Below are 125124 nucleotides of genomic sequence, written 5' to 3' on the forward strand. Positions count from 1 at the left end.
CCCATGGTAAACTGCCTGTATTGGCTGTAAATGGTCTTTTCCGTCTATTATGTCAGTTGTTAAATGCTTTCTAAATAAAACTTAATGTCTTTTGATGCTTGTGTGCTTAAAGGCCTTAAAGGCGTTAACTGCTTGAACCCCGATAAATGCTGCTTGCAGCTTTAATTATTATTATTATTTTTAAATCCCTTTTGTATAAATGAATGGAAAAAATACCACTCACCAATTGTTAAAGTCACTGCATGTCGTTAGAAGTTCCGGTTACTATAGACGTTATGCACCAGATGGCGCGCAGCCATCTTTAAATTTTTGTGTTTGAACTTCCGTTTTTTGTGGTAACTCTGTATATTACAATGGCAACGCTGTCGAAGAGTAATTAGCTGGTGAAGTGGACAAAAGTCACAAGACCAAGAAGATTTTAAAACGAGCTGTTCATTCATAAATCCGCAAGATCTTACCTTCATGCTGTGGAAATACAAACCGAAAGACAAATAAGACAATACAACCTGAAAATTGGCAGGGCTATAAGGTCTAGAAACAGTCATCGCTGTGTCTGAATATGCATACTTCCATACTATATAGTAGGTAAAAACAGTAGTATGTCCGAATTCATAGTATTCATTAAACAGTATAAGTACCCGGATGACCTACATTCAGCGAGATTCTGAAGTGTGCATTCGATTTTTCAATTTCATTATATGGAAAAGCACAGCTTGGACATTCTGCAAAACATCTCCTTTTGTGTTTCACTTCTGAAAGTAAGTCCTAAAGGTTTGGAACAACATAGAGGGTGAGTAAATGATAAGAATGGTCATAATTGTCATTTGTGGCTGAACTATTCCTGTAATTGACCAAAACCACATGCCAAAGGTTAACAGGTGCAAGCAATTGCATTTTGCTTCAAGACAACAGTATGCATCGGAAGTTAGGCAACCTCTAAATGTCCCGGTTGAGTGCGATGTACAGCAAACCGAGCAGAGATGGTATCTTTTGACTGCCTGATCTCACTATATCTCGCTGTGTGGTCTAAAGCTTCAGTGGGATTTGACTTTGAGACTTCAGGACTTGGCTTAATGATTCTGTTTCACTTAACAAATTATTCTATCTCATATTAAAATAACACTTGCATCAACACCTTTTCAATCTGAGACGTCATAGAGACTTTCCTTTCAAACTGTTGATAGCTTATTTTTTCTCCAAAGAAATTTCTGATTACCAGATTCCTTGACAAATTTGGGTTTTGTTTTGGAAAAAGTAATGGAGCTTAAAAAAAAACAACCTTGCAAGAAAAAAAAGTCTAATTTTGGATGTTTGAAATTAACTTTATAAATGTATTTTCTTGTAGCCTTCATAAATGATTTAATGCCTCCTGAAATACTCATTTTGTTCTCATATGGGGTCCATTTTCTCTGAAATTCAGCCACAGAGTTGGCTTTTGATACATGAGCAATCCACAGGACAGGCCCCCTGAGTTGTATACAAATGTCGTGCATGAGAACCACAAAAAAACATCCAGATCCATTTCCTCTTATCTGCACCATCAAAGTCATTACTGGTCTGAATTAACTGTATTGTTTTTAATGCGCTGAGGCCTGACCAAGTCCAATGGACTAATCTGGACTGGTTAATACCTTCCAACAGGCCGATAACAATCTAACTTCACCATGGCCATGTGCCACCAACGATGGACGTTTACAGCAGCAACAAGGTACAAACTATAAATAAATCAACTCTGCAGGACAAAAAAGGAGATGATTAGTACAATGTCAAAGCTGCTCTCTACCATTCAATGAAAGTGTTTGCTGTCAAGCTCCAAAATAGGCATCATAAAGGTATCCCACACTCTTAAAAATAAAGCTTTTTTATTGGCATCTCTTGTTCCATGAAGAACATCCACTGAACCGTTTCTTTGCACAAAAGTTGTTTTCCCTTTTGTGCAATGGAAAGGTTATGTTGATGTTCTTCATACAACCAGATGCCAATAAAAAATGTTTGGGTTCTTTTGATTTTGTAAATGTTCTTCATACTAAGAAAAATATTGTTAATTTAAGAACTGTTTATTGAAATGTCTTTGGGGAACCAAAAATGACTTAAAAGCTATATCCCAATAAAAAAATTAAATAAAAAAAGGGAGGTTCTATATAGAACAGAGTTCTTGATTCTAAAGAAAACTTTATGCCAAAAATGTTCTATATAATGAGAAATGTCTTAAATGATTGCACAATAATTGTATGTTTATCTTCACTCTATAGAAAAAAGGGGTGGGTGTTTTGTGTGTGTTTACTCCATCGTGAATGTGTTTTATTTAATTTTGTGTGCTTTCTGCATTTTTACTGACATTTTTGACAAATTATAAAAGAAAGCTATTTTTTTACAGTCTCACATTGATTTCTATGGTTTTTGGGGATGGGGTGTTCGTGAGTGTGTGTGTGTGTGCGGGGGGGTACAGAGTTGCCTTTTAATTTCTGTGTATTTGTCTCTGCGTTGTGGCTGATTTTGTGATTTCAGTTGAATTTTTTTTTTTTTTTTTTTTTTAAGTATCAGTTTTATCGTTTCCCCATTGATTTCCAATGTGGGATCTGGGGAGACCCTTTTTTATGTCATACTGACCTACTACCAGATATCATTTCAATGGGGATTTTGAAGGGGATTTTTTTTTTTTTTTTTAGCAAAGGTCATTTGGGGTCATAGACCTCAACAGCATATAAGGATTAGTAGTCTGAAAATATCGCTATAAATTTCGGTCATCATTTACTTTCATTTTAAGTAAAAGAGCAGTCTGCTATAAACTCCTTTTGTGTTCCTTGGAAGAAACTTAGTTGGGTATCGAAAGACACAAGGATGAGTAAACGATGACAGAATTTTGTTATTAGGAACCCAGTGTGTTTCTTCACCTTGTGTGAAGCAATGTTCCCAGCTGGTGTGGATAGCTCACATTCACAGTTATATTACTGTTCTGTCTGATTGTATGACGCCTGCAAATGGGTGTTAATGACAGATTCCAGTTATTCAAACCTAAACTAGCGCATGACTCAGGATCCGAAGAAGTTCCAGTCTGACGTTTTGGCCTGGGGAAGAGTGTTTTTCCTGCTCTGTCTTTCACATTATTTGGACATGTTTAAAATCAGACAAACAGGTGTCCATGAAATATCAACAGCTTACTCTAAACAGATGACTGAAATGTGAAAGGTAGTTCTACACTCTAAGAAAGGTCCAAATAAAGGTCCAATGTACTGTTATTGATTCACTGTATTTTGAATTAAACATTGTATTGTGTCGTGTTTCGGGTTAAAGGAAATGTCCATACACTAAATGGAAAATAACCAGATTTTTTCCCCCTTATACAATCCAGGTTTATATGAGACTAATAGAGTTCTTAGGCCAAGGAACAATGTTTAGATTTTCCATTTTCCCAAATAATATTAATAATAGTGTATTTTTTTCTACGTCCAAAATCTAGCTCACTAAATAACAATGAATGTACCATTTAAAAGTGTGGGGTCAGTAATATTTTTTTAATTGATCAAAAATGACAGTCAAGACATTTATAATGTTACAAAAGATTTCTATTTCAGATCAAATTCAACTTTGCACTAACCAAACCAACCAAACCAAACCAAATCAAACAACAAACCAACCAGCCAGCCAGCCAGCCAAACCAACCAACCAACCAACCAACCAACCAGCCAGAAAATCAAACCAACCCAACCCAACCAAACCAACCAGCCAGAAAAACCAACCAACCCAATCAAACTAACCAGCCAGCCAACCAAACCAATTCAACCAACCAACCAGCCAGCCAGAAAAACAAACAAACCAACCAAACCAACCAGCCAGCCAGCCAACCAAACCAACCAACCATCCAACCAACCAGCCAGAAAAACAAACCAACCAAACCAAACCAAACCAACCAGCCAGCAAAACCAACCAACCCAACCAAATCAACCAGCCAGCCAGCCAGCCAACCAGCCAGCCAAACCAACCAACCAACCTACCAACCAACCAACCAACCAACCAAACCAACCAAACCAACCAAATCAACCAGCCAGCCAGCCAGCCAAACCAAACCAAACCAAACCAAACCAAACCAACCAGCCAAAAAACAACAATCATCAACCAAACCAAACCAAACCAACCAACCAACCAACCAAACAGATAAATAAATAGATAAATAAAAAACACACAATAAGAGTAACAACTATTGCAAAAACCAACCAACCCAACAAAATCAACCAGCCAACCAACTAGCCAGAAAAAACAAACCAGGGGCATGTTCAAGTTCAAAACGGTGCGCAACGTTTTGCTACGGTTTCCGGGTTGAACGTCATGTTTCCTGGAAACGGCGTGCACCGGTGTGCAACGGGGTTTGAGATACGTTTTCTCTTGTTTGGTGGGTGTGTCAGAACTGCAGTCCAATCAGCAGCAACATGTATATAAAACACGGGGTATTAAAGTGAACTTGCACAATGGGTTCAAGGAAAGTAACTTACAAATGTGTTCGATGCAGCTCGGTATACGCAACAACTGAGGATATTAGAAGACATGTTTGTCGTAAGTTTTATTGTAAAAATATAGGATATCAACATAATGATGTAGTTGTTTATATTTTTAGCTTCATTGCAAGTGTATGACATTTGGTATAGAAATAAACAATGGTAATTAAGTGCTTTTCCTAAAAATGAGAAAGAAAATACAGGGTATTAAAACAGTATGACCTACAAATAAAGTCAGTATGTGAGGCTAAATAGATGTATTTTAGTCTGAATTAGGTAAGATGTGTGCTTCCATTTCAGTTTCAGCAATCCCTTCACTCGATTGGGAGGTTCTCTTTTGTTCTGGGCGGCAAGTGCAGTAACTGTAACATCGAGCATATTTTGTAGTATTAAACACATATTTATACCGACTTCATCAGGCTCAGAAAATTCTTCACAAAGAACACAAAGAATGGCCTTCTCAGCTGCCATAGTTGCAACTCTTGCGTCATCAGAACAGTGTGTTCAACGCATCACCGTTTCTGTTTAAAAAACGTTGTGCAACGTTTTGCCGGGGCTGAACGCAGCCCAGCCAAACCAACCAACCAACCAGCCAGCCAAACCAACCAACCAACCCAACCCACCAAATCAACCAGCCAGCCAGCCAGCCAGCCAGCCAGCCAGCCAGCCAATCAAACCAAATCAACCAAACAACAAGCCAGAAAAACAACCCAACCAAATCAACCAACCAGCCAGCCAGCCAACCAAACCAAATCAACCAACCAACCAACCAACCAGCCAGAAAATCAAACCAACCCAACCAAATCAACCAGCCAGCCAACCAAACCAAATCAACCAACCAACAAGCCAGAAAAACAAACCAACCAAACCAACCAAACCAACCAGCCAGCCAACCAAACCAACCGACTAACTAACCCAACCAACCAAACCAAACCAATCAGCCAGCCAACCAAACCAACCGACTAACCCAACCAACCAAACCAAACCAATCAGCCAAAAAACAACAACAATCAACCAAACCATCCAACCAACCAAACCAAACCAAACCAAACCAACCAACCAACCAACCAACCAAACAGATAAATAAATAGATAAATAAAAACACACACAATGAGAGTAACAACTATTGCAAACTGTAATTTCTATAGTCCTGAATAGCTGTCAGTACCCTCTCCAGACACAAATACTCCAACTGAGACAGACGTGGGGGTGTCGCACGTGGAACAGTGGATACAATAGCTGAGTTAATGAGTGCAAACATAGCAGCGTCTGTGCTGTCAGATTCCTCCAGTCATCGCTCCCACACACATCAGATAAAACTCACCCAATGGGCCAGGGGAACTGAAGACTTCATGAACTGAACAACCTTGTTAACAGAAATATGACTTCAACATACTATGAGTGCTGTGTTGCACAAGTATTTAGAGGTAAAAACAAGTGGGGGTGTTTTCTCATTATTTCTCATTATCAGTGGTTAATCCTACATTATGATTTGGCCAAAATAACATTATTGCGCAGCCAACTATTTTTTATGCACTCTGGCAATCTGGCAACTAAATAGCAGTTGTTATATATTCAATGGGGTATTGTTTACTATACTGTAGGCCTAATAGAAAAAATATGGGAAATGTTACTTAATAGTACAACTCGAACTATTTCAGAATAATTGATTCCCAGTTGTAAAACTTAAACCCATGTTTTGCTCCTATAGTGTTACTCTAGGTCATAATCGCAATGAGTGCACACCCTAGAAATGATATCTAAAATCACAGTCAGGCGAGTGGTCAGGGGAGCCGTGATTGGCTGAGGGACAATTATGCGGAAACTCCTACTTACTCCCTGAGATTCTGATCTGTTCCTGTCAACTGGAGGCATTTCAAAAGGTAGTGCACAAGCCCGGCAGCCACGGGGTTTGGATTGATATCTTTCAGATATGTCTCTACAGGCTATTAAATCATTATTTCTACAGCCCACATGGGATCGTGCTATAGGAACTTGGAGAATGGATCCAGGAATGAATTTACTGCTTTTCTTGCCTGAAAGCCCCAAGGATTCCTTTAAATATGATAAAACACTTAAGTATAAAGCTAGAAATGCAGATGTAGATAGTGTCCCTAGAAATATATCTTGCTAAACTAATCATTTTTTCATCATTTTTCATTTACTTAGAAAAATAAGTAATGAGAGTGGAATTGGATGTGTTTTATATATTACGAAATCTAGTCAAACTGCATCATGTGCAATATGTTGTTCTGTCATCTAGGCCTACATAAACTTCCCTGTTGAAAAAACAGCTACAACTAGCCTAAGCTGGTAGGCTGGTTTTAGAGGGGTTTTGGGCTGGGAGACCAGCTGACCAACCAGCTAAAACCAACTGAACACCAGCTTAAACCAGCTCAGACCAGCCAATTCTCAAATGTATTATTTGTTGTTATTGAGTATTGCGCCCCCCTAAAAGACCATCATTGCTCAAGACCATCGTTGGTTTTGAAAAACATTTGAGCAATCGCGCCACCTGCTGGTCGGAATATGTAATTCAAATTCAAATACACTGAATTCATAGTCCACAGCATAAAGCTCAACCCAAATAATACACCAGAAAACATCAAAACTATAGGCTACATCAAAACATTAGGCCTACAAGAGTATTTTTATATTTTTTGTAGTTGTTGAATATTTCTGTTGCCTACTCAAATCTATGTAATTTAATTGTATTTTTTAGCCAGCTTTAATGTTCATGTACCTTGGAGGTCAGACCGTCGTCTCTCTAGAAGACTGAAAGACAGGTTTGGACAGCCACATACGGACAAAACACCACTGGAGGCAGCATAACCAGTCCAGTTGTTTGACTCTCTTTCTTTCTAACAACATGTACAGTACAAAACTCTGACTGTAATGGCTGTTATGTTGTAGAAACAAAATGTAAAAGTCTGTTTAATGTAAATGCTAATGCTAAAATGCTTATTCTCGCCTGGTAGTGGTAGGACTGCAAGTATATTCAGATTTAAATTCCTAGATGTAGTGACAGGCTTTCGACCTGCATAGTGTGATTGAGGGAGGAATGTCTTTGTTGAGTATTAGAGCAAATCTTTAATGGTTTGCAGAAACTGATGTTGGGGTTAACAATTGTAGCCTAGCTACCTCATAGCCTAGCATTATGTAGGCCCTACTAGTATTATGGAAGCAAAGCTCATTTGCTGAGCTATAAATTAAAATGTGCCTCATTGTTTTATAAAGAAACGATCCATGTTGTTTCTGTATCAAACTGGGAAATGCACTTATACCAAATATACATAGGCCTGTATTTTTGGTAGGCTACTGGCATATTAAAGCTGTAGTCCGTAGTTTTTCCTCTTTGTCGCCATCTCTGTTCGAAATCTGCAATTGCAGTTATTCGCGGAATTATCAACTTTACATGGGTTGTGCCTCGGCACGGCACAGCGCGGATGAATCCAATGTTTTGAGGAGAATGTGCGGCTGTCAGTCACCGCGCCGGTGTGGATACTGTCATTCGGAATCACAGATTGTACTTTTTGGAAGTATGACCAACATAAGAATTTTCACTGGAGAATGTAATCAGAACAAGTAGCCTAAGTAACATCCACTTTTGTTCTGACCAACTAAGGGGAAAAAAAGCATTGCAGTAAATCGCGCTGATTAAATCTAACGATCGCTTATCATTTCACGTCAAACCATGCAAATTATACTTTGTTCTCCAATTGTTAATGTTAACAACATCAGCATTGCGTGATTTAATGCCCTTCCGATATTATCCTTGTTTTCTCATGGGCCGGTTGCAGTCTCTTTTTTTCTGTAGCCACTCCGAAATCTTTTGCGTTTTACAACGGGTGAATCTCCAGTTGTCGCTGGTGATTGTCGTTTGAACCTTTCTGGATCCGCCATCAAATTGATAAGTTTATATCAAGTGCTGTGAGAAAAGGCTATAAATCTCCACCTCCAACATCCTCACACGCAACATAGACTACTAGCCGGGACTCCTTCTTTATGTGTACAGATGTGACGTAATGACGCAAAGACATGCTCAAATTTCCCGCGGAAATCCACCAGTACCACTGGAATTAAAAACATTATTACAAGCTTACCATTTTGAATCGAGCTAAGGCAAGCAGATATTGAACACTGGCTGGTTATGTACTTGCTCAAACATTTATTTTGGATCATTTTTAACCCAAAAAAGTTACGGACTAGGGATGCATGATATATCGGCCAACAAATCAGTTTCGGCCGATATATGTTCAATTTGAATGTTATCGGTATCGGCCTGATAATAAAATTTGGATATATTTAAGCCTATAAATAATGGATTATTTCCTTCAGCTGAGACACTTCAGACTGTTCGCCATGATGGTTAAGAATTGCTTGAAATAGGATTGAAATCCCTTCAAAAAATGGAAAATACAGTTAAGTGCAACATGTTCAGCGCAAGTCTGTCATATAGGCTATAAAATTATGATGAGAACATTATAATTGTGTGTTTGGGACTTGGCTTTTAATGGTGAGACTTTTGTTTTTGTTATCAGGTTCTCAAAAATAATATAAATATTTGGCTTATACAAAATAAAACTAAGGCATCTGTTGTAATAAGTTCCCACCATAAATATCTCCAGATAGATGCAACATGTATATTTAGAAAGGAGCATTCCCTGTATAATTAACGGAACAAGCGAACAATGAGCACAGTTTGAAACTCTTTGATGAGGATGGATTCAAGCTCACAGGAAGAACATTGTCTGCTGAAGTGGATTTACAATTTACAACCTCTTCTGTATAAACTTTAGAAACAATAGTCATTGTCAAATGTTAATAAGGAATTTTTTACCTAAAAATGACAATTCTGTCATAATTTGCTCACCGTCATGTGTCGTTCCAAACCTGTATGACTTTCATTTACGGTGGAAAAAGGGAGAAGTTTAGCAGAATCTCTTATTTGGTGCTACTTTTATTACACTGAAAGTAAATGGACGGATGATGTCTGTCAACCTTCAAACATGGCAAAAACATGACTAAAGCAAATTTGAAGTGTTCTGATGTTATATGATAGCTTTGTGTGAGCTTTACGCCATCTTACCCATAGGAACTTTTTTAATGTAGGCTACTTGCTTTCAATTGTTTTGATTTGTTATTTCCCACTGTTATTATCATCCCCTATGTTTGGAACTAAAGAGCATCAATGTTTGCTTATTTTTGCTCAATAGTGATTTTTGAGCTTCTTGTACATCCATCTCAGTCAGAACTCGGGGATCATGAAGATACAAATCCCGCAACTTAACTTTCAGTAGCCTATATTAACACATCAGCAACAACCTCGACATGTAAATGTAGTATTGAGCTCATAATCTCAGAGGAAACCTGAATTTTGTCTGGATGTTACAGGGATAGACTGTACGCCAAGTTTGGTCTTTAGAACCATCTGTATAAATTAGCAAAGAAATTAAGTATGCAGTATTTAAACACTGCTGCTCTGTTATTGTTACAGATCAGCCAGGCTCTCCCACCAGCCAATCACAGCGCACTCCCTCACCTGAGTACTAATCACTCACTCCTGCACCTCATCATCACCATCATCACCACCACTATAAACACACACTCCTCACCTCTGCTCACCGTCTGATCTTGTTCATTTGAAGTGGACTCCTTGCCCAGCATATCCAAACCGGATCAACCGGATCAACCGGATCAACCGGATCAACCGGATCAACCGGATCAACCGGATCAACCGGATCAACCGGATCAACCGGATCACCGGATCTACCGGATCTACCGGATCTACCGGATCTCTCGGATCTCTCGCCCTGATGATTCTCCAGGCTCCATTCCACTGTCTTCTCCAACATCTCGTCTCCAGTTCTCCATCTCCAGTGTCTTCTGTGTTCCACATTCCAGCGATCCATCTCTCCCACCTACTGTCGTAAGAAGCACCATTCCAATCATTGCCTGCACATCTGTTCCTGCTCAGTGTTGTCAATAAACCTTCACTAACGTCAATAACCATCTCTTGAGTCTGCTTCCGTAGCAATTATCTCTTTTGGAACACATTTCTGGTTTTCAAGTATTTGCAGATCAACAGTTGGCATAGAGAAGAGCCAAGGTGGATAGACTGGCAGAGCCACTGTGGGGCTAATATTGATATTACTGATGCCTATTTGTTGAGCCTGCTTGCCTGTCCAGCCAAAGCTATTCAGATACGTCTTCTCATATTCCCAGCAGTTTCCCAATATTTCTTTTGACTGGGTGATTTGTAAAATGACCTTAATACTGTGTACAGATTATACCATTATACCTTTTTTAGCTGAATTTCAAGAATGTCAAGTGCCTTTTCACCCATTTCTACCTGCAAAGCTGTCACAGGAGAGGATCTAAAAGCTCCACAACATTCTAAGAGCTTGGTTTTGAATCACCTCTTAGTAAGCAGTGAGGTTGACGCTGAGCTATGTAGTATTCTACAATAATCAATTGACCTAATTAATGCACATTATACCATTTTAAGAGAATGCCTTGTAGCATTATTGCTTTCTGTTTCGGACAGAGCATATTTTAATACACATAATTTCATTAAAGCATGCAAAACCATTTGCAGCAGTGTGTATATACAAATTGTATAATATGGATGGACAGACAGGTAGACAGACAGACTATGTTACTGCCCAAAGATAATTTTTGCTGTTAGCCTATAGGAAAGGCCAGGGAAAGGAAAGAGCAGTATTAGTGTTTTATAGGAGGAGCTTTACTTGCTTTTTTTCATACTGGTGTATTATCTTGTACGAAGAGCATTTCAGTGTTTGATGCACAAAGATACAGCTAAAAGGTAAGCTTCATAGACAATATAGCCTATCATAAATCATGAATATCAAAAATTTTAATGTTCTAGGCCAATCTAAAACGGAAGTCTAATTAATGCTATCGTTTTCAAACACGAAAGTAGTTTCTCAAATATAAATAAGTATTTAACTTTGTTAACACTTTATTTTACAGTGTCCTTGTCACATGTAGGCTATTTATAGTAAAAACAGTAAATTATGCATAATTACATGCAACTAGCCCTCAACCAAATCCTTATCCTACCATAACCCAAAGTACGTACATGTAGTTGCTTAGTATTACTCAGTACTTAAACATATTTACACTGTAACAATGACACCTTAAAATAAAATGTAACCTTAACTTTTAACAAACTGTTATTACATTGCAGTGATTAAATAAAAATTAATTCGTCCATTCAGTCATTCTTTGTCGAGCTGATTTCAGTTACATTTCTAGTTAAAAGGTCTAGTTTCTGACAGAGCGGCAGAAACCGTGTGCAAACACTGCTTACAGTGATAAGGCTTGTTCATGTGGCCCCACCCTGAGCTCCATCTGCGATACCATATTAGAAAGTAATGTTTACATAAACATCTTGTTTTGAAAATGTATTAGTTATGTTGACATGTGCATTAAAGATTTGTTTACTGTTAGTCTGAATTAACTTTTGCGTTAACAAAAGTGTGGTTACTTCTAGGAGTGTAAATATCTGAAACCACAACTAGAAGTTAAGTATTATTAATTTAGCCAATACTGCTGGCTTTAAAGGGGTGGTATAATGCCCTTTTCACAAGAGGAAAAACAAGTCTGATGTCCCCAGAGTGTGTATGTGAAGTTTTAGCTCAAAATACCCCACATATATTTTTATATAGCATGTTAAAGTTGTCACTTCTTGAGGGTGAGCGAAAAGCACCATTTTGTGTCTGTCCCTTTAAATACAAATGAGCTGCTGCTCCCTGCACAGAGGGCGGAGCTTCAAGAGCTCTTGTCCTTTTACCTCACACAGACATGCACTGAAAATTTCTAAAACTTTTAGCCTTTTATGTTCAAACCGGAGTCAGAAATATGGAGAGACTCAAGAAGTGACAACATAGACAACATTTCTGAATGGTTAGTTGGTGAATTTATGTAGCTTGTGTAGTTATCTTCTAGTCATTGATTAGCATATTCTGTCTTGATAATCTATAAATCGTGTTCCGGGGGCGGGGTTTATGTAAATTTGAGGGTTTGTGATGTCACTAACCCGGGAGGAATGTCGTGTAGTCCCTACCAGCCGTTTGTTGTAGTCCTTAAAAAGCAATTTCTTTAAAATAAAATATCTCCCTTTGCTTTGAACTTTGAGCGTTGTAACTTTGCAGATGTTGTTTATGCTCAAACAGCAACATTACACACTAACTAAAGTTAGAAAAGTGAAATCATAATCAACCACCCCTTTAATATGTATTCGTAAAGATAACAATAAATTGACAAAACTATAAAGAATCAATAAATTAACAACAAAGTAAATTAAATCTCTATATGTTATACATATAAGATCTGTACTTTCTATTGCATGTCTTTTTGTCTTGTCTTAAAGATGAAGAAAATGCTGGGAAATCTAAGTTTGAACTCTCACTTAACACTAAATTAACAGAAGAGCAAAGAAGTCAGTTTAGTCGGTTAGTTCGTATAGGGCTTTCACAACACAAATCATCTAACTGCTTGTGTCTATGTGTGTCTATTACAAAGAACTCAAATCATATATCATTTTTCTTTTTAGATGTATAAGACGGGGTTCAGTTTCGGAGGGGCTCACAACTTTACTCACAATGCTCCACTCACTTTACCAGAAGAGCAAAGAAAGCGGCTCTGTGGTTTGCTAGGGAATGTTGAACTGACTCTTCTCTACAAAGCTTCTGTTCATGGATATCATAATTCTGCCTTCCATCAGCGATGTGACCATCAGGGTCCAACTTTACTTGTAGCCTATAACAGTTCAGGCTACATCTTTGGTGGATACACTAGTGTAGATTATACTCAAAGTCGACAGCAAATTACAGATGAGGAAGCTTTCCTGTTCAGTTTTGAAGGTGGAGCCCCTCTCTGCATCAAAGTTAACAGTGGACAGTATGCACGTCTTGATGATGCTGGAGCACCCAACTTCGGCCAACAGTTGTACTTTTGCTACAACAACCAACCAGCTGTGTATCATCAAGGACAGAATTTATTTGGAGCATATGGTGGATATGGAGGGAGGGGTAATCCATTCAATTTTAATCCTGCCACACTGTATGGGAACGACACTCACCTGAGAGAATGTGAAGTGTACAAAGTGGAACAGAGTAAGACATTTATCAGATTTGTTTATTGAATTTAAAATACACGTTGTGTACAGTAAATTAAATCAATTCAGAGTCCAGTATTTTAAAATGTACTGCTGTTAATGTTACGGTGAAAGTAATTTGTATAATAAAATGTCCCTCAGAAAAAGATCCTCAGATCAGTGTCAAGATGAAGCCATGGAGAAATGTTCAGTGGACAGAAAAGTACGTTTTCACTCAGTGTTGTTTTGCTTCAGATTTCGTACAGTATTGTACAGTAATAAAATCTCTGTTGTAGACAAAGAGACGAGCTCATGAAAATGATCAGGGATTATAAACCTCTGATGCAGTCTGTGAGTCGGGTCAGAATCCTAATTATCGGTCCTGTCGGTGCTGGAAAATCCAGTTTCTTCAACTCCATCAACTCCGTCTTCATGGGCCGCATGACCAGCAAAGCCATGTCAGGATCTGCAGGCACTAGTCTCACCACACAGGTACAGATTCAACAGGATTCATAGTGTTTCCTACAGAAGTCTCTCTTCAGGTCGAGGAACAGCTCTTGATGACTTCAGGTCTTGATGTGTTTCTCTTCTTGGTTGGTAGTTTCGCACATACCCAGTGAAAGACGGCCGTGAAGGAAAGCCATTGCCATTTGTGTTGTGTGACACCATGGGACTCGAGGAGCAACCAGGTGCAGGACTGGATATTGATGACATCAGCAGCATTCTTCAAGGTCACGTACCAGACCGCTATAAAGTAAGTGCACTATTCTCCAGAATGAAGTATAAATAACAAAATGTTTATTTCACTCTAAATCCTCTTGATTCAGTTCAACCCCACAACACCATTTCAACCGGATGAGCAAAAGGCCTCCAGACCTGCATCTCTACAGGAGAAGATCCACTGTGTGGTGTATGTGATCGACGCCACCAAAATCTCCCTCATGTCCAGCAAACTAGAGGAAAGACTCGCTGCCATACGCAAAAAAGTGAACTCACTGGGTAAGTTACTTTATCTTATGTTAAGTTACTTGTCTTATGCCAAATGTTCCAAGACTAACTACTGGTTATTTACACATTTTCAGGCATTCCCCAGATGGTTTTGATGACAAAAGTTGATGAAGCATGTCCTGATGTGGTGGAAGATCTTCAAAATATTTATATCACCTCTTACATCAAGACGAAGGTGAGGCATGATCACCCGATCACATGGACTTTTTGTTCAGGACTCAGTGACTTGTTCCTTCACATCAAGGCACAAAGTCACTCTCCATAACCTTCAACCTCTCTTAAACCTGGCAATGTATACTACGAATGTTGTCGGTTTTGTGACAAATTGCTCATGCTCATCTTAGTCACTTTGGATAGAAATGCCTGCTAAATGTATAAATGTAAATGACATGTTGTTTTGTCTCTGCAGGTGCAGGAGGTGAGCTCTCGGTTAGGTGTGCCGGTGTCTTGTGTGTTACCGGTGAAGAACTACAGTCAGGAGCTGGAGCTGGAGCTCAACTGTGACGTCCTGCTTCTCACGGCGCTACAGCAGATGCTCAACTTTGCAGACGACTATTTTGATGATGTGGATCCTATTTAGGACAATCTTATAAAGTGATACTAGTGGAGTTTTATCTCCCTTTGTAGCTGATTTAATATTATATTTATGTGTAAGCTTACTTATTATCGATGTACATCTCTAGATCACCACAATAAGGCATCTTAAGATTATTCTGTTCGCTTTGTCCATTCTATTTCTTTAAGAATCTTACATACTCATTCAAGGTAATGATAGGAAGTGCAAACAAAGTTCTTATATCACTTAAGCAAGTTGCATTATTGCTGTTGCTTGTTATAATTTTGTGCCACAATATGGTTTTTAGTATAATACTAATGAATGTTAGTATTGTGAATTAAGCGAAATTACACCAACAACTGTGTAAGCATAACATTTTTATTTTATTTCGATAAATAGGACATTAGTGATTCTGTTTGAAAGTTTTGTTCAAAAAGATTAAAATAAAAATTATCAATTTATTATACACATTTTTATGACTAAATTACTTTTACATTTTTTTTTTTATAAAATATACTTGATATAATAAAATCAAACCCTATATTTGGTCATTTTGGAACAACTGATAAAAGCCTCTCTTGAAGGTCATGACTTTAATGACTTTTAATTACTTTAATGACTGAGAAAAAAAAAATACTATTTTGAGGGTCAACTAATCTCGAAAGAGTATGAGATTTGATTGCTAGTCGTCAAATCTTGGTTCATAGAAATATTTTTTTCTTCCTTTTTAGCCACATGGCAACACAAACCTCAAGGAAGGCTGAAGAGAGCCTGTAAGACTACATATACACATATGGACTGTTCTTTGCATTTCCAAGAGACCTCTTCTGCCTATTATACTATTATTCTATAATTTATACTATTTGCTATTATTGTTAGATATTATATTACGACTATATTATACTCATAATTGTATTTTTAGGTGATTATTATTAATATATAGAACAGAGCTACCATATACTCTATATTGCAATATTAAATCTGAATTTATATTACACTTATTCCATAAAATGTATTATGTACTCTAGCTGTACTATTTTTTTTTTTTCACCATATCACAGAAATGTTCAACCGCCGCTGTAACTGTAAATGTTTTACTGGGTCCATTAATGGGATAGCTAACCAAAAAAATGAAAATTCTGTCATTAATGTCACGGAATAGTTGAACGTGAGACGAGGATTCAAATGCAGAGGAAATGTATTAGTCACTGGCAGACAAGGTACAAAACTCAAAAAATCTGATAGCAAGCGGGAAGGAAACACCAGGAACAAGTAACTTGGACAAACGAACCAGCATAGGACTACAAACACAGGAAGGCTAAATAGGGGAACAAAAAAAGGAGGGTAACGAGAAGGACAGGTGGGACAAATTAACCAATAATCTGATAACAAGATGGGCGGGGCTAGACAATAGACAGGAGAGCACATGGCACAAGGAAATAACATGACAGCCATGTGCTCACAACAGACCAGACTAACACAAACACATGACAAACCGGGAGTGTCACAGCTCTGTCACTAAACCAAGAGAAAACCCAGACAAGGGTGACAGAACCAACTGTGACAATTAATTACTCATCCTCATGTCTTCCCCATACACTGTAAAAAGTGAACATGTGCAGTTGTTGCTTTAAGGAGGTATTTCTAGCTGATTCTACTTGTAAATTCTAATAAATTCCAATCATGCAGGTTTATGTAACATGAAACAAGGGAATGCTGTTTTAACTATTGAGTTACATTGACCCAATATACAATTTCCGATAAAACTCACGATCAACACGTGCACTACGACTGCACAAGACCTATAGAGGACAGTATAGTTGTGACTTGTGTCAGCTACAGGACATCTGCTCTGCAGGACAAAGTAGAAAAGGTTTTTGTTTGGCTGCTCCTTGCTGATCAGTAAATGATGCGTTAATGAGAAATTGTGATTTGGGGTTACATACATATTATGTTGCATCAAAGTGAAAATCACAATTGACAGTGCTACTCTTTAGTACAATGGTATCACGACATTCAATCACAGAAACAGTTCTGAGAAACTCCTCTAAATGTCCAACATAACTGACAATTAAACAATAACATTATACCAATTTTTTTCCCTTTACTGAAAAACGCATGAAATAAAACCTAATCCCTAAATTTACTCTCCTAATGCAGTCCCTTGCAAAGCATGCTGGGAACTAAAGATCCACTGCCCAGGGTTGCGTTTCCCAAAAGCATTGTAAGTATAGTTCTTAGAGCCAACAATGATCTCTACGATCAACTTAGCTCAAAATGAACTAAACTGATTCATTTTGAAAAAACTAAATTAAGTTGTGTGTAAAAATGTATTCAATTAAATTAAGTGTAATGAATTCAGTTTTACATCAAGGTGGAAAAAGACTTTCATCATGTAAAACAAAAAAGATTAAAACAAACTTATTAAGCTATTTTACCTTGCTGGAGAAATCAGGTTATATCTACACAGTTATGCTTCAGTAAAACCTTGTTTTTTTCAGGTTGGTTGAATTCAGTTATAACCAGTAATCTTAAATCATTTAATTCATTTCAACAAAACCAGTTATTTTAGATGTAACCGCATGAAGTCTACATTAAGTTGAACTGACAAAACACTTCCGTTCATGTTTGGAACACAAATGAAGATATTTTTTATTAAATCTGAGAGCTTTCTGTCCCTCCACTGACAGCTACGCAACTACCACTTTGACGCTTCAAAAAGTTCATAAAGAGATAGAAATTTTCTGACTATCGCTTTGCGTCCGTGGGTGAGGCGAGAGACAAACGCACGAAGAATGAAGTTTAACATGCTTTAATAGGCTAATACACAAGATAAATCCAATGACATTCCACACAATGTACATTAGACCCACACACAAACTGAACAGGACTTAAAGGAACCGTCCGTATGTAAGATTGTGGCCAAAACTGGTACTGCAATCACTTTCAAATTACTGTAGAGCGGTGTACACACACATGGAAAACACACATGGGTGCTTCTCAATTATATTTGTGCATCCTCGTTTCCTTTCCTCGCGTCTCAGCTCCACTTCTTTAGGATACGAGGGAAGGATGCAAGGAAAGAAAATGAGGACGGAGGAATCGAAAAGCTTATTTGTGTATTGAAATATTCTTGATCACTCGAGCGTCACTTCATCAGCTGCGCTCAAAGGATCTGGCCTTATGTTGTTAAAGATTGGTTATTTACGAAATTAATAAATAATAAAGATAAAGCATGATGCCCTGTTGATATATGTGTGATAGGCCTATGTGCCTGTTTAACTATCTTTTCCACGTCCTCGTTTCCCTTAAAAATTCTACTCTAATTCTCATTTGGCAGATTCCTACTTCTACTATAGGCTATGTTATATCTTATTCTGATTTTCCATTCAATATAGGCCTACTTGTAGTGCAGAATATGAATCTAACAGATTACTACTGTTGTAGGTTTCTTCCACCCACTGTAAGTCTATCTGAATAAATGTATAATTAAAAAAATGTATCAATTAAAAAAAACATTAAAGTATAAAAAACATTAAATATATTGGTTTAGATTAATTTCGAACATTATACTCACAAAACGCGTTTGATTAGTTACAATGACAGAGCCTGCAATTTTCTGAAAACCTAAAAGATGTCGAAATCATTTTGTAACAAGGATAATTGTAATCATTTGCATACAAGAATACAGGGCGGGGACCGGACGTGATGACGCAAGAACTCTCGCCTGTATACGTGCGCGTTCCTGAGTGCGGTCGGAACAAGTAGAGGACGACGGGGCTTCATCGAGGGCTTTCACCAGTATTGTGTTTTCCTCTAGAAACAGGCCCGACATTCACTCTGTTACATATTTAACAACATTTCACCATGAGAAGGAAGCTGTTCGGCGTAATTGTCGCCATTTGTATCGGCTGGTTCAAAGCCGAGGCTCATACAGGTAAGGTGTCTTGTTTTTCTGTTGATCATGATGTAGCTCGCGAGCTAATTTTTTCGCAGGCCGGCTGTTGACATAAACACGACCTATACGGCAAGCCGACTGTGTTTACACTGATTTTACCTCACAGAAAAGCGAAATACATCGATGATGAACGCTTGAAAGGGGTTGAAATGTTAAAAAGCCGTTTACACCGTCGGCAAACTCGCGCACGAGCACGCGCTCACGCGCATCGAGCAACAGCTGATGTTTGTAAAATAGTTATTTTTCTCAGTGATGCTCGTTTAGTCATCTCTAGTTCCAAAAAGGGAAATAGGTATATATATATAAAAAAAAGAGTTTATATTCTATAGTAATATAAACAATTAATACATAAAAAAAGCGTTAAGATGTTATTTGCGACAGCAATGATCATCACGGCATTAAAGTCAAAGTGTAAAACACACCATGTGGATTTGCTGTTCTTTCATGTAAAAGAACCTTTAATCCCAACCTAGGGGGTGTTGTAACCTTCTAAGTAAAATTACACATTTCTCAAACTAAAGAGGATCTTCTCTCTGTGTATCATGCTGTTTAGTGGACGTTTAATTATTGCCAGGACTCGTCCAAATTTTAAAATATAAATGCTTGTCCTTATTCCACCAGGTCATTTACTCCAGTGAATGATGTAAGCATCAGGCAGCCATGTCAACTGGTGCAAGCTAGTTTTGGAGGCATGCTGTCTAGTACAGTGAAACATTAGTTAAGTGTAACCTTTAATCATAATGAAAGCTTGGGGAGGCAAAACATGTTTCGTCCAATCATTTGGCATGAAGGAGTCATCCAGGCAGCATTTTTCATCTCTTAGTCTATCGTCGTTCAACAATAGGCTTAGCTTAAGCTCATTATAATGTCCCATCACTGGAAATGGCACAGGAATCCATGCAAACCTATTGAACTTGTAGACATCGCTCACTTACGGTAATGAAAGTTTAGCAGTTTAGAATTTAGTTGTAAATCATGTACTGCTAAGTTTACTTTAAATATGTTAAACATCACCACCCCCATCCTTTTAGATGCATCAGTTGGTTTGCATGATGAATGAAAATGGCAGAGTAATGAGAGTGATTTTGTTTTATGGTCTGGCACCATTATAATTTATTAAGTCCTCAACGGCAGCAGCTGATGAATGGCAGGGTCGGTAAATCTGAAACCTAATCAGCTTCATAGAGCGCTAAACACTTTAGGAGGTGCTTTTCTGCACGTAAGCATTAATATTTCCTCAAAATGACACAATTTGTGCCAGAGCAACCGATTTGCTCATGCTGTTGTTGCATTCTCATATTACATTTGTTATAGCAACATAACTGGATGGTGTAAGTCATAACTTCTCCGAATTAAAATGAGAGTTTCCTCTTAGTACACGATCTTCAGCTCTGCTCAATAAATTGGGTTAAAGCGAAAGGGCAGGTATTTTAAGTTTGATTGTTTTTGTGCTTGGTATGCTATTGGCAGCCATTTTGAACTTTGGAAAATGCCTAGAGAAGGTGTTTGTCAGCATGTTGTGGGTGAGGATAGTCTTGTTCTTCAACTTTTTTTGAATTACTCACTAATTGTGGGCGTATGCAAAAATATATACTTTCAAAACTAGTCGCTGGGTTTCCTGAAACACTAGTTAACTACTAGCCTTAAAGGAATAGTTCACTTCAAAATGAAAATTGTCATTGTTTACTCACCCTCAAGTTGTTCAAACTTGTATGAGTTTCTTTCTTCTGCTGAACACTAAGGAAGATATTTTGAAGAATGTCAGTAACCAGACAGTTGATGGACCCTATTGATTTCCATAAAAGGGGGAAAAAAATGCTATGGAAGTCAATGGGGTCCATCAACTGTCTGGTTACTGACATTCTTCAAAATATCATCTTTGTGTTCAGCAGAATAAATAAATTCAGCCAGGATTGAACAACTTGAGGTCGAGTAAATTATGACAGTGAACTATCCTTTTAAAGTCAGCTTGAAATGTAAATTCATGTTAAAGAACTACTTGATAATGATTCATCTATGTAAGTTTCGTACATTTTTTTTTATCTCATGTTAAATCAAAATGTCATAACTTGATATTCCAGTGAAAACGACAGTAGTATGCCGGACATCATTTAGTCCGCATACTGTGATTAACGGCACGGTATGAAATAATTGATCTATTGCTACTTCTATGTCATTGAAAATAAAAATGTAAAATTAAAAAGACACACCAAGGAAAGTTCAATTGAAGTTTGTCTAATGAGAAATTATAATTAGCTTTTCTGTCATACTTTGTTATATTGAATCGAGAATTAGCGATGCTCTGATCAGGATTTCTGTAGCTGATACCGACTACTGATTTCTTGTCATGATGATGATGGGTGGATACAGATCCTGATCATTCAAGCTTTATATAGGGTTATGCAAGCTCTCAGTTGAATGTCAGCATTAACCCTTATGCCCATTTTTTATAATTTCACACGAGTTCAAGTGGCATACTTTAAAAGTAATGGCTTATAAAAAAATAAAATAAAAAAGTATCAACAGGTACACGGTTTCATTTGATATAAAACCTTTCAAATTTGAAGGAAAATAGATTTTGATCATGTTTGGACTGAAGGTTCTTATGTTACAACACTACTGAGAAAACCCAGTAAAAAAGTGATGCAATTTATTGATTTATTTTGCTATTATTATTACACAATGACTATTAGAAAGTACATCTGACAGGTCATAAATCAAGTTTGGGCTTGTTTACAATTATGTCAACTGCATTTGCGCCACATTTTGTGTTTCTCAAAGCAGTCAAAAGTTATGGCATTTGGAACCATGGTAACCTTTTTATCAAAAGTCCAAAAACCTCTCCAAACAAGTGTTTTACTAAACATAAGAACTACTGGCATGTGTAAACGCCACAAAGCATAAAAATTGTAATAAATACCAAGCAATAAGATCCTGGTTGATGAGTGATGATCTTCCTATTCAATGGCACACAGTAAAGCACTGAGATCCAGTTTATATTGGTTGAATTTTCAAATAACGGAATCCCGGAAGTCCTGTAGCTTTAGCCAAGCAGTATGTCATATATTTTCACAGGATATTATGTTGTGTGTGGGCTTGTTTGAATCTAGGCAACCTGCTCTAAATAAAGATGTGATGTACAATGGTTAACTAATGTTTAGCGTAGTTACAAAAGCAGAACATGGTGTAAAAGCCTCAGCCAGTGTATGCTTGTTTGTAATGCATGCTTTAGTTCAATTATGTGGTTTCATGGTAGTATAGGAAAGATATCTATTTGTTAGCTTCTATGATAATCTACTAGAGGCCATCAGAATGAGTTGAGTCGATGGCAAATGGTGCATTTTATTAAATTTTCTTTTTATAGAGCTTAATGTCCCTTGTGCATTTGGAAATCTTAAAAGCCTTGTGGTTAAACAGTTATGACATGCTGTGTAGTTTAATACCTTTTATAGGGAAGGATATCACACATTTATCAGCATTCAATCAGGGGCTTGAGCCAAGAAACTATGATGATGAAACAAGTGACTTTAGATCAGTATTTATTCTGCCAATTAATCCACATGTCGGCTTGTGAGAAGGTGACCTTATTGACTTGTTTACTAGAACAGGTTAAGTTAATTATCTAGTAGTGGCAGACTTTGCACCAAGTAATACTTTTGCACTTTACCGTCCTCCCTGTTTGGAGTTATTTGCAATTTAGGCTTGAAATATTTAGTCAATATGCTTGTCTTATGGTAACATTAAATCTAAGCACATATATACAAAAATATATGCTTAAATTCCTTTTAGAGCTTGTTTATGAGTAGTTTTGAATTTGTCTACTCTGGTCCACTTAATGTTGGTGACCTTTCATGATGGTCCAATGAATGAAACCTGTTCTCCTTTCAAAGGGCATATGTTATTTCAGGCTTAAGGCATGTGTGGAGTCCTACTGGTCTGAATGTAATGTGGATTGTGGACATCTACCCTTTTTACCCCTCCCTGGCTAACTCACGAAAACATTCCTCCCTCAGCAATGGACAAAAAGGGAGCAGTACCTTACTCTTGTTTCAGAACCAAACACACTGAAAACGTGCTTCACTGCAGGAGGCAACTACAGGTCTGAGGCTGATCTCAGTGTTCTTTTCATTGATGTGGAGGGTTGTTGTTCAAGCCGCTACGCACGTACTTCCATGTCGTTCGGGGGGTGTATTGTTCCAAGGTGATCAGAAGAATTGTGTTGAAATTCTCCATGGGGGATTAGCACAGTACAACCTTGTTTTTCTCCAGAGTACATGCTTCGAGTCTACATGAACGGCACAATGGTTCAGGGTTCAAAAGAAAAAGTTGTTTTTAGGTTCATTTCTCATTTACACTGGTTATGTCAATTCCAACAACCCTCCTCCTGACACACTGGCCAACCAGAAAAAATATCAGCTAATATATCAGCTTTAGCGATTTAACGCTCGACCGCAATCATATGACAAGTCTTAAAGGAATAGCCTACTTAGCTCAAATTAAAATCACCATCATGTCATTCCAAACCTGTATGACTTTCTTTTCAGGTTTTTCTTTCTTTCTTTTCCATACATTAAAATTCAGATGGGTCCAATGTTGTTTTGGTCAAAAGCCGTTGAAACATTAGTCATACATGTTTGGAATGGCATAATGGTGAGTAAATAGTGACAGAATTTCCATTGTTTCGTGAACTCACCCTTTAAGCCCCGGCAGTCACAAGTAATCACCATTACTTCATACCTTTATTTCATGTGAATTATTCTAATTTCATTTTTCACTGCATTTCTTGATATGCTAAGCTTTGTTTTATGCATGCTTCAACTCATTGTCTTTTTAAAATGCTTCTAATGTTCTTCATTTTGGTTTTGCTATCATGAAGTGTTGAAATCTTGCACCATGATGCTCAATCCAATTTGTTTCTTATGTATGCCGCCTTTATGTCTTCCATTCTAACATTTTCTCTCTTTTTCTGTTTCTTTTCTGCCTGCCTGCTAATCATTATTCATATCATCTCAATGAACGGTCCACTTTAAATCCAATTTCCCCCGATCACTCGTCAAATGTCCAGCAAGCTTCATAAAATCACCGTTGTCTCAGATGAAACTCATAGAAGACAGTGCCGAGCTGGATTGTGAGGTCATAGGGAACCCCATCCCTGAAGTTCAGTGGTGGTTCATTGAGGGCGAGGAGCCAGATGAAACTGTCACTCAGCTGTTTGACGGTGCAAGAGAGGATCGCGTACGCATCAACGCCACCTATATTCACCATGCCACCAGCACGCTCGTCCTTACCAACCTAATGCTCAACGACACGGGCATTTACGAGTGCCGCGCCTCAAACGACCCTGACCGCAACGACCTCAGGACCCCGCCTAAAGTCAAGTGGATTCGCTCACAAGCGAACGTTATAGTATTTGAATGTGAGTTATGTTGTGGAAACGAGGCGTCTCCACTAGTGTAGAGGAGGAAGTCCCGTAGATTCAGACTCTCCCTTACCTTACCCTCCCTTGCCGTCCTCCCATACCAGGTCACATGACTTCTACTCTAGCACCGTCTGTTCTGTCATAGTAATCTGATGCAATATCAGTGCCTAGAGCTTGTGAGATGAAGTTGAACCTTTTAAAGAAATGGCATTGATCAGTCAGAAGGTGTAAAACGCACTAATTGGCATGCCTTTCTGAAAAAGGGCTCTCATTAATGTGGCTTGATTTAAGTAAACTTCTAAAAGGCTCTTTAGATGTCTGACTTAACCCTTTTGGTGGTTTTAGAGCACTTTAGCACACTGCATTGCCCACCTAGTGCTTTTCCTCAACAGGATTTCATAAGCTCATGTTCTCCAAACCAGTTGCTGGTTGGTATAATTTTGTTCCCTCTTCCCATCTGTTTTCGCTTGCAAACTGCTCAATGTTTCCCAAGCTCACAGCTAAAATGTACCTTCACTTCTCCTTTGGTAGTGCGCAATGTGCCTTTCGGCGCACATTGTGGTGAACATCTTGTCAGCAATGTTCCGATTTGTTCCGTCATGTCCAAAAATGTCATTTTTTACAGTACCACAGCGAATCCAGAGGTTGGTGGACACATTTTAAAGGATAATCAACAATGAATACTTTGGTTTCCTGGATTTATTTTCCATTATACAGTCAAGATGTTATGAAAGCTGGTGGAAAGTATAGTTGTGTAACTTTTGCTTTTATGCCTTGGCAGATCCAAACATCATGACCGATCCAACAGTGGTGAGCAACCTGACTTCTGCAACTCTCAGCTGCAACCTTACCAACTCTCCTTCTGCCATCAAAGGCCACTACTGGACCAAGAATGGCAAGACCATTGAAAAATCAGAGTCAAGCAGTGACAGCGCTTACATTGAATACCGGTATGTTCCTCAACCTCATGTAAATAATTGTGACTAAAGAAGAGAGAAATTTAGAACTTTGCTCTTTTGGTAGTGATCAGCTTTGCACATTGTTTAACCATCAATCCAGGTCCATTTAAATATTGTGCAGCTTCTCTGTTTGCCTCTGTCTTCTCTGTTCTGTTAAGAGCCTCCGGCACTCCATACTAGCTGACCTTAATTCCCATTAGAGCTGCTGGGTCGGAAAAATATCCATGGGGATGCCTGAGCAGTGTACTGGAAAAGCTGTTTACTTTATCGTTCATATTTGCTGTACTGTCCTCCCCTTCACCTTTATTGCTGTGGTGGTGTTGTTATATTGAGGGCTCCCCATTGGCATATAAAACAGTGTGGGGCGGAAACTTTAATTCTGGTTTTGATTTGTGGGTCTCATTGCTTGTTGTTCTCTCTTTGGTAGCATTGAAAAGATTGATTACCACCATGCTGGAATATATGAATGCGTCTTCCGGTCAGAGCCTCAGGTTAATTCATCCATTGAAGTTAAAGGTAAGAGAATTTGATGTTGCTGCTGCTGTATTTTTCGTGTTTGTGTTCATCACTCATAATTATGCTCTTCCTGTTAGCTCCCCCACATGTAGTGGCCTACAAACACTCTGAAAGTGCTAATGAGAAGGACAAGGCTGCCCTGGTATGTGTGAGCCATGGATACCCCCTGCCTACTGACTGGAGTTGGTACAAGCTCGTTGAAGGTGAAGATGAAAAAAAGGTAAAGGAAGACTTTACTAAACCGTTGTAATAACATGAGATTGGTACCTGTCCATGGAGTTTGAAGGTTGGTTAAGGTTTTCCACAGATGTTGGATAGGACATTTACTATTGTTATTGTAATACTACATTTAATATTACAATGCTATAATAATAATAATAAATATACTTCTAGTTGTTATAGTAATAGAATTACTAATAATAATAATATTAACTATAGTAATAGAATTGTTACAATATTATCCAATTTATTTATGGTGATAATAATTTTACTAATAAAATTTGTGGTTGTACTAGTAGTTATATTAATAGAATTTTAATTTTATATCCAATTTGCGTGTTTTGCGCATTATTTTACTCATTCCCGCAGATTTTGTGCTCGCACACATAAAGCCACCTCTCAGTACTAAATTGAGTTCTTTTGCAGCTGCTTATTGCATTTAAATAGTCAAATACACACAAAATAATGTCAAAATGCCTGTCTTGGTGAGTATTCACGTTAACAGTTATGTTTTAAGTGAACATAAACTGTTAAGGAAACGCATGTGCAACAGGTCTTAAAGTGACAGCAGCCTGCTGCCAAATTATGAGATATTAAAGGTATAGCGGAGGATGTTTTACTTCCTGGTGGGTAACCTATACTATTGGTCCTCCTAATTGTCAATCATTCTGGTGAATCAATCAAACTTTTCAAAAAGTGGAGAGGGCGGGTCTTATCTAAAATTTGGAAAGATCCTCCACTATACCTTTAAGAATATCTATATGGCAGGTTTTTCTCCATGGTATCGATGTCAATTTCGGCTAGTAACTTTGGAAAACCACTAGCCACAGTGGCGAGCAAAAAAAGGTTAATGTCAAGCCCTGATCATAATTATTATTAGTATTATTATAGTAGTTGTATTCACAAAAAGTATTCAACCCAAGTTAAATGAAGTAATTGTAACATTTGCCATTTTGAAACGATGGTTTTGTACACTGTAATGGATTATAAGATAACAAACGGGTACGATTTTAAAACGGTATCTCTTATCCCCGTAGTTATTTATGTGGTGAAATGCCATGTAATAAGTGGTATGACTGTACCGTATCCCTTAAATGTCTGTCTAGTTTTAACTTGCCACCTGCTGGCAACTGCTTTTTCTGCAGAAGCTTTTAGGGCTGGGACAATAAATCGACGCATCAAGCGATTCTGGGTCGATTGTTGAGATTTTTCAGTATGCATTGCCGATTCTCCCTCCAATCGATTCTGAGCTCAGTTTTTAATTTAGTTTTAAGGATTTTTTTTTAAGCAAATCCTGCAGCCTTAATAACATGACAGTTTTGTGTCTTTAACACACAGGAAGCCATTGTCAATGGAACTAATGTCAAGTATGAGATCAAGAACACCCCCAACAAGACCACGCTGTACGTAAAAGATCTGAACATTGAGGAGGACATGGGCGTCTATGAGTGCGTCGGCACCAGTGATGTGGGAAAAGCCCAGGATCAGATTCAGCTGCGTGTGCGCAGCCAGCTGGCCGCCCTGTGGCCATTCCTCGGCATTGTCGCTGAGGTCATCATCCTCGTCACCATCATCTTCATCTACGAGAAGAAGAGAAAGCCCGACGAGATCACCGACGGTATGTGACGGAACCGTTTACGTCATAATTGTTTCACTTTCCATTTTCGTGAATGTACAAATGATCAGTGGATGTAATTTTACATTTTTGTTTATGAATTCGTAATGGTGCAAGATCCTATTTCAGTTTGATTTTTGTATGTTTATTTTATTTGGCTGTAGTGTGTGTGGCTGTGCCTCAGCTGAGTCTATTTTTATGATTTACATTGTTTATTTCTCTGTTCGCTGCTGCTTTTACGTTGTGGTAAGTGCTCAACTGCATGTCAGACTGAAGTGGATTTTGCTTAAACGAGTGGTTTTGGGAGTTTGGATGCTCTCGCTGATAGCCTGAAAAGTACAACTCTTTCACTGGCAGTTTGTCTTAAATAAGATGATCAAATGAACCAGATTCCTCATACTTAGTTTTAAGAAAAGCAACTTTATTGGTTCTCCCGTAGCCAGTGAAAGCGTTTAGCTGAGTCTGACATATTGCAGTTCAGAATGGGTTTTAAATGCTAAGGTATTATGCATAATAACATAATGACATTTCAGACGGATCATGTTATATTGCCTTGCATGCTCTCTGCATCATCTTCTCATTGCATGATATTCTTCAGCCCTACATTCTAGAAGCGACTTCCTCTGCGTCTCATTTGTTTCTGAGAGGCAGCACCCATGTGGCAAAATATATAATCCCAACTTTATTACTTTGACCGTTTTTGTCGTTCTGAGTGTGTTTTCTGCATGAAAACCTGGGGAAATGGTTTTTTTTTACACTGATTCTGTTTTTAAAAGAATGTTTTTTGGGTGTCAACTCGCATCTTATTTAAAGTTACTTTTTTGATGGTCTTACTGTCTGAAGCACAACCTTGCCAGTAGCTGTAATATTTGACTAAATAGTCACATGTGACTTCAAACCTCCTAAAAATGCATATTTATAATTAAATATAGATTTATATTATACACCATTTACTTTATTAATGTATTATCTGTTTTAAACAAGTGTTTATAGTGACTTTAAATGACCAAAAACTACATTATATTATTATTTTACATATTAATAATGTACACTATTTACTTTAGTTGAATTGAATGTTTTTAAACCTAATTTTTAATGACTTTAAACACCTTAAAATGCGTATTTATATAAATTATTTATGTATACATGTGTTGTGTATATGATATATACTATACACAATATTGAGTTTGATCTTTATAAAACCGTTAAAGTGATTTAATACATGCAGTTTGAAATAAAATAAATAAAAAAAGGCTAAAATACAAATATATTGTGTATATACATTTATTATATGTAAAAAAACATTTTTTTAAAATAAATTCCCCACAAATACATAAAACCCCCACAAAATGCATGGATTTTTTTTTTGTTGTTGTTGTAAATATCCATTTTTATTGTGACTAATCACAAATGTATTCGATGGATGGTCATTTGTTAAACAATGTTTTGGATGGTCATTTGTTTCTGGTCGATATACTGACCACAGAAGTCCAGTGCAGGAGTTTACAAATGTGATATAATGCTATTCGAGAGCCTTCATCATGATTGATGCAGAAAAGAAACCATGTTTTCCTCAACATTACATGTGTTGGTGAGGTTGTGCTACAAACAAATGATTCTTGATTGGAAACGTTTGTTCTTGGGTTGAAAACCACTAAACGTATCCTTTCAATCCAACATCAGACTGCATGGTTAATGTAAATGCATTATTCTGCATGAATCATCATTAGTAGTGCTGTAAAAAGAGCCATAGCTGTGTTTAGATGACGTGTACAGATTTTGCAGTAGAAATAACCAAATGAAGAGTATAAACAAGGTCCCCGAATCACATTACTCATTAGGCGCTCTGCTTTTAAACTTACGGTTTGCACCGTTATGAGGCTGTTAAACTAGAGCTTAGACAAGCTACTGCAACTGTTCTAGTAGACCGTTACATGCATCATCTTGTAAGATGAGTGTTTAACGCTTTTCTCTTTCTTTCCATGTCTTCCTGCTTCCTGTAGATGACGACTCAGGAGCTGCACCGCTGTAAGTGTTTTGTAATATGTGTGATGAGATATTGAAGTGCAGATATCTGTGCAGTTCAGATATCTGTGCAGTTCAGTCGAAGGAACTTCAAGGCCACTTTGAAGTGTAGACTAGATCCTCGATGTGCTTCTAGCTCAGGACGTTCACGTGCGCATCAAAGAGGGATCTGATGTACCGCCATGTTTTACAGGAAGAGCAACGCAGCCAACCACAAGGACAAAAACGTCCGGCAAAGAAACTCCAACTGAGAGGAGGAGAAAAGGTATTCAATAAATGTATACATTTAATCTAATCAAACCTAAACTATATAATAAAATGTTTTTTTATTACTTTTTTTTTTTATGTGTAAGTTTATTATTTAAAAAAAAAAATTTGTACATATTATATTATGGACTTGTTCATAAATTCATTATAAAATATAAACTTAGTTATTCTGTATTAAATTATTTTAAGCATTTAATATAGAAATGAATTTTGTTAATGAATTTGATTAGTTTATACATGTAATATGTGTATATTCATAAATGTAATACAAAAAATAAATTAAATGTTTTATTAGCTTATATTTTAAATATTTTTATCATAGAAACAATCAATTATTTTATTATATTTTAAAATTATTATTGTCTGTACATATCATTTAATTTATTTTCTGTATTTTAAATATTTTGATCATAGAAACAATAATCAATTATTTTATTATTTTAAAATTATTATTGTCTACATATTTAAAAATATATGAAGTAATTTAGTTTATTTATGAAAAACATCTGTAATGGAATATAAAGATACAAATGAAGAAAATTATAAATGTATAATAAATGATAAATTATTTTAAGCATTTAATATAGAAATTAATTTTATTAGTTTATACATGTAATATATGTATATTCATAAATGTAATATAAGCTAATAAAACATTTAATTTATTTTTTGTATTTTAAATATTTTTATCATAGAAACAATCAATTATTTTATTATATTTTAAAATTATTATTGTCTGTACATATTATTAAATTTATTTTCTGTATTTTAAATATTTTGATCATAGAAACAATAATCAATTATTTTATTATTTTAAAATTATTATTGTCTACATATTTTAAAATATATGAAGTAATTTAGTTTATTTATGAAAAACATCTGTAATGGAATATAAAGATACAAATGAAGAAAATTATAAATGTATAATAAATGATAAATTATTTTAAGCATTTAAATATAGAAATGAATTTTATTAGTTTATACATGTAATATATGTATATTCATAAATGTAATATAAGCTAATAAAACATTTAATTTATTTTTTGTATTTTAAATATTTTTATCATAGAAACAATCAATTATTTTATTATATTTTAAAATTATTATTGTCTACATATTTTAAAATATATGAAGTAATTTAAGTTTATTTATGAAAAACATCTGTAATGGAATATAAAGATACAAATGAAGAAAATTATAAATGTATAATAAATGATAAATTATTTTAAGCATTTAATATAGAAATGAATTTTATTAGTTTATACATGTAATATATGTATATTCATAAATGTAATATAAGCTAATAAAACATTTAATTTATTTTTTGTATTTTAAATATTTTTATCATAGAAACAATCAATTATTTTATTATATTTTAAAATTATTATTGTCTACATATTTTAAAATATATGAAGTAATTTAGTTTATTTATGAAAAACATCTGTAATGGAATATAAAGATACAAATGAAGAAAATTATAAATGTATAATAAATGATAAATTATTTTAAGCATTTAATATAGAAATGAATTTTATTAGTTTATACATGTAATATATGTATATTCATAAATGTAATATAAGCTAATAAAACATTTAATTTATTTTCTGTATTTTAAATATTTTTATCATAGAAACAATCAATTATTTTATTATATTTTAAAATTATTATTGTCTGTACATATTATTTAATTTATTTTCTGTATTTTAAATATTTTGATCATAGAAACAATAATCAATTATTTTATTATATATTAAAATTATTATTGTACATATTTTAAAATATATAAAGTAATTTAGTTTATTATATTTATGAAAAACATCTGTAATGACAAATGAAGAAAATTATAAATGTATAATAAATGATGGTTTATGCATATTAACTATATATATATATATATATATATATATATATATATATATATATAAATAAAAAAATGACATGCACGCATATATTTGTTTTTAGATATGAACTATAATCAGGTTTTCTTTTGTTTGTTTCAGGTGTCTTGACTACTGCTGAAGACATGCGGAGTATTTTGGTCGAGTAGCACATTATAGTGCACCCTGCGGTTCCTTAACCTTCTGCTTGAGTGTAAATGTCTGAGATATTAATTGGTCTCCTTTTACTTCTGTCCGTATCTGTAATGTGCTGCCAGCAGATGTTTTTAAAGTGGTTCTGGGGGGGAGGGGGCGAAATTGCATGATTGTATTCGTGTTGTAGAAGTGTTTAGTGAAAATCTCTTAATGTGGGAATTAACTTTTTTTTTTTTTTCCCCACCCCATCTTCCTGGCTTCTTTCACTGTTCTCCACGAGTGTACGCACCGCGACTGTCTGAAACATCTACCAAGTGTGAGATCCAATCACTGTTCAGCATGATCATTTGATGTGTACAGATTGCTGAAACAACCATTACTCTTTCGATTTCTTTTTGGCAGTCATTTTCCTAAGCCTTAATGTTCAACCACTTTATCGTACATGCTGTTTTTCATTAAATAATTTAAATTAACAACTTTTATGTGCAGCACTCTTGATGTCGCTGCATATTAAAGTGCACTGCTCATGTTGGATGGTCAAATGACACTTTTTGTCTGGCTATCGATTTTCCGTTTAATTTCTAACAAGCTTATTTTCAAGTTGCTTGGATGGTTTCCAATGTTGAATTTAAGGGTTCCTCCTGCCATTTTAACCCATAGGGACCAAGTGCTAGTGCAGCGTTCCTCGGATAATCTGTTATAAATTGTTTCCCAAATTCTAACATGGAGGACAATTGCATATTTTTAGGTTAGGTCAGTGAAGTTGGGATTTTAGTCAAGGCTTGTTTTGTTGCTTAAATTATACTTTCCTATATAGACAGTCATACTTGCATTGTGAGACATTGTGAAGTATAGTGTCTGGATGTGAGCCATTTCCAATTTAAGAGATGCGTAAAATTTAAGACCTTGATGGAAGTGTATAAATTATTTTGCCTTAGCTTCGTAGGAAATACACCGTCTACTGTACTGACTTGCACAATCCGAATAAAGATTTGATTTTAACTTTGTCTTTTGAATATTGCTTTGTTTATGTGAAGTGATTTACCGGTACTGTAAAAATCATAAGTGTGTTCTTTGAGCCGCCAGAAGGGGGCGCCGTTTACTCATTTATTCGCTTCAGTTGTAGGGAGCGGCTCTACGTGACAAAGCTCACAGCATCGCTATATTGGAGACAAGAAAGCCTTCATTTAAACCTTCACGTGCTTTAACAAGTTACCCCATATTATTACAACTATTCATAGTAATTAAGTCAATGTACATATTCCCAAACTATCGCTAAAGCTTTGGAGAGCAATGTATTTTGGTCGTCCAGATCTAATGCATCTCTCTGATGAACATATTTTTTTCAGTTAAAGGTGCCTTTTGTCAAATATCTAGGTGGTATAAACAAAGACGTCTCAATGATTAAGAAGACATTATATCTTAAAGCAGTTTGGCATTTCTTACTATCTCATTAAAAAGCAGTGGAGCTATTTTGAGAATATCATTCGAAATAGACTTGGAAAAACCTGAAAACAAAAGACATGACAAAGTGATGACATGGATTAAATTAAAAAGGACACACACACACACACACACAAATGTTCAGGTCAAATGGAACCTATAAGACCCCTGATTTTATTCATGATTCAAAATAATATTTTATTCGGTCACAAACCTAACATTTTAATTATATATATAAAATATGGTATTGTTTTTCAAATAGCCTATGCATGAAACCAAGACAAATACATTTCCTCGTTATTTAAGGCAACCTCTTTTTATTTTTTTAAAGAAATGTGCAAATGGATAATGCACATAGGCTACTAACCTACATTTGTATATTTAACACAAAGAAACGCACAATTAAGTGCATCTCGGCCCATTTCCCACTAATTTCTCCTTGACATAGTTTAATTGATTCCTGTGAACACAGAGATGCGTTTCCAGGTAAGGGAGTGAACGCTTGCAGCCATAGCAACGCTGTCTGGTGACACTGGGACGCGGAGTAAAGCCACTAACTGCCCACGTCTGCGCTTTCGCAATCTGGCAGCGTCAGGGTTCATCTCAAAGCAACCCCGTCATGGACGAAGCGGAGGACGGCGATGAAGACCACAAAGAGATCCTTGACCCTTCCTTCAGGATGATGAAGAATGTGGCACCAGGAGGGGGAGCAACGAGCAGGATCTCCAACAACAAGGACTTCGCCTCGGTCTCCTGTGGACGCAGCACGGAATCCACCGCGCTCCTCAGTCACGGAGATGTTTCCAGAAGCGGGTTTGACGGCGAGGAGGGCACCGGAATGAGATGCGTTATCAACGGAGACTGCCGAAGACACGACAGCTTGTCCTCAGTCCTCTCCAAGCAGGAGAAGCAGACAGGTGGAGGCTTCCCAGCATCTGCATGTCACTCCAGCACCTCCAGCATGGACGGCTCGGTCACTCCTGCCCCGACCGCCGACAAGAAGGACTCCAGGGTTTCCTTCTCGAACGCCCCCCCTGCCCAGGGACCGACCCCGAACCAGCCGGAGCACTCTGTGGGCTTTCCCAAGTCTGAGGATGGCCAGATCTCGGCAGATGATGGGGAAATCAGTGACAATCAAACTTACATGCAGAGGCAGTTTAGCGCCATGCTACAGCCCGGGGTCAACAAATTCTCCCTGCGTATGTTTGGGAGCCAAAAGGCTGTGGAGAAGGAGCAGGAACGAGTCAAATCCGCTGGCAACTGGATTATTCATCCATACAGTGATTTCAGGTAGGGGCGATGGAGTAACACCTATGGAGACTCAATACCTGGTTGCAAATTCATATGAATTCTGTAAAATGGCTGGCTTTTACTGGTATAAAAAGGTTAGTTTCTGTAAAATATTAAACATTTTGTCTGACAAAAAATTAAAATATATTTTTAAAAAAATTAATAAAAATTGTGCCATTGTACCACTTTTAGGTAAACATGTATATAAAATAGAATTTAATGCAGATTTTTGTATCAATTTATTTATTTTTCAAATATCCCACATTCAGTAAAGAGCTACACTGAACAAAATCATGGTAACAGGGTTGACTATTTAAGGTCGTCCTTTTCTGACAAATAACACTTTAAAATGCAGTGAAAGTAAAAAAGAAAAAGTAACAGAGTTGAACTTTTAACGTTCAATTAGCCATTTGTGGTCTAGTTCATAACACTACAAGAAATATATTTTAACGCAGATATTTATTCGTTCATTCATTCACAAATTCAGAATCACATCAGCTTTTAATTGTACAGTCAGTGACAGCGTTGATTTAAGGTGGTCCTCTACTAACACATTTAACATTTTAAGATGACGTATTAAACACGGTGGCACTTATGTTTATACATTATTAATAATTAAGGTGGCACTTATGTGTACACACCTTGTTTGCTAATAACATCATCTTAAAATGTTAAATTTGTTAGTAGAGGACCTTTAAATAGTCAACCCTGTTACTGTGACTTTGTACAGTGAACAGCTGATGTGATTCTGAACACTAAATATTTGTGAATGTTTAAATATCAGCATTAAATTCTTTTTCTTATAATGTTGTGATCTAGACTGCGATGGCTTATTTAAAGGTGAACTAGGTTACTTTTTTTACCTTAACTGAACAGCTTCGGAGTCATTGGAATGGTTATATTACTTATTTCGGGTTGAATGGTGGTCGTTTCGCACCCCCCTGGTGCCCGTGAGCGGAAAATACGCACTTGCAACTTTGAGCCGGCGGGCCGCCGCGTCAGGAAGTCTCGCGTGATATCAGGTCTCGCGATGTAAACAATTGCTTTACGGCCAAAAGAAATCTGCTAAAATGCTGTCATTATTGCGCTCCCTCACGCTGTCCGAACCCGAATGAAGAAGACGTTTTAAAGAACGTCCCATCTGCTTTGATGTCGTTGATCTATAGCCTCTGGTGTCTGAGAATCAACAACGAGTTTTTACGACAGTGTTGTCAAATATCTATTCCGAAGCTGTGGGGGGAGCTCTAGAGAGAAACCTGCGAGCAAAAAGCGAGAATACAGCGAAGAAATCCCGAAGTTACTGAGTGCTGCTTTAACTTAAAAATGTCAACTCTGTTACCTTTTTCCTGAAAGTAACAGAGTTGACATTTTAATGTTGGTTTAGCCATTCTGCTCTAGGTCATAACACTACAAGATGTGCTGATATTTATTCATTCCTTCACAAATATATAGTGTTCAGTATCACACCACCTGTTCACTGGTCACAATAACAGGGCTGACTATCGGACTAGGACTAAGACCGTCCACATTTTAGGATGTCATTATTAACAAACAAGGTTGCAAAGTAATTGTGATGTCAATATGACAGTTTTCTAACAATTCATTTTAATGAACATTTTATTAAGTTAAACTAATTTAATTATGCGTCAACTCTGTTACCATCATACCACCAATATCAGCTTTGAGGGAAACAAAAGGCACCCTTTTCCTGGAACAACCCATAGGCTTGAATATCAAACATGCACTATTTTATAATTAGTAATAAGGATCGGAAACTCACATTCACTTGATATTTTAGCAAACTCAAATCATTAATCAACAAAATGAATCATTGATGGCCGACTTGCACCAGCTGTTATGTTTCTTGTCATCAGGTGTGTATAATTTACCAGAAAATTTATGGAAATCCTTTTGCGTAAAAGCCGGATAAACTGCAAAGGGAAATTTAGTCAGGACACTTACTTCAAAGTTCAGAAATGATCCCCTCAGCCTCTCAGGATAAAGTCTCTAATGAAACACAATCCAAAAATTTGGAATAAAACTTTCTTGTGGAACCTTACCACTGATTTTTAGCTGCGAGAGCAACGCCACACTAAATGCAAACAAGCTTTCTTTAGCATCCGAATTGTTAAAAATGAAATCGCTCAAAACTGACACTGGACCAGATCAGAACTGATCTTGTTTATTACTATAGCTCAACAATATAGTTCAATGGTTTGTTTGTTGTTCACCCAGCAATCACTTTTAATGATAGTGTCCTCTGTTGTCTCTGCTTAATTATGTCCCAGGACAGGGAGACAGGGAGCCTTTCCTCAAATACAGTGACAAACAGGTTGATTTGATATCAAGTTACCTCCGAAAAATGCTGTTATACAGGAACGCTACCTCAGTTTAGGCAGTAGCTAAAGAACTTTTGATTGAGACAGACCAATAATCAGTTTGACCAATATTTTTCATAATCATTTGCTGGGTCTCCAAAGAGTAACACTCAACAATGTTAGTTCACCACTGTGCATTCAACAGGAGAGGACTCATTTTGTGTAAACCATAACTTTTTATGTAATAGCCATTCGTTATGAGGCGAGAAACACATAGCAGAAATAAAAGATTTTACAGAATATCTAACTTGTAGCCATACAAATAATAAAACAAATAATATAAAAACAAACAAATAAATAATAATAATGAATAGATAAATAAATATACCATTCTCTGATTTCCAATATCTGTGTATACAAGATGTATACAAATAAAAATATGAAATAATCTTTCATAAAAGTACGAGGCATACAATTATTTAAAAAAGAATCATTAAAACACAACACAACTAAATCATAATAATAATAATAATAATAATAATATAAATAAAATCTCTATTTTCAGATACCCAGTTCAGTGTATCAATGCAAAATTGTATTAAAAAAAATATATATATTGGTCATAAAAAAATAATAAAACAAAAACAATAAAATAATAAAAAACAATAATTAATTTTCTCTTTTCAGATACCCAGTTCAAAGTTTTAATGGAATATTTTAGACATATAATAATAAAACTAAACATTCATAAAAATAGAAATAATAACAAATATATATGAAAATAATTTATATAAAAATTTTTTTAAACAAACACACATATATATATATATATATATATATATATATATATATATATATATAATTAATAAAAATAATAATAAAAATCCATTCAGTACAATATTTTAATGGAATATTTTAGACGTATAATAAACGCTAAGCACACAGAGAAAGATAACTAAAAAAAACAGTGATTTTCCCCCCAACATCAGCATCATTACACATTCTTTTACGCTCTGCTCATTGTGCCAATGACTGTTCATGCACATTTTTTTTTCTGTGCATGCATGGGAAAAATGAAAGAAAAGAAAATATATACTGGATTTATTCAAGCTAGTCTTCGTATTTATTCATAATCACACGTTGCGGTGCAGGCCAGTGACCTATTATTATTTGCACAGAGAAGACAAAAGGAGCACTGCATTTAAATGAGCTTTATGTGATGAGCACATATTATTAGAGCACAGCTGCATAGTTTGCTTGAGAAAGCTCAGTTATGATCGCTTCTGAAGTTTTGGTTTCAATACCACAGACAGCTGTGCAGTCATATCGCCATATATAATCAATAAATCATTGATACACCTTAAGAGAAGCTACTTAGATCTTAATTTCACACTTAAATTTCAAAAATCTGTAAGCCAGATCATCCCGTCTGTATCTCGTTCTTGGCGTCCTTGTGATGACCTTGCATAGGTTGACTATTATTTATTGGTACAATATCTCACCATATTGATTTCATTCAACAGGCACTATATCACACGAAAGCTGTTTTATTACGCCTACATCGCCTCTCTCCTCTCGTGTGCGTGTAGCGTGTTTGTCAAGGCTGGGGTTATTTATAGGATGTATCCCTGTCTCACCGAAATGCACGAGGACTGAATTTCATTTCCTTATTATAAGGGTGTGCCTCTCATGCCAAATACATGAAAAATGCCACATTAGATTGACATACGGCAAACAAAAAAAATTAAAACAGTTCCCAAAAAACAGCCTCATATTAACATAAGGTGTCCATGCACCACGCAAAATAATGAATTCATGCACACAACTCTACCTTGAAGACTATAATTTACAAATGAAAATATTGAGACATTTTGTTTCAGACACTGAAATGCCTATTTTTTATTGGCATCTATCAATAAAATTAAATTTCTCTTATGCGTATGACCTGTTCCTTCATTCTCCACATAGGTTCTACTGGGATTTCACAATGCTAATGTTTATGGTGGGCAACTTGATTATCATTCCTGTGGGCATCACCTTCTTCAAGGAGGAGACCACCACCCCTTGGATTATCTTCAACGTAGTGTCCGACACGTTCTTCCTCATGGACCTGGTGCTGAACTTCCGCACGGGCATTGTCTACGAAGACAACACAGAGATAATACTGGACCCGGAAAAGATCAAGATGAAGTACCTGAAGACGTGGTTCGTGGTGGACTTCGTTTCATCCATCCCGGTGGATTATATCTTTCTCATCGTAGAGAAAGGCATCGACTCTGAGGTTTACAAGACCGCCAGGGCATTGCGGATCGTGCGTTTCACCAAGATTCTCAGTTTACTGCGACTACTTAGACTGTCCAGACTGATTCGTTACATCCATCAATGGGAAGAGGTAAGATGGGCTTCATTTTTGAAGTCAAACACGATCTTTCGATTTGTGACAGTGTGAAGAAATTGAAATATTCGCTTTGATGAAAGGAGCATTGAGTCATTTTTTTCTCATTTAAAATAGCTTTTGTTCTACGGTGAATAGGTCATCGGTCATCTCATGGTGGCTGCCATTTGAGATTAAAAAATAAATGAATCATGGCTGATAACTTCGGTAGCCTAACTCAAAAATAATTGCTTCTGCTGGATATACACAATGGCTGCGTCCGAAAGCGCATACTCTCTTCTTTTGAATAAGAAATTACTTCACGACCATAGACTGTAAGAAAGATGGACGACGCACCTTCACTCTCTTCCACTGTAGAAAAGTGAAGCGGCAAATGTCCCAATATGGCGCTGACATTTTGCGCTGATTTGGGACCTGATTCTGGGACCTGAAATGGTTAGTACAGTTTACTGCAGAACAACTCACAAATTAAAGTTGAAGCTCCAATCGCCTCCAGAAAATTCCCCAAAAAGTCAGTTGGTGCCTCAGTGACTACTTCGCTCAGAGAAGCTGTCAATTACAGCTGTCAATCATGACGTCACCCCCCCTTTTTTATAGCATCAAATAACTAACTAAGACCAAACTTATTTAAAAAAAACAACACTTAAACTCAGTGGCGTAACTTTGTTTTAAAAAGTGGGTGGGGGTGGGGGTGGGGGGGGAGGGGGGGGGGGGGGGGGGGTTACACAATGCTAAATCATAAAACAGATGTATGTACAATAACATTACAATGTCCAGCAATCGATTTAAATATTACATTGATTGGGTTTAATTAGTCGTTTAATGAGGCCTATTATATGTTGATCCGACTATTTTAAGCATGTGTTTAAATGGTCCAGGGGCAGAACTTTTGCCAAGCGTGTCAGAGGTTCTGGGTCCTAATCCACACTCATATATATTTATTTTTTTATCAAAACCGATTATGTTTTTCAGTGGTTGTATATCAGGCAGGGACACGTTTGTGTGCATTTTGTTTTGTAATTTCACCGGAACGAGTAGAGAGTCTCTCCACAACGGATTGAAGCGTGAAGTGAAGATTGTGCGCGAGCCACAAACAAACACAGTATCCGACCGCGCCACTGATCGCAGCGGCAACGAGCACTTTTATCACTTGATTTCAAAAACAACACATTTCAGCGCTAGATCGCCTCTTATTTGACAAACGAAGGAAATGAATGCTCTGCTAGTTAAATGGAGATGTTTTGTTTATTTGTACTGGTACATTCGTGCCGCGAGCTGTTTCAAAAGTGGTGGGGACAATATCGACCTTAGCAAAAAGTGGTGGGGACATGTCCCACCCGTCCCACCCTCAAATTACGCCTATGCTTAAACTTACATCAGCGTGATAAAACTACCTAAAATGACAGAAAACATCTTTGGAAAGAAATGTATTTGAAGTGTAATTGGATTGTTTAGTTTGCCTCACGTCCCATTAGATTACGTGGAGAGGGCGGGGTTTATGACCTATACTGGGACCAGCCACCAGGGGGCGATAATTTTTCAGGACTTGTGCAGCACGCTTGTTCACGACTATTAAAAAACGACATATACATAGTTATGCGCACTTCTGAATTTCACTGGTAATAGTACGTCATCTGGGTACGTTTGGCCTACTGTTTTATGAGTATGTGAATTCAGACATACTACTCTTTTCACATACGTTTTTTCGCCTACTATATAGTAGGGAAGTATACATATTTGGATGCAGCTTCTGGCATTGGCAGTCTGACCAAATAAGACAAGAAACATGATGAAAACATGACTGATATTCTGGCGTTCTTGCGTTCTTTTCCAGCGAATGCATAAACTCAAATGCATATCTTGACGGAAATGTAGGTCACTTTGGATAAAAGCGGTATGAATGTAAACTTCTGGTTCAGTCGTCACACTGAAGATAGAAGATCGAGCACATTGCATTGTGGGATACAGTCTTTCGTATGCTATTCCAAACATAGCAAAATGTTTATTTACCTGGTGATGTCACTTCTTTTGTTTGTAATTGCGAGAAACAGAATGTATTCAATGGAGCTTTTCACTGATTTCCAATGCTGTCTTGTAGGTGTTTGTCGTGGGTGACTAATTAGGTTCACAGGCTAATTAACATATACTGGGGTAATTAACGATCATAAACATTGAGAACAGCAACTGACTGACCACAATAGTAAAAACAGTTCAGCGCATTAACATTAAAACAATGACCAACATTTCAAAACACCATCTTTTGTGAACATTTAGGATGATTGTATAGAGAGCCAGCTGGGTGACAGCAATGTGACGATTTGTCTGGGGTTGAGCTGACTGATGATTCAGTTATATGCGTTCTTTTCACCACCAAATGGGACAATTATGCTCCTGATTACATAGTGGTAATGTGAGCTAGGCATGGCCCTCAATTACTGAATCAACCTTGCACAGCAGTGCCACATTCACTCCACACTGTTTAGCCCCAGTATAGCTCTTGATTACTCAGACGAAGCTCTTGACAAAGCACGAGTAAGACAACCTAAAAGATATTACCAAGTTGTGAAGCCCATTTGTCTTACACCACTTTTCCTTAACCTTGATTACGTGAAGGTAATGTAAATGCCTTAAAACTGTGGTCTTTTATCGGGGAAAGGTCATAAACAGCTAGCATAACCCCTAACTACACACTTAGATTGTTGGCCATTACCCTGATTTTGTACTGCATGTAAACAGCTGCCCCCCTTGGACTTTTGTAAAGCCTGCTGTGTTTTTGGCCTTAAGAAAAACAGTAACACTTTAGAACAATTATCATTTTTAACTGGTTGCTTATTAGCTTGCATATTTTCTGTTTATTAGTACTTATAAAGCACATTTTAATGCCTTATTCTGCATGACCATATTCTTCATCTCTTAATCCTACCCCATACCTAATCTTAAAGGGATACTTCACCGATTAGCATTAAGCTTTGTATCAGTAGAAACCCGGTAGTATTTTCAAATGACTGTGCTTCCCTCCCTCATGTCCCCCTGAGACAAGAGATTTCTGTATTGTGTGTCTGGAAAAAAAACCTCAGATTTTGCATCATCGGAGGCTTTTTTGGCCAGAGGCTCGAGACTACAGCCAGTAGTAGGAGCTAGTTCCGCATGTTTTCAACCGGCCCATAGGGGGTGGGATCTCACGATAAAACGGCGTCTTTACAGTTTCGAGTCAACTAGTAGCCTAGTTGTATCATTTCTTCCGATACTGCCCTCTGTAACCGGTAGGCGTGGCTTGGGAGTGGCCTCGTAGGGCAGCGAAGCAAGTGCATTCTGGGAGTTGTTGTCTTTCATCCACATGAGCCAAAAACATTTTTTCTGGCTTTTCTCAGTCTAGAAGGCACCAACTTCTAAATAATTTCACATTTCTTCTACATAAATGACCCAATTTAAATACACATTCATCTTTCCAGCGGTGAAATATCCCTTTAACAACTACCTTACTAGCTATTAATAAGCAATACATTAGGAGTTTATTGAGGCAAATGTCGTAATTAATATGTGTTCCCCATACTAAAGTGTTTCCAGAAAAACTAACAAGAAAAGCATTTCATTAGCCAAAGTAGCATGTAATAAAGCCATATTTTATGCTAGCTAATAAAAAGGCTTTGCTTGCCAGCCTTCTGCTTACAAGATTACAAAGAGTATAGGTTAGCAATGGTGAACATTGTGTTAAGATACCAGGCCAGTTGTTATCTTGCTAAAATAACACAAAGCAAAATGTTTTTGACCATTTATACTTTTGTGAAAAAAATGTATTCTAAGCTACCAGGCTAATAGTTAGCTTGCAAACGGCAGGGTAATTAAAAACAAAGAAAGGTAAATGTTTTGTTTACAAGATCACATTGTGTATGTTACGTTAGCATGCTAATAAATCTATGCTAAGCTGTCAGGCCAGTTGTAATGTTGCTAAAAACACAAAGAAACTAAAAGCACAATTAAAGGGAAATGTTTAGTTGATTAGCTTAACCATTTATAATTTAGTAAAAAACTATAAATGGTAAGCTATCAGGCTAAGCATTAGCTTTCTAAATCCAGGCTAACTACTGTAAAAACACCAAGAAATCAAAACGTTTAAAGTGCGGACATACCAAGCCAAAGAGCGGCTGTCGGCCAACGCTGGGCAGTTGTTGAGCGTCAGCCGGCAGTTTATGCAGGGTGGGGTATATTTGGCCAGTTGAGCATATTGACTTGGTGCCCGTCAGTGAGAGAGAGAATTCTAACTGGCTGATGTTCAGCTTAGTGAACGAGTTTGCACTAGAATCAAAGCAAAAGTGATAAAAGCCAGCAAAGAAGTCAAGATGGCACAGACAGAAGGCTATTCTAATTTTACGTCATCTTACCTGAGCATTCCAATGCGCAAATATTTTCATAACAACATGAGTCGCCTGGAACGAAGAGGTGATCTGCGTGATCGATATTCAAAATGGTAAGCAAGCACTGCTTTGTTTACGGTTTATATATCTGCAGTCCTAGTTTTGGCTTCCCTTTTAAATGACGAATACAGACTATAGATACTATAGATATAGATGCTAGGTGACAGTCGCCTGTAGTCCTTTTAATGTGTTTAAGCGCAGCGTTTTGGCTGAGACGCAGCCAGCGAGAGGCGACAACACAGTCAACTTTCATTGCCGGCCTTTAGAATTACCATATTTGGTTGTATAAACATGAATAAGAAAACTAAAAGAAGCTGAAGTTCAGTCAGCCGAAGTGCTTGCAAAAATAAAATTGGAGATTAAAAACTATCACATAGTTTGTAAAATTTGCTTACAAAATTGTTTCGAACCAACAACCACACCATGGTATGCATACTGAAAAACTACTCAAAAAACATGCCTGATGATTATATTGTACATACACAAGCCAGTGTTTTAACGAGGACATTAGTCAGCTGATGTTTGACAACATCCTAACATTAGGTGATTATGCATGCCAGAAGAAAAAGGATATTCGGTATGGATAATTAATTTAACCAAATTCAAATCGCAGTGTAATGAGACCTTCCACAGTGCTTCCACATTGCTTTGAGATCAGTGACCCTGATCAAAGAGGCTTTCAAGAACTGCACGGCGACAATGATATGCTAAACAAACAGCCATAACTTCCAACCATAGCCCCAAGCATGATGCTTCTCTTCAAATATTAGTCTCCAGTCAGTTTTATGTTTTGCATTGTCTCGGTTTTAAGATGCTGCTGCTTCTCAAGCTAGAAAAAACAACCCATGCCGACTAAGAACTTTACAACATGAGCCAGGTTAGTGTCTCTGCCTTGTCTTCTTTTATCGCTGTTTTGGCTCAGTTGCTATTTGGGGCACTTGGCTTTTCTCAGGTGTGACAAGCCTTGTTTCTGGTATGGGAAGTGAGTGTTGACACTGTCTCGCACAACCACACAAGGAATTATCCTGGGCTGGCTCCAGATCGCTTTCCAATAACGGTCCTCTTCACTTTGTAACCACAAACAAACTGCACACACAGCTGTCTCCAAGAGACACATTCTCCACTCTTCCTTAGTCTTGCCAGGAAGAACTCGGTATCAGTTTGGCACATTACTTTCATCATTCACAGACATGTTCGTATCATTCTGACCTCACAGTCACCGATATTGAATCTAATCTGACGGGATGAAGTTTGTAGAATGTACTGTACTCATTACATAAAGCTTTGACAAACCTGATCTCAATACAATATGTTCACAAATCTAGAGGTCACACATAATCTACAAGTCAAAGGGGTTTTGAAACGGTAGCTTGTTTAGACAATCCCTCCGAAAACGAGGGATTTTGTTTCGGAGTCTGCCTTTGTTTCAGAGTCGTGATAATTTAATATATTCTGGTTTGTCCTAGAGAGTCCTTCCCTTCTGCTACTCAAATGTAATGAGCTCTTATCTTGACTGACAGATCTTTCACATGACCTATGACCTGGCCAGTGCGGTGATGCGCATTATCAATCTGATTGGGATGATGCTGCTGCTGTGCCACTGGGATGGCTGTCTGCAGTTTCTGGTGCCCATGTTGCAGGACTTCCCTTCGGACTGTTGGGTGTCACTTAACAAGATGGTGGTAAGTCTTACCTTCCAACTTACCTCGGTTTCTGTCGCACAGGTCTTCCTTAACTCTTCTAAATAGCAAGTTCTCAGTGATTTGTGTAGCCCAAAGTTTGAACATCATTTTCTACAGTTACACACATATAGGAATGAGCCATTTTCAGTCCAGGAACTGAATCTTGGACTCAGCAAATGGCTCTGAAAAAGGTCACTGTGAGTCCTCAAATTATGCCTGGACAATTCCAGACAATATGCAAATAAGAAAGCCAACACCTCTACTGATATCATCAGTGTTTGACAGTGTTAATCACATGGGCACATTGGGGAGCCGACTCCATCACCTGCTCCTCTCACTTTCCCAAGTCTGCCAGGCACTTCGAGTCAACCCCTCCCTCACTGCTCACCATCATCCATCTGTTCTAGAAGTTCTCCATGCTGTTTAGTCTAGTTTGAAGAAAATACACTGTTTGGACATTTGCTACACTGATGTATACAGTCATTGATCGTAAACCTAAGTGTAAGCGATTGGCGACAGTTTGTGAATAGTCGTCAACCAGTTTGGTATAAAAATAAATAAATAAAATAAATGCCAATGGAAAGGTTGACAAACTCACAGGGTTGAATAAATCTAAGAAATGCAGATTATTCAGGGTTTACCTGTCTGGTCATCCTTTTTGAGACTCTTTATATGCTGTCATGTGACATGGGGACAGGTTTCTCATTGGCTTTTGTTACCACAATAGTTGCAGTCAGTCTAGTCATTGCCAGTGCTTAGCAATCAAGGTCAGCAGCTTTCCAAAGGCAGATTGCTTGAAATGAAAGACGCAGCGTTAAACGATCCGTCTCATTATTTCAAGTGTCCGCCTGTACTCTCAATAGGCCCTTCTTTGTGCTGTAATGAAGCCTGTGAGTCACACTCGCTGAAGGTGCTATAAAACACTGGACAATTTACAAACTTTCCTTCATTTGTTAGAACACAATAAAACTTAAAGAGGCATTACCATTCAGGATACTGAAAAACAAGTGATGACATTCAGACAGTGTGAATCCAATCCAAAACAGTATCACTTGTACTTGCCTTCTTCCTGTTTGCAGATATCCAGGGTCTGATTCTGAAAAAATATGTCTTCAATAGTGGTTGGAAAAAACATCCTGATCATTAATGTAAGCCTAGACTAATCAATATCACATCCAAACTGAATTAAAATTCCTTGTTGAAGAGCATAAATGAGTTACAGATGATTCAGCCACAATTCATCTGCCGCTGTGTTTCCCGCCTCTGATAGATCAATGCACTGAAATACACCCTTTGATCCCTTTTGATCCAGCTGTGCCCTGTGATCCATGACCTAGCATCTTTAAATCCGTCTGTGCACGGTTAGAATCCCAAATAAAGCATGTCTGATTCAAAGGTACATGCTCACATATGCATTTTTCAAGAGTCTTGCTTATGAGCTCTTCAAACTTGAGGAGCCATTCAAAGTTAAGATAAGCATCCCCCTGACATGCACAGACACACACGTATAGACTCACCATGGCCTATCTTCATCTACACATTCACAGTGAAGGGCTCTTACCAAAGCCCTTTTAGCGCAGGTCAGTTCACTGGCGACTGTCTTGGTAATGTGCCCATGATGAATGCGGGGAAGTACAGCTGTTATATACTGAAATGGGGAAGACTGAAATCTCACATTTCTAATCGGACAATAATTGCTTCTAAAATTTTGCCCAAATGACACAAACACACACAAAAAAATTTTTTAGGCTGTTTTATTCAATGTTCCTATATGTTAGAGTCAACAAACAACAAAGGCTATTGGCTCTTTAAACTGAAAGTCGGGACTTCAATTCTCACAAGTACCATATTTATCACTACAACATTTTTCTAAAAGTGGCTTGTCTTCACCACCGTAAAAATTGTTTGCTCTTTCACATATAAATGATTAAACAAGCAATGCCACAGAAAACCCTTTGCACTGCAGCTAATTAGCTCTCTATATTTATTCAATTATAAACACCATTATAATACCTCAGCAAGCCATAATAGATAGTAGCTATTAGGGTGATTTTTTTTCCCCTCAGCAGAATGTAGACTGTACAAAACTCTATGTTCATACTTCTCCAAGAAAAAAGCCCTGCAGTAAAGACAAATTACTATACTAGTTGAACTTGGCTAAATCAACTTAATAGCTAAGTCTTTTCATCTCTGTGCCAGTGGGGTAGAGTAACACTAGGTTAAATGTGCGCTAAGGGCATTAGTTGAGCAAATGTAACCAAAGCACAATTGCTTAACCGGATCTACCCTAATGTGTGCTAATCTTTCATTTAGCTCATTCCAAATCATGCTAGCAGCACTACAATTTATGTCTGCTAAAACAGATTATGCAGCATTAAACATTTCCTCTTTCTTTTCCCATAAATGCAGGGAACGGGAAATAATTTGTGAATGCCTGTTTATCCACAGAATGTAGAGCATGTGCTGGGGTGTTAAATGGCGAATGTTTCGAGGCTAAGCAATTGCTCAATGTGTTTATTTGCATACAGTTTACTGAGAAGCATGCCACTGCCAAGTAAATCTTTGTGTTTATAGTGTTTATGTAGCAGTACAAATCCTGAGAAATCAGTCTCACAGTGCAAGGCTTGACTCAGGTCCATCTAAGAATAAACTTAAGCAAAAGAAGTTGATATTTCATTTATTTCTTTCCCATGCATATGTCAGGAGGGTTCAAATATATAATGTGGAACTTTAGCAGTTTATTGTGTTCATTCAGTGTTTAATTGTTGACCTGTGCGGAGTGTGCGCTCACTGAGATGTTCCAGTTAACCCAGAAAAAAAATATTGTTCCGGGTATGTCTGGAAGTCAGACATGTGAAGAAGATGGAAAGCAGACATGAAGACACACTGAGACACACTGCCCACACTGCATGCTTTCTACACTGCCAAGTCTTGCAGTTTCTCAAATAAATAGTTAGACTCCAGACAATGTCTTCTTGGGCTTGTTTGCATTTGTACTTGACAGGATTGTTGGGGTTGAGGCAACACTTTGCTTCTTCCTTAGGACTGTATAGTTGAGTCTGCAAACATTTATATTTCTTATTTCTCCATGACACTTGCACTCTATGAGCACTGTCTTTGCACCCAAGTTGCCAGTGATAGCAGTCAGGTGTGCCCTGGCTTCAACAGAGGCTTCCTCCATCCCAACCCTAGTAAACCACTTCTCAACTCATTTCCACAAAGTAATTCCCCTGATTACCCATCACCCCGTTTTCCATTTTCACCTCATTTCCCCCTCTTCGTCATTCAAAGTCACCCGTGGCCTCCTTGACTTTGATTCAGGATCTTCATAGCCTTGTCTAAACCTGCTCGAAGTGAATGCAAATCAGGTTAAGCACATTTCACGGGGACCCATCAGGTCAATCCTGAAAAATCAGTTGCTTATGAAGAGAGACGAAGCACTTTAGCGTAGCAGCTGAGGTCCTATGCAGATATTTGCAAGGGGAGGAAAGACATTATAACTAGAGCCCATCTGAACAATAAACAATGCGGTCCAATTAACCACCTTTAAATAACAGACAGAGTGATGAAATAATGAATCTATCACAGGTCCATGGCGCACGTAGCTATCCAACATACAGTACTTGGCAAGCTGCCTTTAACAGGGGTTTTAATAGCCAAGATTTTGACACAAGGATTAGTGTCCAGAGGAGATCATGCTCAGGAGAGTGTATCTAGTGCTGATGAAGTAATCAAAGTCTCCCCTTCTTTTTCTATTTATCACTTTCTCGCCTTCCAATTTGCAGAATGACTCCTGGAGTGAGCTGTACTCCTTTGCCCTGTTCAAGGCCATGAGCCATATGCTGTGCATCGGGTACGGACGCCAGGCCCCAGAGAGTATGTCTGATATCTGGTTGACCATGCTGAGTATGATCGTGGGAGCCACCTGCTACGCCATGTTCATTGGTCACGCCACCGCCCTCATACAGTCGTTGGACTCTTCCCGGCGCCAGTACCAGGAGAAGGTGGGTACTATGCTCCAGACACACACACATACACACCGAAACACCTGCAGATGACCTTCTTATGTGTCACCGTTTGTTTGATCTTGCCAGATCAAAGTCGGTACCTATCGTCTGTTTGAGAGGATGAAACTGCTCAGGCCAACTATCCCTACGGCTGAGGATTCTGGGTATTCTCTGCAATCTGGTCTCCCTCTCATCTGATCAGTTGTCAGTCCCTCCCACGGCTGTAATTCGGTCTTCTTTGATTCCTAATCACGGCATCTGGTGCTTGTTTACACCGGCAACTCTAGTTTGCAACCCGTGTCTTGACGTCACAAACGATTTGGTTACAAACTTCTTATCTCTGCACTATTTCCATTGAGCATGCGACTTTCTGGAACCTCTCTTTTCTTGAAAATATATAATCGGTTTGTTATTGCCATGTGCTTTAAAAGAAAATATTTTTTGGGGAGATAGTATTTCAAAGAAATTTGATGTTGGCGCTATGAGGGTCACTGTGCCCCCTCACCTCTGCTCCATTAACCCCCCCTTCCCCCTCCCAGACCGTGATTTCTGCCGCTGCCCCACACGGAAAATTTTTAATGCCTGCCCACAAAGGTACCAACCCTGTGCCCAACTGAGTAAAAAGGCTTGTATGCTCTTAAATTATTGGAGAATCCCCATGGGACAGCAGTCAGTTTACATAAAAAATCTGACAGTAACATAGATATTCTCTTCTACAGGAAATGCACAGCAGTCGGATTGACAGAACTGAATTAAGTTCATCAGCAATCAAATTCAGTTTCAAATAGACCAGAAGTACTCAGTCCGTCTCCTAGAAACCCACTTCTTGCAAAGTTTTTTTCCAACCTGCTTCAACACACTTGCCTGGGTTTTTCAAACAATTCTGAACACATAAATGAACTGGTTTAGGAGTGTTTGATTAGGGTTGGAGCAAAACTTTGTAAGACAGTGGGTCTCCAGTAGGACAGATTGTCCTGCTCCAAACTCACAGCATTGGTCGAGACAGAAGTTGACCAGGGTGCTTTCCACACTTTGGGAAGTCCCCCTACGAATGACTTACTTCAGTTGGCTTACTCATATTTCATCTGCACATCAAACTGGCATAGGGAAAAGTATTTCAAGATCAAGCACAACATTTAAAGGTATTAAAATGTATTTAAAGGAATTCCTGCTCATCATTATTTGTATGCCTCCTTAGATTCTTACTTTAAACATATATATATTACGATAAGATTTGAAGGAATGATGTAATGCAGAGAATCCCAAAGGGACTTTCGGTGGAGCTCATCAAATCTCGCCTAAGGCGGCAGACTTTCCTGTTCATTAATCACTAGCAACAGAGCTGCTTGCCGTCAGATAACAGAGCCACTGAGGCAGCAGGGGAGTAGAACGTGCTAAAGATGCCAACAAAAGCCATTCTTTGCATGAGATAAAGGGCCCATAGGAAGCTGTTTTTGACCTCATGATCCAGAATAAACGCAATGTAATGTTCCTTTGAGCCAAAAATATACAATAAAAAGCTGATGATGTTTGTGCATACTTGAGATGAAGGGGATCTCACTGGTGGAGAGGAAGAAGTGGATTGCTGTGATGGTGGTCCTTGAGTGCTTGCTTCTCTAAAATAACAGGGATATATTTACAACATATTGACCCAGAATATGCTTTCTAGCATACATAAATGTATGATGAACGTGATTTCACCAAGTACCACATGTTCCTGGATCAACATCTTTGTTGATCCTGGAACAACTTTCCAATCAACCAATCAGATTTGAGGGAAATTTACAGTTTATGTCAAGTTTTGGCTTAGAACCAGGGTGAGGTGCTTCAACATCAGTGTTATTCACCTATCATTTCCCTCTGATTTTAGGGAAAAGTTATGGGTAGGTTAGGTTTAGGGGTAGGGATAGGATAAGGAATGTTATTCCAGGATCAACAAAATATGTTACCTAACATGTAATTATAAACCTAACATGTCTTACTTGGCAAAATCACGGTGACCATAAATGTATAGTAAATGCATACATAAATGTATAGTATATGTTCAAAAGCCACTGTAAAAAGCATAGGGTACTTTTCTGAGTGAACTCTAAAATCCCTTCTGTAAAAGGATTTATCACGCCTTTGCAACCTGATGTACAAACAGCACAATGTCCCAGTGTAGATCTCCCATTGTCCCCTCACATGTCCATCTCCCCATGTGGAAACCAATGGATTGCCAGACAACGACAGATGAATGGGACATTAGCCATTACGTAACAAGCATTACATTGCTTAACTTTGACTTTCAATTACCTGCTTAGGTCTAGCCTCCACCAAATGCTCATATGAAGTAGAACGACAGAAGTCTCAGATCAGTTTGTCAACATTTCCGCACCCCAGGGAATTGTGGTTGTGTGTACAGGCTTGCTGAGATGTACAGATCGAGCTGTATCAATCGACCATTGGGCACCGCAGTCTCCGATTAGATTAGTATGTTATAATAATGATCACAACATTGTCCATCATGTACTGTACAAAAGATAATATACTGACCGCATCATGTATGGAAACGATTTGATTTTAAAGAATAATATATTACAGTACTTAGTTTTTGCAGGAGTATACAGCAAGAATTGGTTGTGATCTTTGTTTAGGGTTGTGGACTACAGGGCTGTAGGGGTCTCATATCACATTGGTTATTACCTAACGGTAAACCATCATAATCCTAGTTGGCGTCAGATACCTATGGTTAAAATGTATCCACTGATGGACTCTATGTCCATATGGAATGAAAGCGTGATATACGGTTCACAGGACTCAGGCTTTCATCCCCCCTCCTTGGTGACTGTGATGACCTTGATGCTTTGGCAGATGGTCATGGGAAATATATCATCCCTTTATGTCACTAACTGAAGATGAACTGAATGTCCCATTACAAAAAAAAAAAAAAAAAAAAAAAAACCCGGTGGACTGGCTGAAAATGTGATTTGATTTCATGCATTTAGAACTTGCGCTAACATAGTTCATAATTAATTGCTTGTTTCCACATGTTTACTGGAGCTGTGTGATTTGTAAACTAGCTTGGGTTGGAAGTGATTCTGTTGTACATTTTTACGGAAACAAAATGAACAGTTTGGAAATTAAAGTTCTGGTGCTGTGTGGAGAAATATTGCTAAAAACAAGCAAGCAAGCAACACAGACTAAGCTAGGAAGCTTACACAGGTTAATCGGTTTATCAACCTGTAGGTCACCAGATGTGTAGCTTATCATATTTGTGCTAAGCTAATGCTAGCTCTGTCCTGTGACAGCTTTCTATCTATCTATCTATCTATCTATCTATCTATCTATCTATCTATCTATCTATCTATCTATCTATCTATCTATCTATCTATCTATCTATCTATCTATCTATCTATCTATCTATCTATCTATCTATCTATCTATCTATCTATCTATCTATCTATCTGAGTATAAACAGAGAACAGTTCCTGAGCTATGACCCAGTCTGAGACCAGGTGCAATTGAAAGTTTCCTGAAGTGTTTTCAGTGCTAATGCACATACCTTGTCTCTACGTAATAGGAGACTCAAACAGTGATTGCAACAAGGTTCAAGTAATTGGCTTCACGTTTCAGCTTAACACCTTGTCTTACTTCATGGCTGATTGAATGAACCAAAGAGAGGAGAAAATAGACTTCCTTGATCGAAAGAGACAAAGCGTAAATTACAGTTTGTCGAGCTTGACGAGACAAGCGGGCTCTGTTATTTTGAGGTGGCTAAATGTTGACGTGCAAGTAAACACATTTATGGTAGCCTACTTTCTTTAAGCACAGTTGTGTCAATGCTAAACAGACAGTCTCTGATTATATTCTCTTACTAAAGATTTGCACTTTTAATACTTTTAATTCTTTTACCGCTACATGCCTCCTATATATGTAAAGTAGGTTCATTAAAGATGTTGTTTTATTCACAAAACTAGCAATTAGCATTGTGCTATTACCCTACGCAGAAAGACATGCAAAAAAAGGTGAAAAGGGATAATGGCATGCTGGGAGTCGGGAACCCCTGGTTGTTTCTTTCGGTTATGTGCGATTGTATAAATCCCTTATCCAATTGTAATTAATTAAGATCGATTTAGATTAGGATTTGGGCCGGATTACTGAAACAAAAGGTTTTCATGAAATGGTTTTATGATAGGGATTTCCACTCTGAGCTAATTAAAGTCAGTCAGTGCACTTCTCATGATTCCCCTCCCACTGCCAAAGGGATGATGAGTAATAGTGTGCATGCTAACACACACATGCCATGTCTGTTGTATATAAGATATATCTGCTTCTGACAGGAAGTGTAAGCTTTCTTCTGTTGCTACATGTCTTCTCTTCTACTCAACCCCCCCATTTCTTTGGTCTGGCAAATCACTTAATAACCATCAGCACCATTTTTGGGGTGTGTTCTGGAGTAACGTTGCAGTCTATGGGAGGGTCAGATTGCTCTCGGGTTTCATCAAAAATATCTTAATTTGAGTTCCGAAGATGAACGAAAGTCTTACGGGTTTGGAACGACATGAGGGTGAGTAATTAATGACAGAATTTTCATTATTGGGTGAACTATCCATTTAAGTTTAATATTTAAAGTTAAAGGGATAGTTCGCTCGATTTTTTAATTCTAACCATTTACTCACCCTCATGTTGTTCCAAATCTGTTTGACACACACTGAAAAACAAACAAACAAAAAAAAACATTTAAAAGGTTTTACAAATCCAAGTGATTCTTGCTTTAACAAACACCAATAATAAACACAAATCCCTCCATACAATAGCACAATGGCCTGTACAACAGACAGTACCTGTCACTAACAAGTGCAACACCCCTGTTAGTAGCCCAAGAATCGACCTAAGGCTTGTCAAGCCGAGCATATGTCACCGCGCACATACCGACAGTCATTATCCACATGCCTTTTTTCAACCAGCACCATCTATCCAGCTGGGAGGTCACTAAGGAGCATCACCCTTCCCCCATGCCATTATACTGGTGTGCACATGACCCAATATAGTTGAGTTATGTTGGAATATGAGGTCTGAGAGGCCACAGAACACCGTCTCACATTTAACACTGCTTCAGAAATACTGTGACACAAGGTTCAAATTTAGCACACAACCGTATACTGTAAATAGCCTTTCTCCTTGGTAATAAGTGTTTGATGGAATCTGAGATCTTGACTGCAATAACCTTAACCTAAGCTTCATCTTCATCACCTCTGTTTGTCTGTCTGTATCTATGGCACTTTTCAAAATATACTCTTAGTCACTTAATCTACGCTCACTACTCTTAGTATTGTTCAGTATCATATAGATGGACTTTCATCTCTATCATCTCTTTTTAAATAAAAAATGCAGTGGATTATTAAATGGATCAAGCTTGCCATTGATAGGAATTGCCATCAGGATGTGTGTGTGAGAGAGAGATGTCATGAGCCGGTGTTATTAACACACTCTCTAACCTCTGCACTTTGCCATTCAACATAGAAACTGTTAATATGAACCCCTGCCTCATAAAGGTCACAAGGTGGGATTTTCAAATGTGTTTTTTTTTTTTTACCTGTGAAATATAGTCACTATTCTATATCACTGATTCTTGAGTACTAGGACAAATCAGACTATATGATAGAAACATTTCTTTAGAATTTAATTTCTGCAACACATTGTTCTGACACAGAACATATAATAATAAATATAGATATTTCCCTTGTGAGATTGTCAACTATGTTACAGACAAACTGTATGCCACTACACACACTGATTAAGTGCTACACTTTAAGTGACTCAAATATATTTAGGCTATATATTTTGGTCTATTCTGCCACATGTACACTGATTATTTTAAAATACTTCTGAGGTTTCATTTTTTTTTTTGTAAAAACTTTTTCATCATAAATCTACTTTAAAGGTAATTTTGTCATTTTAAGAGATGTCATCCAAAACTCCAGTCCATGTGGAGGTAAATAATACCCTGAAAGAATATCAGAAGAGGCATTTACATTTAAAATGTAAAAAATCAGTCAAAACATAGTTGACAATGACAGTAACATAGTTGACAGTAACATAGTTGACAATTTCACCATTTTGCCTTAATTTCAATGGCAAGCTTTGTCTGGCCAACCAAATTGTATTTTTTTTTATTAGGTTAACCTCACATTTTAATATTTATTTGAAAGAAAACAATAAAAATATTGCAAACCACAACAATGTACCCAACATAGTTGACGGGCAAATAATATGCTCATTGACAATATGACATTGGAGATAAAATATAAAAAACAACTAAGAGGATATTTACCATAATGTGTTCAAAATATCCATGGCAGAAGAAAATATCACATAATGTTGGTCACATGGTTTTGGGATAATTTTTTTATTAAATTTTTTTCAGGTTCTGGTTAGTAACAGTTGACATAATTTTTGCGGACATTAATAAAATGAAATATTTTCTTATTTGAAAGAAAATTTTATTGAAACTCAATCTATTTTTCTCCAAGGTATTCAGATTGTAGAAATAAAGTGAATTTAGAAAAATTTGACTAACAATACAAGACCCACTCACTTCAAAAAGTGCATTTAGCTAAAACTCTAATTTAAGGGACATAAAGGCAATTTCAAGCAAACTGAAAAACACAGTGCATAAAATATGATGGTATGTATTCTCCTAATGAATAAAGTTATTGTTAGAGTCTGTGTTATAAAAATCAGTGATGTGCTTTTGAAACATCAATAAATTCATAATTTGTTGTTCTATTTAATCTAATTTCATACATACATACATACATAGCCAAAACCATTTAATACAACAAATGTACTGCATATTCCAGTAACAAACCAGAAAGCCATCACAGTACAGAAGATGCTGAGGGGAAATGGTTAACTACATATGCTGTGCTATGAATAGAGCTTATCATCTGATTCATCATACTCTTCCTGCTTTGAGAACATCATATTATCATATACTCTTTAGTCTATCACATCCACCATAAATAACTTCCCCTGATGTTTCCTAAAATAGCAAGCCTGGATGTTTACTGATTTACTTTCATCTGTAGTGATCCCAATCATCTTATCTCCACAAAAGAGGCCATGTTGGATTAAGATGGGCAACCTAAATTTTGGTGGTTGGAAATTTTGGGTCAAAAGTGTGTCCTGAGATGTCAGCTAATATACATACCCTGTGTCCATTTTCTCTTCTCAGTACAAGCAAGTCGAGCAGTACATGTCTTTCCACAAACTTCCGGCCGACTTCCGGCAGAAGATCCACGACTACTATGAGCACAGATACCAGGGCAAGATGTTCGATGAGGAAAGCATTTTGGAAGAACTGAACGAGCCATTGAGAGAGGTACAAGTTACCAACAGAAAACGGTACATAATTGATAACTTGTGTTAAAACTGACAGTAAACTAACTTCCGCACCTCCAGGAAATAGTCAACTTCAACTGCCGGAAGCTGGTGGCGTCCATGCCGCTCTTCGCCAACGCAGATCCCAACTTTGTGACAGCAATGTTAACCAAGCTCCGCTTTGAGGTCTTCCAACCTGGAGATTACATCGTTCGAGAGGGAACTATCGGCAAGAAGATGTACTTCATTCAGCATGGCGTAGTCAGCATCCTGACCAAAGGGACTATCGGCATGAAGCTCTCGGATGGCTCCTACTTTGGGGGTAAGGACCACACAGAAAGACCATCTTCTTAATTCGGAAACAAGTATCAGTTTAAACATCATACTCAATATAGTACTTACAGAAAAGTGCTTTTCCAAGGCTAAACTGTTGTCAGGTATCATTTCCAAATTGTCATGTTGTGAACTTGTGACATCCTGTAAAATATTACATTTTCAAAATAAAAGTCCATGTAGGAACTTAAAAAAGACTTACAACTACAATTTTAATTTCCAAAGGCAGTACAACTTAAGTTATAAAAAAAAAAAAAAAATAAATAAATAAATATATATATATATATATATATATATATATATATATATATATATATATATATATATATATATATATATATATATATATATATATAAAACTCTAGGAATATCAGTTTGACCACAAGTATCCTATTTGAATTGATCTTTTTACTATTATACTTCCATAATAATTAAAATATTATAATTAATATTCTTTTACATTACATAATCAAAAAGCTCCTATAATAAATAATAGAAATTAAGTAAATTAAATCACTCATAATTTCAGTTTATCCACAAGGAACTTGTTTGAGGATAACTTTCACTATTATACTTGAATATTATAATTAATATACTGCACTTTTACATTCCCTAATCAAATAATTAAAATAAATTAAGTCAATTAAATCACTCATTATATTAAAAATAATCATATCAAATTCAATCACATTGCAAATTTTTTTAAATTACTTAGAGCCAAATGTTTTTCAAAGGCTAAATTGTTGTAAGCTATTAACGTATATTAAAATGAAATTTCAAAATAAAAGTCCAGGGAGGAAATTATGCAAAATAAATAAATAAAATACTGCAATTTTAAGGCATTGCTTTAATAGTCAAAAGAATAAAAGTAAGGAATCCCCTGTTCACATTTCTTTTGGATTTTTTGATGAAAATCAAAAACTGAATAGATCGGAGTTTTAAAAGTGAGTTAAAAATAAAACAAAATTGAACACATGCTGAAAATGTTTGCAGCTGTACATCATTCCACCTCATCATTGCTCCATCTGAGGCCCTAACAGCTCACTTGCACTGTGAATGCAGTGATAAATACCACTGACATTTAAACATGACTCCTTAGTTTCTCCCTCCAGCAAGCTTTGTCCCATTTAAGATGCTGCCTTCCTCGAGTGGCTTGCGTTGGTGATCCAGAAAAAAGCAGTGTTTTTTTCCCCAGAGTCTTTAGGGCAAGGTCTGGGAGGGGCAAGGAGCAGAGTTCACTGAGGCTGCGAATATACCAGGAGCCAGCGGCACTGAAGAATGGCTGCAGATAAAGAACTAATTTGGCTAATTAATAACACCGAATTAGTGGAGCAGAACAGCAATGGCAGAGCAATTTGTAACGTCAACTTCAGAGAATCCCTGGCCTAAAACAATTACACTTTACCTTTTACAATGCATGAATGAGAGGGGCTTATTCATGATGCCAGACTGATTTGTCATGGTACTCTATACCGATCACAGCGTCTCTGCTTGCATGCTTCACATAATAAAAAGCCCACTCTGTAAAAAATTTTTTTTCGAAGTTGCAAAATAAAACAGATAATAATTTAAATGCAAGATATATTTTTAGCTCGATGTTAAAACATAAAATAGATTTTAAGGTGTTAATGTTTTTTGAAAGAACTGTTTTTGTCCATACAATGAAAGTCAATGGGGTCCAAAAACCGAAAACGACATTTGGACCCCATTTACTATCATTGTACGGACCAACAACAACAACAATTACCAATAGTAGTAGGTTAACATGAAAAACAGCATGGACATTTGATTCAGTTAATTGCATAAACCATTGTACGTATATTCTACAAACTGTATACAATTTAAGCGACTACAAGGCTTTTAAAACAGCATTGGGAGTGACACATGGATACATTAAACATGTGTAATGGCCATGTTTCTTAGCAGCTTACAAGAACTTTCAGTTAATCTCTTTTAATCTTCTATTGAAAAAAACTTTACGTAGATTTGTGATATGTAATGACTCTGAAACTGATCTAAATTTGATCTCCACATTTGTGGTAAAGCCCATCATTCTCAGCTTTTAAACCAGTGCCCTTGTTAGTGGAAAATGAATCATCAAAGATATTTAATCATCAAATCTGGCTGTAAAAGAAGCACAGTTGTTGGCCAATCAGTACACAGTTCGTGAGCCCTAGAATTTGAAAGAAAATCGCATGCAGTATTTAACAAGAGGCTGCATGTGCCAACTTTACAAAGGCTTCTCAATAAGGGACGTGGCCAAAAAAAACTTCAAAGACCAAATGAGCTGCACTAGAAACAGCCAGAGCACTAGGGGTCCACAAAACTACGTATTTTAATTATACACATTGTAATGAAATACAATAATCAGTTCAACATTTTTTTTTATATATATATACAGTCATATGACTCCAGTCCAAACATCTTTTTTTTCCCAGTAAAAATATTAATCCAATGAGAGATATTAACAAATATGTTTTGTTAGATTATTAAAACGATAATACCTAAAAAATGAATAAAACATTGCCAATAGAAGATAAAGAAGAAAAGTAAATTAAAATATGAAGAGTTCAGATGCAAAAGCCTCTAAGTGCCATCTGAAATGTTCTTTTAGAATGATCATTTTTATCAAGCTCGTATATTTAAGTTCAGTAATTTCACTTAAATGACAATTCATAGGTAATTTTCATTGTCATTTAAGTGAAATTACTGAACTAAAATATACGAGCTTGATAAAAATTATCATTCTAGAAGAAAATTTCAGATGGCACTTAGAGGCTTTTGCTTCTGAACTCTTCATATATTCTCCAAAAAACATTATTTTATGCAATTTAGCTTCAGATTTTTGCAGTCATATGACTAAACATTTTAAAAAATATTAAATAAATAAATAATCATAAATGCAACAAAACATAAATTTTGTTTTTCAAACCCTGCTGCCATGCAACTCTAGAACATTTCTCTTTATAAAACTTAATACTGTTGGAAAAGTTAAGTTCATAGTACTGAAATATCAGCAAATGTATCTAAATATTCAATATAATCAATTTAACAACACATGGTTAAGTCTCTTTATCTCAAAGGCCCTTATTAAGATGCAGATGTTACCCTGAATTAAAGCTTTATTGATTTTTTTATGACAGGCAACTTCCACTTGAATCCCTCATTGGAGTTTTACAGGGATGAGGGGCACAGCGACTTCAATTAGAGTGAGCTGTGCCAATATTCACTTTGAACCGTGGCCACATTTTCAACTGGGTAGATCCCAAATGCTGAGCATCTATGTGTGTGTGTGTGTGTGTGTGTGTGTGTAGATAGATCCCCTTCATTTTAGTGTCAGGATCTTACCTCTCTATAATGCTGAGTTTGACATTCCACTCAGAGAGAAGAGGTGTAGTAAGGAGACAAAGCAAACTGACAGGTCCTCTATGGTTACCTTTTCAGGTTTCAACTCCAGTTGAGGTGAAATTTCAATGTGTACTTTCAAGAACAAAGAGAAAAGAGATTGAAAAACTTATTTAACATGACTATTATGTTGTTGAAGTTTATGTTCCATGGGTTTAGACTGAACACTGCTGAAAAACAAAACCCACTTAAACCAGCCTAAAAAGGTCAAGGTGGTCTACCAACCAGACCAAGCTGGTCAAGTCTGTCTTTTTTGATGGTTTAAATGGGTTTTTTTGTTTGTTTTTTGGGCCCTTGTCCACTAGTCAGACTAAAGAGAGCAGCTGACCAACCAAAATGAATAATAATAAAGAAAAGCTGCTTAAACCAGTCTTATCTTATTAAACTTGGTCTGGCATGGTCAAGTCGGTGTTGCATGGTCTAGTGACAGAAACCACTCTAAAAACCAGCAATCCGGACCAGTCTGACATGGCTGGGAAACCAGCTAAGGCGTGCAAACCATCTTAGACCGTTTTTTTTTTTTGTGTGTGTGCTTGAAATATGATTGGAATCACTTCAAAAAAGGAAAATACGGTCAAGTGCAACAGTGCAGCGCAAGTCTGCCATATAGGCTACATAAATTATAATGGAACATTACAATGGTTTGTAATGGTGAGACTTTAGTTTTTGTAATCAGGTTATATACAAATTTGTATTTAATTTATCTGCCAATATATCGGTCATCGGCTTTCAAATATACATAATTATTGGTATCGGCCAAAATGTTCATATCGGTGCGTCTCTACTAATATCTCTACCTAATCTAAAACCAACTAAGACCAGCAAACCACTTTTAAAAATGGTTTAAGCAGAGGCTTCTTACATCAGGTACAACCAGCGCATAACCTGATTTCACCAGGTGCAACGTTCCTGCCTCATGGATCATCATCTTTGTTGATTCCAATCCAATCAACCAATCAGATTTGAGGGACAAGTTTACAGTTTGTGTCAAGTTTAGGCTTACAACCAGGGTTAGGTGCTTCTACATCAGTGTTATTCACCTATCATTTCCCTATGATTTTAGGGATAACTTATGGGTAGGATTAGGTTTAGGGGTAGGTCTAAATTTTCAGACAGGAATGTTGACCCAGGAATGCGGGCAAAATCAGGATGTGACAAATACTAAAAGACAAATCTAAAACCAATTAAGAACGACTAAGATACAGATGATTCTGGATATGTCCTGATATAACCATGATATGTCCTGTTGATTCTCAGAGATCTGCCTGTTGACCCGTGGAAGACGAACCGCCAGCGTGCGGGCGGACACCTACTGCCGACTATACTCGCTCTCCGTGGACAACTTCAATGAAGTACTGGAGGAGTACCCCATGATGAGGAGAGCGTTCGAGACCGTAGCCATCGACCGCCTTGATCGAATAGGTAAGTTGCCTAGAAAGTAAAATTGGTTGCATAAACACAAAGCATTATGCTTATAATAAAGAACCATGGTAATACAACAGTACACACTCAGCACATTTTGTGAAGGTGTGTTTACCTGTGTTAGAGGCGTTACAGGCACCCAGTCAAGATTCCATTTGTTTGGACATTCATTGATCACATCTGTGCTCAAATTCTAGTGAGCTCCAAAATTGGGTTGTCTTCAACACGATTGTTTTGCCATTCTTGGCTTGTGTCAACAAGCATAAACACGTAATTTGCCAAGATAGCAGGCCACCTGCCCTCCTCACCCCTCTCAGCATCCTCTTTCCTTATCTCCCAAGGTCAGTGTGCTGCTGATGTCACTCCCTGTCACATGACCACCTTAGTTGTTTACTCATGGGCCATGCAACCACCCCACACGCTGCTGTTGCCATGGCAGCCAGATTCCATAAATGATCAGTTCAGCTCACACAGGGGGAGTTTAGACCACAGACACTTTGCTGAAGAACATCCGCTACCACAATTTCACAATAAATGACCTACTGCCATTACTGTCAATGTTGGCTGTTAAAATTTATGAACGTCAAAAATGAAATTTTATTTACTATGGGAAAAGAGAGATTCAGTTATGATGTCAATTTGTAGGCCTAACCGGAAGGCTAATTCGCCATGGGTTCCCTCTGTAATTTCCTAAGGGTTTTTAAATGGTGGCCTTCGATTTATGTGTGAAATAAGGTTTGTGGTTGACATTACTTGGAGTATTTTCCCGTTTTTTAATTTTTTTATGCGTAAATTACAAACCATTCATACCGCACATGTACTTTAAAACCATTATGCAACATTTTTAAAGCACACAATAGCAATGTTAATCATTTTTACTTTTAAATCGATTTCTGCAAATTTCCCACAACATGGAAATGCTAAAAATTCCAAAAATACAAATTCTCCTTTGAGTTTTAGACCACAAACTGAACAGCTCTATTCAAAGAGACATCTAAAACAAGGTGACCATGATGAATGCCATTAATATGTGCTGCACATCGTGTGATATGAACCATGTAGCTGTGGATTTGGAAGACAGCTTGGTGAAATTGAATGCTAAAACCACAAGTGATAGATATAAGTGTTATTTGTATGTGCTTCTGGAGACGGAGGTGAGAGAAATTGAAGGCGATGTTGGGGCCCAGCCAGCAGGAGCTGCGCGAAGGATGTCATTTTAGCTGCAAATTGTCTTGCTAGCAGCAGGGTGCAGGTGATAGGCACGCGCCATGCCGCGAGTTAGTGTTAGCAGTGCCGTGACTCAGCACAATGACACCAGTGCCAGACATCATAGCTTCCCTCTCACTGGAAATCTCAGCAGGGCTCTGGGGCTTGCTGTACACAGGGAACTAGATGAACCACCAGTCTGAAAAAGCAGTTATCAGAAATAAAAAACCCAACAGGAATCCACTGAGTAAAGTGGAAACATCCATCTAAACAAGTTCTGTCAACAGTCAGACCAAAAGACAATACTGGAGGTGTGCAAAATTGCATGTTTTCAAAACAAGCTATAATTTGGCTAGATTGGAGTTCACCTCAACCCGAAGGGACACATTTCTTAAAGGCCATGTACATAAGATATGCTCCTGCGGAGGGACACTTTCCCTCCCTTTTCCCCATTGTGCAAATGTGATTTCAATGACTCTTCAGCACCATATAATCACTACATCTGGAAAATGAGGCAAAGATTAAGTGTTGTATGTCAGATTAAGCCTGTTACTTTGTGTCTGACGATTACTAAAGGCACAGAGTGCAATGGGTTCACTGTAATATGAATGAAGCATTTAGGTAGTTGATACTATTCATTAGACATCCATAACTGCAGTAATGTTTGCTAGTTACAGATATAGCTGTTAAAGGTATGATCTAAGATGTGTAGACAAAGCTATAACTGACCATAATCTGTACCTTTCAGGCAAGAAGAACTCCATCCTGATGCACAAAGTACAGCACGACCTTAACACTGGCGTCTTCAACAACCGTGAGAACGAGATGATCCAGGAGATTGTGAAGTACGATCGGGAAATGGTTAAGCTAGTTAAACAAGGAGACATGCAGAGGCCCAGGGCCATGTCCATGTCCATGGCTCCTTCAACTCATGGGAGCATGTTTGCACCTTCTAGTCAGCCCTCTACAAGTTCTGCCATTGCTACCCTCCAGCAAGCTGTTGCCATGAGCTTCTGTCCCCAGATGGGCAACACTCTAGTGGGTTCTGGGGCTGTCCAGTCACCCCGCATGGTGCGGCGCTTCCAGGTGGTCCAGAGCCAGACACCCCCAGGCTCCCAGTACTCCACCTTAGCCCTTGCCTCTGCCCTAGCAGGCACACCTGTCCATAGCCCTCTGGCAACTACCGGTCGAACATTCCAGTATGGTTCCAGCCCCCCGGGTGCACCCTCAGGCTCCCAGTTATCCCTTGTACAGCAACACGTCCCCAGTCCCACACATCGACCACTGGTCCCCAGGTGTGCTTTAAGCCAGGATGACCGTGCCCTATCCGCCTCCCAGCCATCCTTACCCCATGATATGGTACACCCAGTGGCCCCAAGCCCTCCCCAGTCAACCAGAGTCTCTTCCACTTCGATCGGTCCCCCTCAGAACCTCCCCGGCCCTGCTGGTATTAGAGGAAGTATTCCGCCAAGAATGGCACTACCCCACCAAATGTCTGTAGGTGCATTTCCTCCTGCCTCCCTCCCCCAGATGAGACCCAGTTTGGATTCAGGACTGCCCAAGAAGGATTCAATAATCAGTCTACCAGAAACTGAACAACATCACATTAGATCTAGATTATCATCAAATTTGTGACCACGATAGTGTTGGCAGGCTCTGCCTAGATCAGGAATGTGTGGACTCTCCTTAACCAAGAACGTTTCCCGACCCCTTGTCACACCTTTGGATTTTACTCACAGAATGTATGTGGTGCGACTGGTTACAAGGGCAAACAAACCCTCGAGACTTGATAGCATAAAATGAACATGTCTGTATCATTCTTACCACGACTGGGACATTTCCATTGTACCTATGATATAAACATCAATGTAGCTTCCACCCTCACAATTTGCCTCTTTGAAATGGTTTTATTTATTGTAGCTGCTCACAAAGATGTACCCACTCCCTTTTATATACTGTAGTACAAATAATGCAAACTGATACGTGTCTGAATACCGAGACTTAGCAGTTTGCTTCTGATCACAATGTAGGTAGGAGCTAACTCCCTCTTCTCAACATGAACCGGCTAGACATTAGATATTTAACCTATAATACACAATATTAGAGTTGTTATAGAAAAATAAAGGTGTATTTGAAGGCTCAAGAGTCCCAAACCGGCTTCAAAATGAGAACTTCTGTCCTTGTCTTTGTCTTATTCCTTCAGACCAAAGGAGGCCAAAGGAAAATGTTAACATAAGATGACATGTAAAGATGTGTCAAATGAAATGAAAGGATAAAAAACAAATATAATTTCATTGCCTTGATTTTCAACGTTGTGTGTGTGACCATATGTGCGTTTGTTTCTTAGCTATCCCACAACAGAGCACATCTCATCATCTTAATTAAGCATTGGGACAATTAAACGAATCAACAGTTTCCGAATGAGGGTTCATGGGAGTGAATACCACATACATTTTGAGCTAATTATGCTGCTAACGTACAAAGTTTAATGACTGGGAGACTAATTTGCCCTTATCTGGTGCATTCAAATGCATTTAAGTCTTAATTACAAAGGACTTAAGTAGCTTTCTTCAGAAAGGTCAGCATTTCATTATCAATGAACTATTTATTTCCAAAATTGTGGCTCTGTCCTGTTTGTAAAAATCGTTCTCCCTCACAAATAAAGCAGAGAGTGCAGTTTTGAGGGGGATTGCACATCTTAGAGGGCAAGTGAGGTTATGCGAGTAAGTACATTAGGGGTGATTACCCCCTCCTCTGCAATGTGACGAGATCCATCAGGCGACGATGAGTCTTCTCCACTATCTGTTGTTTTGGAGCACTAAACTCACTCGCCATGGCTACCTAATGAGGTCTGATGTCCTCTCGGTCTTTAAATCCTTGAAAACCTATTTATATTCTGCTGTTACTTACTATTTCACAGCTTGAAAGAGACTATAAGCTCTGTTGTAGCAGCTCCTATTTGTTCTTGGCATCCTGGAGACAAAGCCAAGCGTAAATTGCTCATTTATGATTTCTAAAAAATAACAAAATGGGCAGATGTTTGAAAATAGCATCAGACTGTTTATATGCAGGGTTTTGAAAAAAAAAAGCAATTTTTTTATGACTTTGAATAAAATCATAATGTCTTTTAAATGATTCCCTGTAGACTGTAGATAAAAAAAAAATTCATATAGCTGCTTTTAATGATGCTCATATTCTCAGTTTATGTTGCACCAAACACAGATGTTGATTTTATTCAATATTTGCCAAGTGTTATATTTTTGCCAAATTCTAAGGAATATTTGAAGCAATAAAGTTTACAGTTTGTCCATAAGAAAGGAATATTTGTCTCAGTTGTAGCTATCATTAACAAAATATGCTCCACTAAATATTACTACGTTTTACTATGCATTATGGTAGAGGAAAACATGTTTTATAATGAAACTTTTTTTCTGTTGTTGTTTACAAGGACAGCACACGGCATCATTATTGATTAAAAAGCCATGTTTTTTTAGCAGCGGCTCTACTGTTTTGTTCAAATAAACTTTCAGAACGTATTGCGATGAAGCTACTAAACAAACATGTTTCATTAATTAGGATGTTACAAGACCCTGGGGTTGTTTTGCAGCTTTGCATGAAATAAAGTTGTATAATGATGGGCTGATGGTCAAATATACTTACCGTTTAATGTTCAACTTAATTGAGTTCATTACATTAGTTCATTTTAGAAATTCTGAAATTCAATTGGTTGCCATTTTATTGGTGTCCTGAATGGAAGTAAACCTGTGACAGCACTGTAAAAAAAGTTGCTGCCTTAAATTGTTTTTTAAGTACAATCAATTTGGATGTTTTAGTCATTTCAACTTAAATTACATTAAACTGACTTGTCTGGCATGCAGTCATCTCTCATTTCCATTAGTATATCTGCTTGTCTAATGTCCATCCATGAGCGTTTTACAATGGAAAGTTGTCTATTTCAGCCTCATTACTGGTACCTAATAAAGTACAAAGCTTTGATTTTATTGTGGGGTGTTGATGGGCATGAAAGCAAGCAGAAATAGACGTTTAGTTCATGTTCAGTTCTTGATTCTTCCGATCAGAGTGTAAATATCTGTTTCATAAAAATGTATTATGCATTCATTCATCAATTTATATGCAGTAGTCCATAATGACGGTGTAGCAAAATAATTTACATGATTGTAAAAGTGCTGCATCTATAAGAAAACGCTGTTGCTCATTGATTTAAGTGACTTTTCAGTCTGTCGCTAAAGAGTTTGAGCTATGTTATGAATGATTAAGTGGAGGGTTTCATCCAGTCACTTGATTTGAGAGCAGTTTCTATTCTTTCGCAGTGAAATTTGGATGATGACGAGAACCTTTGGCTGAACCATCTTGCAAATGTACTGTATCTCTAATTAAACGTCATGAACAGCTGATTATTCAGATTCTGATTTATCTAATTCTGATTCACATAGCAAACTCAACTCTGGTAAGTATACAAAACATTTCTTACATTATTTCGAGTAAACCAAGTGAACCAGTTCAGTGATTTCAAACAGATTTTGTGAATCATTTAGTTAATTAAAAGAATCAGTTCATAAGAGTCACTTTGTTGTGAATCACATACACAGATAGTTGTGTTTTTGAAAGATGCGTTCATTCACTCGGGAAAGTACGCAAAACATTTCTTGCTTCATTTCGAGGGAAATGAGAATCAAGAAATGACTTGCGGTTCATTGAATCAGCAAATCAGATAATTCAGTAATGCTCTGACAGAGTCAGTAATTCACAAGGTTTTTTCTAAATGATTCATATATAGTTTGTGAATCTTATGAGAGATTCATTAAATCGAAATGATTTATAAGAGTCAGTTGTTCATGAATTGCATTACACCGGTGGTTGTGCTGTAGAATGACGCGTTTAACTGATCACATTGCAAACTCAACTCAGGTAAAATTGAATTTGTTTCGGCAGTAGCTTCAGGAAACACTGGCGTTAAGTGTCTTAAAACCAATATGTGGCGGCAAATAGCTCTAAGCCCATAAGCTATTGCAAGGCTAACTTCCTACGCAGAGGTTGTTCGAGATGTCAGGAAACGAGCAGGTCTTTTGACATCAATTCTTGTGTAATCCAGTGTAGCCTTGCATTGGATTGGTTTTGTTTCGCTTTGCCCTTTGTTACAAAACGCTGCCAAAATCCAGAAAACAGAACAGAGCTGCTGAAGCAAGCTATTGAAATTTCAATAACAATTAACCTTTCGCAGACCCAGAGTGCAAAAATATTGACTTTATTTCTCGCTGAATGCCATGTGTAAATTATCAGACAAGCGTCCAACGGATCAAAACGTCTCTGTTCGTAAAACACATTCATTTAAGTGCTGTCAAGTCTTTAAAAAAAGGGCACCACAAGGTCAAACGCCATCCAAAGCTGTCCTAAAGGTGCTCTGATCCATTATCATATCCATCCTCTTGTTTTTTCACTGGCTTTGAATGTGAGAGCCGCCAGCTGCGGGGAGATGCTGGGAGTAAATCATGTCCAAGTGGAAATGTCAGAGAGGGCCTTTCAGACGGGGTTGCCATGAAATCGATGAGAGGCAGAATCATGTGGTTAATCAGCCCCGTGTTAGCACTCAGAAGTGAAGGAGCGGATCAGAGCCCCGCCGAGAGAGCGTTCTCACTCCATGCCAAGACGAGATCACGTATACGCTTCCACGCTCTTGTGCTCGCACACAAGGGTGACTCCTGCGGTTTACCTCCGTCAGAACTCTGCTTCAGTGCTTAAGTGATGTCTTTATGATAATATGACAAGACAGACGCACACACTCACTCACTCACTCACTTATCTACCAGATCAAGCAATCCGTCCGCATCACGCACTCGTTCGACAGTCTGTTTTGATGAGGTCTGTGGAGGGCTCTCAGCCTCCTGATGAAAGCGGTCCGTCAGCTCGCGATACGCTCCTCAGCTGAAGAAATACACTGATTCTTTCACCTTTTCCAGGTCGAAATCACCTACAAGAGAGAAATGACATGATTACGGGGATTTAGCATGAAATATGTAACAACAAAGACAGAAGAGTTGAGTTTAGCACTCATTATGAAGGCATTGAAACTGGCATGGAAAATTACACCAAGTAATTTTTTTTATTTTGTAATCATAACTTTAGCTTTTTGGTGTCTTAATTAGTGTGCGCTTTTTATAGATTTGATATGACATAATTTCCACTTTACACGTCTCTTTACACTTCCATTTAAAAGTTTGGTGACAGTAATAATGTTTTTGAAAGAAGTCTCTTATGGCCACCAAGGCTGTATTGATTTGATCTAATATACAGTAAAAACAGTAATAGTGAAATATTATTACATTTTAAACGAACTGTTTTCTATTTTAATATATTTTATAATGTAATTTATTCCAGTGATCAAAGCTGTATTTTCAGCATCTTTACTCCAGTCTTCAATGTCACATGATCCTTCAGAAATCATTCTAATATGATGATTTGCTGCTCAAGAAACATTTATTATTATTATTATCAATGTCGAAAACAGTTAATATTTTTGTTGAAACCATGACAGATAAATAAACATTTCTTTACTGTCACTTTTAATACATTTTATGCATCCTTACTGAACAAAATGTCTTTACAATGTCTAAACAAAAAAATAACAGTAGTGTATATATTGAACTAACATTTTATACTTTGCCAAAAGAACAATTTCTCATTAATGTAATATCTAAAGAAATAAAAATTGTGCCCGAACACAATGTCAGCATAAATGAAAATTCAACAAATATGAATATTATAATCTACACTTACAATTGCATTTCACAAACACACTTCAAAAAGTAAATATTTCTATTATAAAGCTACTATGGTCTCCTATTGTGAAACATCAATTTAAAATAACTGTTTTCCATTTTTATATCTTTAAAATTTGTATTTATTCATGTGATAGCACTTTTCAGCATCACTACTTCAGTGTCACATGATCCTTCAGAAATCATTCTAATATGATGATTCAGTGCTCAAGAAATATTTCTTATAATGATCAATGTTGAAAACTGACAAATGGCACTTATTTTCATAAGTATTTTCATCCAAGTGGTAGAACCTGAAATAATAAATACTGAAAAACTGAGGCATATTAAACAATACCATGTCACTCTATTTAATCAATCCATCATCTCAAATCAATGTAATTTGTACTTGAAAACATGAAATGAATCCTACAGGACATATAAATATAAACAAAACCCTTAAGCAGGTCAGCATTAGACTTTAAAAATAATATTAAACTGTTTTATTACAGAAATAAAAAGTGTGTGTTATACGGTGGTATACACAGTTATATGGCGAATGAATCATCGTATTTCTTATTTTTACTGACATTTTAAGGACGTTGTAAAAGCTCCCCTCAATATCGCCTCTGCTGAATCAGGGTTTTGTGTGATGTGTGATTTTGCGATAAATGCGCTCATGTTGTCCATTGTGTTTCCTTCTGGCCCATGTTACATAAACAGATTAACCAGTTGACAGAATTAATTGTCATCAGTTTAATGAAATCTATCTCGCTGATGAGCATAAAATCGCATGGTTCTGCGGGACGGTGCGTCGTTATGCAACGGCACAAAAGCTGCCCTAAACCTGACAAGCTGTCAATCAGATGATGTCGAGCAGCTGGCCTGTGTGTCAGAAAGTGACAGGGTTTAACTCACCTGTATGAGGAACGCTGGACAAAAGCTGTAACATCTTGTAGTATTCTTGAATCTTCTTTGGCTTGGATACAACCCTGTGAGAGTAGAAAATGGACTCAGTTGAACCAAACCTTATTCATTCATTCATATCAGCAACATATACGTTTTTAGATGATACTGGCGTTTTTTTTTTGTTGTATTTATTGTATCAGGTGATAATTAGTTATTTACTTGTATCAGTCTATTCGAAATTCATTTTGAGCGCACAAACTATTTATTTGAGCATTTAGTGTATTATATCGGCTACAATAAAAAAAATTATTATTGGTAACAGAATTAAAAAAATCAGGGAATCCTTACTAGCCAAGTTGAATATTTATTGGCCAATATTAGACATTTAATTGTTAACCGTGGGACTTACGAAGAACTGCTGCATTTATTGTCGAATATATTGTAATTGCTTCTCAGCCTATTCTAAATTCAAACTATTTATTTTAGTTTTTGCTAGAGCCGTCAAGCGATAATTTTTTTTTTTGTGGCGATTAATCTAATTAATTGCAAATTAATTGCACTTTAATCAAAATTGGCTGATAAATTACCCCCAAAAGATCATTTAAAGTCATTATTGGGTTAAATGAGAAAAGTATATCAAATGAAATAGACATTACAAAAATTTGCTTTAGAAAGCTTATACATACATATACATATACATATGTATATATATATATATATATATATATATACATATACACACACACATATATATATATATATATATACATACATATACACACACACATATATATATATATATACACACATATATATATACACATATACATATAATGGGTTTTTATTAATATGGAAATATGAAATCTTTTTTTAATGAAATTATACTCTAAATAAGAAACTAAAACTTTAGGAGGTGGTGAATGTTTTCAGGAGTAAGTCTTTAATTCCTTTGATTCGTTCAAATGGCTGATTCATTCAGAAATAAAGTAAAATACTCTTTTTATGAATAGGCAATTGAACCATTGGTTCACTCGATTGATTCGCTCAAAACGCGGATTCATCCAGAAACGAAACGCCGCTTTTTGTTGCTCAGAGATACACAACAGTTCTGCTCTGGCTTTACAGGTCATATTTTTGTTGGCAAAATTGAGAAAAAACAGACAATATTGTCTAAAATATAACACAATATTACCTTCTTATTTATTGAACTGTTGTATAAAATCAATATAACATTTGTATTCATTTTATTCGGGACAAAAACATCACTCGTGTGATATTGCGTTCGTTACTCGTGTGATATTGCGTTCGTTACTCGTGTGATATTGCTTAACTATATAATATGATATGAGTCAAAAACTCATACGGGGCATTTTTGCCCTGATATCTTGAATTTTAGGGCCATTCTATAGGTTACATAATGCAGTGAGTTGTTGCCCTGCTTCATGTTCATCACCAATAAACTGTATAAAATGTAAGATGACCTACAGTACGTAGGTCTGGGGCGGGTTGGGTGCGTTAAATGCGTTGCGTTAATCATTTTAACGCGTTATTTCCCCCCATAACTAATTAATTAAATGAACGCGTTAAATCGACATTCCAAGTTTTTACGTTTTCATTTTCTTTTAAAAGAAAGCAGAACAGATTTAAATCAGCCATTTATCGGTTATCTGCCTTAACATGATCGTTTATCTGTCGATATTTGATATTTAATTCTAAATACAAACTATTTATACACACAATTTTTTGTGTGTATCAATTTTCTTCAACTAGCATAGATTTATAATAGCAGACATTTATCGGTTATCGGCCCTAACGTGAAAATTATCGTGTTTCTGCAGATATTTAATTCTGAATACAAACTATATATACACACAGTTTTTTTTTAGTGCTCGTAAATTTTCTATAAGTAGTATAGATTTAATAAAATATCGGCCATTTATCGGTTATTGACGAGAAACAGGAAGATACTTTACCGGTAATTATTGGTATCGCCCAGAATTTCAATACCAGAAACTCAAGTTTTTAGCAGTGAAGTGGTTAAATATCCTTTTTATATTTTGTTTGTACCAGTATCACCTGATATAGGATATTTATCGTCCGATATTGGATATTTAATGGTTTCTGCTTATTCCAAATTCAATTATAACATGCAGGCCATTTAATAGAGTTTTTAGTGTTTATAAAAAAAAAAAAATCCTCTTTTTTAAAGGGAGTAGCATAGATTTATAATATCAGCCATTTATTGGCTATTGGCCTTAATGTGAAAATGATTATTTATCGGCCGAAATTTGATTCTAAATACTATTTATTTTTAGTTTTTTGAGTGTATCAACTTTCTTTAAGTATTATAGATTTGTAATATTGACAGTTAATCTGTTATTGGCCATAAACAGGAAAATACTGCCATTTTTGGTATCGGACAGAATTTCAATATCAGTGCATCCTAAGCAGTTAGCGGTTTAGTGGCGAACCACTATTAGTAGTAGTTAAATACCAGCTATGTGCAATGGGACTTACGGAGGCCTGCTGCAATATTTCTGCAGAAGAGACCCGGACAGCTCTTCCAGAATGGGCTGACTATGCAGAGCCACAAACTGCTCACGACACACCTGAGGAGCGACACAGAGCACTCAGTCAATCATTATGCACACTAATGCGCCAGCTTCAATGCTATCTCCCTCTCGCTTCCCTTTTCCAATGCTCGTCTCAGACGTTTCACCTCTCTCCAATTTGAACTTTCCCATTTTAAGAGGAATCTGTGGTCACAAAGCATGTCAGGGAAAGACTTGCAGACAATAGACAGAAGGAGAGAAGGAAAAGATAAAAAAAAGGGTCTCAATACAGACAGTTGAATATGGTTTAAAGGAACAGACTGAGCTATTAAGCTTCAGAAGTTCACTGTAAAGTGTCACATAGAGGTGAAACTTAACAAATGAAGGTGATTGTAAAGTAAGTACCGCCAAGAGGGTGAGTAAATGATGACATAACTTTCATTTTGGGGATGAATTATTTCTTTTAAAATAATTTTGGTCTAAAATAGATCTGTGAAAGGAATCTGAGGTAAATAATATAAAAAGCTAAATTAAACAAATCAAGTTAATGGCAACTTTCCAAAAAATGGACCAGTTGAGAGGATGAGAGGTACGACCATTCAGTACGGGAATAACCCATGCTGACAGGGTTGGTTATTGAACATATGGTGAACTCAGCATGCAAACATCTGGCCATTAAGCTGACATGGTGGGGCCGCTCAGTCATTCCTATCAAAAGAATTTGCATTGGAAAAACGTTCTGCAGTGAATGCTCAGTTCCTTACACACCTTGTTCATGGTGTCCACCGTCAGAGCGTGGGTCCAGTAACAGTCATGGACGGACACAAACGTAAGACCAGCCCTGCATGTGTGAAGAAAACAGACAGACAACATTTGACACAACAACAATGAATAATTAAAATAATAATAATGAATATTGTTTGCTAATATTATTTATAATATATTTATTAAATATATGCATTAAAATAATGTATTATCATTACTTTTTAATACATATCTTAATTTTATAAATTCATTTTGAATATTGTTGTTAATATTATTTATTAATATATTTAATAATAATAATAATAATAATAATAATAATAATAATACATATTATAATATGTATAGTATCATTAATATTAATGAAAATTGTTGTTAATATTATAAATTTTATTTTATTAAATATATGCGTTATCCCGTGTCACAATATTTGGAATATTTTCTGCTTTTAAAATAAATACATAAATAAATAAATAAATAAATACATAAATATATACATTCATAAAGCATATATTCATAACGCATATATATGCGTTATGAATAATTATGAATGGATATTGTTCTGTTAATATTTTTTATTTATTTATTATTATTATAATTAGCAGTAGTAGTAGTAGTACAAGTACAAGTAGTAGTATTTAAAAATTATTCATAATGCGTATATTTTTATTCTCGTCTAATGATCATGTTATTATGTTCATTATTAGCTTTTATGGTGTCAAAAAGAAATAAAAACAACTAAAATCCATTCTGCTGTCTGCATATTAAACAAAGACATTGTATGATCTGTATCATATCTGACATAAAAAGGTAATCTCGGTCACTCTTTATTCTTAACCCAGGTAAATGTAAGCGCTTATCTGTTTCAGTCTGTATATTCAGGTTCGAATTTTTATTTGCATGTTTATGCAAATAAATTGCAGGATATTGAAGTATTGCAGGATATAACATTGCCTGAAGAAGCAAAACCAAACAATACAGTCTCTTAATTTAAGCTATACAATTCTCCAGTAAACAAAATACACAGCACGTGAAAGATTCTGGGACTGTACAAAGATCATTAATATTAAATGAGGTAATCACTGTTAAATATTTGATTGGTTGTCTGTTGCTAGGCAGCTTGTTGTAACATTCTGGAGCAAAAATTAAAAACAGTGCTTTTAAAGCAGTCTTAACCCAGGGTCTAAAAACATGATAACCAAGGATTTAAAGACCTTTTGAGTGTGGGATGTAAAACAACAGACGGCTCATCACCTGTAACAATGCAGTGATGTCAGCATCATGTGCGTGGAGTCCAGAGAGTGGATGAAATTAGGCGGGAAGGCGTTTTTCTGCTTCATGCTGTCCGGTTTCCTAAATAAAGCACAAAAAAAGCTATGAAGGGAACATTCAGATTTTCTCTCAATATAAACACGCATGGGTAATTAAGGACAGCGTCACCAACTTCACGCTGGGCAACACACACCTGTGGCGCCAGGAGCCATACATCATTGAATAGGTAGGTCAGTCTTGAGTATCATCCAAGACAGAGACACACAATGAACATAGAGCACCCGCTAGACCGGTAAAGAGTAATCTGTGTGCTTATTAGGGCTGAAGATATTTCATTATACTGCTCTATATCAGACAAAAAAGTTCAGAATAAAAATAGTCATACTTAAGGTCAGATCCTCTCAAATTTCATCATGAGTATTATCAAGTAAGCCCTTTTTCTTAGCCTGTGGTGTGTTCTCAGCTTAATAAACTGCTAGGTGATTTTTTTTTCTCACAAAACAAAACCTTGAGCAGCACAGGCTACAAACGCAGAGCAACCTTTATGGTGTGTGGTGTGAAAGGAAACAAACAAACTAACTAAGTATCTTGGGAGAGAGAGAGTGAGAGAGAGAAAGAGAATAGTCATCACGCCAACGGACCGTTAGCTGAACGTCTGATGCATATGGCACACTTAACTGGAAACACTTCAGACACTTTTGAAGTCGTCATCTGATTGGTTGAATTCTACAGGATGTTCGGGAGACATGTGTGTCGCGTTCTTAAACGTTCTGCCTAGAAACAAAGATGCCGTGAAGCCAAACCCCCTCATGGAAGAAGAACACTGTCGTGGGTTTACAACTGTGACAATGAGTGATTATTAGGATCAACTAAACGCTGGATTTTCTAAAGCATGTTAAAGTTTACGGCATAGACTCTTTAAAATACCTCCAAGGGTTTTACACACCGGTCTGGACATCGACATTATATTTTCACGCCCATAAACATGATGCTGAACAAAACAAACTGTTATTGGTTGCTTTACAAGTCAGTCAGACAGCCTCTGGGCGGTTCTTGGCCAATGAAAGCTGCTATGGAGTCCAGACCTTCTGCCGTCAGTCTGAAGGTCTGGCTATGCGAGACTAGAAAGAGTAACTATCTACAATTTCTAGGCTTCACAGAGCGACACTGTGCTGAAGATAATTTCTGGTAATTCAGAGAGGGCTTTAGGTCTCTGTCAACAAGAGAGCTGCTTTCACCCTCTTTATTTCATCATTTATTCAGGTCTCTTCATTAATGAGGGTCTATTCAGCCTCTAATTCGAGCACATGATGGATCTTTGATTCAGTCCGTGGTCTGTTACGCATGCGTGGGAATCTCCGGTCGGGTCTTCACTTTAATCTTGTTCAAACAAGCTTCTTTATCTACATCTTACCTAGAAACTGTCCTCTGGGAAATTAGAGCGCTTGTATTAGATCAGCTTGAGATTTCTTTCAACACCTAGATGTGTGGCTGACATCTGGTAGACTGGCATCATAGGTAGATATCTGAAGATCAGCCCTTCAGCTTGGTCTGCATGGACACCCAAAGCCATTTCTCAAAGCCTGAGAGGGACGTACAATCACAGTGGCGGCTGTCAGTCTAGCCATGAGTGCTCTTGGCCATCTGAGAATTGGGAGATCCCTTTTCGTCACCCCGGCTTCTGCTAATGTAATTCCTGTGATAGTCAGTACAGGTTTGGTTGTCTATCACAGGTAGTGATAGAGAAGTACAAGTGAGGCCCCATTGTAAGTGGTTTTTAATCACGTCCTTGTGGCTTTTGGGGAAAGGTCAGCAAGATAACTCCCATATGAGGCTTTTCCAAGTGGTGTGAACCCAAGCTTGGGTAAAGCACCGCAAGGATTGAAACTGTGAAATGAGGTGATCATATTAAAACAGCAAATGATTGCGTACGGAATGAACATTTGGGGTTTCAGTTTGAAGCACAGAAGTGTTTGTTTAATAAAAGATGATGCTGACTTGAGAACATATGGTAAAGTGGTGGATGACGGTGCGTTTGTTTATGCATGGACATTTTGGAGAGAGCGTCGAATCAGCAAAGAGACTGCCGACACAAACACAAAATGTTACCAGTGAGACTTAAAGGGATATTTCACAAAAAATATATAATTTAGTCATCATAATAGTGACCCCCATGTTGTTTAAAATCAATATGACCATTATTCTTCTGTTTAATGCAAATGAAGAAATATTTAAAAATGTACTTATTCTTAAATCGAATGTGGACTTTTTATATGACTTCAGAGTACTTAGAATAGAATAACTCATTTGAACAGCTTATATGATACATTTATAGTGCTTTTGTTTCCTTTTTGAATCATTGTAATTGTATGTGTTCCACAGAAAGAAAGGCTTGAAACAAAAAGAAAGGTTGTGGGTGAATAAATTACAAATTACAATTTTAATTTTTGACTGAACTATCCCTTTAAAACTGTTACATTTAGAAACAACACAATCCTAAATCCAATTAATCCAAAATACACTTGGTCTCCTATGCAAATGCACGTCAACAGATGATAAAATGAGCGCTGATGTTAATTCATTGTTCATTCTGGGTAGCCCTCCATTCAGTAAATGACATACAGGATGTGCAGCAGTGACATTTCAACACGAAATGCCACTCTTCTCATCTGAGAGACTTTCTGCTTCTTTCATATCCTCCAGGGGTTTCTGTATATGATAATGAATTCCGGCCATCCACTGATGGGCCCAGAACAGCGTCAAATGCTTGTGTGACACAGGCGCTGCCTCTAGGTATTCCTGTTACTCAAACAATTTGCTGTTAAGCGCTCCCATTTAACTGTTTAATGTGCTCTGTGGGGTACGGTGCAATGATACTCAACAAAAGGAACAAAAAACAATGAAAATGTACAGCAAAGACTCACACATATACCCGTTTTCTTGTGTATTACTACGCTGACTCATTGGACATTCAATTTCCAATGGAAATTTCCACTAAATTAAGCCACAACACAATTAAATGAAGTCCCAACACAAATCTATTAAGCCACAATGCAATAAAAATGCTTTTGACCACAAGGGGGCAGTGTTATTGTAAAGTACTAAAACGAAAATTAAAACAATATTTAAAACAAAACCTTTTTGTTAAATGAAATAAAATATAAATAAACACTAAATTATAGATATTAACTACAAAACCCCAAGTTTTGATGTTGAAAACCTGGTTTTTAACAGCATGATCAGACGACAATAAATTGTCACAAAGGTGAAATGTTTGTGCATTGTAATGCCCTTTCCCATGTTAATTAAAAACAATTCAATACAATTCATTTTCATCAATATTTAGTGGCCGAATTATCGTTCAAAATCTCTTGAAACGATTAAAAGTACAGAAACATCACTCAAGCAACTAAATGAAGCACTATTCATGTAAATAAAACAAGCAAACCAAATCAAGTAATGTGGGGAGAGGTCAGAGGTCAACATCAATACAGGGGTCAAAGTAAGGGGGAGGTACTTACTCAGTGGCATCATGGCTTATATTGATGCTCAGATTCTGTATGCTGCTCTTGAGCTGCGGAAAACAAGAGAAAATGGGAGAGTTTGAATGTGTCACAAGAAAGCAACTACTGTGAAAAGAAAAGCTTGTGTAGCAATGTCAACAGTTTTAAGCACAATTATTGCATTTTTAACAAGGAAAATCCTCATGAAAAAATTCACATTAGCTGGGTTAAATAAGACGTTCCAGTTAGTTGACCTTCATCCAACTTACCACTCTGACCTCTAATTTAAACCAACGCATATGAATACTGCAAGCAATACTCTCTTTCTTCACCAGACTGACCTTAAAGTTTCCTACTGATCCTCCTCAATGACTGATACAAATTTGAGTGAGTCTCTTAAGCCGAGACTGACCAAAGGGTGATGTTCCCAGAAACCCCCTCAAACCACCAATATCGACACAATGCCATTAAAGAACATGAGCTTAACCTTAGTAAAGGTAGGCGTCCATCACATAGGCACTGAAGTTAGGCCACTACCCTTGAGTGAGTGACTGCTCTCAGTATAGGAACTGTCAGCGTCAGGGGCGCTTCCATCACATTACTTCTTTGATTAGTCTCTCCGGTGCCCCAGGAGCCCATCCCGATGTGGCTCAATTCAATGGAGAAGAGCAGAATGACAGGTAGTGAAGTCTCGGACAGTGAAGGATGGACATAAACAAAAGAAAAATCTATAGAAAGTGCTGACGGGGATGTTAAGGTAAAAGGTTTTGCTGCTAAATCGGGGTTGCACCAGACTGCAAGTTCACTGGGAAGTGATGGGGTCAAAACTTGGGGGGAAATGAGAAGTGGAAAGGGTTAATGTGTTCATTCTGGATTTCTGATTTGGGGGAACGGTGTATGGCGAAACGAGTCATGAGGCCTTTCAGTTACAATGATTTATGAGTCTATTAAGGGACATTAACAGGGACAAGAAAACCAAGGAGACATTGAGAGGTGTGATGGGAGTGAACCAGGTTTTCTACATCGTCAAAGGCACTTGGAGAAAACCTTACTTCCAATTGGACTTGTAATATACTCCTTATCCGCTGGTTCAGGTGGCATAACTAAAACTCATGATGAATGGAAACAAGACCAAAGCAAGCTGACATGATGCTCGGTCAGTGGAAAAGGGATTTCTATCTGAAGTGCGATGACTCCTGGATTGGACAGCTCCCTGTGCTTTTCCTGCTGTATCTCTTCACTTGTTCTGTAGTGTCATTTGTTGCAGAATTGAACAAGATTATAACAAGAACTTAGGCCACCTAAGAAAGACATGAATCTAAAAACCAAAATGAAGAGTATTTTGCTGATTTATTGGGACTAAAAGTAGAGGGATGATAGGAAATGATGGAGAAAGCAAGGGGAAATGGAATCAGGACAAATTACGGTTGGGACTTGACCAGTCTCCTATCCCGCATTGTAAGCCAAAAGGGCAGCAACTAGCTTACAAGCTTCCAGCTACCCACAAAGTTGCCACCTCTTTTATTGAACGCATCCATTTGAGCCTCGGGGTAACACTCTCTAATCTTTCAGAGTCCCCAAGAGAGAGGCTTTAAACCATCTGTGACCTCTTGCCTGGTTAAATCCTCTGGGAATATTCTTGACATATCTGCTGTTTTCATCAACGCTTCTACAAAAACAACTGTTTTGGCGAAAGATCAATTAAAATTGATGATTCATGCTTTGCTGCCCTGCACAGCCCTGATCAGACAGATATTTTAAAAATATCTTGTGGTGCACAAATTAAAGCACCTCACTTTTGGTCTGACTTTCAGAACAGGCAAAACGTTGGCTTTGGCCAATTAGCAGGATGTAGAAGGCGAAAAATTTGCGCTTTGGGTCATAAAAGTTGCAGCAGGGCTCGACATCCTTTTGGGATCAGACTGTAGACAAGGAACACTGCAACAACCCCAAGGGAAATCACATTTCCTCTTTTTCCAAGGGCACCGCAAGTGTTTGGCCACTAAAGCAAAGGCGACAAATGATTCCCCACGGCTTTAATCCCCGCTGGTCGTCTTCCTTGCAGAATTACCAGACAGTTTTTTCCTCAACTTGACATATAGCCTGTGAAAGAAACATTTCAGCCTCCAAAAGTGACCCCTAAACTGATTACCAGCAAACAATCACATTAGGGAGCTTTCCCATATCTGGTTCCCTCCCAAGTATATTTTCCTTTCCCCTATCAACAGTGCACAGTGACTAAATAGATACTGCCGATTTCACCCTGGCTTATTTGTTTACTTTGTTACGACGGCATTACGCTCCCGGCATCTAATTAATACGCCATTTCCCATGTAAAGAAAGATCAAGGGTGGGTTGCAAGAGATTGAATCACAGAGAGGTGACCTCAGCTGAAGTGTCTCATAGCTTCAGCAGGATAAAACATTTCCTTGATTACATTTGAAGTAGGGGGCTGAGATTAATACTTATTTGGATTTTCTTTTGGCTGTAAGAGTCATACCGCAGAAGAGAACACCAAGATAGGTTACGCGGAAGAGGTTTTATATAACTTCATGTCAAAATGTTTCAACTACCTTTTCTTGGAAAACTAAACACGTTTTTAAAGGTGCATCCGAAGGTCAACTTTAAAAAAGATTTCACAACGCACTTTACTTTCGCAATGTGACATTTCCAAAAGAAACACGATATTCAACGGAAAGAAAACTGGCATGTGACTTGATTTTTGCCTTGGGAAATCGATTGGATAGCGAAAAAGTGGGCTCTACATACCAAAGAACTACTTCCCTCCTAAAACACCAGAAACAGCAAGTGTACATTCCTGCCACCCACTGGCCTGGAGTGCAAATCGCTGGCAGGCAGAGAAGAGATCACTGTTAAAATCTGTTAGATTTTACGGTTTAAACGTAAATCAGATCACTTTTTTTGCAGAAACTCTCGTGTTTTATTAAGTGTTTATGTTACAATTAATCAAGCTAACTTCACATTCATTATGTTGTTTTGTGTTCCACAAAAAAAAAAAAAAAAAGTAATACGGTTTTGAAACAACTCATGGGTGAGTAAAATATAAGAGAATTTAAATTTTAGGGTAAGAGCTAGACCAGGAATGAGTGTTAAGTAAAAATGGTCGGTTTTAATTTTATAGTGACTTTGAGATTCTCTTCCTGAAAAAATAAGAACGTTTGATTTCATGTTAAGCCTGCCATACGGTCTGCACAGAGCTTAATGCACCTCACGTACCAGGTTGTTAGACCCTGTCAAACAGTTGAGCCTCAAACACAGCAAAAAATCCTCATTAGCAAACTGAACTGCGCACGGAAGACCCGAAAACTTTAAAACCACAAAGCTGACGATCTGCCAAGCCTGGCAGACCACTACGGGTTCCCCTCAGACATAAATAACCCAATATGATAATGAAATGAAAACTAGAATAAAAGAGATAACCATAAAAGGGGCTGTAAAACTCATTCTTTACACAACACCATTAAGGGTCATTAAAATCCATTATGCCGGTTCATCCATGTAGGGAGTAGTACAGCGAACAGGTGGAGGTAGAGCTGGGGCTCATTGGTGATTAATAGGGGTCTTGATGGCGCTACATTAATCTGGTTAGTGTGACATTTATGAGGGAATTGCAAACCCCTGGTGTGACCGCCTAACATGTCTCAAGCGATAGGTGAAATAAATATAAACTCGTTATAATGTGGTTGATGGTCTAAATGGGCGTTGGACATGATCGACCTTGGACCTTGACCCATCAACCGTCTGTTGAGGATAAAAGGGTGCATGATTCATGAAGAATGTGTGTAGTAACGGACCTAGTGGCCTTTGTAATACATCACAACATGGACCACTTTCAAATGCTGGCACGATACTTCTATCCCTTCATTTAAGTAAAACATGCAATATATATATTTAGACCTGTGGAGTAAACGCAATAAAGAAGGGGCATAAGAATTGTCAATTTTCAGTTAGGCCAATGCTTTTATGCTGAATTCAGTATGTGGTCTATTATAATCAAATATAAATGATCATAATTAAGCTGAAACGCAAGTTATTTTGTCATGAAAGATTAATTATATTGTCATGAAACAGTCAGCGTTCACATGAGAAGTATATTAACATGCTGAATGCCATAAATTGCCTTCACACCTCTTATTCAGTAAAAAAAAAAAAGGGATCAAGAATTTATGATGGTGCTTGAGTCTCTGACTAATGATGACCTTCATCAGATATTCCATAAAAGTCCAATAAAATGGCATGACCTACATTCGTGGAAGTGGGTTATAATATTTAGGATTTTCAGACAAAAACCACACATTTCAGATTTTGGCTGAAAAAAAAAAAGAGGCAGAAAATCTAAATCTAAATATAAAGATAAGTTGCAACTTTAACAGATTTGATACATTTTTTTTTTTTTTTTTTAAATTACAATTTACAATAACATATAGGCTCCAACAAATTAAAAAAAAATATATAAAAAAAATCTAATGAATTATTAAAAATATGAAATAAAACATCTATTTAACAATATTTTAAATTGTGTGTTATTGTAAAAAAAAAAAAAATATTAGGAAAATAGCGGATTTGTTTAGTCATCATATCCGCTTAGGTTCTGGCCTTATATGTCAACATCTTGCTGCATTTGAAAAAGGGCAAGGGACACTTTTAGAATGCAAGAACCAACAATAGCACCTTTACATCAGCATAACCCCACCGAGGACAACGCAGGCCATTAGGGCGCTATCACACATTATTTCCATTGCTTAGATAAGCGGACCAGAGGAATGAACATGAAAAGGCCAGGCGCATGACATTACATATATCCCTGGGAGTGAGAGAGGAATGAATGGGTTCGGTTCTTAAAAACTCTACATGCAGGAATGAAGTACTTTAGACTTACAGGCACACCCATGTCATTCAGGTTCACATAACATCAACTGTACCCAGTTGTACAGTCCTTTGACAAGTGTTAAAAAAATGCCAGCACATTAAGTATGACATGCATTTGGGTGTTTCTTCAACTACGAGCACTTTTTGTCCTGTGCACTTTTAGAAAATAAAATGAAATTGTAATTTCCACTTCATCTTAAATGTGTGATGGGAATGGAATTTTTTAACATTTTAATTTCACTGCTAGCATTTTATGTGTCCTAAATACATAAAATTACATAATTTCACACTTACATAATTTGACATTTAAATGACTCACAAGTGAAAAACAAATTTAATTAGGCCCACAACTTTGGTAAATATGCTATAATTAATTGTCATACAATTAATACTGAATTTATTTATGTATATTTCAATCTTTTTATAGATAATAATAATTTTAATAATAAAAACATAATTTTAAATGTAATAATATTTTTATGACAAATTTTCATAGTCTAAGAAAATCTGGAAGTGGGACAATAAAACCATACAATCTATACATAAAAGCATCTGAAAACAATTGATGAAAGCATAATAATAAAAGTATTTAAAATCTACTTCTGCTAAATAAATTGCCCAAATTTAAGAAATACCCTTTTATGAATCTTTTATTTTATTTCAGTAAAAGTTCTTAGGAACAATCTGCACTGTAAAAAATTTGGCTGAAAAACTGTAACTGTATAAACCTGCTGTATCTGATATATAAAAATACTACATCAAAATACAGCTTTACTTAAGATTCAGCTTCTGAACAGCATTTCTTTTTTACGCTGGAAGTTTATGGAAGCTTGTTTTCGCCACTGAATAAAAACATTTTTTACAATTCAGACTTTTTTTCTCCGAATTGCATGATATAAGCTCGCATTTTTTTGTTATAAAGTCAATTCTGACTTTTTTTCTTGCAATTATGAGTTTAAAATCACGCAATTTTGATTTTATAACTCATCATTTGCACATTTATATCATGCAATTCTGAGGGGAAAAAAAGTCAGAATTGAAAAAGAAAAGTCACAATTACCTTTTGATTTTTTATTCTGTGGCACAAATGAGCTTCCATAGAGTCTAGTATTAGGCACTAGGATGGCCCAGCAACAGCAGCAGAAGCAAATGCTCAGCGGCTGTGACACAGACGGGTTGCCAGATGCTCTCTGCTGGATCCCGGCACGCACTACAGGCCACCGCTGTGCCGCCTCAGCTCTGTTGCTGATGCTATCTGACAGCAGCGCAGGCCGTCTGCATGCAAAACCTCAGCCGCGTTACTTCATTGTTTCACTCCCAGCTGCACAAGACCTTTTTGACAAGCAGTGCTTCTGAGATCTAGGTTGTGATGGAGAGCGAGGGTGAGTGCGCCTGCTGGGCAGAGAGAGGTCGGACTCCCTGCTGAATTCTCACTGAGGAAGTACAGTCAAAGACCTCAAAGATGATGAAATGAAAGAACTTAGTGTCTTTCAGAAAGGAGAAAATGTCAAATGAATCTAGTTTCTGGTCAAGTACAAGCCTGGCAACTTGCTAATATAAAAAAAAGCGAACAAGCTTAAGGTGCAGCTACATTAGCAAAATGTAGTTTTGTCAATAGTGTAGCGATGCAAGAAATACAGCTGACAAAATCACTTTCAAACCAAAGAGCTTTCTGTTTGTTAACCCTGCATGCATTTTGATGGCACATGATAAAAATTATTCCACATAATTTCTTGGCTCATTTGGGAACATTTTATTGATTTATTGATAATTCAACAAAGATGTCTATAAATCATTAAGTAAAAAGAGAAAAACACTTGAAACACATCGATATATTGGATCTGATACAGACATAGGTTTGTATCATGTAGTGTGTCATGTCATATTATGTACTTCATGTATCCTAATCATCCCCATATACACTTTATTGCCAAAAGTATTGGGACACCCCTCCAAATCATTGAATTCAGGTGTTCCAATAACTTCCATGGCCACAGTTGTATAAAATCAAGCACCTAGGCATGCAGACGCTTCTACAAACATTTGTGATTCGCTTGAATTCACTGAGCTCCTGAGAGCGACCCATTCTTTCTGCATGCCTAGGGGATGATTAAGATACATGTAGTACATAATATGACATGACACACTACATGATACAAACCTATGTCTGTATCAAATCAAATATATCGATGTGTTTCAAGTGTTTTTCTCTTTTTACATAATGATTTATAGACATTTTTGTTGAATAGCTTTCCTGTAGCTCAAACAGTAGAGCGTTGGCGCTTGCAAGGTCATGGGTTCGATTCCCAGGGAAAGCAAGAATTGTTAAGAATGTGAATGTGTGAACCTTGAAATGCAATGTAAGTCGCTTTGGATAAAAGCGTCTGCCAAATGCATAAATGTAAATGTAAGCGTGGTAAAATGATAGGTTGCCACCTGTGCAATAAGTCCACTCGTGAAATTTCCTTACTAATAAATTCCACGGTCAACTGTTACACTGTGTCCCAACCAGACGCGATGTGATAAGATCCCAGTGACAAATCATTTGTCCGTCCACACTAGACGCGACGCGACTGCGAGATACGTAAAAATCAATCAAAACCCACAGCCAATCAGAACAGCGTGTGGGCGGAGTCTCGCGACAAGTGCACACCACCAGAGAGTAATCTTGACGGCAATCGCAAGAAAATGGATAAGTAAGCTACATAATCAAATTCACAAATATTACACCATTTAAACATTATTCAAATACATAGGCTACTGAGTTACTAAAACAATCTTTGTCAAATAATACACTTGTTTGTTCACAGTTTGAACATTCTTGTTTCCATTTGTTTAATTTCAAGATCTGAGGTGAATTATCCATTGTTTCTTTTACAGCTACAAAGCTGGGAGCACTAAATGATATTCAAAGTCACATTACACGCTTTAAATAAAGCACATAAACAGTACATAAGATCATCATTGCCACACTTTGTGTTTGTTGTTCCAGCGCAACGTTGCAGAAAAATAGAAACCGTTTCTAAAATAGAATCGTCGCGTGAATAAAATAGAATAATCGCAAGCGATAAAAGATACCTTTTATCGCTTGTCACGTCGCGTGTAGTTAGGACACGGCGTTAGTGGTATTATAATAAAGTGGTAGCAATTGGCAACAACAGCAACTTGGCCACGAAGTGGTAGGCCACGTAAAATCACGGAGCGGGGTCAGCGCATGCTGAGGCGCACAGTGCGCAGAAGTCGGCAACTTTCTGCAGAGTCAATAGCTACAGACTCCAAACTTCGTGTGGCCTTCAGATTAGCTCAAGAACAGTGCGTATAGAGCTTCATGGAATTGGTTTCCATGGCCGAGCAGCTGCATCCAAGCCTTATATCATCAAGTGTAATGCAAAGCGTGGGATGCAGTGGTGTAACGCCGCCTTCACACTGGCAGTTGAAATCAGCTCCGTAATACGCAATACGCCCCCAGCGGACGTCGTACTACACCGTTGAAAAGCTTCGGAAGCGAGTAAAACAAAAATGGCGGAGAGATTAACGGTTGATTTTGTCAGTGTCAGAATGTACAATTCTGTATGATCTCTCTAATGAGGGTTATAGAGACATTAATCTGAAGGCTTGTGCGTGGAGGAAAGTTCCCCAGGACGTTGATATGTCAGGTCGGCTAAATGTGATATAGTGGTATATAAGGCTTTTAATTGTATTAACTGCCCTAATAACGTTAGAAAATCATGAAAATAAAAAAAATGACATGACAACTTATCGTTATAAAATCATTATTTATTTTATTAAAAGTTGAGAATTCAGGTTTGTTTATCAGTACCATAGCAACGCTAACTTCCGCTGGAATTGTCGGATAGGAACCGTCCGTAGCCTTTCGCAAGAGTTCAATTTTTTGAACGCATCCGGATGACCAACGGACACGATTTTTTTCGCACCGCACTCGTTCGGACCCAGTTCGCACCCATTCGCATGCGGTCTGCGAATCTCCATAGGAAATGAATGACTTCCGGTCGTTTCGTAGCCGTATCGGAGCTGATTTCAACTGCCAGTGTGAAGGCGGCGTAAAGCACGCCGCCACTGGACAGAGCAGTGGAGACGTGTTCTCTGGAGCGACGAATCACACTTCTCTGTCTGGCAATCTGATGGACGAGTCTGGGTTTGGCAGTTGCCAGGAGAACGGTACTTGCCTGACTGCATTGTGCCAAGTGTAAAGTTTGGTGGAGCGGGGATTATGGTGTGGGGTTGTTTTTCAGGGGTTGGGCTTGGCCCCTAAGTTCCAGTGAAAGGAACTACTAATGTTTCAGCATACCAAGACATTTTGGACAATTTCATGCTCCCAACTTTGTGGGAACAGTTTATAGATGGCCCCCTTCCTGTTCTAACATGACTGCGAACCAGTCCTGACCTCAACCCGATAGAACACCTTTGGGATGAATTAGAGCAGCGACTGCAAACCATCTATCACTCTGTCTCGTCTCCACCAATAAGCTGGTGTGTGGTGGGCGTTCTTGTGCAACATGGCTGCCGTCGCATCATCCAGGTGGATGCTGCACATTGGTGTCACTTTGGGTGTTCCTGTGCACCCAGGAACCCTGCATCTCCCCTTCTTGCAACACATTATTTGCCATTGTGAGGTATTGTCCAAGACATCCTTGAAAAGTACACCTTATCACACAACGTTGCCCTGAGGCAACAAAGAGAAAAACGGAATTTGTGAACATGCAAAATAAAATAAAAACTTCATAAAACCTGCCAAAAGGCTTCTCTAGACCTTCATACACACACACACGTTGTATGTACAGTTCATGTCATTTTAAATAAGATTACTAAAGCAAATAATCTTGCCGCCTTCTCACACCATGTGCTCGTGACCATGTGTCAGAAAAGGACGTCCCACCTTCAAATGGTGCATGATAGTGACTCCCAAACCTTATTGGACTGTTCTTTGATACTTTTTCAAACATTCTACTTGGCTGTAATCATTTAAGGAAAAATTTATTGAACATAGGGCTTAAGAAAACTTTCTGTTGCCTGAGGGCACCGCTGTGCTGTAGAGGGTTAACATGACGAATTTGAGAGACCAACTTGGAGGCCGCAGAGTTGCACAAATGCCCCCCTTGGCACCATCAATGCATTTTTCCCCGCATTGGCAGTCTTATATGTCATTAAGTAGGGCCCTGTGATTTCTGCGATGCGAAAACGCAGAATCCAGTCATAAAAAAAAAGAATTCACTGTATAACACAGAATTGTACAGAATTTTAAGTTTAGAGATGCACGATCCATCGGCCAACATATCGGTATCGGCCGATATATGTTAGCTTTTAATGTTATCGTTATCTGCCCTATATGAAAAGTTGGCCGTATTAAAGCCGATAAATAATGAATTATTTCCTTCAGCTGAGAAACACTTCAGATGTGCACTGTTTACCATGATGGTTTTGAATTGCTTTATATGATTGGAATCACTTCAAAAAAGAAAAATACAGTTAAGTGCAACAACGTCTGTCATATAGGCTACATACAATTATAATGACAACATTATTATTGAGTGTTTGGGACATGGTTGAGACTTTTGTTTTTGTAATCAGGCTCTCAAAAATTATATAAAAATTTGGATTAAGATTTATCGGCCAATATATTGGTTATCGGCTTTCAAATATAAAGAATTATTGGTTATTGGTATTGGCCAACATTTTCATATTGGTGCATCCAAACTGTAAACCTCTGTTGTGCAGCACTTTGTTTGCCAAAAATAAAAAGGAATTGTTCAAATTTCATTTGATTACATTTAATAAAAATAGTTTTCTGCATTTATTTGATTACTAATAAATGCGTTTTTAATAATGAATTTGTATTAAATCATAAAAAAATAAAACATACAAAACAGAATTTCTGAAAAAACTAAACATTTCATAGGAACTATTATTGTAAAATTTTAATAAACTATTAAATTATTAACATTTTCTGGATTCAATTGATTAGATCAAGTTCAATTAAACATAATTCAGATAAATTAAAACGGAAAACAGAATTTGGGAAACGAGGGTCCTAATTACATTAATGCTAATTACAAAGGTTTAAAGGGCCAATTTTGGGCCCCTGTGTTTTAAATGGTAAACTAGTTAAAATAGCAAGTTAATCTGAAAACACTTACCGTTTGGTTCTTAATTCGGTGGTAGGGCTGAACGATAGGAAGTCCCAGCGGTGTCACCCACTCCACTGTTCTCCCAGACCTAGCTATTAGCCTAGCGCTCTCCGTCAGCCATTCCTGAGAGAAAAAAGTCAAACGGCGTTAAGTCGGCCAAGTCAGTTTGCATGTATATATTTGATAAATATTTGTAAGAATTCAGAACAAATATTCATTATGATTGAAACCCATTTACCAAGCTAGCCGAACTGAAACCAAAACCCCTATATCTGCAACGGTTTGTCTTAACCTAAACAATATTGCGATAAAGTCTCTGGCTGTGCTAGTTGGAAGAACCCAAAGTTGTTGCTGACATAAACTGAAAATGAAACCCCTTTCCGTAACAATTTTTCTTTGCCTAAAAATATTGCGATAAATAGTTGCCATAAAGTCTCGGGCTGTGCTAGTTTGAAGAATCTAAACGCACAAGTGGGAAGTTTTTGCTGAGACAAACTCTAAATGAACCCTTATATCTGCAACGGTTTGTCTTAACCTAAATAATATTGCAATAAATAGTTGCCATAAAGTCTTGGGCTGTGCTAGTTGGAAGATTCCAGACGCACAGGTGGGACGTTGTTGCTGAGAAGAAGCATTTAAAGAACCTGCTGATCCGCAGCAACAGTGCTTGCTGTGCAACTTGGCTGCCATATTCGTAGGTCCCCAGTGCTCTCCCCCCGAAACGCTTTGTGTGAGATAAATTCCTGTGTTCATCTGGAAGCGGGCCGGGCCTGAAGTGGCTCCATTCATCAGAGCGTTCACCAACACTTTCCACTCCTGTATCACCTTCTGCCGGTAACGGCAATGATCAACTACCTGGGCTCAAACGCCGCCCCTACCGAGGATCTGACCTATTTAGGAAGCTGGTTGTGTCTGTAGGCAAAGTGGGGGATATTTCACATTCGTTCTGCCCGTCTGCTCGGCTCCCCGGGGGGTGCAACAGGAGACAGTGAGCGGCTGGTCTGAGATCTACTGCACCGGGGACATTCATTCCTTTTCTGTTTCCTGCAGCTGTAATTCATGAGCCGCAGCCAGTTGCATCATGGGAGAACTATATCTGGCTATTCACAAAAACAATCTTTTCATTCAAAAAAAGGAGAGAAGCAACAGGGGTTTTGGTTTAAAATGAACGATAAACGCTATTGTTCAAAAGTCGGTAATATTTCTAAAGAAGTCTCTTATGCTCTCCAAAGCAGCAGTAATTTTATAAAAAAAAACATTTCTATTTTTAGATATTTTAAAAAGTACTGTTTATTTCATTTGTATATTGTATGTTGTATATATGTAATGTGTATCTTTGTTCTTACCTTACCTTAGTTCTAAGAAAATAATGACAAAGATTTTTATCTTCGCCACTTTGGCCTAATTCTTTTTTCTTTTATATTTTGTTACCTTGTAAGGCTTTGTTTTTAAAATAGGGGACATTAGTTTGGCTGTAATGCTCAGTCACTTGCAAACTAGTAAAACCAACATGCAAAAGAATCGTGACAAAATAGTGAATCGTGATTTTCCTGAAAATAATCGTGATATGATATTTTTGCCATATCGCCCACCCCTAAGTAACAATAACACTAGAGAGCACTGAGAAATGTATTAAATTATCCAATTTAATACACTAACTTTTGTAGCATATAATACTAAAACTGACCAACTCAAACCCATTGCCAAATCTGCATGGGGAAATCCAAACAAAATTCCTGATTGCGTGGATTCCTATTAAATTGACTGTATTTTTGCCTGAGAAAATTTAATCCTGATTAATAAAGAGTAAAAGGGGATGAGATATTGTATACCTGAATCTCCCTCGTCCCAGTAAACATTTCCTTCAAGCTGTTAAAAACCTGAACCACCAGGTAATGTGAAGCATCCCATATGTAGTCCTGCGGATTAAAAATAGCACATTGTTATATACACACAGGCACAACACTGTGAATGCTTTATCCAAACCCCGATCAGGTTGTGATGTGAATATAATATTTAAATGCATTTGTATTTGTATGTCAGGTACCAATAATTATTGAAATTCCTGGAAATAACTGAACATTTAAAAAAAAAAAAAGACTCCAAAGAGACCAAAAGGACCATCCATCAAAATTTTTGCTTTCACAAGCAGATTGTGGAGATGTTCCTATGGCTGCCCACAGAGGGCCGCACTTGGGGAAATCAAGACTGAGGGGAAAGAAAATCCTTAAAGTTCACATCACCTGCGATGTAAAGCAAGATTACCAAACTTATCTTCGCCTTTAAATCGAGTTGAGGAAAAGGTTAGATAGCCAGAAATCATGGAATGAAATAAGAGAGAAATGGGGAGTTTGTATAACTAAAGTACTTGACAGCCAGATTGAGTACAGACAACTTTTGGCTGGAAAAAGGTCTCAATCTGGCTGGAACTGCTTTCTTTACTGCTTTAATAGTAAATTTGGGTCTGCAAAATACAGACCACATCCATCCACACATCATGCAGGACTAGGTTTGTTTGGTGTGGAAACTCATTCTTCATCTTCCCTGAGTTTTTTGCTCCATCTATGATAATTTTAATTGAAGTGCAGCAAGCCTCACCTTAGGGAAATCATCGATTTCCTTCAGCCGCTTTTCGATTTGCAGACGACCCCCATACCGAGTGACGCCATAGACCACAGTCATCACTGTCTGCTTCACCACCTTCCTGCTGATGAAGCCCTCCAGCACCTGTGCGATCTTCAATCCCTTTTCCGCATCCCGAGCCCTGAACTCTTCAACCTGTGAGACACGGGACAGCGCACTTTTCTGAGACCCCATAAATCAATGCACTTATTCATCATGTTCATGTTAGTGATGGGTCACAATTAATGACTAATACTGATATCGCATCAAGGACAACAGCACAAACAGTGCAAAGGATGCAAAGCATCGCCCCCTGACGCGCTGAACTTTATAATGGGCGACTTTAATCATTGTAGGCTTGGAAAGTCGCTAAGTAACTTTTCTAAATATGTCACCTGCCCTACAAGACATAAATGTTTAGACCTCTGTTATATGGTACAATTAAAAGAGCCTTCAGGTAATTTAGTAGAGCTCCCCTTGGTCTGTCCGACCATAACGTTGTTTATTTGGTTCCGGTTTACAAAACTGTCCAAAGGAGAACAAAACCTGAGCGACGTTTGGTTTCCGGTCTGGTCTGATGAATCTACACAGGAGCTATTGGACTGTTACTCATGCACTGACTGGGATTTATTCAAGGAAGCATGTTCTAACTTGGATGAACTTGTTGAGACTGTTTCTGCTCATTTAAGTTTCTGTGAAAATGAAATAATTCCTAAAAAGGCCATTTCCAATTTCCATAGTCTACAATGACCTGCAGAAGCAAGTTAAGAGGAAGCCAAATGAGCTAAACTTAAATATAAGGACAAAGTTGAATCCCTTTTGAGTAGTGGCAAGTCTCGCCCTGCATGGGACGGTGTGAAGTCGATGGTGGGCTTACAATCCAATCATAAAAAAAAACTCTCCTTTGATGGCAAGACAGATTCTGAGATTCTTGCAGATGTATTGAATATTTTCTACAATCGCTTCAGTATTTAAGACTTCACCAAGGAATTGTCCGCGTTCAGGGAACCATGGGCAGAACAAAATGTGGCTATCACTATTGATAAGGACAGAGTTCACAAAATTCTTAGGGGGGTGAAGGAAAGGAAGAGCCCTGGTCCAGACAATATTGGTGGCCGCCTCCTCAAAAGCTGTGCAGAGCCACTGTCTGACATACTGCACTTGCCTTTATATTCAATAAGTCACTTCAATTACATCGGGTCCCTCATCTTTGGAAAGAGTCAGTGATTGAGCCTGTGCCTAAGACCAAAGGACCCAAATCACTTAATGATTTTAGACCAGTGGCCCTCACTTCTCTCATTATGAAAGCTTTTGAAAAAATTATCAAACAGGAGATTTTAGCAATAACACAGCCTCAACTTGACCCCTTACAATTTGCCTACAGGGCAGGAAGGGGGGTCGAGGATGCTACGGGCAGCCTGCTCATCACAATTTTTAATCACTTGGAAGGGGCAAAGCAATTTGTGCGACTACTATTTATTGAATTTTCATCAGCTTTTAACTGTATTCAACCCCACATTTAAGCAGATAGACTTTTAAAGAAACACAACATCAACCCAGAGCTAAACGCCTTAAAGTTAATGCCGTTTTATCTGGCAATCTTCTATCTTCTACTCCCCCCTTCTCTTTGTCTTATACACAAATGAATGCCGTTCACAATATGATGGAAGAAATTTGCAGATGACTGACATTGTGTCTCTTCTTAATGAAAGTGTGATTTACCATGGACCAATAGTGAAGGATTTTAATGATTGGTGTAAGCATTCGTTTTTAAACATAAATGTCTCTAAAACTAAAGAATTAATGATTGATTTTAGGAAACAGTGCCCCCCTCTTCCCCTCACTTTCATTGATGGCCAACCTATTGAGATAGTACAAGAATATAAGTACCTTGGCACAATAATTGATAGCAAGCTATGTTTTGAATCACACACTGATGCTGTCTGTGCCAAAGCCCAGCAGTGTATGTATTTCTATCGTAAACTGAGGAATTTTAACATTGACCCCACTTTGATGAGAATGTTTTATTCTTGTTTTATTGAGACTGTTTTAACCTTCTGTTTTATCTGCTGGTTTGGTTCTCTGTCCATAAAAAACATGACTAGAGAGTATCATTAGGACATGTAGCAAGATTGTAGGCATCAACTTCCCCTCTCTCTCCCACATCTACTCCAACAGAGTGGGAAAGAAGGCCCGATCTATTGCAGCTGACCCTAGCCATCCCTTGTCCTGCCAGTTTAAGCTACTTCCCTCAGGCCGTAGGTACTCCATGCCCAGATGCAGGTGCAATAGACTCAGAAACTCTCTTATCCCGACTTCTATTTCGATTTTAAACAATTTGCCAGAACTGTTTTAAATGTTTTTCTTTACTGTTGTGTTTCAGAGACTGTGGGTATTTTATGTTTTGCTTTATAGTTGTGTGTTTTGTCCTTGTGTTTATCTGCTGGCTGTACAAATGATTGCCCCTCGGGGACAATAAAGTTACCTTAACTTGACTTGACTAGTTGAACAGTCATCAGACTACAGACTAGTCGATTAGGTTAAACATTGTTATATTTTTGTATATTTTTTCCAATATAAAATATATTATATTATAGTATTTTATATAATATATTAAAATAGTTTATTATTAGTATTACTGTAGGATTTTAAATATATATTTCTAAGTTTTTAACAATATATAAATAGCCACAAGTATATAAAATAATATATTCATATATATATATATATATATATATATATATACACAGTGAGGAAAATAAGTATTTGAACACCCTGCTATTTTGCAAGTTCTCCCACTTAGAAATCATGGAGGGGTCTGAAATTGTCATCGTAGGTGCATGTCCACTGTGAGAGACATAATCTAAAAAAAAAAATCCAGAAATCACAATATATGATTTTTTAACTATTTATTTGTATGATACAGCTGCAAATAAGTATTTGAACACCTGTCTATCAGCTAGAATTCTGACCCTCAAAGACCTGTTAGTCTGCCTTTAAAATGTCCACCTCCACTCCATTTATTATCCTAAATTAGATGCACCTGTTTGAGGTGGTTAGCTGCATAAAGACACCTGTCCACCCCATACAATCAGTAAGAATCCAACTACTAACATGGCCAAGACCAAAGAGCTGTCCAAAGACACTAGAGACAAAATTGTACACCTCCACAAGGCTGGAAAGGGCTACGGGGAAATTGCCAAGCAGCTTGATGAAAAAAGGTCCACTGTTGGAGCAATCATTAGAAAATGGAAGAAGCTAAACATGACAGTCAATCTCCCTCGGACTGGGGCTCCATGCAAGATCTCACCTCGTGGGGTCTCAATGATCATAAGAAAGGTGAGAAATCAGCCCAGAACTACACGGGAGGAGCTGGTCAATGACCTGAAAAGAGCTGGGACCACCGTTTCCAAGGTTACTGTTGGTAATACACTAAGACGTCATGGTTTGAAATCATGCATGGCACGGAAGGTTCCCCTGCTTAAACCAGCACATGTCAAGGCCCGTCTTAAGTTTGCCAATGACCATTTGGATGATCCAGAGGAGTCATGGGAGAAAGTCATGTGGTCAGATGAGACCAAAATAGAACTTTTTGGTCATAATTCCACTAAACGTGTTTGGAGGAAGAAGAATGATGAGTACCATCCCAAGAACACCATCCCTAATGTGAAGCATGGGGGTGGTAGCATCATGCTTTGGGGGTGTTTTTCTGCACATGGGACAGGGCGACTGCACTGTATTAAGGAGAGGATGACCGGGGCCATGTATTGCGAGATTTTGGGGAACAACCTCCTTCCCTCAGTTAGAGCATTGAAGATCGGTCGAGGCTAGGTCTTCCAACATGACAATGACCCGAAGCACACAGCCAGGATAACCAAGGAGTGGCTCTGTAAGAAGCTCTTTTCAGGTCATTGACCAGCTCCTCCCGTGTAGTTCTGGGCTGATTTCTCACCTTTCTTAGGATCATTGAGACCCCACGAGGTGAGATCTTGCATGGAGCCCCAGTCCGAGGGAGATTGACAGTCATGTTTAGCTTCTTCCATTTTCTAATGATTGCTCCAACAGTGGACCTTTTTTCACCAAGCTGCTTGGCAATTTCCCCGTAGCCCTTTCCAGCCTTGTGGAGGTGTACAATTTTGTCTCTAGTGTCTTTGGACAGCTCTTTGGTCTTGGCCATGTTAGTAGTTGGATTCTTACTGATTGTATGGGGTGGACAGGTGTCTTTATGCAGCTAACCACCTCAAACAGGTGCATCTAATTTAGGATAATAAATGGAGTGGAGGTGGACATTTTAAAGGCAGACTAACAGGTCTTTGAGGGTCAGAATTCTAGCTGATAGACAGGTGTTCAAATACTTATTTGCAGCTGTATCATACAAATAAATAGTTAAAAAATCATATATTGTGATTTCTGGATTTTTTTTTTTAGATTATGTCTCTCACAGTGGACATGCACCTACGATGACAATTTCAGACCCCTCCATGATTTCCAAGTGGGAGAACTTGCAAAATAGCAGGGTGTTCAAATACTTATTTTCCTCACTGTATATATATATATATATACTTAAAATGTATATAATTAAAATAATATAAATAAAATGGAATTGTATTATATTATTTTATTATATTTAATAAATTGTGACATAATAGAATAACAATAATTTATTATTATTATTATTTTTAATAATATATTTATTTTAGATTATATACTATTATATTATATTATATTATATATATCTTTTTTAAATACAATTATAATAATAATAATAATAATAAATTTTAATAGAAATAATAATTATATTATTAGATTTTATATAAAGTGATATATAATATAATACAATAATTTATCATTATTATTTTTAATATTATATTTATTATAAACTATACACTGTATATTATTTTTTTATGTATTTTAAATATTATAATAAACATTTCATATATTGTAACAATATAAAAGTTTATTAGATTTGAAATATAAATAAAAATGTAAACATAATATAATCAAAATATATAGAAATTACATATTAAAATGCATTTTTATTAACATCTTTTAAAATAAAATAAAAACAAATCATGAAATGAATGATGATTACTAATTTTTATTCATTATTTGACTATTTCCAACAATTTAACATAACTGAGGGGAAATTCAGAAATAAAAACAACGATAACAGAATTATCCCAGTTGTCCTTCACTTAAACTATAAATAGCTTCATCTGCATGGAGGGAGAAACAGGTTCATTAATCACACATGAGGTGTAAACGTTGTTGACGATCTTATTGGGGCTCTTGAGAGCTTACGCTATCAAACAGAAGCTCTGATGCCGGCTGCTGAGGAACAATGAGGCTGTTTGGGCCAATCTCTGACTCAGCAGAGCTCATTGAGATGTCTGCTATGTACCCTTCAGCTAAGGTTAGTGCAACCCGATGTTTTTGGCAAGAACGATACAACAGTGTATTCAAAGGGTACACAGTGTTCCCAAATATAGTCAAATCAATAGGCAGGTCAATATATCTCAGATAGACTTTTCTAAAAAAAAACACACACAGTCTTCCCAGAAATTAAATGAAAGTGGAGCTTTGAGACCATGTGTTGTGAATTGTGGATAAGAGGCCGTTTAAGATGACTATTCAACTTAGACTGAAAGGGGCAGTAAGACGCACTGACGCCCCCTGGTGCCGCAGAATGACTGACCTGCTGAGCTACGCCACTGTAGACGTCCTGAGGCAGCTCACAGGGCATGAGGTTCACTGAAGTAGCACCAATCACATCCCGCCCGAGGGCAGCATAGTGCTGGAGGCCGTTGCATGAGCCGTCCTACGAGAGAGAGAGAGAGAGAGAGAGAGAGAGAGAGAGAGAGAGAGAGAGAGAGAGAGAGAGAGAGAGAGAGAGAGAGAGAGAGAGAGAAGTAGTTAATGGAAGTAGCTTTAAAATCTACAACGTATCACTAAACAGCAATTAGATGCAATAGTGACTTGTACTGGAACAGAAAAAGCTTGGTCTTCTTAATATAAAGTAAACACGTAGTACCTGATGTACAGGGTAATAGGAGACGAATTTGGTGTGGTCGGGTGAGCGCGAGGCATTCGCTATCTCCATACAGCAACCCAGTGCCTGCCACGGCTCATCTGCATTCATCCACCATTTGCGACCCTGCAAAATTAGGGTTGCGACTCTTTAGGGAGCAAGGAATGTGACTGTCATTTCAATAAAACATTCAGTATAATATTGCTCATTCATAACTCTGAGCCTGCATTGTGATGCATTCGGATTTGAAAAAAAGAGATACCATGGAATCAATTTTACAATGTATATGAGGTGTACTGCAGTGGTTTCCAAACTGGGGTACAAAATGTTGAGTTTTGCGGTTCGTTAGATTCTACCCCACCTTAAAATAACATTAAAACAGAGCATGTTTGTCGCATCTAGTGTAAAAACAGGAGAATGGTAGTGCCGTAAAAGGTCAAATACATGATATCCAATCAAATGACCTCATCTTTTGCGGTCAAAACTGACTGCATCCACACAAGCAGCGTCCAAATGATAGGTTGTGTGCAGTCAGATTATAATGCCTTAGCAAATCGGCGTTACATTACTGCTGTTCTCGACAATGTGCCTTTGTAAAAGTGGGGATTTAGCACTTTTTTTGTGTGAATGAACAAATATAGACACAGACTGTGCATAGAGATCGATTTAAGACTCAAACTCTCTTTGTTACAAAAACATACCCTGAGTAAATTCTTCTTGATTTTAATGTTGATCATATATTATACGAGCAAGAATATTTTTTTTCCTGAATATCTACAAATTGCAAATGTGACAAACTTTATACAACAGTTCAACAAACAAAAAGGTAACACAGTATTGTCAATATTGTTTTGTCTATTTTGCAACAAAATAATAGTTCCAACAAAAGCCACGACAGAACTGTTGCACGAACGAATAGGTAGAGTCGATGATTCAATGACCCTTTCATAAATACAGCCTTGCTTCGTCACTGAATGAATGAATGATTCAATGACTTAGTACCAACATCTCGACTAATCAATTAGTTGCGTCACTAATCGTACTTAAGTTAAACATAGACCCACCATCTAGTCAAATACTTTTCTAGAAGACTTATTTAAAAGCAATTTAAAAACATGTAGTCCTGCGACCCCTAGTACACTAGTACGGTAAGTGTGCGATTGAAATGCTTACGTCAAGAGGATGGTCTGCTGAGTCTAGGACGTCCTCCATGATGCTCTCAGCATACTCCAGTCTTCCAGCTAGTGAGCTACGCTTCTTCAACCCTGTGAGGTTCACCAGGTGGATCTTCAACCAGTCGAGGCCTTTGGGACCGAGAGGTCGTCCCTCTGCAAACACCAGCAAGGCCCTGGTCACGTCACTGCCAAGGTGGTTAAAGTAAGGCGGCTGGGGGTACGTACGACCTCGAAAGTCCATATTATGTGGAAACCAAAAGATCTCGTCCCTCATGTGGTTGGCGATAGACAGCTTATACAGCGCGTCCATTCGGAGGCTGTGCATCTCCGCCACCTTCTTCTTGGCTTTGACACCCTCCCGCTTCATGTAGGCCTTCTCAATCTGAGTGTAGGACGGGTCATGAGGGTTGAAGCGAGGAATCTCAGGCGCTTCCGACAGCGGGGGAGGGATGCAGAGCTTTTCGCTGCCTTTGTCGTTGAATATCGAGATGATGATGTCCAACAGGGGCTTGTTGATCTTCCAGGGACAGTTGCCCACCTGATTGAGGGAGTCCAGGACAGCATGGAGATCTTCTTCTCGGCTCTTCTCCAGGAGAAGTTGGTGTTGGATGGCTCCATCGGTGGCACGCATCAGCTTGGTGGACGTCAGCAGGTACGCGCCGCTCTTCGGGGAAATCCAGGGCACGGGTGGACACAACATGGGCATGACGTAGGATTCAAATGTAAGTTTGGTTTCCATCGCAATCCTCTGGATTTGTGTCAAAATAGGATGCGGTTTGATGAAGCCGATCTGATGGGGATGCCAAAGAGAGCAAATGAAAATCAAGACTTAACTTCAAGGCATGTCACAAAAAGGACATTAAACATCAAAGGACAATTAAATCCTTAAATGCCGTAACAGATCTACATTAATAAACATCTCTCGTCGCTAGCTCGCAGCAACCCTGTAATCCAACCACAAATAAATCAGAGATGATTTATGAGTGCTGCTGTTAAAGTGTGTATGGTGCACAACAGACGTAACTGTGTTTGACAGCTGGATAAACAACTTCTTTTCAAACAGAAAGAGAAAGTACACAATATATTCATATAACAATGTCTGAAATCAAGCAAATGTCGAAATATTAATATACAATAAGGTTCAATTGACATGACCTGTTTGTTGGTTCATGTATAAACAAGTAACTGGTATTTTTGAAGTATACATTAAAATAATTGGTTCATAAAAGTCCATTGTTTCGTGAATTGGACTGCACTGTTCATGCTGTGTGTTGTGGATTAACTAAAATTATAGGCTCAGAGTTATTTGCTTGTGAGTTGAATTACATTGGTCTCACTAAAATAATTCCTCAAAAGAGTGATTTGTTTGTGCATCGAACTACAACGGTTGTAAAGGAATTTCACTGGTCTATGGGGACGTTTAAACAACACCGTTTTCAACTAAAAACGTAAAACGTTTTATGCGTTTTGGCCGTTCATTTATATGACAATGGCCCTTTGAGGGCCTGAAAACGCAAACTTTAAAAAATTCGTTTCAAAGTGAAAGTTTCAATACAAAAAAGTGAAAATGGAGACTTCATGCATATGCTTATTTCATGTTCAGTCTAAAGACCTTATGTAGCCCCGCCCCTTTTCAGTGTAGCGCTTGTTGTGTTCTGTCTGCATGAAGTTAAGATCTAACGGATTTATGAATGAACCGCTTGTTTTAAAATCTTCCTGGTCTACTGACATTTATTATGACATCCGCTTCAAACATTACAAAGCTCATGATAACTTTCGTTAACTCTACAATAAGAAAATCCACTTCACCAGCTAATAACTCTTCAACAGCGATGCCATAGAAATATACAGATTTACCACAAAAACGGAAGTTCAAAGACAATATTCTAAAGAAGCTGCGTGCTTGTTTCTCTGCCGCATAAGGTCTAAAGGTGCATAGTTTTTCTTTACAAAGTGATATCGCCAACTACTGGCCTGTAGAGGTGGGAATCTTTAGTCACCTCACGATCCGATCCGATTCCGATTCTGGAGGTCACGATCCGATTCCAGATCGATTCTTTATCTACTTTTCCCCCCTTATTAATTCATTAGTTTACATAAGTAATTAAGTACTTTTTAAAAAATAATTACAAATTAAAAAAAATAATTAAAACAGTTGTATTTTAAGAATTTTAAACTTATATAACTTCAAACCATACAAGCAAGTAGCAAATAATAAAGAGGAGCAAAGAAACATGGCAAACAACAAACAAAGAGTGCTTTCAGTATTTAAGATTATCTGAACATTTTCCATTCAAGAACTGTGAGTGATTTTTCTTCATCGTACTTTTGTATTTTACTATGACATAGACTGCGGGAGATCTATTAAGCTGCATTCACGCTCAGATCTCTTTTGAAATATAAGAAGTAATGTGGTTTGTCCTGTCCGTTTAATCCCTTAAGACATAACTGGCTGTGTTTACGTTCATTTTGCACAAGTATATTAAACCACTTACACGGAGTCGCACAGCCGCTTGCGCGAGCAGTCTCGTACACAAACAAAGCGTGCGTCAGCATTTAAAATTGAAAGCAGCCTTCTGTTAGTGAGATTCATATTTTAAATATATAAGTCCACTGCATTCCAAACCACATAAATGATGACTTCGTAGAGCATTTGTAAGGAAAATACAGACGGGCGAGACAGCACACTTTAAGTGTAACATCAAAACAAGCGCGCGTCTCTCACAGTGCATCCTGTGCAATGAAGCCTGTGAATGTCCTGGTAATTCGCTTCAACCTTTCCGAACTTTATGAAAGATTATTTTACGGAAGGTTCGAGTTGTGTGCGTGTGTGAGGAATTGTTAGCAAGCAGAAGACGGGTGTTTCTAAAGCAAACTCAGCGTCATCGCACATCTGGTAAAAAACTAAGCTCAGAATCGATTCTGAAATTCTCAGAATCGATCCAGAATCGTTGGAGAGAGAATCGCGATGCATCGATGGATCGATTTTTTCTCCCACCACTACTGGCCTGGCATGAATAATACAGCATATTTAATCATTTTTGCGGTTCGTGTGAACAGAGATCGTTTTGACAACGTTGTCGCCTGTATGCGAAAAACGCAAAAGGAAAAATGTTTCTGCTTTTAATACATTGTTGTAGTGTATACGTACCCTAAATCTAAAAAAGATCGTCTTACTACAATGTGGCATTTTAAACGTCTCAAAAATGAATGTGAATTCACTTGACTGCATTCATGCCACATGAATAATCCACAAACACGCTAAACTGAGAGCTCTTCCCTGCTGCACGGGCCATCTGCATGCTCAGCGGAGAAACGGGAGTTAAGCTTCAGGTCTTTGAAGCCCACGGCGGAGGCCTCTGCCATGCCGAGAGCCAGGGCAGAAGCCTTGGGAATGAGATTGAGGACAAAAAAGGAAACTCTCCTGATCTTTTTCGGCTCTTCCTCCCCCTTTCTACAATCCCTCGGCGGTTAATCAACCGGGCAATTAAGGGGACAGTAAAAAAGAGATTAGTTTCGACAGAATCCATCTTCCTCCGCTGACCCGCGATCACTCGCACTGGAAAAAGGATTCCATAATTCATGAAAACATGCGTGTCTGTGAGAGGTTTCAGAGTGGGAATGGATGGTTTATGACACGACTTTTAATGGACAGTCATTTGGATTCAAATGAAAGCTATCTGGCCATGAACAGCCTTCAGTATGACAGCAAAAACAAGCTTGCTTCCTATAGGATTGTGCATCCTTTCAGTTAATATGACTTCCAGTCCAGCTGGTCTCCACCTCTTACCTTATGATTGCTGCGGAACGTGTACATGTGGTATAGGACGGGAATGAGCTTCTTCTCTTGAGTAGGATTGAGGATGTTGCTTCGGACTTTGAGCTCATGAACTATCAGGTCGACCAGGAAGCTGCCTAGCTGCACCATCAGGACCAGGGGCCAAGGGGTGTCGTCACTTAAAAGAGAGGGGCCGCCACACTTCTCCATCTCAAGACTCGTCCAATACTCCCGCGGTAGCATGCCGTTTGTCTACGATGAAAGTATTATAATGAACAACTGGATATTTCATATGAAAGCAGACTGAAGGTGTCATATCTGGTCAACCAAAGCTACCTCGGTGTCGTTCGCCAGGAGTTCAGCATATGAGCTGTAGATACTCCTGAGCTTCTCGATCATCTGACTGTGGCTCTTCTGCCGGATGCAGTACAGATTGTGGACTCTGTTTCCCATCTCTTCAGCCATGAAGAGCAAAGATTCACCACTGGGAGACAGTTTGTCTAAACTCTGAATGTGAAGAAAAATAACTTTAAAGGTGCACAAAGTACATATTTTCTCACTTCAAAAGAAACAAACAGTTATTCTGACTATGTTAAAACACTTAAAAATAACTCCAGTGGCCAAGAGAAAGTAATTTTTTCTACCTACGGAAATTCAGCTCAAATTCATGCACTTTATATGTTTGATTAAGTTGGTACCTGAAGCATGATGTTCACATAATCCTGATCATCCAGGATACACAGGTATGGGTATATGCAGTTATTCCAGGACCTCTGGCTGTTGTTAGATAATATCCGTTTCTTTTCCTTCAGTGCCTGGAGGAGAGCTTTCTCCCAGTGTTTCCTCTGTGTTGCTAGTAATTCTCTCTATAAAAATATAAATGTATTTTTCAATTTTTATTTCAGAGCTCAATTTGTGTGAAAATATTAAAGTCAATGCATTCAGATCGAAATGTTGGAGAACTGGGCATTGTACAGACTTGCACAAGGGTTTGGAAACCAAATGCTGATTACAACTTGTGCACAACTGAAAAAAAAAAAGAGACGTTTTTGAATTGTGACAATAATTAAGCACATTAACTTGCATTAACCAATTCTCATTGTTGTAACATAGAAAAATTAGTTTCTAAAACATGTTTCTATCATGATTTTACACTGTGCTAGCATGTTTCTAGCATGAATTCAACACAATGCTAACATGTTTTACCTTGTTGCTAACATTTTTAGCATGATTTAACATGTTGCTAACATGTTTCTAGCATGATTTAGCACATTGCTATCATTATGATTTGGCATGTTGCTAGCATGATTTAACATGATTTGAATATATTATAGTATATATTTTATTTGTTTGGGGATCCCTGATATAATAAAAAAAAATTCTCCATTACAGTAACATACTGAGAATTTGGGGAGAGGATGCTAATTGTCATAAAAATAAAGTGTCTTTACACTCCTAAAAAAAAAAGGCTTTCTTATTATTATTTCATCACAGGCTTCAAATGAATGATTTTTTTCTTACATTTTGTGGTGAAATGTATGGATGCTTGTTTCTGAATAAAACAGGTAATTGCGACTTTTTATCTCACAATTCTGACTTATTTTTTATTTTTAGGAAGTGACTTTATAACACGCATAATTACACGCTTATATCTCATAATTCTGAGACAAAAAATTGTGAGGGAAAAAAAGTCAGAATTATGAGGAATGTTTTTTATTTCTTGATAGTTTTCATGATGTTCACTCAGAATCCAATTCACCGCTCATGCAGCCAGTGGCTTTAAAAAAATAAAATCTCATATAAATGTAGATGCAAGTTTTATGCACAACACAGATCGGGTTCAGTGGGCAGTCAGTGCCGCACGGTTGAAAGTGGGTCATCTCTTTATCAAGTTGCTTTTTGGCTTCCCTGCAGACCGACAGAGAAGGCAGATATGATAGATCAGTTATGCTGACCCTCTGATGGAAAGGTGCCTCTCTCACAGGGCTGGTGGAGAGACATTACAATGCATTTCTATTCCATTAAACCCAATTGCAAATGTTGCGGGACCACAGGGGACCTTTTCCGTGAAGGAACAGACAGTGGAGCAAATGCCAGTGTAGAAAGATGCAGGATTGTGGGAATATGGCTGCTTTCAATGCATGAGCTGGAAACTTTCAAAAATGTCTGCGTTTAACCAATGTATCATAGCTTAGGTGCAAATCTGGATCCTAAAAAAAATTGACGTGTTAACTATTGAAAGGAAAATCTGTGAGTCTCCACATGTGTACGAGATTTTGAAAGGCCTCTTTATGGTAGTTTCCTATGTTTGAGGATTCCCACTGTGCTTATTTCAGTGAAACTAGTCATAGCAATATTAATTCTGGCACACAAACAGACATAAATAATTTGGTGTAGGGGAAAGTGGGGTAAGCTGTGCCACTTTTTAGGTTATGCTGACCAAGAGAATTTATGTAAAAACTGATATTCCTAATAAGTTGTCCAACTTAACCAGTATTAAGAGTAAGTTGAATCATTGGGGAATATTTGAAAACGATGTATATTTTAAATGGAAAATAAATGACTTATGAACGCATAATCCTACTCCAAAATACTTACTTTGCTATTATATGGTCATGGGACAAAAATAATGCAGTTTGCTAGACACAGCTTATAGACTGACACATCTTACCCCACCCGGCCATAAATGCTTTAACGGAAACACCCTGATTTTTCTAATCCGATCTTAAATAAAAATCAGACAGGTTGCGGTTTCGTACCATTTTGGCCATGTGATCGGTGACAGGCTTCAAGGCCTCTACGGAGTCAATAGTGACAGTTGTGGCCTTCTCCATCGCCAGCTGAAGACTGAACCGGTCCTGCAGCTCCTTAAGACTGAAGTCCAGTTTAGGATACGTGGCTCCTTCCCTCTGAAACACACAAGATAGGAATCAAATCAGATAATAAATGCAATCAAATGCATTTTTGAAAATGATTATTGAAAAAAGAAGGTTGATTATCTGAGATTCAAATATGGGTCAAAATATTCCCTTTTACTATCATTCATTTAGTTTTATTAGTAACAATTTTATTAGTACAGTATAATGATGTTGAACTTCGATGTAAAACTGTAGTTTTTTGACAATTTTTTAAAATAATTGTACCAAATGATCATGTTAAACTGTGAGCCCCACTATTAACTTACTCAACTGATTGCATTATAATATAACACAAGCAATGCTTCCTGGGAGAACCAGTGAGTTTGGTATGTGTTATTTGTATACAAAATGATAAGAAAGCTCAAGACGACCCGTTAAATAATGAGCGCTGAGAATCGCTCATCGCCAGAGGCTCATGTTGAATATCACTGGCTCCTTATAACTGGATAAGACGACTGAGAAGGTTTAAATCTCATTAGGACAAACATAAAAAAAATTCATTGGACTGCCAATTACAGAGACTATTTACTTCAACCTTTCGCAGGCGGCACACTTTGTTATGAGGCCTGATCGAAAGAAACCATTGCACTTTATGGTCCAATTAAAGAACCAAACATCATTACGTTTAAGTGCACTTATTTTCGAAAGAACCAAGCATACTAGCTAGCTAAAATAACCGTGCGAATGTCAAATGCTGAATGTATTTATTCTGTCTCATAACTTCCACGTACGGCCAATTAAAATCCAATGAGGTTGAACAGTCCCCCTCTCGGAGGTCTGGTCGTCAGCCAAATGTGTGGCTGCATAAAATACGAACTGTAAATATGGCATATATTATAGCAACAGCTTGCTAAGAGGTGCGGAGATCGTGTTAATGTGGGCTGTGCGTTGACATGTGCAGTCATTTATTATTCGAAAGGGAGGCATGGCGGCTTTACACAGACAGCTGGGAATTATCGCCAAACACATCATGGAAGGGTTGGGACAGAACAGGTCGGCCGGTGCATTAATACTCGTGACTGCTAAATCTGTCCTCAATAGAGATCACATGGACGCCGGCCAAAGCAAGCAAAAAGGTTGTGGAGGGATAAATCATGCCCATGGCGATGACTACTACAGCCCGGCCAGGCAGAACACGAGATGCAGTGTTGTGTATTTAGAGACGGTTTGGCGAAGGCCCATATTTTCACAAAGCCACAGCCCTGACAGGGAGAATCACACGCGGTGACCTCGGAGTTAGGACTGTGTCGTTCCAATCTTCAATGCTTCAGTGAGGTTGTGCAGATAAAGGATGCATTGGGATGCAAGAAAGGGCATTTATGGCAACTCTGTGAGGAAACGCAACTCAATCTAACGAAACCTACCGCACACAACATGATTTTGAAATTTTGGGAATTATAAAAGGAGGTAAATGGGCAGTATTTGGTCACTTAGTGCTCACTGACGGCAGATGAATTGCCTTTATATTGAAATTTAATGGTGACTTTCGAAAGTGCCTGTTTTTTTTTTCCTCCCAAGGTGAAATATGCATGAATATTTTACAGTCTGGATTAAGATCACACAGTTTTGTCTTTAAATAAAGAAAAATCACAAAACAAAACAAACAAAACACATGATCAAGTAAAATATACAAAGCAAAACAAAACAAGCATACCAAGAAAACCTCTTTTTAGATTGTTTTGTACTTTCCGTGACAACAATCATAAATGGCTTAAAAAAAAAAAGTAAAAAAAAAACAATTTACAAAAAACAAAGCAAAACAAAACAAACATTACACAAGAAAGCTGAAGGTTAGATTGTTTTGTATTATTCATGACAACAATCATAAATGGCTTTAAAAAAAAACAAAAAAAACAAAGCAAAACAAAACAAACATTACACAAGAAAGCTGAAGGTTAGATTGTTTTGTATTTTTCATGACAACAATCATAAATGGCTTTGGGGAAAAAAAATGTATAAAACAAAAAACAAGTAAAAAACAAAACAAAAAGCAAAACAAACATTACATAAATCCTGCACCATCTTAACTTGCCAAAAGTAGGCCAATCGCTTCAGTCCCATTTACTGAACTAGCAGGACTATTTTTACATTCATTGAAATAATTAGTAAATAAATATAAATTATAGTACAATATAAAATTCTATTATAATTTACACAAGAAAGCTTCTGTTAGATTGTTTTGTATTTTTCATGACGACAATCATAAATGGCTTAAAAAAAAATGAACAAAACTAAATTAAACAAAGCAACAAAAAAAACAAAAACAAAAAAAAAGCAACATATCTGAATGTATTTTTAGCCTGTTGGGTATCTCTGAAAAGTTGGTAGTTTCAGCATTTTTATCTTAGACCTTCACATGACCCAGTTCTTCTATACTTTCCAGGAAAGTTTCCATTGAAGGTGTTGTGCGCCGAAGTGTGGGTTACAAATGGGCTTATGTGCACCTGCGATAATAAATCAGTTGGGGAAAAAGGGGGATGCCTGGGAATTGGTTAAGGGGCAGACTGGCCCAAAGACACCCTCAAGTTCGCACAAAAATAGCGCGGGCACCTCTGTTCGAAGGAATTATAGCAGATGACAGCTGACACAGTAGTGAAACTCGTCATTTTGACACACAAGACAAGTTCAGGCAGGTCTTTTAACGCTGACAGGTATATAGTCTTATGAAAAGCACCAGCTGTTTTATGGTACCAGCCTCCACTCCAACTCCATTTTAACAGTGCAATTAACCTGTTTTACAACCAGTTCACTAAGAATGCATGAGGAAGGTTCAACACAAATGCTTGTATCTGTATATGACAAACTCTAACATAACTGAGAAAAGCCTCCAAAATTATTATACTTTTGTTCAGCAAGGAGACATTAAATTGATCAAAAGTGACAGTAAAGACTGTAAAGATTTATAATGTTACAACATTTCTAATAAATTATGAAGTTTCTGAACTGTTTTCAACATTGATGTTTCTTAAGCAGAAAATCAGCACATTAGAATGATTTCTGAAGGATCATGTGACACTGAAGACTGGAGTAATGATGCTGGAAATTCAGCTTCGATCACAGGAATAAATTACATTTTAATTACATTTATTTTACCATATTTTGATCAAAGCATAAAGAACTTTCTTTCAAAATATTATAAAAAAATATCAGAATACAACCATAGATAAAAAAATTAAAACAGTACCTCAGCATAAAATTGTTCCACCAATGACAGGGAACAGACAGGCTGATCTTTGGACACAAGAGGTTGGTATTCGGGTTGCACCAATTGGACGGCCCTCAGGACCATTTCTCTCTCATCCTTCTTAAACACGCACTGGCTGAACACATCATCCATGGACATGCCGTCCACCTCCATCTGCTGCAGACACCTGTGTGGACCAGAAGAGAGATGAATACAATAAAAAGAATTTGAACCTGAATTTTTTCACAGTTACTTTCCTATACCAGGTTAACATGACCTTCGATGTCAAATCTCAAGTCTTGTTCATTTCAACTGTGAATTTCTCTCACAGATGAAGCCATTTTCTCACAAAAATACCTAAAATACACCTTGAAAGAAATAACTTTGATAATCCAAAGGTGGAAGGGAAAGGCCTTATAATGAGAAAACTTCCACGGCCGCAGCACCTGTGCTCATAGCGGCGAGACTGGCGGGGTGTCGGAGCGGAATGTCAAATATTTGCATTGACACGGAGTGCCTTCGAACAGAACGTTCTGCTCCCTCTAGTAATGGGTGTTAGATAGGCCACTGCCATATGTCCCAAGAATTACAAGGCCGTGTTTATTCGAACAGAAAAAGTGTGAATAAAGTCAGAGCTCCAAGCAGCTGGACTGCTCACTGTTGATGTAAAGCTATGTTCCTGTCGTGGACAGAATACTAATCAAAGCATAAGAATGAGAGTCTGTGCCAGAGAAAATAGGTAAGGAATATTTAATACTCGCTTAATGTTACTGTGCAGTCATGATGCAAAGCAATTACCAAAGTTACTTAATTACACTATTTATACACAATTGATAGAAATCTTGTCTGTCTGCCATTACTAGTCTGGAAAACATGTGGTGAAGTGATATGGAAGTGTAATGTGGTCAACAAATTTGCAACTACTTCACAGAGTATACAGTATTGTCCAAAAGTTTGGGGTAAGATTAATACTTTTATTTTTCAAGGACCATTTAAACAAAAATTCTGTTCTTATTGATCAAAGAATACTGGAATAACTGTTTTCAGCATTGATAATAATAAGAAATGTTTCTTGAGCAGCAAATCCACATATTCAAATGATTTCTGAAGGATCATGTGACACTGAAGACTGCAGACATGATAGTGAAAATTCAGCTTTGCCATCACAGGAATAAATTACAACTTTAAAATATATTAGAATAGAAAACAGTTGTTTTAAACTGTAATGTTATTTCACAATATTACTGTTTTACTGTATTTTTGTTCCGATAAATGCAGGCTTGATCAGCATTAGAGATTTCTTTCAAAAACATAAAAAAAAAAAAAATTTAAAGATCTCAAACAGTAGTGTACATATTTTCAAAATTGACTCGTCATTGATTTGTCTGAACTAGTTGGTTGTGAACAATTAAACTATATAAATAAACTTACAATTATTAAAATATAATTAAAAATATATTAATAAAAATATAACCAAGGCTCTCAGAGCAAACACTGACTTCTATAGTAGGAAAAAAAGAATAATTATGGAAGTCAATGGGTGCCGTGAACTGTCTGGTTTCCAAAATTATTTAAAATATCTTATTTTGTGTTCAACCGAAGAAAGAAACTCATACAGGTTTGGGAAAAAACATGAGGGTGAGTAAATTATGACAATTTTGGGTGAACTATCCCTTTAACAAACGAAATGTAACATCTTCGAAATGTAACACAAAAATCACATCAATACATGGCCAAAGATGTTCAACTTCAGGCATGAACAGAATGATTTAAACTAAAATCCAAGAACTAAAAGTCAAATCACAGCAGGCTATTTAAAGTCGTCAGTAAACGTCTTGAAATCTATTGTTTCATGCAGTGAATCTATTACACTAGAGGAGAGTTAATGGCTGTGGCAGCAGCGTTTTAACTTTTTAGAGCAAGTTTACTGTGCTAACTAAGCACAGCATGTTCTCAGCACTGTAAAACTCTCAATTTACCTTAAAATCTCCAGCTGTTGAAAACAACTAGTCATTGTTTGGTGGATAACTATCTGACCTTCATTCCACTGCTTACAATTAAATAACAGCAAAAGCTGCTGTAACTAGTACAAAATGCACATTATACAGAACTGTAATGCCTTCAACAAACCAAGAACTACTTGGATAATGTTTATCAACCAATCAAAATCAAGAATTTAACAGAGCTGTGTTTACTAGTTGTAAACTAGTTGTTTAATCACATTTATTCGGTAAGGTCAGCATCCGGCTGAGGTATTTTACATTACCATGAGGCTTCAGGACAGACCGGGTTATTCCCAAGGTTCGCCTGAGAAAGCAGAGGCAGTTTCCAAAGCAACAGGCTCCTTTGGGAGCGAAACACACCGACGATGAGTCATCAGTGCCCTCTAGTGGGCGCACAGCAAACAGATGAAGCCGTCGAGGGCGCGCGAGGCCTTGAGAAAGACATTCCTTTACCCTTTCCATCTTGTGCGTGACAGAGCAACAATCGCATCATTACCTCCTGAGGGTTGCATTCAATACTCTAGTAAATGTTAAACCCTGAGCTGATGCAAATGCAATTAGGAGAGGCGGATAACTCTATCACGGTAATTCTGAAGCATTCTTTTAAACGCCTGATCTCCTGCAGAGGACAAAGGAAGCTGATAAGTATAGAGGTGGGTGAGAGTTGACTTTACTTGGGATTTTTGTGGAGAATTCAAAGTGCCGCTTTCATTTCATTAGCCAAACGAATGTCTCTGCAAAGCTGGCGAGCAGCACTAAGCAGAGTCGACTTTAGAGTAGGCGGCATACACAACGGGCAGTAGTGGCCTAATGGTTAGAGAGTTGGACTTGTAACTCAAAGGTCATGGGTTCGATTCTTTCTTAATACCGGCAGGAAATGACTGAGGTGCCCTTGAGCAAGGCACCCAACCCCCAATCGCTTCCCGGGCGCCGCAGGGAATGGCTGTCCGCTGTCCACTTTTTTTTTATTGAAAAGTGCACAAAATATCAGTCCCATTTAATTGGTTGACAAACACATATACACATAAATAAATAAAGTAAATCTTTAAAAACACTAATAATACTGTTGAATGTAATCTTTAGCAAATCTCAAATGAATAAACTATTTTCATTCTATACATTACAGTATTATTTTAGTATTATTAAAGTATTAATTAATATTCTGAAGATTTTGTAATTTATGTGATTTTGTCATTATTAGTTTAGTATTTTTTTAATTTTATATTAGTTTTTAGCGTACATACTGTATATTTGTATTTCAGTTTTAGAAATTTTAGTATTTCAACTTAAACTTAATTTTTCGTTTTATTTCAGCCTTTTTTCAATTAAAGAATTTTAAAAAGTTTTAGTCTTAGTTAACAACACTACAACACAACACATATATATATATATATATATATATAAAAAACATTATATTATTATGCCTTAATTAACTTGTAGCATTTTAAAAAATCACTTCAGTTTTACCATTTTGTTTTAAAAATAATTTTAACATCTTCCATTTAACAGTTATAAGCCACAATTTTAAAATAATTTCCAGCCACAACAGTTTGAATGTTTATAAACCAAATCCAAACATATCCATATGTGGTGTGAATTCAGATTTAAATGCTCTCAGTGTGAACAGACACATTTTTTTTTGTGATTCGGCAAGAACTATTAAATTATAACATCATATGCTTCGCACAATATTGTGTGGCACTACATCCAAATTTCGTACAGCAAACAACGTGTCACTCACTGTATAGTGACCGAGTCAGCGATTTTGGACACATATGTGAATGTATAAAATCTTCTCATGCACCTTTTGAGGTCAAAAAGTCAATTTTTTTTGTTTTCCATCCACACTGACAGCTCTTGACTTCACGATGGCGCTTGCATCACCTGATTTTGACTACAGTGTCATTGCACGCAAAAAGACAGTGTGAACGGTTGATCCTAAGGATCATGACTTGAAAGAAAACCACATTCATGTGTAAATAGGTCGGCAAGTTTGGATTGCAGGAAAGGATGAAACAACCCTGCCACATGAGAGCTGAAAGACAAATTGAAACTGTGGCGAGGAGAACAAAGAGAGACAGATGGATAAAAAATAGGCTCCACTGGGGTTTGTAGAAAGAAGATTTCCACAGCACAACTGTGTTTGCCATCAGCTCACTGTGATCGATCACCCAGCCAGCTGCCAGAAGTCACCCTGCACCTGTCCTTCTGTTCTGTCACTGGGCGGCACCATATTGCCTCAGCAGTCACTGTTAGGACTTATAAATGTGGAGATACGCAGACGCACAGAAGCCTAATACAATCAATTGGATAACTCAAAACCGGATACAGTGTGGTAACACAAGCTGCTAAAGATGGAGCGCAAAGGGAAAAAAACTGTCTGGTGGATTTTGAACCAACGTGAATCTGATCAGATTGAGCAGATTAGCTCAAACATGAGGCTTAAAGTGATTATTTCACAGATAAATCTAAATATACACTACACTAATATTTTGAAAACTGTTTTTGTCTATACAAGGAAAGTCAATAGGGTCCAAAGCAATATCTGAGATATTTTGAAACACTTACGAGACATTTTTCAAAATATCAAAATATCATTTTTCAAATGTTTAATTAATCTGAATGAATTATATATATATATATATATATATTATTATTATTTTTTTATTTTTTTTTACAGTTTGAATGAATGATTCAATGACTCATAAATACTTCACTTGTTTCATCACTGGACGAATCAGCATTTTTGAACGAATCTCTTGAATGAATGATTCAACGTTATGCATTTTTTAACAGTCACTTGTCGCCACCTACTGTTTTTTGAAGTGCCAAGTTACTTTCAAAAGGTGATTTGACTATTTTGATCACTTCCATGGACATCAGCGTTTGTATCCGGACTATAAAGTTTTATCCCAGTACTTCTATGATAATTTGAATATTTGTTACATAGAAATAACGAAACTGTGTGGTTGAAAAACGGTTAGTAAAGCTGTTTCATACCTATACATGACAATTGCTCTCTCTGGATCAGCGGCAGCGCAAACGCAGATTTGAATGTTCCAGTCAAAGGTTTAATAGATACAGGCGAATCGTTGTCATTTAGGAATCAGATCGCGTGGTTGTTTGAATCGAGATCGCAATCTTTTAACGATTAATCGCACAGCTCTAGAAGAATGACTTTCTAATCGCATTAATTACTGATTAATGAATGAAATTCATCACAATTAACTGCATTTCTATCAATATTTTCGGAGAAAAGCAAATATCGACAACATTTCAAAGACATTTGGTACGAAATTGTGGCTGACGTTGAATATTTAATACAAAATAATCTAAACAAATGTTTAGGTCAACATTATACTAAATTCAAAATTGACAGCCCTAAGTAATAAACCTATTTTAATATTTGAGATGATAACATACAATATAGAGGGGGGAAGCCAAAACAACAGTTTTTGATTTGTCCTCATTCTGTCAAGGAGCTCCCCATATAAATGCAAAAGAGAAGATGGTCTGCTAAATACTTCTGCCAGGATTTTGAGCAGCACACAAAACAAATAGATGACCAGAGAGAAAATGGCGGTCCACTGAGTTAATGCTCTTTAGATGAATGACCACAATTTGAATTTCTATTTTTGGACCAAGTCAAGGCAGCCTCAGAATAATCCTATAGTACCATGGATGAATGAATCAACTCATGGATGATGTATTCACACACACACAAAAAGCATATATATGAGCGCCGTTACGAATTTGCATGTTTATCAATTTAATTTGGATTCGTATAGGGAATCTAAAGAGAATGAGGGAGTCTTTGTTATCCATGACTTATTGCACACTGCAACACTGACATCTAGAGACACAGTCTGGAACTGTCAATCAATTCAACATTGTGGAACTTGTATTATTACTTTTTGACATGATTATGTACAGTTTTACTTTCTAAATGTCCTTTAAAAAAATACTTTCCGGGTCATATTTAATCCTAAATTATATAAAAACTTGAATTACATAATGGAAAAATTGCATAGACTATGAAGCGAGTTTTAGTACCATACTACCATTATGAATTTTCTGCATTGCTTATCATATCGTTTTTCCCCATCTGATTTTGGGGTAAAATATGATCACATCATGCTTTCGTGAGATAGTACTCGTGTGATGATAAACTGGCAATGCACCATCTGTCAGATCCACCTATACATAGTTGTGATTGGAATACATTGAAGTTCAGCTTTTGGGAAGTGGTTACCTGGTAATGATCCATTTTTCACACGCAGACATGCGGCCCATGCACTCCAGGGCAGCACAGTAAGACGTGACATTGGGTTTCAGGCCTGCTTCTTCAATCAGAACAAACAAGCGACGAATGTGATTGATGGAACCCTGCAAAGCACAGTTAAAAAAATTACTTAAAATAAAGTTTTTAAAAAAAAATTCAATGGAAAATCATAAAAATGTAAGACTGAAGGAAAAGGAACACACAAAATACTGAAAAAATATTGTTAATTTTTTTTTTTTTTATGTAAAGACTAAAGGCAAAAAACTGCAAAATACTTCATTCTGAAAAATAATAAAATTAAAACAATTAAAACATTTATAAAAGAGAAAAGATTCAGCAAAATATTGAACATTTGTGACCCTGGACCACAAAACCAGTCACATGGGTCAATTTTTTGAAATTGAGATTTATACATCACCTGAAAGCTGAATAAATAAGCTTTCCATTGATGTATGTTTTTTTTTTTATGAAAGGGCAATATATGGCCGAGATACGAATATTTGAAAAAAATCGTAACATTGAGAAAATCACCTTTAAAGTTGTCCATTTATGTTCGCGATTGTGCTGCATTCAATCACAAAAATAAATGTTTTATATATTTACAGTAGGAAATGTACAAAATATCTTCATGGAACATTATCTTTACTTAATATCCTAATAATTTTTGGCATAAAAGAAAAATCGATAATTTTGACCCATACGATGTATTGTTGGCTATTGCCACAAATATACCCGTGCGACATGTGACTGGTTTTGTGATCCAGGATCACATTTATTTAAAATGAAATAAAATGAAAATTGAAAATTATATAAATTTAAAATAAGGGGAAAAAACAAGCAATATATATAGACAACGAAAAAGTACCACTCAAAAGTTTGGGATCAGTAAGATTTAAAAATAATAATTCATACATTTCTTATATTCTTCTATTTTCACTATATTTTTTAATAAAAAAAAAAGTTAATATGGTGTAGAAAGAGAGATGCAAATGTGCATACATACTTTTTTGGCCCACATCCTCATTATGATGTTATAGGTGCTGATAGACAGATGCGTGCGTTTGGATAACTGACGGTGATGACACAGTAAATAGTTCTGAGCTCGAGCCACGTCGTCAATGAACACGCACGCCTCCAAGTAACAGCGAATTCTGAGCTGAGGATCCCCATAGCGGTTTCCTTCCTTATCCTCCAGAAGCCTTTCAGGAGAAGTCAAGCTCTGCTGGTCTACATCCAGCTCCTCTTCCATAACCAATTCATTACCTGTAACCACAGCTGGTTTCTCTTCAGCAGACATCGCAGAAACTTCACCGCTGGAGAGCTTTTGCAATCCTGGAAACCTGACGGCTAAACTCTCTGAGGTTCTCAAAACCTTCCGTTTAGCCTTTTTTTGCAAAGCGTTTTCTTTGCCTTTGGAGGATGTTGCGGTAGACGTAGTGGCTTCTACTTTAGTTTTCGTCACACTTCTCTTGCCCGTCGTGATTGTCTTTGAAGATGTACCAGGAACCATCAAACTCCCTTTGCTGCTTTTACCCGGAACTGGCTTGTCGTGCATTTTAGGTGAAGTTTGGTTTTTGGGTTTAATCCACTTTTCACGCATGAGTTTCTCCATCCAGCGACTCGCGTGAGTTTTGAAACTTTCAGTTACACCCTTTTTAGCAGCTGGCCCACTTTTAAGCATTTCTGCTTTTTCTCCTGGCAAGTTCTTTTGACTATTCCCAGGTGCTGTTTTCTTTAGTCTCTGCTGCATTTTGATGATTTGCACCTTTGAATGTTTGACGTCTACAACAACGTCAGATTGGAGCTGTTGGATTCTGGCCTCCAGAACTGTGGGAAAAAAGGAGAGAAACAATGAAGTGCACATGAGTATTATGAATCTTATATATAAAAATGCTTGTATCGGAGCTTCAATTTTTTCCCATGAAGGGTTTATTGTAAATATTGTAACAATTAACAGCTATTATTGAATATTTAGTAATACATTTTAGTTTTAATATTTTATATTTATCTCAACTGCTATATAACTATATAAACTATATAACCGCACAGTTCTATATATACACATACAGTACACTCACATACAAGCAATACATATTATATAGCAAATCTTGGCTGCGTGATTTTCTATATCGTCACAAAATGTAAACTATATTATCACCCAGTGATATAATTGAAGTAGGATATATAGTACATCCAACTTTAACCACATACATAATGTATATTAAACTCACGCAAAGCAATATATACAATTATATATTGTTTATAAATTACAAAATGTAATCTATATTGTCACACAGCTCTAATCTGATAAATGCAACTAAAAGACGTGGTGATATTAAGATATTAGAAACATTAACTTCATGATTTTATGTAAAGCTGTTCTGAAACTGAGCACTGTGAAAAGAGCTATACAAATAAAACTGTCTTGAAATTAAAATTAAAATAAACATTTTATTTAAAATACCCTACCAAAGATCATACACAGCCAATTTGCTATAAAATAAATGATCTGGTATAACACAAAGCTAATTCAACAGCTGTAAATCAATAATAAACATTAGATATAACCATAAGGGGAAATATACCATACCATCCAACAACTGAGACTGTTCCCAGAATCTTTTCTTCCTATCTTCCTTCTTAGGGATGGCTGAATAGTGTCTTTGGTAAACTGTAGCCCATGTTTTGTCTGAGAAATGACAGAGAAAAACAGTGAAATAAAAAGTTTAAAAACTCTACTGTTTGTTTTTTGGTGCTGGAGCACAGAACATAAAACCCAATGCAACAAAGACTCCATACTGAAATATTACTGTAAGTCTAGATTACATTTAAGACCAAATTAAGACCAAAAATGTGCACCGCGTTGCAAAATCACCTCATTTAATGAACTATGACAGACTTTGTTAGAAGTCAAAGCCTCCTTGACATTGAGATACTAATGAGCATCTGAGATGTAAACAACTTGACTTTTTGCAAAGGACATTTGAACGTAAATGTAAAATACGCCTGGTATTAAAGACATTACAGTTTAGTAAAATGACTGACTTAATGTGCTTTGAAGGACAAGACAAATGACAGCATGACAATAAGACAGTTTTCTCATTACCTTGAATTTGTCTCTCTCCATTACTCCGTATTCTAAGACACAAGCGGCAATAATCGCCATTTAGAAATCGTACAGCCCTGTCAACCGCAAAACTGCGAGATAAACCCGCTGAATAGGCACACAGTCTTAAAAGTGACATGTTGTCATGATAGTTTTGAAACACCACATTATCCCGTGCAGAAGGCGGCCATTTTGTTCAGACCTGACTAGTTCATAGACGATATAACGAGTCCAGACCTCAGAGAGTAACGAGCGGATCGATCAAATTTTATCTTGACGTAGGATAAAACACCTGCTACTGTACATCGTGTGTAAGTTATATTTCATTGATATATAATCACTTATTTTGGGTAAGCTTTAGTAACTATTCTTAATGCAAGTGGAAAACAGGAAAAGTTCCATTTCAAGTTACTAAAACACTTGTGTACAAAACCGGTAAGCTGTCTTAATTTTTTTTTTTTTTCGATATAACAATGGGAAAGTCTCAGTGACTGTCAACTGACAGCCTATTTAAGTCTTAAAATAATAAACGATTTACTTATCAAAGGACTGTCTGAATTCAAAAGGTGTGTATTAGTCAGGAGCCATACAGTAGATGGCGAACTTTTACAAATTATACAGTATCATTTGATCCAGCAAGGTCACATTGCGCGCGCCTCGGCATTTCCCGCGCAAAGTACGGATACACAAATGTATGTATTTCGGTGTTTTACCTTTGTGTGAGACGTTTAAGGCTTTTTCTACTTTATGAGCCGTCTTTCTGTATAATACAATGTGAAATTAAAACTGAAACTGGATGATGAGAGTAACAAATCTACAGTATAAGCCTATAGAAGTTTGTGGTTAGTAAGCTTTTAAGAAATGTATAGGCTATACTTTTATTGAGCAAGGATGCATTTAACTGATCAAAAGTGGCTGTAAAGATTTTTGACAATTGAAAAAAAAAAAAAAAAGATAAGAAATGTTTCTTAGCAGCAAATCAGGGTATGATTTCTGAAGGATCATGTGACACTAGCTATGTTTCCATCGCCCTACATGACATATCGTATCAAAAACGAGTGATGGAAACACCAAATTTCGAAGAAATAAAAAACTTATTTCGCTAAAAAGTTTTTACGCTCGCTTGAGGTGGTTTTGACTTATGCGGAAAAAGAGTTAATGCGAATAATGGGAATTGGAAACGCATTTGCAGAATAAATTCTGACGTAGCAAACATCAAATCCATGTGACTAATCGGCTGTTTCTGCTGATGGTGTTTTACTGTTGGTTAGGTTACCAATAGTTATCCGATCAAACAACTTGATGGAAACACACCTAATTCACTTTTCTTTCTTTTTTTCTTTTTTTCCTTTGAAAAGATTCACTTCACGTATTGATGTATTATTGTATTATTGTACAATCTGTATTATTATTGTTTACTTTAACAATTTAATTTGACTTTTACATTTTAAATGATTTTTTTTATTTTTATTAATTTGACTTTTAAATGTTGTAATAAGTCAGTAAACACATATTGACAGTATGGTGGCAGTCATCCCAGTAAGTTGTGCATATCTAGTAGGTGGAGATCAGACGTTGTTTGTTGCTACGGTTCACAGGGTCACCTCTCTGACAGGCCCTTTGGATGTTTCAAGCTCTGGTGTGATAGTCATTACTGGGTGACTGGCTGTCAACAAAAGGAGAAAAGAGAGCCATTCAAGACCCTGATAATAACTCCAGCTAGGATGAGGCTGTCATTCTCTTGGACTCTGTTATTCAGACTTGTTTGCACACCTATATGAAGGTTTTTTTGGAACTTTTAAAATGACCACTTGATTAGCCAATGCTTCATGCAAGTATGAGCTGAGGTTTCTGGAAGAAGGACAATGAAAAATTCTGGAAATAGAAAATTCTTGCTGAGATTTTAGTCCTATTTTAGTCCTCTAAACATACCAACGTTTGGTGTATTTTACAACCACACTGAGAAGGTTAGCATACCCTCATGAAACACATTTAATCTCTCCACACCTGTCAATACTAATAAATCAGTATGCACAAAAATATGAAATAAAAATATCCTCATGGAACTTGAAGGCAAATTTGAAGTTTGCACACTTGGTACAGAACATCTCCCACATCTGTGAGTCGCATCTCTTTTTTATTATCTCTAAGGATGAATGTCCACCAATCACATACACAATCTTTTCACTTTAAAAAGTAACAGTCCATGTTATCACTCTCAGATCTCTGTCAACTTTCCAGAGAGGACGAATAATAGGAGCTGTTGATCAGATAGGCCGCTAACTTATCACTGATTTTGGCTACAATGGACAATGGTCACGAAGCAGGAAATGCAAATAGGCTTGTTGTAGATTGATCTTCAGTTGTGGCGGCAGTGGACAGATTCCGAATTAGAAACGGATGTTTATGCAAGCGACCGCACAGCGTGGCACTCTGGTTATCTTGGCCACCTGCATCGGAGGCATCTAGCAGGAAGTCTGTGCTCGACATGAGACATAAATCATTGTGCGATTCACCACAATCGCATTATTTCAAAATAAGCTAATATTTTGGGAGTTTCATACGAGTAGTCCACAGAATGTTACGAAAAATGCACTAGTAAGTAGTGGATAAAATGTAAGTCATTTACCATTGGTTAAATGTCAGTTGAAGTACTTTGAAGCGAAACAAGGAGACTGAGTGCGCATTGGGGGTGGAGGTGGGTGATGGAGGGGGATTGGAAGAGAGTCCGTATGTTAGCAGGAGAGCGAAAACAATTAATAATGGGAGCTATTAGGGGGAGATCGTCATCGCAAAGAGGGAGGTCGGATTTCAGGCCCTTTTGGAGGACTTTGATGGTACAAAACAGGCCTCATTACTGAGATATTATCTCCATTCATACACTTCCAGAGTTGATGGGAGCCCTGCTGGGAAAGATTAGGTTCCTTTCGCAAGTGAACATCCCACATGGCCGCACAGATTTTCTCAGCTCAGGGCGCAGCCGGCATAGCGTGGCATCATGGGAGCTAAGCAGAGGCCTATTGATGGCCAATGATGTGTGGAATTAGAGATAGTTACCTTTTCTGTTAGGTCATGTCAATCAAGATTAAGTCACATATGTTATTTTTTTTCTTCCGGTACATTAAATACACAGTTGTTCAGAATCTGTCAATTCTTTGGCATTTAAAAAAAAGAAAAGAAAAAAAGAATAGTATGCAGTACTGTTTAATAGTTTGGATTTTTTTCTTGCTAGGAAGCTGAACGGACGTGGGAAAAGCCGAGCTTCCAAATTTTGGTCTCTGTCTTACTTTAAACAATCTTACTGAACCCAAACTTTTTATTTCTCATAAAGAAGTCTCTTACCAAGGCTGAATTTATTTATTGATCAAATATACAGTAAAATACTGTAATAAAAAATACTGTAAATTTTTTTATATTAAAACTTATTGGTTATTTATGTGGTGGCAAAGCTGACTTTTCAGAAGCCAAATAGTCCAGTCTTCATTGTCACATTATCTTTCATAAATAACTCTAAAATGCTCCACCAGCAATTCTACAATGTACATTGTGTTTGATTTACTGAAAGGTTTAGATCATGGCAGTCGTGCTGCTGTGTTCTGTGTGAAATAATAACTGTGTTGTGGACATGCATTTAGCAGAGGTACTATCATACACACATTAGCCTGAACAAGTTTATCATCACATCTGACATTCATATGTGGACAGAACTTTGTTCTTGAACTTCGAAGTGCAACATCTTACAATTCCCCCTAAAAGAATGTAGCCTAATTACCATCAATTTCCAAGGAAGCGGGGGCTGATATTATGGACTTCCGGGGTCTTTGAGTGTGATAGAGGGGCACAAGATTGCTCATACTGTATCTTCATAGAAGGGTACATCTGTAAATTAGACAGCAAGCAAGTCAAAAAGAAAGGACAATACATTAGTTATTTATTTTTAGCTACAAAATGTTGGCTACATTGTGTCAAAATTGGCTTGGAACTCTCCTGAATAAGTCATGATTTTAGGTATTATTCTTTTCTGTAGCATTTTTTAGGGCAGGATGAGTTTTAGGTTTAATGCTTACATTTGTTCAGATCCCTAACCTTAAGTATGAGCAACAGTAATAGTGATTAGTGCCCTAGAACGCTTCGCTAATTAAAGCTGCATCCACTTTTACTGCTTTTTCTCAGACTGTAGCCAGCTGTTGAAGCGCACAGCATGACAGTGATGGGTACTTTTCTGTGCCATCCATTTTTGCGAGGAGCATGAAGGAGGAGAGAAATTAAAGGTAGGGGTCCACTTCAGTTAGGTTTAATTGGGGATGAAGGACTAAGATGTATGAGACTAGAAAAAAGACTAGGCTTTGAAGTACATTAGCAAGAAACCCAAAGGCCGGTATTCCCAAGCAGACGGGAATGACTGCGGGGAGCTGAAAAAGACTGCAGACTGCTGTCTCCATAGGATTTTACAGGCTAAGTTTGAGGATTAGAGCTTCACAGACTTGTTAGTTAACTAGCTACAAAGTGTGAAGTGACTGACTCTTCTCTGTAAAACACGTTTCAAGCTCATTTTCACCCTCTGCCCCTGGGCTGCACACTTCATTGAAACCAGGAGGCTTTGAAAAGGATGTCAGTGCTTCAGAGCGGAGGTTCGTTTAGACAAATGTGCCGCCAAATGCCACTCATTTAAGTAGAGCACACAACATCTTGAGCAGCGATAAAGAAGGATTTTGTAAATATTTGACTTGGTGTCCTTTCGGAAAATGTTGTGCTTTTTTAGGCTCCCAGCTGTTCATTAATAAAATGCCAGAGTGATTTTCACTAGGTCAGAAGCTGATTTAAATGTCCATTGGGACTGTTAACATACAAGTGCCATTACAGGTGAGGGAGGCCTCATCCTTGCTGCTCAAATTGATCAATTTTTAAAGTAGTTACACAACCCTTAACTTCAGTTTGATTAAACTGTTATTTACCTGATTATTAACTTCCACAGACACTGCAGTATATCACATGTGATGGCAAGTTTATTTTGAATGCAAAATGATACGCCGCATCCGAGGATGAACAATTTCCTTAAAGGCCCACTGAAGTGCCTTGGAACGTGCAGCTTTGTATGATGCGTTAACGAAATTTCCACTGAAACAGGAAGCTGAGGTGGGACATATTGAATGGCTCCACCCCCTTTTCAAATAGCCAATAGCGTTTAGTTTACCTCAAAGACTGCAAGTCGTACTTGAGAGCACCATGGAAGCTAATCCGAGCGCTGATGATACGTTAGATTCATTAGTAGAGGTGTGATTCAATTCTAGCCATTTCATTCTAAAAGGAACACGCCGACTTTTTGGGACTTCTTTTTCACCGTATCCTAACCCCCTTAGTTAGATAAGTCCATACATACCCTTCTCATCTCCGTGCGTGCCGTAACTCTGTCTGACGCACCCACCGCTAGCCTAGCTTAGCATAAATACTGGAGGTAAACGGCTCCATCTAGCATACTGCTCCCAATAAGTGACAAAATAACGCCAACATACATACTGGGAACTCTATTCTCAGAAGGCGAAGCACTGCTACTTGGGCGGAGTGATTTACTCCAGCTCTGAGCGAACTCTCTGCTCCTCACCACGGAGCTTCTCAGGTGCTGCAAGCAAATCACTCCGCCCAAGTATCAGTGCTTCGCCTTCTGAGAATATAGTTCCCAGTATGTAAACGGTTAGAAGATGGCTGTGTCTCATGTGACCTTGTTATTTGTACACGCTGTGACTATAC

The 125124-nt window shown here is 37.4% G+C and overlaps 4 protein-coding genes and 1 long non-coding RNA gene across 7 annotated transcripts; 4 read left to right on the forward strand and 1 right to left on the reverse strand.

The window, feature by feature from the left end:
- The first annotated feature begins 11180 nt into the window (after window positions 1-11180).
- On the forward strand, window positions 11181-15551 carry LOC309475088 (interferon-induced protein 44-like). Of its 2 annotated transcripts, XM_082137704.1 has the most exons (8): window positions 11181-11319; window positions 13072-13633; window positions 13777-13837; window positions 13911-14106; window positions 14216-14368; window positions 14442-14613; window positions 14697-14797; window positions 15032-15551. In XM_082137704.1, exons 2-8 carry the CDS (start codon window positions 13072-13074, stop codon window positions 15200-15202), a joined length of 1416 nt encoding a protein of 471 aa, XP_081993830.1. In that variant the 5' UTR covers window positions 11181-11319; the 3' UTR covers window positions 15203-15551. The 2 variants fall into 2 exon arrangements, with proteins under 2 accessions (XP_081993830.1, XP_081993831.1); XM_082137705.1 differs by lacking the exon at window positions 11181-11319 and having other exon boundaries at window positions 13494-13633; window positions 13791-13837.
- A 3361-nt stretch (window positions 15552-18912) lies between these two features.
- bsg (basigin) lies at window positions 18913-33191 on the forward strand. Of its 2 annotated transcripts, XM_082138082.1 has the most exons (9): window positions 18913-19115; window positions 24202-24552; window positions 25337-25505; window positions 25942-26030; window positions 26108-26250; window positions 27588-27867; window positions 29868-29892; window positions 30083-30154; window positions 32157-33191. In XM_082138082.1, the coding sequence occupies exons 1-8, from the start codon at window positions 19046-19048 to the stop codon at window positions 30138-30140; spliced, it is 1185 nt and encodes a 394-aa protein (XP_081994208.1). In that variant the 5' UTR covers window positions 18913-19045; the 3' UTR covers window positions 30141-30154; window positions 32157-33191. The 2 variants fall into 2 exon arrangements, with proteins under 2 accessions (XP_081994208.1, XP_081994207.1); XM_082138081.1 differs by lacking the exon at window positions 24202-24552 and having other exon boundaries at window positions 18915-19115.
- Window positions 33192-33882: 691 nt separating this feature from the next.
- On the forward strand, window positions 33883-68579 carry hcn2b (hyperpolarization activated cyclic nucleotide-gated potassium channel 2b). The gene is made up of 8 exons (XM_082138826.1): window positions 33883-34922; window positions 39209-39632; window positions 45571-45732; window positions 49518-49736; window positions 56959-57105; window positions 57186-57426; window positions 62100-62264; window positions 64219-68579. The coding sequence occupies exons 1-8, from the start codon at window positions 34252-34254 to the stop codon at window positions 65103-65105; spliced, it is 2916 nt and encodes a 971-aa protein (XP_081994952.1). The 5' UTR covers window positions 33883-34251; the 3' UTR covers window positions 65106-68579.
- Window positions 68580-68715: 136 nt separating this feature from the next.
- polrmt (polymerase (RNA) mitochondrial (DNA directed)) lies at window positions 68716-119592 on the reverse strand. Its single transcript, XM_082138809.1, has 21 exons — window positions 119377-119592; window positions 118861-118959; window positions 117274-118097; window positions 116241-116374; window positions 109986-110172; window positions 106643-106792; window positions 104582-104749; window positions 104220-104390; window positions 103896-104135; window positions 100104-100895; window positions 98934-99056; window positions 98598-98720; window positions 92879-93058; window positions 92113-92199; window positions 90290-90403; window positions 79263-79315; window positions 75724-75822; window positions 74476-74548; window positions 73673-73764; window positions 71165-71238; window positions 68716-69459 (listed from the first exon to the last, which is right to left on the reverse strand). Exons 1-21 carry the CDS (start codon window positions 119513-119515, stop codon window positions 69410-69412), a joined length of 3972 nt encoding a protein of 1323 aa, XP_081994935.1. The 5' UTR covers window positions 119516-119592; the 3' UTR covers window positions 68716-69409.
- Window positions 87210-88850, forward strand: LOC309475930. Its single transcript, XR_014197889.1, has 2 exons — window positions 87210-87538; window positions 88191-88850. It is a non-coding gene; the product is annotated as an uncharacterized lncRNA (long non-coding RNA).
- Window positions 119593-125124: the final 5532 nt, after the last annotated feature.

The sequence above is a fragment of the Leuciscus leuciscus genome (assembly GCF_965113295.1).
Source record: "Leuciscus leuciscus genome assembly, chromosome: 15".
NCBI classification, from domain to species: Eukaryota; Metazoa; Chordata; class Actinopteri; order Cypriniformes; family Leuciscidae; genus Leuciscus; species Leuciscus leuciscus.

Excerpts from the sequence above, each read along its gene's own strand:
- hcn2b (XM_082138826.1), top strand. The coding sequence starts at position 34,252 with ATGGACGAAGCGGAGGACGGCGATGAAGACCACAAAGAGATCCTTGAC. Across the intron at positions 49,737-56,958 it reads GGCGCCAGTACCAGGAGAAG|TACAAGCAAGTCGAGCAGTA; the intron begins GTGGGTACTATG and ends TTCTCTTCTCAG. Across the intron at positions 62,265-64,218 it reads CGACCGCCTTGATCGAATAG|GCAAGAAGAACTCCATCCTG; the intron begins GTAAGTTGCCTA and ends TGTACCTTTCAG.
- LOC309475088 (XM_082137704.1), top strand. The coding sequence starts at position 13,072 with ATGTATAAGACGGGGTTCAGTTTCGGAGGGGCTCACAACTTTACTCAC. Across the intron at positions 14,107-14,215 it reads GCACTAGTCTCACCACACAG|TTTCGCACATACCCAGTGAA; the intron begins GTACAGATTCAA and ends CTTGGTTGGTAG. Across the intron at positions 14,369-14,441 it reads ACGTACCAGACCGCTATAAA|TTCAACCCCACAACACCATT; the intron begins GTAAGTGCACTA and ends CTCTTGATTCAG.
- bsg (XM_082138082.1), top strand. The coding sequence starts at position 19,046 with ATGAGAAGGAAGCTGTTCGGCGTAATTGTCGCCATTTGTATCGGCTGG. Across the intron at positions 27,868-29,867 it reads GCCCGACGAGATCACCGACG|ATGACGACTCAGGAGCTGCA; the intron begins GTATGTGACGGA and ends TGCTTCCTGTAG. Across the intron at positions 29,893-30,082 it reads GACTCAGGAGCTGCACCGCT|GAAGAGCAACGCAGCCAACC; the intron begins GTAAGTGTTTTG and ends CATGTTTTACAG.
- polrmt (XM_082138809.1), bottom strand. The coding sequence starts at position 119,515 with ATGTCACTTTTAAGACTGTGTGCCTATTCAGCGGGTTTATCTCGCAGT. Across the intron at positions 99,057-100,103 it reads CAGCAGACCATCCTCTTGAC|GGTCGCAAATGGTGGATGAA; the intron begins GTAAGCATTTCA and ends CTAATTTTGCAG. Across the intron at positions 93,059-98,597 it reads ACAGTGGCGTAGCTCAGCAG|GTTGAAGAGTTCAGGGCTCG; the intron begins GTCAGTCATTCT and ends CGTGTCTCACAG.